The sequence below is a fragment of the Balaenoptera musculus genome, chromosome 11 (genome assembly GCF_009873245.2).
Source record: "Balaenoptera musculus isolate JJ_BM4_2016_0621 chromosome 11, mBalMus1.pri.v3, whole genome shotgun sequence".
NCBI lineage: Eukaryota > Metazoa > Chordata > Mammalia > Artiodactyla > Balaenopteridae > Balaenoptera > Balaenoptera musculus.
Genome location: NC_045795.1, coordinates 33,379,316 through 33,505,016, shown reverse-complemented (window position 1 = coordinate 33,505,016; position 125,701 = coordinate 33,379,316). Strand labels below are relative to the sequence as shown.

At 54.0% G+C, this 125,701-nt stretch overlaps 3 protein-coding genes across 7 annotated transcripts in view; 1 reads left to right on the top strand and 2 right to left on the bottom strand.

Annotated features, from left to right (window-relative positions):
* Positions 1-32,480: 32,480 nt before the first annotated feature.
* MDFI (MyoD family inhibitor) lies at positions 32,481-49,051 on the top strand. 5 transcript variants are annotated; one of them, XM_036870249.1, is made up of 6 exons: positions 32,482-32,677; positions 32,789-32,968; positions 34,511-34,597; positions 41,686-41,868; positions 45,334-45,558; positions 48,122-49,046. In XM_036870249.1, the coding sequence occupies exons 3-6, from the start codon at positions 34,522-34,524 to the stop codon at positions 48,376-48,378; spliced, it is 741 nt and encodes a 246-aa protein (XP_036726144.1). In that variant the 5' UTR covers positions 32,482-32,677; positions 32,789-32,968; positions 34,511-34,521; the 3' UTR covers positions 48,379-49,046. The 5 variants fall into 5 exon arrangements, with proteins under 5 accessions (XP_036726146.1, XP_036726144.1, XP_036726143.1 ...); XM_036870248.1 differs by having other exon boundaries at positions 32,482-32,968; XM_036870250.1 differs by lacking the exons at positions 32,482-32,677; positions 32,789-32,968 and adding an exon at positions 34,168-34,375 and having other exon boundaries at positions 48,122-49,047.
* A 23,648-nt stretch (positions 49,052-72,699) lies between these two features.
* On the bottom strand, positions 72,700-120,590 carry TFEB (transcription factor EB). The gene is made up of 9 exons (XM_036870434.1): positions 120,341-120,590; positions 79,243-79,468; positions 78,908-79,162; positions 77,942-78,019; positions 76,292-76,412; positions 76,145-76,201; positions 75,562-75,637; positions 74,792-74,939; positions 72,700-73,794 (listed from the first exon to the last, which is right to left on the bottom strand). The coding sequence occupies exons 2-9, from the start codon at positions 79,450-79,452 to the stop codon at positions 73,306-73,308; spliced, it is 1,434 nt and encodes a 477-aa protein (XP_036726329.1). The 5' UTR covers positions 79,453-79,468; positions 120,341-120,590; the 3' UTR covers positions 72,700-73,305.
* Positions 120,591-122,126: 1,536 nt separating this feature from the next.
* The window catches only part of PGC (progastricsin), an 8,630-nt gene continuing 5,055 nt past the window's right edge, over positions 122,127-125,701 (bottom strand). Inside the window, exons 6-9 of the mRNA XM_036869250.1 lie at positions 124,780-124,902; positions 124,060-124,207; positions 123,177-123,275; positions 122,127-122,422 (exon numbers count right to left, since the gene is read on the bottom strand). Of these exons, the coding sequence (XP_036725145.1) occupies positions 122,267-122,422; positions 123,177-123,275; positions 124,060-124,207; positions 124,780-124,902 (526 nt within the window). The 3' untranslated portion in view covers positions 122,127-122,266. The remainder of the gene's footprint in view (positions 122,423-123,176; positions 123,276-124,059; positions 124,208-124,779; positions 124,903-125,701) is intronic.

Below are 125,701 nucleotides of genomic sequence, written 5' to 3'. Positions count from 1 at the left end.
AGGAGTGTGTGTACTCAGCGGAAGTGCGGCGGGGGGGGGGGGAAGATGTTGAGAAAGCAGCAGAACTGGAATCAGTAACCCCACAAATCACCAAACTGCTGGAACTTTCTGAAAGCCAGGCTTGAGGGAAGTAGAGCAGAAAAGAGCCAGCAGGAGCTGGAGATTGAGTCTCCGCTGACTTATGGGTCTCAGGCCCTTCCTACTCCTTTCAACCATCATCTGTGTCCTGTCTCACTCTCCCCACTTTCTGTCCACCCTGCCTCCTCGCCCTGCTCCAATCCTCTGGACATTGTTGTAGAGCCCAGGGTGAATCCCCTGTCCCTCCTTACAGAGGACATCTCAGGAGGGGCCTGGCCAGGTCAGGCCAGGGAAGCCCAGCCTGGGGACTCAGAATCCCCACCCTCTACCCGCCGGCTCGCCCACCAGACGCTATGAACAAGTGGCATTGATGATATAATAATCTGCCCCACCTCGCCCTCCGTGGAGGCCACCAGGGTTCTGTACGGTAGAACTAGCTGCATGTAATTGGTGTGGACAACGGCACTCTCTACAACGCAATAAAGCGGTTACCCTCAGTTTCACTGCAGCCGCCGCTTCCCCTCCCCTCCTTCCCCTCGGAACCCACCAGCCTTCTAGAAAATCCAGAGGTGTTGGCTGCCAAACTCCCTACTCCACCCACGGAAGAAGATTTGTTTTCTAGGCTGGCCCTGGGAGCATCCTTCCCACATGGGAGACTCTAAAGGGACAAGGATACACCCAGCCTCACTACCAGGACAGTCCTTCCAGTGATCTAACTTCAGTTTCTCCTGCTTCAAACTTGAGTCCTTTTTTTTTTTTGATTCCTCCCCACAGGGATCCGGCAAATGTCTGGTCAGTACATTTGGACATGGGGTGAAGATCTATCCCAGGTGTTGGCAGAGAAGAAGGTCTTACAATATGAGAAACAGGAGGCTGCTGTGGGCCTCCATCTTCTGAGTACAGACTCAATAATTAATTTCCTTTCTGATCTGACAGATCCCACGCGGGACACTCCTCCCCATCATTACATCGTTACCTTCTTCTAAATAAGAACCACCTCCCACATCCCACCCCCAATCATGTTTTGCTGTCAGGAAGTTCTGCATGCTGTCTAGCTGCTGGCCTTCCTACTGTTTTGTGCAGCTGTTGGGGGGCAGGTTGTTAGCTCTGGCTGGCTGCTTGTCCTGGTCTATTTCTGCATTTACCAGGGGAGAGAAAAGCTGTCTTTGGAAACTGTTCTCAGGCTGGTTTAAAAAAAAAAAAATACTCCAAGCCAGGCATTTTGAGGGTGAGAAGGTGGCACTGTGGGCTCTGCATCGGGCAGAAATCCCCTTCCCCTCACATTCAGAAGGCTCTACTCTCCCCCAACCTTCTATTTAACTTGCCGCCCTTGACCAAGGCCTTCGCCGATGGCCAGCAGAGGGCGCTTCAGACAAAGCCGAGCTTCTGCTCCTCTTTGGGCAAACTTGCCCTCCAGGGGAGGATGGGAGGTGGGGGTGTGGGGAGAGGGCGCTCAACTTCCTGTGACAACCACGGCCCTACAACCCCATGTCCCTGAGAGCAGTCTCTAGCCTAGGGCAGAAAAGGGTTCCTCCTGCTGTTTGGGGGCTTCCAGACCCCCTCCAACTTGTGACGTATGAAGCACCCGGAGCAGAAATAGGAGAAGAGAGATGAGAGTGATCTGGAGAGATGACGCCTCTGGAGCCTAGTACACTGCTCACCACAAAGGGCTCAGTAAAGATTTTTAATGGTAACAATAATTACTAACATTTAGTGTTCTTATCACATACCCCACACTATTCTAGAAGCCTTATATTTTGTGTAATCCTCACAACAACTCGAGTTAGATACTGTTATTATCCCCATCTGACAGATGAGGAAACTGAGACTCCGGGAATCAAAGGCTAACAGATGAAACATTAAGAATGAGGAATCTGGTTTGCAGTGGGGGAAGGGAAGACAGCGGCTCGGTGCCCTAGTCTCAGCTTTCTAGTGACACTGTACACTTTGGCTTTCCCCCCACCCCTTGTTGGAGACTCCCAAAGGGGAAACTGAGGTACAGAGTGCCTCAGAGCCAGGAATCAGGCCCTGAATTCAGAGTTCCCCAGATGCTGTTCTTCTCTAGGCAGAATGAGGTAAGTTGGGGCTTGGAATGTCTCTAAAGGACAGAGGGAACCGGAGAAAGAAGGCTGAAACGCTCTATAAAACTAATCAGGCTGGGAGGGGGGTACTGGGGGGCCTTCTGCTGGAAAACGGAGTGAGTCTGAGCAGTGAAGGCAAAGAGGCCCCTGGTCAGGGGTGGGGGTGGGTGCAGATTCACAAGGCGCGCACACACACACACACACACACACACACACACACACACACACACACACACGTGCTGCTAATTAGCTACGTTTACACCAAGAAGTCCCTTCCATCTTGAAAGCCTGCAATTATCCTGTGGCCAGCCAGGGTGGGGACACATACCACCCGGTAGTCACGGTGACATCCCATCACACAGGCCCAGGTCCCCTCCACGCCTGCGGTCTGCCTCCACCTCAGGTTCAAAAGTTTAGAAAAACAGCCCCTCCCAAGAAGGTGGTCACGGTGGCAGCCAAGGCTGAAAGGCCCTCTGTCCTACCCAAGAGGGGCCGGGGAGGGGGTGTGGGGAGGGGGCACTGGCCACCTTTGGGAGATGGGTCAAATTAACAAGGTTGGTACAGGGTGGGGTGGGCATTCTGGAGCTCCTGGCCCTAAGTAGAAGGCTTCTACCCCTGCTAGGGGTCAGGGCCCCTCCTGCTCTCAGACCTGGAACTCAGACTGTCTCCATCGGGCGCTGCCTGGGCTCAGGGGCAGGCCAAGCGCAGGAACACGGGTGGGCAGACACCAGAGATGCACGGGACTCAGCTCTCAGAGAGCTGGTTCTCTGGCTGGGAAACTGACGGTGATCAGCCAAGTGCCGAGGACTGCAGGGGAGAAAACTGAGGGCCTGCAGGGGTTCAGATCCTGCCTCTGCTACTTGCTGACTCTGTGGCCTTGGGAAAACTTCTTGACCTCTCTGGGCTTCAGTTTCCTCGTCTGTAGACTGGGGTGGGGCGATCATCACTGGTTTGTTGAGAAGATTAATTACACAGCATATCAAAACATGTCCAGTGCATATTAGGCCCACAGCACATAATAGCTCTTAACAAAATGTGGTCTTGGATGCCAATTACCACGGGGGTGAGGGGACCGGTGCACTCCTGGAGGACTCCCTGGAAGAGAGGCTGCAGCTGGGAGGGGGAAACTTGGGTGGGAAGTGGGGAGAGGAGAAACGTTCTAAGCTTGTAGGTAGACCTAGATGGAGCTTCGGGAAGGTTCACGTGGCAGAAAACAAAGGGCTGAGTGAGGAGAGAGAGGCAGGGGCAGAGAAGCCAGTGGACTGACAGAAACCCGGCCCACCACTGTCATTGCCGACACACATTTACCTCCTCTGGCACCGGGCTAGGCCCCCGGCACGTGAATTGTGGTGCAGTCTCCTTATCTATAAAGTGGTGATCAGAATCCCTGACTCCTCAGAAGATGGAGGGGAGAATTAAATGGAATCGTGGATGTGAAGCATGCATACGGGCCCACGCCTGCCGATACCCTGTCAGCGGCGATACTGCTGGTGCTGCTGACGAAGATTCAAACTTGCGGCCCATGTCACCGAGTTTACATCAGAGGGGGACAGTCTGGTACTTCAATAAATACATAAGTGAGCTTGGCAGGGGCGAAATCAGTGATTCCATCACGCCATGCTGTGGCCTGCAGAGGTGTTCAGAGCAGGCTTCTCGGAGAAGATATGGCACTGTCGTAGCCTCGAGGGAAAGATAAGGCTCAGCAGGAGAGCCTGGCAAGCGGGGCAACCACCCAGAGAAAGCAGGGGTGGGATGGGTTAGGGCATTTAGGGGAGAGTCAAGAAGGCCAGAGAGGCTGCAGGACTGGGAGATGATACTGGAAAGCCAGTGGGAGTGACTGTTGGAGGGTCCAAAGGCAAGCTGGGAGTCCAGGCTGGCGGCCAGGGGCAGCACTCAGGAGAGGGTTTAGAGCAGAGGGGAACCGACTGACATCAGGTGTGGGGAGAAAGTAGCTGTGGGGCGAGTGGGCTAAGCTGGGGCTGCGGGGGCCATTAGGTGGCTACTGGGGTTGTCCAGGTGACGGGCGAAGGAGTCCCAAATAGGGAGGTTGCTTTGGAAAATGATATCAGGAAGCTTTTTGAACAACAGAGTAGAAACTGGGACCAAGTGACTGCACGAGAGAAGAGAGGTCCAGAATGACCTCAGCTGAGTGTTATCTGAAATGTCTATTCACGGGACGAGGGGACGTCAAGTGTGGCACATTTTCACAATGGAATATTAGACTGCAGAGAAAAGGGAAACACCAGAGCTACTTGTCATCAGCAGGGTACATTTGAAGGGGAGAAAATGGAAGAAAGATACATTGTGCTGCCATTTACATAATGCTTAAAGCCATGCATATGAAAGCTATATATCATGTAAGGCACATACAGATGCAGCGAACATTTAAAGAATTTGTAGGAATGATAAATAACAAATTCAGGATGGTGGCTGCCTCCTTGGGGAAGGGGAGATGCGATGGGGAGTGGTACTCAAGGGGCTTCAAGTATATCGATAATGGTTTATTCTTGAGCCAGCTGGTGGGAACACAGGGGTTCATTCCATTATTCCCTGTACCTTTGTGTGGCTGGAATATTTCATTTAAAAACAAAAGAGGAATGATTCCAAGGTTTGGGTCCTGGGCCAGAGGAAGAAATCTCATGCTTTCAGCCCCTCTGGGCTCAAGACAGAGCCAAGGAAGAGGTTCGATGTTCAACTGGGCCTGTAGGGAGGGGCAGGACAGCCAGCTGGCCCTGTGCAGAGGGGCTGGAGAGATGGACCTTGGTGAAGCACATCTGGGCCCACATCTGGTCGTGGGGCAAGAGGCGTGGCTGTGAAGGAAGACAGAGATGGTCAGGGGGCAAGGAGGGAGAAATGGTGAGAGGGTGGTCCCGAGGCCGAGGCAGGGGCTCTGCAGTGGCAGGGCTGCCGTGCTCACGGAAGGCAAGGCCAGGGACAGCTTCAGGCTCCATGCCACCGCCACCAACGTGGACTTGGCAACAGGAGGCCCCTGGCACCCTAGGACAGCATAGTTTCCAAGGAGAGGAGGAGCGCAGGAGAGCTGCATGAAGGAGTCCCTGTGTGGAGCAGAAACGGGGGCGAGGGGGAATCTCTCTCTCACTGAGTTTAGCAGCAAAGGGAGAGAGAGAAGAAGGACCCCAGAGGTGGAGGGGAGGAGACACCGCCATGGAATGTCAAGAAAAGGTTTTGCTATTAGTTTTCTCGGCTGTAATGATTTTGTGTTTTCTGATACATATTTAAGTGGGGCGGGGAGAGGGCAGCAGAGGTTCAGGTTGATTCTCCCATGAGTGCCCGTGAGTGGACCCTCCCTCCTCCATCAGATTAGGTGTTTCTCACATCTCCTTTCTCAGTATCTCCCCCAGGACTCGACCACAGCTGCTCAGGAAGAAGGGTGGGGCCCCCTTTGGGAGGGAGAGTCTAGAATCGGTCATGGGACTCACCAGGGGAGGGAGGGAGGGGAGGAGGGAGGGAGCAGGGCACACCATCCCGGAGCAGAGGCCTGGACCTGGTGATCCTCACTTGAGGGAGGGAAGATTCAGCAGCAATGAAGTTGAAGGTGGCTCTGATGCCCGCACTACAAAGTGGGGTTCCGGAGGCGAACGGGAGGCAGGGGAGTGGGGCGACCGGGGCTGGTCAGCCCCTAGAGTGAAGAAATTGCCCTGAGGCCTTGACCCTGGAGGCCTTCCCACCCACTTAGCCCCTCCCCCATTGCACTGGCCACCTCCCACCCCACTGCCACTCTGTTCACACACATTCTTCTCCTCCCTCCCTCTCCCTCCTTCCTCATCTTCCTCTTCTCCCTGCTTCCCAAAGAACACTTGGCTGTGATGGGCTATTCCCAGATGCCTTCTCCCATAGTCCACGCTGGTCCTTGCCGTCTCCCTCCTCCCAGGCCTGACCCAGGCCCTGCTGGGCTTCCTGATTTTGCTTCCACATCAGAGAGTCACCCCAGACCGGCCCACTTATCCTCCCCGACCTCATAGCACACGCGTTCCATCTACAAATCTTCACTGAGCCCCTACTCTCTACCTAGGCTGGAGCTGGGTGCTATGGAGAATGCTGGAAGGAAGAGCTAGGCATGGGCCCTGCCCTCGGGAGGCTTACAGAGCAGCTAGAGAAAGAACACGGATATGTAAAGAAGTAAAATAATAAGTGAAGCTAGGCAACATGCAAAAAGAACAAACTCTTTTCCCTTTTGCTGCGAGCAATCTTTGGTACAAAGAAGGTCCTTCTAATGACACTTGCAGGGAGTTTAATTAAAACGATCTTCCTATCAAAGGATTATTAATATGGTGATAATGAAGGCAGCAGCATAGAAAAGAATAGACACAAATAATGAAGTATAACTATAAAGTCAATCATTCATACATTCAACATTTATTGAGAACTTAATGTATACAAGGCACCAAGCTAAGCCCTGAATGTACAAGATGGAGAAGACACAGTCCCTCCCCTCAGAGAACCCCAAAGAGAGACAGATATGTAAGCCGAAAAATGGCAATACAGGAACTTCCCTGGTGGTCCAGTGGGTAAGACTCCGCACTCCCAATGCATGGGGCCCGGGTTCGATCCCTGGTCAGGGAACTAGATCCCACGTGCATGCCGCAGCTAAGAGTCCGCATGCCTAATTAAAGATCCCGCATGCCGCAACTAAGACCTGGTGCAGCCAAAATAAATAAATAAATATTTTTTTTAAAAAAAAAAGAAAAATGGCACTAGGACATTCGACTTGAGGTTGGGAACACAGAAGAGGGAGCTGGCAACTTCCCCAGGATAACTTGTGAAGCTCTGCGTCAGAGGCAGCATTTAAGCTGAGTCTTGAAAGGTGTGCAGGCAGAGGGAACAGAGTCAGGAAGGGCCAGTGTGTTCAGAGTGGCCGTAACCACGCCCAGCGGTCCTAGCAGGAGAATGAGGCCAGGAGAGGCAGATAGGAGTCATATTGTAGAAACTCCCCTACCTAACTCAGAAATTGGCACTTTTTACTCTAGACAAAATATTTTTGAGCCATGAATGACATGATCATGGCAAGTTTGTTTGTTTGAAGACATTTCGGAGGTTAAATGTGATGGGAGGATGCTTGAAGATCAGTAACAGGCCGTTCCTTCAGGTCTGGGTGTGAGAAGCTGAATCTGGGTGGCCTCTGTGAACAGAGGAGGGGAAATGGGAAGGACACCAGAGGGGAGACTAGTTGCATGAACAGGAGGCAAGGGACGCACAGGTGCAGAGAGGACCCTATGGTGTTAAGCCTTAGGTAACAGAGCAGCGGAAGCCACTGGCAGAAATCAGAACCTACTAAGAATCTCCTAAGAGAAGGAGCTTATTTTGCAGGAGAAGATGAGGGGGGGTGGTGTCTGGGTCAAGTTGAATTTGAGGTGACAACAGAAAATCCAACTAGAGCAGCTTCTAATTAAAGGTGGCCAGTTGAGCTCATGCGTTTCCCTTCCAGCCATCCTGAAGCCCTGCTAAACTACAGCAGAGGGACTTGTTTTAAGATGTAGACTCATAGAAACAAATAGAATAGAACACGGGAGGGAATTCCCTGGCAGTCCAGTGGTTAGGACTCTGCTTTCACTGCAAGATCCCTGGGTTCGATCCCTGCTTGGGGAACTAAGATCCCCGCAAGATGCACGGCACAGCAAAAAAAAAAAAAAAAAAAAAGAAAAGAACAAGGGAGAAGACAACAGCAACAAGTTTCAGAAGCTGGAGAGAGGATGGGCAGAGAAAGCTGAGTCCTCATACAGTGAAGAGGGCAGCTGAGAGGCAATCTCCCTGCCTCCCCCCGCTCCACACTCAGGGCACAGAGGTCAGGGGAGGGTTGGCATGGGTTACCTTGGTTACCTCTAGAAGTAGGGATAAAGGTGAATTTTAAAAAGTAAAATGTAAGTGGTTGCCGGGGGCTGGGAAGAGGGAGGGATGAATAGGTGGAGCACAGGATTTTTAGGGCAGTGAAAATACTCGCTGTGAGACTGTATGGTTGATACTTGTCTTTATACATTGGTCCCAACCCATGGAATGTTCAACACCAAGGGTGAACCCTGCATGTAAACTATGGACTTTTGGGGACAATGATGTGTCAGTGTAGGTCCATCAGTTGTAACAAATGTCCCCTGGGGTGAGGATGTGGATGATGGGGGAGGCTGGGTATGTGTGGGGCGGGGGGTACACGGGAACTCTCTATACTTTCCACCCAATTTTGCTGTGAACCTAAAACTTCTCTAAAAAATAAAGTCTATTAAAAAAATAAGCAAACTAGTTGAAAGTCAGTTTAAGGAGCAGTTAGTCCTCCAGATCCCTCCCCTACTCTGTGCAGGCAGGTCCCTTCCCCTCCCTGTACCACTGTAGATGATGGGAGATGCATATTCTGGAGTGAGTAAATGGAGGGCCTTTGGGCTGGAGGAAACACTGATGTAGGAGAGGCAGGACCACTACAGGGGATTGGGTGAACGACTCTGACATCAAGGGTTTCTAAAGGGCAGAGGCAGCAAAGGCCTGCCCACAGTTGCAAAGCTTTTAGAGTTCCATGCTTCAGCAGAAACCCAGGGACTTCCCTGGTGGCGCAGTGGTTAAGAATCCGCCTGCCAATGCAGGGGACATGGGTTCGAGCCCTGGTCCAGGGAAGATCCCACATGCCATGGAGCAACTAAGCCTGTGTGCCACAACTACTGAGCCTGCTCTCTAGAGCCCGTGAGCCACAACTACTGAAGCTTACGAGCCCTAGGGCCCATGTGCCGCAACTACTGAGCCTGCATGCTGCGAGTACTGAAGCCCATGCGCCTAGAGCCCGTGCTCTGCAACAAGAGAAGCCACTGCACCGCAACGAGGAGTGGCCCCCACGCGCCGCAACTAGAGAAAGCCTGCGTGCGGCAACGAAGACCCAACACAGCCAAAAATAAATAAATAAACTAAATAAACTAAAAAAGAAAAAAAAAACCCAGAAACCCAAAGATTCACAGACATATGAGGAAAGCATCTAATGTGAAAAACAGAGGTCAAAACAAACAGATGAAAGCAATTTGGAGGAAACTGTTATGCAGACAGAAAGAAACTTTTAAAAAAATTATTTATTCTCAGAGAAATGTGATATTGCATCCATGAAATAAGAATAAGATGCTATAAAAATGTACATTCAGAGAACAAAATGAGGTCTCAGAAATTTAAAACTTAACAGGAATGAAAATTAAACAGGAAGACTGGAAGTTAAAGATATCCTCCCAAACTGTAGCAAGCAAACAAAGAAACAAAAACAAAGGAGGAAAACAGAAAAAACAGAGAAGAGAAAAGCCCTTAAAAAGTATTTCAAGAACATTTCCCAGAATTGATGAACATGAGTTCCAAACTGAACAGGCCAATGAGCATATAAAAATGTACCCTCACCAAAGCACAGCATCGTGGAATTTCAGAACTGGAGACACAGATGCTACAAACTTCTAGAGAGAAAACTGAGTCACATGAAAGGATCAGGACTCCAAACAGCATTGGTTGTTCAACAGCACTGTCATAGATGATGGAGCATTGCCGTAGAAGTTCTAAGAGATTTTTCTGCAACCTAAAATTCCATACCCTGCTAAACTATTAATTTGTAAAATAAAAACGTGTTGAGACATGCAAATTCTCCCCAAACTGCAACTCTCATTTACCATTTCTCACAGTGGGAGGGTGGAGGATGTGTTCCCTCCCCCAAACACAAGAAAAAGAAAGCAGAAAATCAACTAAGAGAGAGATTAGGATCCGTGCCAGGAGTAGAGAGCAAGCAGGTCCTCCTGGAGAAGTGAAAGGGCTCTGGGAGAGATTTCTTCAAGAAGATGAAATGCACAGAATGCCTAAAATTTGGACATATTGAGATGAGATTCACACTACCAGGGAAGATTTAGAGATTGAATCACTAATATGTATGAGGAAAACTAAGCAAATAAAAAAGGGCAGCTCACTCTAGAGAGAAAAAAATGTTGAAATAGTAATAATATACTACATGGTTTAGCTATAAATAACATTTAGTCATAAAAATGAAGACACTGAGGTCCCATTTAACCAAGAGGATGATGTAACCATATTGGGAGAGTGGGGAGACACGAAGGGGTTCTGGGGGAAGGTTCTAATGGGGAGGGTGGATAAAAGATAATTTAATCTACGTCTTATAAAGTGAGAACTTAATTGGCACCTAAAACTGAAAAGTCAAAAAGTAGCGATGCAAGTCTCTTTTCTACAGATATGTATGCTGCTAAAACTCAAAGGAAGCATCTAAAAGAACTGAGAGTGGGGGGACTGGGGGTCGGGTGGAGGGGTGGAGGTCGGGGACAGGGAGCCAGGATACTGCTGCTTTCTTCACAAGACTGGTAGAGCTCTATTCTTTCAACCACGGCACAGCACGTAGCCCTCTGTGGTTTAATTCCGTGCTTATTCACCTGCCTGTCTTCTAGAAGGTGAGCTCTGCAAAAACCAGGCCCCATTCATCTTGTTGCCCCAGCACCCAGCCCAGTACCTGTCATACAGCAGACCCTCAATTAACGTGTTTGTGGAATGAATCATCGTAGGTTCAAGCTGGGAGGGAACTTTCATTTCAACCCTATCATTTTACAGGTTAGAAAACCGAGGCCCACAGAAGAAAGGGCATGTTCCCCAGGGCTCGGGTGGTGAGTGACAGCTCCAAGGCTACACTGTCAACCTCTGGATTCTTTGTCCATCCTCCTGCAAGCCCAGGGGCCACCTTCGAATCTACAGAATAAGTGACGGTTTGGAAACTGAGCTGCTCTCGTGGGGAGAGGATTTAAAGAGGGAGGAGACGTAACAAGAGGAGGGAAGACAAGCATCCAGACAGAGGGAGATGTAGCTCCTACCAGAAAGGTGTGGCCCTGCCCAAGTCAGGAGAACGACATCTCCCAGAAGAGGAGGTGACCGTCTGGGACCCACCAGGGACTTCTCCCTCTGAGGCCCCACTGGAGCTCAGAGTTCAAGATCACACCCTATGGCTGCCATCCAGGGTTCAGGAAGCTGCTACTGCTTCTGCCAAACCGGCCTCTCAACAGCCAGGAAGCTACAGAGCGGCCCCTGGGAGGCTGCAGCAGAAAAATGGCACATTTCCTCCACGTTTACCAGGAGCAAAGGCAGCCCAAAAGGGCATTCACTGCTGCTTCCAAATACCACCCTATGCATCTACATTAGGGGGAAACTAATTTGCACCCGGATCCCTATTGCCAGCGAGTTCTGAGCAACGTGGCTTTCAGCTCTCTGACGTCTCCAGAGAACGGTGGACTGGAGGTTGAGAGCGACACTCCGCAGTCCCCTCTGTCGATTCCACTTCATTCCTCTCCTGTCTCCCTCTGTCCCAGGCTACGGCACCAGAAACATCCCTTCTCTTCCCAGGCCTCCAAGGAATGCCCACCTGTCTGTGAGTAAATTCACGCAAACAGATGCCTGGAGGGACCCCTGGGCACCCAGCTCTGAATCACAGTGCGGGCTCTATGGGCCTGAGGAGATACTAGTGTCGTTAATGTCCCCTCTCAGCCATCTAAGCATCCAGGATCAACGGGGGAGGGGAATTTCAGGTTTAGCTTGTGACATGAAAAGACTATTTGGCAGGATGCCAGTAGACAGGCAGGAGGGACCTCTGTGCCAGGGAAATGCCCACAGTGGGCAGCCCCGTATCCATCACAGCATGGGCACTGGGTAGCAGGAGGCTGGCCACGTGGGTCCCGGGGTTAGCAAGCTGGACAAGCCAGGAGACCGTCTCAGAGATAATATCCAATTGGGACCATGTGAAGTCTGGTGGTGTCCCAGGCAGGGTGGGGGGCTGGGGTCCGTCTGAGTCAAAGAGTTCCTGGTCACGGAGCCCCTTTCTCCCCACGTTAACCCCCAACGCAGAACCTGGCCTCCTGTTCCGTCTTGCACTGCCCTCCTCAGCCGGCTGCACTCTGGCCGGGGAACCAGAACGGTCCTGGACGAGAGCAAGTTGGGTGGCACCTCTCTCTCCCTCCTGGCATGGGAACACAGGTTCTCCCCTGGTCTCCCAGCCAGCCCCTTGTCCTGCCCTCTTGGAGTTGGACAGACTAGGTCCAGTCTACACTCCAGCACTTTCTAGTTGTGAGACCACGGGCATGGTGATGTCACCCTTCTGAGCCTGGGTTTTCCCATCTGTAAAATGGAGCGAAAGGTAACATTTCTCCCAGGGATGTTGTAAGCATTAAACAAATAACATGTGTAAGGCTGTTGGCGGTGCTTGGCATATGGTCAGTTGCCCACTGCTGTGTAAAAACTGCTCCAAAACATAGTGACTTAAAAGAACAGCTATTTACTTCTCATGATTCTGGGGGCTCAGCTGGGCAGTACCTGTGCTCCTTGTGGTGGCAGTGGGGCACTCATTTGGTTACATTCAGCTGGAAGTTCAACTGTGGTGGCTGGACCCCCTTCAGCAAAGTGGGCTTCTCGCATGGCAGCCCAGGGCCCCAAGGAGTCCAGGCAGAAGCCGTCAGTTAATGCCTGGGCTAGAACTGGTACACTTCACTTCTGGTGCATTCTATTCTTCAAGGTGAGCCCCAAGGGCAGCTCAGACTCTCTGGGAGTGGAGATAGCCTCTGTCTCCTGGTAGGAGGAGTGACATGGCACAGAGATGGGAGAGATTGTTGGGGGCTGTCTTTGGAGACAAGGTACCAGCACATAACGTTAGGTCAGTGGTAGATACGGAAGTCTGGCTTGACCACTCGGCTTTGCACCCTCAGGAGTCTGACCCAGAGCAATGTTTCCCAGATGATGCGGGCTGTATCACTGGTGTCCCAGAGATGATTTGCAAAAAGTAACTTTGCTTGGGAATTCCCTGGTGGCGCAGTGGTTAAGAATCTGCCTGCCAATGCAAGGGACACAGGTTCAATCCCTAGTCCGGGAAAATCCCACATGCCGCAGAGCAACTAAGCCTGTGTGCCACAACTACTGAAGCCCGAGCGCCACAACTACTGAAACCCACGTGCCTAGAGCCCATGGTCTGCAACAAGAGAAGCCACCGCAACAAGAAGCCCACGCACCACAACAAAGAGTAGCCCCCACTCACTGCAACTAGAGAAAGCCCGCACACACAGCCAAAATAAAATAAACACAGCCAAAAATAAATAAATTTAATTAATTAATTAAAATATATTTTAAAAAGTAACTTTGCACTTTGAGTCTTTTTTAATCCTTTTGATACCATCAAAGAGAAAGATGTTGGCTTAGTGCTAGCCTGTGTCTAACACACTCTACCACTAGCTATTGCTGGCCCGGCATTAGTGGTATCCAGCAGGCAAAGTATCTTGCCAGAACGTAGTATGTTGCTTTGTTTCTCATGCATTTATTTATTTATTTAAATAAATTTATTTATTTATGTATTTTTGGCTGCGTTGGGTCTTTGTTGCTGGGAGCGGGGACTTCTCTTCATTGCAGTGCACAGGCTTCTCATTGCAGTGGCTTCTCTTGTTGCAGAGCATGGACTCTAGGCATGTGGGCTTCAGTAGTTGTGGCGTGTGGGCTTCAGTAGTTGCAGCACATGGGCTCAGTAGTTGTGGCTCACGGCTCTAGAGTGCAGGCTTAGTAGTTATGGCGCATGGGCTTAGTAGTTATGGCGCATGGGCTTAGTTGCTCCACGGCATGTGGGATCTCCCCGGACCAGGGCTCGAACCCGTGTCTCCTGCATTGGCAGGTGGATTCTTAACCACTGTGCCACCAGGGAAGCCCTCATGCATTTATCTTTCCAATCGTCAAGTGAACTGGCTTTCCACTCCTGAGGGTAATAGAACATCGGCTGAAGTAAGGAGAATCATCGCAACAGAGGGGTCAGAACCCAAGGGCTTCCCAGCTCCAGGCTACAAGCTCTCTCCTGATAACCCTACTTCCAGTGAGTCTGTTGTCCCCAGAAGAAAAGCCTCAGCATCCCCACCGCCCTTACCTCCTTCACCCATTAAACTTTCCTCCTGTACATTAAATTCCACTCCCACAGACATTCCTTGGCATCTTTACAGGCCTCTTACAGAAACTCCTCTGTGCTTTATTCTATTTTCCCCCCTATTGAAATATAGTTGGAATCGATTTATTTATTTTTTTGGAATACAGTATTTTGTTTGTTTGTTTGTTTGTTTGTTTGTTTATTTTGGCCGTGCCGCACAGCACGTGGGATCACAGTTCCCCAGCCAGGGATCGAACCCTTGTCCCCTGCAGTGGAAGTGCGAAGTCTCAACCACTGGACCACCAGGGAAGTCCCATTGTTTTATTTATTTTTTAAATTAAATTTATTGGAGTATAGTTGATTTACAATGTTGTGTTACTTTCTGCTGTACAGCAAAGTGAATCAGTTATACATATGCATATATCTACTCTTTTTTAGATTCTTTTCCCACTTGGTCTTTACAGAGTATTGAGTAGAGTTCCCTGTGCTATACAGTTGTGCTTTACTCTTCCCCAATACTCTCCCCGTTCTCTACTAGCAGGCAGTGTGGTGCAGTGGGGAGCACTTGGGGTCAGACCACTTTGGTGAGGTCTGGGGTCTATAACCTACTAGACACAGCCCCACCTTTCATGTTTACAGCCCAGGGCAAGAGTGCAGAGGAGACTCCCCAATTCCATATCTTGAGAGTTAAAAGTTGCAAATAAAGCTAACAAACCATTACATAAAAAAAGTTCCAGCTTCCTAGGTTGACAAATATATCTTCCTTAAAACCAAAAACGTGTAAGAGTGTGTACACAGAGCTATGCTTTTTCTATGATGACAGACAGAAAAATATAAAAGTCACTGAATTTTGTGTAATTTTATAGTAAGTCTTGAAATCAGTATAAGTCTTCCTACTTTCTACTTCTTTTCAAATTTGCTTTGACTATTCCAGATCCCAGTTTTTCTAGGTCTGAGAAAGTCTAGGTAGGTTGCCTTCATTTTGAAAGATATTTTTACTAAGTATAGAATTCTAGGTTGATGGTTTCTTTCTTTTCTTTTCTTTCTTCTTTTTTTTTTTTTTTTTTTTTTAGTACTTTAAGGATGTCTCTCCATTGTCCTATGGCTCGCACAGTTTCTCATGAGAAATATGCTATCACTCTTTTTCTTTGTTCCTCTGTCTGAGATGTGTTCTTTTCCCTCTGGCTGCTTATACAGTTTTCCCTTTCTTACTGGTTTTCAGCAATCTGATTATGATGTGTTCTTATGTGGTTTTCTTTACGTTTCTTCTGCCTGGGTTCATTGAGCCACTTGGCTCTGTTGTTTTTAGTTTTCATCAAACCTGAAAATTTTTTTATCATTATTTCTCCTTTGGAGAAATATATATTTTTTATTTCCCTGCCCCAATCAGGGTCTCCAATTTCTCATATGTTAGATGACTTGGTAGTATCTCAAATGTCACTGATGCTCTATTTATGTTTTTTTCCCCCTCTTCTTTTTGTCTCTGGGCTTCATTTTGGATGTTTTTTATTGCTGTATCTGCATATTCACTGATCATTTCTTCTACAGTGTCTAATCTGTTCTTAATCACATTCAGTGTATTTTTTTATTTAAGATATTATATTTTTCACTTCTGGACATTACAATTGGATTTTTTTTATAACTTCTGTTTCTCTCCTGATCATGTTCATATGTTTCTCTACCTTCTTGAATACATGAGACTTATGAGTGAGGCACAATTATATTATCGCAGTGTCTTCCTCTGCTAATTATTTCATCTCTTCATTTCTAAATCTGTTTCTACTGATTGATTTTTCTCCTGATTGTGGGTCATACCTTTCTACTTGTTAGCATGTCCTTTTGTTGTTGTTGTTGTTTGTTTGTTTCTAGATTTTTTTTTTTTTTTTTTGCCACTCTGCACATCTTGTGGGATCTTAGTTCCGCAACCAGGGATTGAACCCAGGGCCATGACAGTGAAAGCATCAAGTCCTAACCACTGGACCACCAGGGAATTCCCTGTTTCTAGATGTTCTTTTTTTTTTTTTTTTAATTATTAGCACCTTTAATTATTATTTATTTATTCATTTATTTATTTGGCTGTGTTGGGTCTTTGTTTCTGTGTGAGGGCTTCCTCTAGTTGCAGCAAGCCGGGGCCACTCTTCATCACGGCCTCTCACTATCGCAGCCTCTCTTGTTGCAGAGCACAGGCTCCAGACGCGCAGGCTCAGTAGTTGTGGCTCACGGGCCTAGTTGCTCCGTGGCATGTGGGATCTTCCCAGGCCAGGGCTCGAACCTGTGTCCCCTGCATTAGCAGGCAGATTCTCAACCACTGCGCCACCAGGGAAGCCCTCTAGATGTTCTTTATCAGACTGAGGAACTTTCCTTCTATTCCTAGTCTTCTGAAAGTTTTTAACAGGACTGGATGTTGGATTTTGTCAAACAGTTTTTCTACATCTATTAAAATGATCCTACGGTTTCCCTTTTTTCATTTGTTAATATGGTGAATTCAATTGATTGGTTTTCAAACATTAAACCAACTTTGCATTCCTGAGATAAACCCCACTTTGTCAGGATGTATTATCCTTTTTATATATTGTTGGATTTGATTTGCTAAAATTTTGTTTAGAATTTTTGCATCTATGTTCGTGAGGGCCATTGGTCTGAAGTTTGATTAGATGCTAGACGTTGTGAATTTTCCATTGTTTGGTGTAGGAGTTTGTTGCATTCCTTTAAGCAGTGTTGGACTTTGTTCTGGCACATAGCTAACATACTTGAAGTAAGATGTATACTTTTGAGGCTTGCTTTTAAGATTTTTAGGGCAGATACAGAGTAGCTGTTAGTCGAAGGTTAATTTAGACCTCTGCTAAGGGGATATGCTTCTGAGGACTATACTCAATACCCCGTGTATTATGAGGTCTTTCCACTCTGCCTGATGGGAACACAAACTAATCCCTGCCCCATGTGAGCTCCAGGCATTGCTCTGCCTTCAGTGGCTCTTTCCCGAGCCTTTCCTTTCATGTGTGTGCAAATCAGTGCTCAGCCAGACTCAAGGAGACACCTTTGCTGATCTCTGGATATATGTTCAGCTCCACTTCCCTGGGACTCTGGCCTGTGAATTTCTAGCACCTTTCTTTTTTTTTTTTTTTTTTTTTTTTAATAAATTTATTTATTTATTTATTTTAGCTGTGTTGGGTCTTCATTTCTGTGCGAGGGCTTTCTCCAGTTGTGGCAAGTGGGGGCCACTCTTCATCACGGTGCGCGGGCCTCTCACTATCGCGGTCTCTCTTGTTGCGGAGCACAGGCTCCAGACGCGCAGGCTCAGTAGCTGTGGCTCACGGGCCCAGTTGCTCCGTGGCATGTGGGATCTTCCCAGACCAGGGCTCGAACCCGTGTCCCCTGCATTGGCAGGCAGATTCTCAACCACTGCGCCACCAGGGAAGCCCTCTAGCACCTTTCTAAATCTGTCTTCTCAATCAGCAAGACATCCAAGCTCTGTTTGCATTCCCTCCTCCCTGCACTGAAGCCTGGAAACTGCCGGAGGCGGGGAGCTGGGGTAATTACAGGGCTCACCTCATTTGTTTCCCTCTCCCCAGGGACCAGTCCCGTGTTGCCTTTGTCCAAAGTCTGAAAATCATTTTTTCAGCTATTTTGTCTGGAGTCCTAGTTTTTTAAGGCCGGAGAGTAAACCTAGCCCCTGTCACTTCATTATGGCCAGAAGCTGAAGTCTCATTCTGTTAGTAAATTTCTTTTCCCATGTGGCTGTGACATGCAGAGCCTTCTAAACTGCAGATCCCAGGTCGGAGGCCCCTTTGCCTAAGCCTGAGATCACTAGTAACTAGATGTGTTACCTTGGGCCAGTTACTAGTCCTCTTGGTGCCCCCATTTTCATTACGGTCAGATGGAGGGGACAATAATTGTATTGACTCTAAGGACTGTCGTGAGACATTGGTAAGATCTTACACGCTTAGCACCCCTAAAACAGTGCCTGACACATAGTGAATGGGTGTTTGATAAATGTGGATTATTTCAGGGACAATCCAGACCCCCCAACTAGGGCTCCCTCAATCTCTCAATCTCCTCCCACTGTCTTCACTCAGAGAAAGAGGAATCCTTCCTTTTTTTTTTTTTAAGGCCATCACATCCCCTGTCTGATGAGTTAAAAAGATCCTTTCTGGACATATTTTCTCCTGATTTCTCAGCCTCTCTCTCTTTCCACAGGCTCTTTTCCCTCCGACTAAAACATATTCCTGTCTACTGCCTTCTAAACACCAAGGAACACAAACGTTCCCTCTGGCCTCCTTCCCCCTCACGCTCCCTTCCTCCAGCTTTATTTCCTTTCTCTGCCAAATTTCTTGAAAGAGAGCTCTGTGCTCTCTGCCTCCCATCCCTCACCTCACACTCACCCCACATCTCTGCACACCCCGCCCTGCACGGACTCCGCTCTCACCAAGCCCAGGGCCACCTTCTCGGGCAGTGGCCTTTTCTTAATCCTGTTCACTCAGCCTCCCTGGAGAATGTGACATCAGAGGAAACCTCTTCTTAGGGCTTCCATAATTGTCTGCAAAATGACCTTGAGACCCAGACAACCAGAGTCCTTGACAGAACAAGGAGTTCATGAGGCCAAAGAGCATGCCCCCCCCACCCCCGGAGCACGTGACTTGTCTTCTAGGCCACGCTCCAGGTACCCAATATTTGGGCATCTTTGCCCAAACAGCTCAAGGCCCACTTCCAGAGCCTGCAAGGGCTTCCTGCCTCGGTTTGTCCTCTTGAGGGTGAAGCATGACGGGTGCGTGTGCCCAGGGCCTGAGGGGCAATTACGGGCAGCTGTTTGCAGGTAGAGAGCACGGACGGAGCTGGGGTTTATGGTTGGAATGTGCATGCATTCCATTAATAGGAGACCCTCACTCTGCAGGACAAGCTGAAAGTGTGAAAAGAAAGGGAGAGGGGCAGGCTGGGAGCCAGGAGCCATTTGCATTTCCCAGGCCCTGCAAATGTCAGGGGTGGGCTTGATTTTGCCCCCTTGACTCTCCTGCAAGCTCTCTGACCACTTTGCCCTGTCTCCTTCGCTGACTTTGCTCCATCTCCCGTCGTCCTGGAAAAGGTTTCCCAGGAGCCGGCCCTTGGCCTCCACACTCCCTCCTCTGCCCACCTCTCAGGGCGCTCACCAGGCATCAAGGGGATTCAGCACCTGCATGTCTGCCTTCTCCTCCAGATGGGAGTTCCTCGAGTCCCCTTGTTTCCCCTAGCCCAGAGCTGGCACCCAGTGGGTGCTCCATCCATGTTTGTTGAATGACAAAGGGAATGGATAAATGAAGCTCACTTATTCTCGCCCATGAGCATCTAAACTCACCCTGCTAAGCTTGCATTTCCCCAGCGGATGTGATGAAAAGACCAAAAACAGGAGCTCTGGAGTCAGACTGCCGGGCTGCAAACACCCCTCTCACCACTTGTAAGCTCGGTGTGTTCCAGGGCAAGTCATTTAACTGCTCTCTACCTCAGTTTATTCTTCTGCAAAGTGGGGATAATAATAGTACCTACTCCATGGGCACCCTGTGAGGAGTAAAAGATCTAACCCACAGCCTCCACTTCTCTTCCTCTACGTTTTTGCTGGTGCTCTTTGTCCTACCTGGAATGCCACTGGCATCATCTCTGCTTAGTGAATCCTACTTATTCTTCAAGACCCAACTTAAATGTGCCACCTCCTTGCAGCCTTCCTGGATTCCCACATCCTGGTGCCTCCTCCCCAGTTAAACACCTATGACATGCTTCCTGAAGGCCACAGTCCTACTCTGCCCAGGTTACAATTATGCCAGTCCAAGCCCCACTCTCCCTCATAGGGTTGGAGCTTCTTGAGGGCAGGGGATAGTTGGTGCTTAATGGATGCGTATTGAATGAATGAATGAATGCTTGCAGGATATTCCAGATGCCCTGGCAATGTCCGATAAATCTACCAGGACTAATTTTTAGGCAGCCCTGAACCAAGGCCTGCCTGTAAGATAGCAAACACATCTCCTCTAACTAACCCCTTGGATTTAAAGGGACTTTGAGTTACTGAAAATCCACTTCCAACTTGCAAAGAGTTAATTATTAGCAGGGGGCTGACCCAGGAATGAAGAAGGGCAGAAGATCCTTCCCTCTGCCTGTTCTGTAAATTTGGAGACAGTATGGTGTCGTGTGAAGATTAAACGACACAGTGTTCTAAAAGCCCCAGCAGAGTGCCTAGGGCGCAGCTGGCCCCCAAGAAATGGCAGTATCAGCACCAATGTTTTTTTGGTGGTTGTTGTTATTGTTCTGGAAGAACTGAGTTCGCAGGGCAAGAGGGCTGGCAAGCTGATTCATTTGCAGTTAGTAAGGAGCAATTTCTGCTTTTTTGACGACTGTGTTTCCACTTCCAACCCCATGCTTGTCGGTACACGTATTAGTTTCCTATCGCTGCCTTGACCAACGTCAGCGGCTTTAAATACCGCAGGTGTATCACCTCGTGGTTCTGTAGATAGGAGGTCCAACACGGGTCTCATGGGGCTAAACTCCAGGTGTTGGCAGGGCTGTGTGCCTTCCTGGGGCCCAGGGCCCTTCCCTCCATCTTCAAAACTGGCAACAGTAGGTCAAGTGCTTATGCTGCCATCTCTCTGACCCTCTGCCATCCATGTCGAAAGCCACTGACTTTGTGTACCTTCTCTCTGTACTTTTATTTTTTTATACATTTATTTATTTATTTATTTATTTATTTTTGGTTGTGTTGGGTCTTTGTGGCTGCACACGGGCCCTCTCCATTTGTGGCGAGCGGGGGCTACTCCCCGCCGTGGTGCGTGGGCTTCTCAGTGCAGTGGCCCCCCTGGTTGCGGAGCACGGGCTCCAGGCACGCGGGCCTCAGTAGTTGCAGCACGCTGGCTCAGTATTTGTGGCTCATGGGCGCCAGAGCGCAGGCTCAGCAGTTGTGGCACACGGGCTTAGTTGCTCCGCAGCATGTGGGATCCTCCCAGACCAGGACTCGAACCCGTGTCCCCTGCATTGGCAGGCGAATTCTCAACCACTGCACCACCAGGGAAGCCCTTCTCTCTGTACTTTTAGCCAGGAAAGCTTCTCCACTTCTAAGGATGTATGTGATTAGATTGGCTCCCCTGGATAATCCAGAGTAATCTCCCCATCTCAAGGTCCATACCTTTAATCACATCTGCGAAATCCCTTTTGCTATGTAAGGCAATGTATTCATAAATTCCTGGGACATCTTTGGCGGGGGGGTCATTATTCTGCCTAACACTGTATACCGTCTTACAAGTTGCCCTGAGTATGTTTTCTGTGTGGGGACCGTCCAATCTCCTCTTCAGAGGGTCTCCCTATCGTCATCATAACAGCAAATCGTTCGGAAGGGTTACCACATGCCAGGCACTGTTCTAAGGAGCATGTATTTCTGCACTTATTCAGTCTTCACAGATTCCTTATGAGGTTCCCCACTCCTTAAGCGTGGACTGTGCACAGCCACTTCCTTCCCAAGAGCACAGCCAGGAGAGAGGGAGTAACTTTCCAGCAGAGAAACCTGACACCTGACAAACACCTCAGCCAGGTGATCAAGGTCAACATCCACAGTCATAAGTCATGTTGATAGGATGTAGCATTGAGACAACACCATGAGAAGGGTGCTTTACCCCTGTGACCTTCTCCTCCTCAAATCTATAATCCCAGTCCCATCATGAGAACAAGTCAGACACATTCCAGTAAAAGGGCATCCTGCAATATACCTGACTAGTACTCCTCAAAACTGTCAAGGTCATCGCAAGCAAGAAAAGTCTGAGGGCTTCCCTGGTGGCACAGTGGTTAAGAATCCGCCTGCCAATGCAGGGGACATGGATTCGAGACCTGTTCTGGGAAGATCCCACATGCTGCAGATCAACTAAGCCCGTGCGCCACAACTACTGAGCCTGCGCTCTGGAGCCCGCGAGCCACAACTACTGAAGCCCGCGCACCTAAAGTCCATGCTCCACAAGAGAAGCCGCTGCAATGAGAAGCCTGCGCACCGCAATGAAGAGTAGCCCCCACTCGCCGCAGCTAGAGAAAGCCCAGGCGCAGCAACGAAGACTCAACACAGCCAGAAATAAATAAATAAATAAATTTAGAAAAAAAAGAAAAGTCTGAGAAACCATCACAGCCAAGAAGAGCCTAAGGAGCCATGACAACAAAATATAATGAGCTAAAAAAATTAAAAAAAAAAAAAATGTATATATAATGAGCTGTCCCGGATGGGATCCTGGAACAGAAAAAAGACCTTAGGTAAAACTAAGGAAATCTGAATAAACTATGGGCTTTAGTTAATAATAAAAAGTATCAGTGTTGGGTCATTAATTATAACAAATGTTAATAACAGAGAAAACTGGCTATGAGATGTATGGGAACTCTGTACTAGCTTCTCAATTTTTCTGTAAACCTAAAACTTTTCTAAAAAATAAAGTCGATCATAAAAACAAATAAATAATAAATAAATAATTTTATAGAACTCTACAACATAGGTGCCATCATTATCCCCATCATACATATAAGGAAACTGAGGCTCAAAGTGGTAACTTATCCTATTAATGGTGGAGCCAGGATTTGAATACTGGATTCTGGCTCCAAAGTTCAATGCTCTTAACCGCCATGTTTTCCTGTTTCTCTAGGGGCTGTCCAATCTCCCCCATTAGTCCAGAAGTTCCCCAAGGTCAGGATCTGTCTCTTCCCTCAGGCTAGGGCCAGTATTGTGCTTCTCTCCTCAAGGGGCAGGACTATATTTCTGCCAGACTGGGCACCATCTCCTGGCCACTGGCCATGTCCAGTGTAGAGATACAACCTGAGTTTTGGGGATAGACCATTGCTTTTTTTTTTGGCTGCGCCGCACAGAATCCTATTATCTGGCTGGGGATGGAACCCAGGCCCTTGGCAGTGAGAGTATGGAGTCCTAACCACTGGACTGCCAGGGAATTCTGACCATTGCTTTTCAACTGGAGTGCTTCCCTCTACCCTGCCCTGGGGACACTTGGCAATGTCTGGAGACATTTTCAGTTGTCACAACTTGAGGAATCCTACTGGCATCTAGTGCGTAGAGGTCAGGGATGCTGCTAAACATCCTACAGTGCCCAGGACAGCCCCACAACAAAGAATCATCCGGCCCCCAAGTGTCAAGAGTGCCAAGATTGAGAAACCCTGAGATAGACCCTATTTCTAACACTCTCTCCCATTTTCCTCATAAAGACAGTCATATGTATCTAACCACATGTACCAATTTTTGGTTTGGGAAATCTTGTCACTCTAAGTATAGCAGAGACTCTGCGATGGAGAGCTCCACCCTGGGGAACAGAGGAGGGAGGGTCCCGCGCAGGGTCCCACTACTGCCTCTTCCAGCCCCTGTCTCCATTGACTAGCCTACCTGACTTCCAGCGTGGCCCTTTTGGCAGAGAGGTGCCAGGATGCCCTATTTCCTGGGGCAGGAGGAAGTTCCCAGCCCTAAGGAGGTCACAGCTGAGTCAGCCCTTCTTGGCTTCAGCTCTGAGAGCACTTGTAGACCTGAAAGAGACATCCACATCACAGCTTGCTCTGGGCAGCCAGACCGGAAGGCGTGGCGGGCAGTGGGGCACAGACAGCTGCCAGGTCAGCCCTGTCCTCGCCCAAAGCCTTCCCGAGACTTGTCAGACAGGCATGTCATGGCAGCTGGGTCCCTTTGGGCAAGTCATGACTTTCCGGACCTTGGTTCCTTTATACATTGAAAGCGGAGAACACTCACTCTCTCTCCGTGGGAGGATAAAATGGTCAGGGAAAACAGCTTTATGGAGCACTGACTCAGGTACCCCGTTCCAGGTGCTGGAGAAAGTGTGGTGGACAAACAGCACCCTGTCTTCAAGGAGGGCACCCCAGGTGAGGGGAGACAGAAAATTCAGTGGTCCACATGGGTCTGTTTCTGGTGGGGTCTGCGGTGGCTGCTGTGACTTGCTGGTACTCTGTTTGTTGGCTCCCAGCTTCATGTCCTCCCTTCTGTGTTCTGCAGGTGCTGGAAGCTAGCAAACTACATTCCCCAAACTCCAGTTAGGTTCTGCGAATGGGAGGAACCGGTGAGAGATGGGAAAGCGTGAGGAGGGAGAAGCAGTTTTCTGCTTCCGCAGCTTACTTCTGAATTGGCAGCAGCAGCGTGGACACCTGGGGTGGGCACTTCCTTAGCATCAGTGGGCAAGAAGGGTCCCTGCTTGCTGCTCAGTGGTAGCTGTTCCAGTGGCAACACTTCCAGCTACTCAACCCCTAGTGTGGGTCTGTGGGTTCCAGCCCAGGGATGGTAGCAGCTTCCTAGCCTCTGAGCATCACCTCCTCCCTTCTAAGACATTTGTGACCAATTCCCAGTATTAAACCCCCTTCTGCTAAAAGCACCTAGAATGGTTTCTGTTTCCCTGTTTGGACACTGATATGAATGGTAATAAATGAGATGATAATGAAAATGTGAAAATGGCTTGCATCTTATTACTGCAAGGTCCAAAGCAGAAAGGAAACCCAAGTGCAAACTCTCCGTGATTTTCCCCTTAGTGGGCATCTGACATTATCCCACCCATCAGCTCAGCGACTTTAAGCCAGACTGTCTATCACCCCAGTGGGAGTCCACGGGCATCTTCAGGGGCCAGGATACACAACGCCCCCACCCAACAACCCCCCTTCCACTCCTACCACCACCTTTATCACCTGCAGTTCTGTTTTACTCTCTAGGCTGTTCAGAAGCACATTCTGATTATTGGATGCAATTCCAATCTCCATATATTTTGCTTTGTTTGTTCTCTTCAGCAATGTCAGATTATCCTAAAAAAAACCCATAGACTCAGAAACAGGGCCAGGGAGGTGAATAAAATTCTTTCTCCCCACCTTCAAATGTCACTTTATGCAGATATCTGAAATTCCACCGCTGAAGCAGTCCTTCAGATTAAGGCAAGTAATCTTAAATGAGGCTTTCTGGGCTTCTATGGATCTCCCAAACTTGTATTGGAAATGCTATGTTTATTTGAGGGAAGTTTTTTTTGGAGAGTGCCCATAATTTTCATCAGATTGTCAAAGAAATATGGGATCCTGAGAAAGCTACAACCAGGAGGTTAAGGCAAGGCCATCTGTCAATCACATATATTCTTTCAGGAAGAGTGGTACATCATTGTCTCCAAAACGGGATTCAGGAAGAAACACTTATTTATATTTACTTCATTTATATTGGATTCATTCATATTTACTCTTTTCCCACCCTTTCACTTTTAAGCATATTTATTATGTACATTATATATAACATAATAGCACAGGTATATAATTTATAAGTAAATGACACATATGGGGATTGATGGGCAATTTTAAAAACTTGATATAGGTGTACTGTCAAAATACTTTAGAGGAAGCAGGGCTTGAACACTAATGTTCATTGCAACATTATTCATAGTAGCCAAAAGATGGAAACAACCCAAGTATCCATCAACACATGAATGGGTAAAAAAAATGTGGCATATCCATACAATGGACTATTTATTCACCCATAAAAAGGAATGAAGTTCTGATACATGCTACAACATAGATGAACCTTGAAAATATTATGCTAAGCGAAATAAACCAGACACAAAAGGACAAGTATTGTATTCCACTTATCTAGGATAAGCAAATTCATAGAGACAGAAAGTAGATTACAGAGTGCCAGGGGTTGGGGGAAGGGAGGAATGGGGAGTATTATGGGTTGCATTGTGTCCCCCACGAAAGATACATTGAAGTTCTAACCCCCAGTACCTCAGAATGTGATGTTATTTGGAAATAGAGTCTGTGCAAATTTAACAAGGTTAAGATAAGGTCATTTTAGAACTGGCCCTGATCCAGTATGACTGGTGTCCTTTGGACACAGAGACAGACATACACAGAGGGAAGGTGATGTGAAGGCACAGGGAGAATGGCCATGTGACTGGAGTGATGAATCTACAAGCCAAGGAACTCCAAGGATTGCCAGCAAACACCAGAAGCTAGAGGAAGCCAGGAAGAATTCTCCCCTAGAGCTGTCAGAGAGAGCATGACTCTGCTGACACCTTGACCTCAGACTCCTATCCTCCAGAACCGTGAGACAATAAATTGTTATTGTTTTAAGCCATCTAGCTTTTGGTACTTTGTCATGGCCAGCCTAAGAAACTAGGGAGTTACTGCTTAGTAGCTGCAAATTTCTATTTGGAGTGATGAAAAAGATTTGGAAATAGATAGTAGTGATGGTTGCACAACATTTCGAATGTAATTACTGCCACTGACTTGTACACTTAAAATTATTAAAATGGAAAAATGTATGTTATAAATGTTTTACCATAATTTAAAACAATTAGTAATGTAATATACCAAAACCTACTAAATTGTACACTTTAAATGGGTAAATTGTATGGTATGTGAATTATATCTTCATAAAGCTGTTAAAAAATGGTTTGTATATGGAGGGGCAAAAGACCCAGAGTACCCAACACATTATTGAAGAAAAACAAAGTTGAATAACTGACACTACCCAACATTAAGACTCACTATAAAGCTACAGTAATCAAGAAAGTGTGGTATTGGCAAAGAATAGAAAAATAGATCATTAGAACAGAATAGAGAGCCCAGAAATACTCACATAAATTTAGTCAATTGATCTTTGACCAAGGAGCAAAGGCAACCCAATGGAGCAAAGAAACTTTTTTCAACAAATGGTGCTGGAACAATTGTACAACCACATACAAAAAAATAAAAATAATCTAGACACAGACCTTACAGTCCTCACAAAAATTAACTGAAAGTGGATCACAGACCTAAATGTAAACACAAAACTATAAAACTCCTAGAAAATGACGTAAGAGAAAACTAGATGACCTGGCAGTTGTCAATGACTTTTTAGATATAATACAAAAGGCAGGGTCCATGAAAGAAATGATTGATAAGCTGGACTTAAAATTTAAAACTTTTGCTTGCAAAAAGCACTTTGAAGAGAATGAATAAACAAGCCACAAACTGGGAGAAAACATTTGCAAAAGACATATCCTTTCTTAAATTTTAAATTTAAATTTTTTATTTTTTAAAAATTAATTTATTATTTTTGGGGGGCTGTGTTGGGTCTTCATTGCGGTGTGTGGGCTTCTCATTGTGATTGGCTTCTCTTGTTGCAGAGCACAGGCTCTAGGCACACAGGCTTCAGTAGCTGCAGCACGCGGGCTCAGTAGTTGTGGCGCAAAGGTTTAGTTGCTCCGCAGCATGTGGGATCTTCCCAGACCAGGGATTGAACCCATGTCCCCTGCATTGGCAGGCTGATTCTTAACCACTGAGCCACCAGGGAAGTCCCACAAAAGAGGTTTCTGATAAAGGACTGTTACCCAAAATATACAGAGAACTCTTAGAATTCAACAATAAGAAAATGAACCACCCAATTTAAAAATGGGCAAAAGACCTGAACAGACACGTCACTGAAGATGATATACAGATACAAACAAGCATATGAAAAGATGCTCAACTTCATATGTCATTAGAGAAATGCAGTTTAAAGCAACAATGAGATACTACTACACACCTATCAGAATGATGAGAATCCAAAACACTGACAATGTCAATGCTGGTAAGGATGTGGAGCAACAGGAACTCTCATTCACTGCTGGTGGGAATGCAAAATGGTACGGCCTCTTTGGAAGACAGTTTGGAGGTTTCTTAGAAAATTAAACATACTCTTACCATATGATCCAGCAATCATACTCTTAGGTATTTACCCAAATGAGCTGAAAACTTACGTCCAACAAAAACCTGCATACAAATGTTTATAGCAGCTTTATTCATAATTGTCAAAACTTGGAAGCAACCAAGATACCCTTCAATTAAAAAAATGGGTAAAGAAACTGTGGTACTTTCAGATAATGGAATATTATTCAGTGATAAAAAGAATGGGCTATCAAGCCATGAAAAGACCTGGAGGAACATTAAATATATATTATTAAGTGAAAGAAGCCAATCTGAAAAGGCTACATAATGTATGATTCCAACTACACAAAATTCTGGAAAAGGTAAAACTATGGAGACAGTTAAAAATATCAGTGGTTGTCAGAGGTTGGGGGAGGGAAGGATGAATAAGTGGAGCACAGAGGTTTTTTAGGGCAGTGAAAATACTCTGTACGATACTATAGTGGTAGATACATGTCGTTATATGTTTGTCAAAACCCACAGAATGTACAATGCCAAGAATGAGCCTGAATGTTAGCTATGGACTTTGAGTGATAATGATGCGACAGGGCAGATCCATCAGTTGTAACAAATGTAGCACTCGGGGGGGCATGTGGATGATGTGGGAGGCTGGGTATGTGTGAGGCAGGGGGTGTACGGGAACTCTCTATACTTTCCACGCAATTTTGCTGTGAACCTAAATCTACTCTAAAAAATAAATCTTTCTTTTTTTTTTAAGACTGGCACTGTCCAGAAAATTTTAAGAGGTTTACTTATAATTGTTATAAAGTTGAATTACTTAAAAAAAAATAAGTTTGGAGGCCAGTGCATAAGGGCATTTATACGTGATTAACAGCAGCTCAGAGTTAATTAACTTCCCTGGGGGATGAAGAGGATCTATCCAGTAGAGGATCAGCCCTGAGTCCCCTCCCTCCCCCCAGGGAAGACGGTGCTGAAGGGAAGGCTGTGAGGCTTAAGCAAGTTGCTGAACCTCTCTGTGCTTCTGTTTCCTCACCTGTGAAATGGGGGAAATATTGGTACTTAGTATTAACTGATATTTAATGTTGTGACTATTAAACTGGTTAATTCATGTAAAGTGCTGTGAACTGTGCCTGTCGCATAGTGAGCACCGTGTAAGGTGCTGGACACGTGCCCTGTGAGGCTCCCCTTGCTTGCTGCTGGGTGAGCGTCAGGGAGGGCAGACCCGGGCAAGGGAGCTACCATTTACTGAAGCCTCTGTTGTTGTACCAGGTGCTCACTTAATTTCTTCCCAATTGTGAAGTGGGAACCATCCTCCTGGGTTTACACGACAGAACTGGAAGCTCAGAGAGTTCAAATGACTTGCCCCAAATCACAGAGCTAGGTAGAAGTGAGTGAGCCAGGATGCAAATGGGGTCTCCACGATACCAAACCAAGCCCCACTCTTTCTACGCTGCCAATTACCGATGAGACAGAGGAGGGGGGCCAGGGCCATGCCTCCATCTCCAGCAGCCACCTTGGAGGTGGGGGACACATTACGAAGACTATCACAGTTCTCTCTCTATGCTAAAGGCCATGTCAGGGATTGGAATGAGCACTGCAGTGGGCTTCAGAAATGTGGTACAAGGGACTTCCCTGGCGGTCCAGTGGTTAAGACTCCACGCTTCCACTGCAGGGGGCATGGGTTCGATCGCTGGTCAGGGAACTAAGATCCTGCATGCCATACGGCACGGCCAAAAAAAATAAAAAAATAAAAGAAATGTGGTACAAGTCCCAGCTGCAACCCATACTAGTTGTGTGGCCATGGGCAAGTCACTTCACCTCACTGTGCCTCAGCTTCCTCACCTGTAAAATGAGGATAATAGCTATCCGGACTGTGTGGGTATTAAAGGAAGCAACATGGGAGGGAGACGCAAGAGGGAGGGGATATGGGGATATATGTATACATATAGCTGATTCACTTTGTTATACAGCAGAAACTAACGCAACACTGTAAAGCAATTATACTCCAATAAAGATGTTAAAAAAAGTAAATTTAAAAAAAAAAGAAAAGAAAGGAAGCAACAAATCTAGAACAATCCAGCAAGGGGCTGGCATATAGAACATACCCAACTCATGTGTACTGAATGTGACACACCACCGTCTTCTGATCACCAAGAATAGAGGAGAGGAACAGAGTCAGGCCTGGGGCCCAGAGCTCCCCTCCTGCCGTCCCATGCCATGTCCTTGAGGAAGGGGGGATTAGAGCCCCATTCTCCACTCTGCTCATTAGGGAGGGTGTTCCTATCTAGTTGTTCAGTTCCTATCCAGCATCCCCCTCCCCCCACTACACACAAACACACCCGCTTCAACACAGCCCTCTGCAGGGAGGTCGCATCACAATGGCCTGTCCCCCACTCTCCAGGGTACGGAGACCACAGCTGTGGTCCAGCTGCGAAACCCAGCCCAGCCACCAACCAGCCCTGTGCCAGACAGGAAGCCAGGAAGAGCTGTGCATGCCTGCTGGACACTGGAGAGGGGTGGACGCCAGGGTCTGGAGCCTGGCCAGGCTCTGTAATCACATTGTGTGGAAGGGAGCATACAGGAGAGCTGTGCAGGGTCACCCTTCGCTGTCTGGAGGGCTGTGGGGGTAGGGGGTGAGGATAAGCCCCAGGAGGCAGGAAAGAGCACTGAGTTGGGAGTCTGGAAACATGGGATTTAGTAAGCTCTTGCCACCAACTCACTGCGTGACTTGCTAATGCCCCTTCCCCTCTCTGGCCCCTTGTTTTCCATCTGTGAAATGAAATATTTATTGAGCTCTCTGTGTCAGACCCAATTCTAGGGAATACCCTAGCAGACAAAGCAAAGTCCCCTCTCTCCTGGAGCTTTCATTCTACTAATCAACAAGAGGTGAAAGGTTTATGAAGAATAATAAAGTGGTGGGAAGGGACAGAGAGTGAGGGGTCTGCAATGGCCTCTCTGAGAAGGTGACATAAGTAAAGGAAACAAGGAAGGGGGCCAAGTGAATATCTAGGGGAAGCACATTCTGGGCAGAGGGAAGAGCAAGTGCAAAGGCCCTGAGGCAAGCACACGAGGCGAGTTGAAAAAACAAACTCAGGGAGCAGCAAGCTGGAAGGAAATGAGTGAGGGAAGATGAAGGTGAAGGCAGGTCGAGCCCAGCTCTTGGAGCCTGAAGGCCATTGTAAGGACTTTGCATTTGACTCTGAACTGATCAGTGGGCCCCAGGAAAGCTAGGCCTGGGCTTGAATGCAGAGCCTACCTGGTGTTGAGGGTGGTGGTGAGGGGGGTGGAAGCATCTTCAGCCTCCCGCTCATTTACTCTGGGGTCCTATCCAGGTCCTTCAGGAGAAGACAGTAATAGGCCAGGGACAATGGTGAGGTGTGTAAGGCCAAGAGTGAGTGAGGCTCAGGTGCAAAACTTAAGGGAGCATCAAAAAACTCGGTAATTACAATTACTCGGTAATTACTCGGTAAACAATATTTTCCTGCAATATATCTAAAAATCAAAATTAATGCAAAAAAATCTATAATGAACAAAATGCCAATATTTTAAATAAAGACAGGATCTAACCCTGAATTTGCGTGATCCCATCTCACTGGCTTCACCCTAATCCTGTCCCTGGTTCCAATAAAACTTTATTTATAAAAATAGGCAGCTGGGGAATTCCCTGGTGGTCCAGTGGTTAGGACTCGGCACTTTCATTGCTGAGGGCCTGGGTTCAATCCCTGGTTCCATCCTTGGTCCGGGAACTAAGATTTCACAAGCTGGGACTTCCCTGGTGGCACAGTGGTTAAGAATCCCCCTGCCAATGCAGCGGACACAGGTTCCAGCCCTGGTCCGGGAAGATCCCACATGCTGCGGAGCAACTAAGCCCGTGCACCAAAACTACTGAGCCTGCGCTCTAGAGCCCGTGAGCCACAACTACTGAGCCTGCGTGCCACAGCTACTGAAGCCCACGCACCTAGAGCCCGTGCTCTGCAACAAGAGAAGCCACTGCAATGAGAAGCCTGCGCGCCTCAACGAAGAGTAGCCCCCGCTCACCGCAACTAGAGAAAGCCCGCGCACAGCAACGAAGACCCAACGCAGCCATAAATAAATAAATAAATAAATAAAATTTAAAAAAAAAAGATTTCACAAGCTGTGAGGCACAGCCAATAAATAAATAAGTAAAAATAGGCAGCTGGCTGTCAGGGCTGTAATTTGCTGATTTGGCTTTTTAAAAATATTGAATTAAAACTTTTTTTATCTTGGCACCTTCCTAAATTTTGCACCCCAGAGGAGCGCCCCATTTACCTCACCCTAGTCCTGGTCCTGGATAACAATGAAACTATTAGGTTCCACACGGAGGCCCCCAATGTTCATCCCTCCTGAGGCTCAGAGAGGTAAAGGGACTTCTCCAAGGAAACACGTGGATGGTGGAGTTGGGATGTGGAACTGGAGTCCCATGCCTGGTCATCACACCATACTGTGTTTTGTCCTAGAATGTTGATTTTAATGAGTGTTGATTTTTTAAAACATTTTATTCAAGTATAATAGCCATATAAAAAAGTGCATGTACCTTAAATGTTCAGCTTGCTGAATTTTCACAAACTGAGCACACCTGTATAACCGGTATGTGGGATTAAATGTAAAGCCTATTTTACATTTCCAACAAACCAGACATATTAATTAGTGTTGGGCCAGATTCAGAGGACTTTGGATCCCAAGCAGCTGATTTCGGACAGTAAGGCTGGGAGACTGGGCCGATCCAGAGTTTAGGGGCCCTGGAGAGAGACTGAGAAGCAGTGGGGAGGCGGGGCGGGTTAGTGGTGCAGGGCTAGGGTCTGTGGTTAGGGAGGGGGCCCCACATTCAGGAGAGGACGGAGAGCGACGGTGGGGACTGCACTGGGGACCATGTCCACCACCCCGCCCCCTTTCGCCCTTCCACTTCCACTCTTGGCGGCGGATGAGGCCAAGCTCGCGGACCCAGGTAAGCTGGTCAGAATGCTGCAGTCGCCAAGCCCCACGGGTGCGTCCCAGTGACTCAGCCCTTGCCGGGAAGGGGGAGTCCACCCCGCTCCCCAGAATTTCCATACAACAGCCTGATCCGGGCTGGCTCCCGGAGTTCCAGGCCGGGCCCGCACCAGTCAGCGCGGCCGCGGGAGCGGGACCCTTTCCTCCCGGCCCGGGGGCCCCCCACTTCCGGCCGAAGCCACCTGGCCTCATCGCGGGGACCACAGCGGTCCTGGCCTCGACGGCGCCGCGGGCACCTTCGAGCGTCGTAAGTAGCGACTGCGGGGACTGGGGGACACCAAGGAGAGGCCCCGAGTCCCTAGCTCGGCCCCCGCGTCCCAGCCCCGGCTTCAACTCCGGGCTGGAAGGCGGAACCGGCAGAACAGGCCTGGCGCCGCCGTCGCCTCCCTAATTGCTCACGGGCCCTCGTGGTGGGGAGCCCATACTCGGCTCCGAGGAGTCCTTGGTCTAGCGTGGCTGAGACGCTGTCACCACAGCGGGCGGCCTCACCTGATCATCCCACGGGCCCGCCCACCCCCACCCAGCGGGCCCGCAGGCTCCATGCCCTCCCCCATCCTCGGGGACCTGCTCCCTGGGCGACGCTGAGGGTCCCTGAACTCCCCCCACCCCGACTCTCTGGCCACGGCTCCTTCTTACCCCCGGCCCTGAGGAGGGACCCAGCTCACAATTCCAGATGTGTCGCCGGGCTGCCCCCGCCGGGAGGGGCTCCCTGTCTCCCCTTTCCCGAGCGCCCGCAATTTGGAAGGCCTCGGATTCCAGTCTGGAGCCAAAAGAAAGGCTAAACTCGAGAACCTCTCTTTGCCTCCAAAGTTGGGTTTCTGACCAAATTCCCACGCACGGCTGGTGGAGGTGGGGGAATTAGGGCTGCTGTAGGACACGGGATGCTAGTTGGTCACTAACCGGATTTCCCGGAGGGACAAACTTCTGGTCTGTGCCAAGGCTTAGGACCCCGGGGCAGAGACCAAGGGAGTGGGCAAAGGGTGCCTGAGAAACTTGATCACTCCCACCTTTGGGACAACGAGATTTGGGGTCCACAAATATTCAGACAATTGGCTCGAGGTAGTTGTGGTCACCATGGTTTCTCTCTCTCTCTCGTTCTCTTGCTTTTTCGAAAACTTTTGCAGAGTTTAGGACAGGCGAAGGGGAGCGCGCGCGGCCCCTTTTGCACGCCCCCCGGGGAGCTGGGCCTGGGAGGGGGGCGGGGATCTGGGGAGACTGGGCCCAGCTCCGAGAGCGCGGAGGAAACGCGCGGAGCCGGCTTCCTGTGGGGGCTCCAGCCGCGGCGCCCCGCGGACAGACGTGTCCCGCCCAGGCAGCGCCGAGCCCGGCGCGGGGGAAGGGACGTGGGGGGGTGGGTGCGCCTGGAAAGGCGAGGAGGGGGCGGGGAGAGGGTGGGCCGGGGAGGAGGGGAGGGAAGAGGAGAGGCAAGCAGGGGAGGAGCGAGGGGGCTACAGGGAAAGGAGGCAGAAGGAAGGGGGCCAGCGGCCCGCGCTGGCGCCGAAATGGGAGAAAGGAGCGAGTGAGAGGGGAGGGGCGCGGGGCGAGCGCAGTGGAGCCGAGTTGCCCCTGGGCTGGGGCGCTCGCGGCCGTCGCGCATGGCAGGCCCCGCGCAGTGATCCCCGCGGCGCGAGAGAGCGGCGCGCAGCTCGCACGAGTAAGTCGATCGGGGGCCGGGCTGGGAAGGGATGGGCGCACGGCTGCCGCTGGATCGCCCTCTGCCCGGCCCCCTTTTCCCCTTTCGCGCGCGCGGGGACCTTCCGCCCCGCCCGCTGAGCCCTGTTTCCCGCAGGTCCCGGGCCGATGTCCCAGGTGAGTGGCCAGCGCCCCCCTCACTGCGACGCGCCCCATGGAGCCCCCACCGCAGCCCCCGACCCAGGTAGGACCGGGGATGGAGAGCTAGACTGGACGAGAGCCGGGTAGGGGGTTGGGGGAGGTGGTCATTCTCCCCCCTCCTCCCTGAGAAGGGGGGAGACGGTTCGGGAAGCTTGAGTGGAGGTGGAGGCGAGGAATCTGGGCATCGGGGACCGGGTCCAAAGAGAGTGGAGGGCTGAGGCGATGGGGGTAGGGCCCGAACGGAGGCGGTGGCCGCGCCAAGTTGGCTCCAACTCTCCCCACTCCCAGCACCAGACACACACACACCGCAGTGTCTGTCTGTCCGTCTGGGATTTGTGTCCCAGCCTTTTCTGCCCAGTGTGTAAATATTTATGGGGGCCTTAGGCGGGGTGGGGGTGTCTGAGTCTTTCTCTCCTTCCCTTCCCCCAACTCAGCCAGAGCCTAGCGCTTCCAGAAAACTTTTGTCCGACAGGACCCGGCCCCTCCCCTCCTTGCCATTCCGTCTCGCTCGTCTTCCTCCCCACCCGGGCCCGGCCAGTCCCAGCCACCCCTACCCTGCAGGGACGCGCGCGCGCGCGCACATGCACACACACACGCACACGCACACACACACACGCTTTATCTCCTTCTCCTCCTCTCTCTTTCTTTCCCTCTGTCTCATGCACTCACCCCAATCGAGTGCTCACCACCCGAGTGAAACGCCCCTTCCCTCAACTCAAGGGGTCTGTAACCTCCCAGGGATTCCTGCAGGAGCCTCCCAACCCCAGGAGGGTTTGTGACTCCCTGAGGGGGTCTGAGGAGGGGGTGGAGGGGAGTCCTGGGGCTGTGGCTCTCAGTCCAGCCCCTCACCATACACATGTGAGCTGAGGCTCACAATGGACCACAGGGACAGGGAGAAGTCAGGAACATCTGGGTTTTGTTGGGGGGGGGGGCTGGAGGGGTGGCATGCAGGAGTACAGGCCCAGATTTCATGCCTTTAATCCTAGCTCTAGGCTAGTCTAATCTTCTGCCTTCCTCTCACCCAGCCCCATTTGCCCTTTCTCCCCTCTTTGAGTCTCTGAATAACGGAGGTCTGGTCCTGGACCTCTGACAGTAACTCCCTGCACGGCCTTGGACAAGTTCCTTCCCCTCTCTGGCCTCAGTCTCCATATCCGCCCATGGGAGCTGGTCTGCCCATTTGGAGAGGCCCAGGTCTACCTGGTGTGGATGCTGGCCCTTTGGAGATGCAGGGCTGTGGAGGTGCGGGGTGGGGCTGGGGGTCTCCTAGAGTGAGGACAAGTCGGAGACGTTTGGCCAGGAGCCGGCATGTACGTGAGACTAATGTGTCTGCTGTGCATCCCACCAGCCCTCCGATTCCCCCCCTCTGTGGGGACCCTGGAGTAGGGACTTCTGGGGAATAAACTGCCCCAAGAACTGGGCTCCTGCAGCCTGGAGAGAGAGCTAGGGGCAGAGACCTGGGAAGGCTCTTTCTCTGTCCCTAGCCCCTCCTCTCTTTCTCGGCCTCCTGCTTCTCTCCCACTCTCCCATTCTTCCCCTGCTTATCCATTTTCTCTGCTCTCGCCTCCACTCCTTCCTTCCAAGATCCTCGCCCCTGTGTGACCCATTTCGAGCCCCAGTAGGGAAAGGAGGGGCTGAATGTGCTCGGGGCAGGGGCAAGGGCCAGGGTGGGCCACTGGGAGGGTTAAGCCCTGGGCTGTAACTTGAGGCCCCCCAGTGCCCCAGCGAGCCCCCTCCCCAGCCTGGGCTGGGCCAGACAATGTGGCTTTCATAACACGAGAAGGCCTGGCTCTGCTGCCTTGGGAGAATGAGCCTGCTGCCCAGGAAGCCCAAACCGCAGGAGACCCAGCCAAAACCCCACAGACGCCTAAATCGGAGACCAGAATCCCCCACGCTCCCTGCTGAGTGCTGACAGAACAGCAAGGCCATGGCCCTGCTGGCAAGATAGCCAGGGAGCAAGTCAGCCCCTCCCTCAGCCACGCAAGATGCAGACAGGGGTGCAAGGGGACCCAGGGCAGCTCTGGTCGGGGAAGGTGGCCAAGCCCGCACACCCTTGGCTCCCCCAGTGGCCTCTTCCCCATCCAGCCCTGAGAGCCCCAGGAGCCTGGCTCCCTAACCCACAGATTTCTGTCCAGCACTGTGGCGTCACATTCCTGCTCTTGGTTCTAAATTGAATTTCCTGGGGAATTGGAGCCTTCAGACCTAAAATAAAACCAACTGGACCCAGCCTAACTGGCCATCTCAGGCCCTCACAAGTCCTCAGCCTGGTGACCTGAGCCTGTGACCTGTGTGTCACAAGTGTGTATCAAGCGAGTCCACATTCTTGCCTTCTTGGTGCCAGGTGCCAACCCTAATTCTCACCTTCTCATTCTCTCTCCTCCTGACCTGGGGCTCCAGGCTCCAGAACTCAATCCTCAGCAACAGACATTTGCTAAGTGCTTACTGGGGGTGCAGAGACAGACTGGGGCTGCAGTCTGATTGAGGACCCGCACTTCACTCCCTAGTTACAGTTTACAGCAGGGAACCCTGGACGCTGAGTTCTCAGTAAGTGGCCACTCCAAGGAGAGACTATTGGCTCGAGGGTCAGGGAAGGCTTTATGGAGGAAGAGGTAAAACTCCAGCTGGGTCATGAAGGATGAGTTGGATCTGGGGAGAGCGGAGAGGTAGGACATTCTGATCAAGGGGAACAATATAAGCTTGGATGGATTGGGCAGAAGGCCCTGTGGTGGCCTGGGGCCAAGGAGAGGTCGGCCAGCCTGGAACATAGGATCCTTGTCCATTGAGTAGGCTGAAGATATAGACCGAGGCCTTGAATACCAGGCCAAGGAGAGATTGGAATGTGGGGCTTTGGTCACTACTCTCTGAGCAGATCAGATCCTGGCCCTCTCTCTGCAGAGATGGTCGGAGCTCCAAAGGGGAAAGCTGGGTCCACTGTCCACGAAGACAATGGAGAGGACTCAGCTGGAGGGACCAGGCACCGGAGCTTGGGGACAAGGGTCCTGTGGACACCTTCCAGGCTTGGAATGAACCCTTCCCACCTGGAAGAGGTCCCCCAAACTCCTTCTCCATCCAGGAACAGCAGGCAGAGGGAGCACACAGGGTCCGGCTGAAGTTTGAGTCTCTCTGCTTCGCTCTCGGGCTTATGGATTTAAACGTGACTTTTCCACCCTCTTCTGGGGCTGTCTTTCCAGAACTCAGGGCATTGACCTGAACCTTATCCCATGTTAGGGATGAGAATATGTCGAGGCACAGGGGCTCTTGCCTTTCTGTGTTTCCCCCTTGGAGATGGGGACTCTTGAGAGAAGTGCAGGGCTGGGGCTTCTGCTCAGGGATGCCACCAGCATGGCTGGCCCACTGTGCACATTATTATTTTTTTTAAGTTTATTTATTTATTTATTTTTGGCTGCACCGTGCTGCGTGCAGGATCTTAGTTCCCCTATCAGGGATCGAACCCGTGCCCCCTGCAGTGGAAGCGCGGAGTCCTAACCACTGGACCGCCAGGGAATTACCCCCTGTGCACATTAGAAAAAGGTGGCTCTGGTGGGGCCCCAGCCAGGGACTCCAGCCCCACCCCGACCCGGGGCAGATGCCTTCACACACAACTTGAGTTTCTTGTCCACACGGTGGCCCTTGTCCTTTGCTGGCCTCCCATCCTCCGGGACTTTCTCCTCAGAGATGTTCTCCCCTCTGTGGCTGGGCAGGGGTCTCCTGGTCGCAAGAAGGAAAACTGGGCTCTTTCCGTCTTTTGATTGTTGAGCACATGGGCCCCGCCTCTTGTCTGGTTTTTCGGCTCCACGTGCTTGCAGGGAGAGCTGTTTCTTCTCCAGCATCTTGGCGTCGGGGCCCCTGGGCAGCGTGTCACCAGCAGACCAGGCCCTCCTGCCACGTCTTGTTCATTCTCTGCCTGCTCCCACGTCTCTGGGCCCTCAGCAGTTTCCTCTTCTGCCCTCAGCGCTGCTCCCCCAGTGTCTGCTGGGTCCCCTCCGCAGCCCTCCCGGCTCCAGGAGGTCTGTCCCTCAGTGTTTCCAGGTCAAGATGACTGGACTGGATTTACTTTCCCCCCTGGTTTCCTTCCAAGATCTGGTGCTCACCCCAGAATGGCAGGTTTCCTGCAGGAGGGGCCTCCTCGGGACTTTGTCTGTGCTCTCTGTAATTTCCTGTTCCCACCAGATTAAAGGTCACCAGCCCTGTAGGTGACTTAGGAGACACTGCCCAGAGAGTGGCAGGTGACATAGGGGTAGGAGGGCCCAGGTGAGGACCAGTCTCCTAACTCCTCTTCCTCTCCTTCCTCCCTCTTCAACCCTGGGGGCCAAGAGAGCTGCAATCCTGGTTCCTTCCACTGCAGGACTGACAGTGTCACCTCTGTGTGCCCTGGTGACCTCAGGAGAAAGCCTGGGAAGTGACCACAAGGCCCACCGTGCCCCAGTTATCATTCTAGTCTCCCCTCGTTCATGCTATAGCTGTTCACACTGGGGTCTTGGCTTCTGCTGCTGTTCTCGAAAGGTCCTTTTCCCCTTCTTTGCTGACTGATTGATTATTTAAGACCCAGTGTAGCCATTGCCTTCTCCAAGAAGCCTCCTAGACACACACAAACACAGACACCCCCCCCTGGGATAAGTGCCCACCTTCTGTGCTTCCACAGTTCTTAGATGCCCCTGCTGTAACTCTTGCCCTTCGGTGTATGTGACTGTCACCCACCCCCACCCCAACAGAGAACTCCTGGGGGAGTGACCAGGTCTTTCTCATTTTGGTCCACCCAGTGCTTGACGTATTGGGAGGTGCGTCGTAGCCGTTACACCAAACAGCACAGGAAGGAAGGAGGAAAGGAAGGAAGGGAGAGGAGGGAGGGCAGGCAGGGGGATGGGCAGGTGGAAGCGTATGTGAGTGGCCCCCTGAATACCAGGCACTGCTGAGTATTTCATTTACTCTTTGAAACCCTGAGGGACAAGCATGGTGAGCCCCCTTTCACACAAGGTGACCCAATTCCTGGTAACTCGCCCAAGCTGGTATCTGGTAAAAACCAGGGCTTGGGTCTTCCAGCTCCTGGCTCAGGCCTCTGTCATTACACCACCTGGGAGAGTCAGCACTCCGCTTCAGGGCTTTGGCAAGACGCCTCTGGGGCCAGAGGCTGGAGCTGGGCGGCCCCCTCCTTTCCTGGGAATTAGGACTCAAGCTGTGAGCCTCCCTCTCCATGCCAGGTTGGTCGTGACCCTCCACCGTCCTGTCCCGTCTGTGCTGCTGTAGACCAGGCTCTGGGCTGGGAGAGGTGCCATGGAGCGGGCGGCCTGGATCCCCCTTGGGGGTTGTCTCTGCTTCCCTGCTTCCCCTCGTCCGAGCCCTGCGATCCTCCCAAAGCCATTTGACCTCTCATTAACGCAGAGAGCTCTCAGTAGGCCCAAGGAATGGATGGGGCTGGAGGGACCTGCCCCCTGCCTCCCTGGGCACCAGGAGGGGTTCCCAGCACAGAACTGCCACCTTTCAGGAGTGGTGGGAGCCCCAGCCCTCCGTGCTCCCTGTCCCAGCTCCCAGCTCCAGGCAGGGTTAATGGTTTCCCTAGGCAGGTGGGAGCATGCCGGCTGCTCTCTGTACGACCCACGTGGGGTCCCTGGGGCCTCGGTCCCCCTGGCCGTGGGAGACCAGGGTCTTTGGAACAAGGATTGTCCCCTCCCCTCAGGATGCTCCCATCCCCCAGACCTACATGCCCAACCTGAATTGATCCCTCTAAAGATCTCCTTCCCTACCCCTCCACCCCCGTTTGGAGACAGCTCAGGGAAGGAACCCCTGTGTAAGGCCCTCTGTGCTCTGTGATTGGTTCCGTTACTGTTTCCAAGACTAGTTTTTGTCTCTCTCTGTCCCTGTGGGTGTGTCTCGTGATTTCTGTGTGTGGTGTGTTCGGGTGGGCGCTGACCTCTTACTCTCTGGGTTTCATCACCCTTTCTCTTCATCTTTCTCTGTGGCTCCCTGTGTCACTCTCCTCTCCCTGAGCCCTTTGGTCTCTGTGTCTCTCTGAGCCTCTCGTTTCTGTCTCCCCTGCTCCCAGTGCGGCTTGGGGGAGGGGCACCCTCTTGAGGCCCCTGTCAGTCCCACTGCACGACCTGGGGGCTGATGGGAGGCCCAGGCTGCACCCTGCCCTTGCCCAGCCTGGCCCCTGGCCCCATGACCCTGGCCTTCACCCTTCCTGTCCACCCTCAGGCCTTCCCACGCCAGGTCACCTTTCTGCCACCCTGCCCCACCTCTCAGCCCCCAGAACTTTCCTCCCCTGGGCCCAGGAGGCCCTAGTCCTGCTGCCTCAGGAACTGTAGGTGGCTCCATTTCTGCCTTCCGCCCACCCTGCACAGAGGGGCCGAGCCACTCACTGTAATTACATGTGGCTGCCATACGCCTCTTCCAGCCCTCTTGGGCCGTCTCCCCGTCTCTCTTCCTGCCCGGAGCCGCTCCGCCTCACCCCCCAGGCTCCGCCTCACCACCCAGGGTTCTCTGACTCTTTCTCTTGCTGTCATCCTCTTTCTCAGCCCCAGTTGCTCACTGCCTGTCTCCCTCTTGCTCTGTCTGTATCCCACTCCCTCTCCATCGCCTCTGCCTCTGACCTCATCTTTATCTTTCTCTCCATCGCTGACTTTCGCTCAGTTGCTGAGTCTCCTGCCTTTCCCGGGCTGTCTGTCACTGGGCGTCTGGGGCGCCCTCCTCCGTGCCCAGTCTCCCACTTCCTGATGCGCTGTCTGTCTCTGCTTCTACCTTTCACTGTGCCTTTGATTCTTTCTCTCTCCATGTCACTCTGGATGCCTGTCCCTGTCTCCCCATCGCTGCTTGTCTCTTCTCTCCTGTGCTGTGTTTCTGCCTCCCCCCACTTCCCTTATACCATGCATCTCGGGCCCCTCTCCCTGACAGTGCACACACACACACACACACACACACACGTGCACATGTACACACCCTTGCTCGTTCACGGGCTGTAGTTTGGGAACTTTCTATTCTAGAGTCTGGCACTGTTGCCAGATAGGGTAAGGGCTGGGTAACTGGTACAGAGACCGAGAATGAGGGCTCACGGCATTCTGGGCTGTGGGAAGGGGACCAGGGCTGGGCAAACAGGAGGACACCAGGAAAATGTCCTTCGGTCGTCTGCTTTTTCCCTAGCCCAGACCCTATCCCTCCTGCCTGGGCTGGAGGTAGTGACAGGATCCACTCAACCTGTGGAGGCAGCGCTAGAGGAGGGCTCCCTGGAGGAGGCGGCACCCTCCATGCCCCAAAGCAATGGCCTTGGGGCCTCCCAGGCCCTGGACAGCACTGACCTCGACATCCCCACAGAAGCTGTGACACGTGAGTCCTAGGGGTCAGGGGATTGGGGTGACAACATGTAGGGGTTGCTCTAGAGAATCCAATGCAGATGGGCTGGCAGAAATGCCGTGGGTGCCTGTGGGAGCCTAGCGGTGGGCCAGGACCTTGAGGTGTGGGCAGTGGAAAGGTGTAGGACATTGCCCTTTCTGTCTAGGAAGAAGACCTCCACATACAAAATGATTCGGATAAAATTAGTTCAAAATGAGTGTGGACAGGCTCCAGGCAATGTGGTTCAGGACAAGAGAGCATAAGGCCAGGGGCAGGGAGCCGGAGCCTGAGGCAGCCCAGCCTTCAGGGTGTCAAGAGCAAACTGGCAGGAGAGACACCCGCAGTTGCTCTCTGTAGAAAGGAGCAAAACTCAGCTCTATTCCCAGGTTTAGCTCAGTGTCTCCAAGGAGGTCCTGGAGGGGGAGAATTCGCCACTGTCACCCTCAGAAGCAGGGGAAGGGACTGCCAGAATCATTTTGTAATTACCAGTAAGATCCGCAAAATCTACAGACACATTGGCACTTTCCAACTTTCTTTCCCTGCATGATCTCACGCGCTCTCCACATTGGCCTTTATTGAGGCAGCAGGATAGCGCTTGCCAAGCCCATTTTACAGATGAGGAAACTGAGGCAAGGAGACCCACTCTCCCTGGACACAGACTGGGGAGGTCAGGTCTCCTGGCCCAGTGCTCTTTCCTATGCCTGCCTGCCCAGCTGGCATGGCCGAGCGTGGAGCCGCCTTCAGCCAGGGCATCTGGGGTCAGCTGGGCTCCCTGGAAGTCAGGGTTACTAAATCCTGCTAGTGCACTGCCCTCCAGACACACCCACCAGCAGAACTGAGAGAAAGAGCTGAATGCCGTGGTCACGGAGGAGGGGGCCTGGATGGGAGTTAGACAGACACCCCTGTGTCTGTGGGGCCCTGAGTGTTTGCTCTGTGACTCAGCCACCACGACCACCGCCACGGCCGTGGCCACAGGCGAGCTCTGTGTCTGCCCCAACCTCCTGGGCCCTTAGCTCACCACACGCTCCCGCCCTCTGGTCACTGTGCCCATGTTTAGGCAGCAGGGCAGGGGGCACCGAAGCTGGCCAAGGACTCAGCCTAGTCACCCACCATGGGGCCAGGCGGTGGGGGCAGGATGATTCAGGCCTGGCCACTTCCCCTGGCCTTACCCCTGTTTACCCAGATGCAGGCACCAGCCACTGCTCAGGGCCAGAGGCTCCCAGCATGGTCCTCCCCAGAGCCCTGTCTCCCATCGTCTCCTGACTCCCCAGCTTGTCCTCAGCTCCTTTCTCCCAATCTCCATCCCCTCCCCCCTCCACTTCCTAGCTGTGGAACCTCTGGCAAGTTTTACCCTTTCTGGGCCTCAGTTTTTTCATTTGGAAAATGGGCTAGTAATAGTACATCTGTTTGATGCTTAAGGAAGTTACTACTGGGAATTGCTGGTGGTCCAGTGGTTAGGACCCAGCACTTTCACTGCCATTGCCCAGGTTCAGTCCCTGGTCAGGGAACTAAGATCCCGCTAGCCACTCGGTGTGTCCAAAGAAAAAAAAAAAAAGCACATAAGGAAGTAGTTACTACACTTAGAGCTCTTAACACTGTGTGTCTGGCACCTAGTCACAGCTCAAACCATGTCAGCTACTAGTTATAAGAGTAGTGATGGTTGTGATAGTAGCAGCTTATTCCTCGGTCCCTTGCCTCCCAACCTCTGCCCCGCTCCTTGCCTCTCTGCTCTCGGAGTCCCAGCTTTTAGCCTCCAAGCTGGTCCCACCTCTGACCCTTTGCTGTGTGACCTTGGACAAGTTACTGTACTTCCCTGGGACTCGATTTCCTCATCTGTAAAAGGAGGATACTGCCCCACAGAGATACTGAGAACAATTCGCATGCCAAGTGCTCCGAACAGTGCCCGCGTGCGGTGAGTGCCCAGCAATGTGCTCCCACCATTACTTAAAGGCCCAGCCCCCTCAGTTAGGGGAAGCGCTGAGGCCCCGCTCCGCTCTCCTCAGCCTCCAGCTCCCGCCCCAGACACCCCCTCCTGCCACAATCCAAACCCAGAGACCTGGCCCGGAGGGAGCTGGGGATCTAGACCCCAGGGCCTGAGAGATGGAAGTGCCCCACGTTCACGTTTACTGAGGGTCCTCAGGGCCAGAGGGTCCCGCCCAGGAGTCAGGGGGCCTGAGCAGAGGGATCCTCGAACTCTTGTGACCCCTCCTCAGACTTCTACACACACACACACACACACACACACACACCCCTGCCCTCATCTCTTGAGACACACACACACACACACACACACCCCTGCCCTCATCTCTTGAGACACACACACACACACACACCCCTCTGCCCTCATCTCTTGAGACACACACACACACACACACCTGCCCTCATCTCTTGAGACACACACACACCCCCCTCTGCCCTCATCTCTTGAGACACACACACACACACACACACACACACACCTGCCCTCATCTCTTGAGACACACACACACAAACACACACACCCCTGCCCTCATCTCTTGAGACACACACACACACACACACCTGCCCTCATCTCTTGAGACACACACACACACCCCTCTGCCCTCATCTCTTGAGACACACACACACACACACACACACACACACACCCCTGCCCTCATCTCTTGAGAACAGAACCATGCCATCCAGGTGGGCAAACCTGAGGGAAGGAACGGGGTGTTTGGGGGGATCTCCAGGGCCAGCCTCCCCACACCCCACTGATAAAGCTGTTTTGGTTCCTCAGCCTGGGATGGGGACCCAGGGTTCCCAGCTTCTGGGGTCTCCCTGCTTGGCCTCCCTCTTCCCTTCTCCCCCTCCTCAGACCCAAGGGACCCCTCAGCAAGCCCCTTCTGCAGCTGCCCCACAGAGGCCGGATGGGGCGGGGAGCTGGAGGCGGAAGGAGCAGGAGATAGGGGGCTGCTCTGAGGAGCCCCTGGATTCCAGGGCCAGGGCATTCATCTCCAAACAGATGTTTCCAATCAATCACCCGGCACACGAAGGGCAAAAGCAGCAGGGGGCTTGGCAGGGGCCGAGGTGACGGTTAACTGCTTCCCTGCTGTCCCTCCACCCCCAACTGCCACCACTCTCACCAAAATCTCAGGACCCCAAGAGCAGGAGAGTGGATTTCACGTGGGGTAAGAAGGTGGGGTCCAGGGCCCTGAGCCTCTCCCTTTGCCTTGCACCTCTGTCTTTTCTGGAATGAGCATGGACCTGGGAGTCAAGAGCCAGGCTCGACTCTGTGGCTGTTTCATGATGTGCCACTGGGCAAATCAGTTTCCCTGGGCCTCAGTTGCCCCATCTGCAAAATACAGATCAGCTAGATGACCTGTGGTGTATCTAGGAACAAAGCAGGCAAGATTCAAGCAGAGCCCCGGGAGGCTGTGCAGGGACCCACCCCCCAGCTCCCACCTCCCCCATTGCCCTTTCTCATCATCTTCCTAGGCCAGCCTCAGGGGAACCCCTTGGGCTGCATCCCACTAGTGGCGAATGGCTCTGGCCACCCCTCGGAGCTGGGCGGCGCCAGGCGGACGGGGAACGGTGCCCTGGGTGGCCCCAAGGCCCACCGGAAGTTGCAGACACACCCATCTCTAGCCAGCCCAGGCAGCAAGAAAAGCAAGGGCAGCACCAAGTCTGCTGCCTCCCAGATCCCTCTCCAGGCACAGGAAGGTAAGCACCCCATCTCGCCTCCCTCTGGGAGAAGCCTCCAAAGCTGGCTTCCTCGAAGTCTGACGCAGGGGCCAGCGGCAGCATCTTTACAAGGTTGCTGGTTAGAAGTGCAGCATCTCAGCCCCACGCCAGGTCCTCCAGATCTGAACCTCTGGGTGGGGCCCGGGAGTCTGGGTTTTAACAAGCCCTCCAGGGAGTCTGATGCAAGACTCTTAAATCAGAGAACCTTGCAGAGGACACATGTTGGGTAAGGTAAGGCACGTGTGAGTTCTCAAGGCCAACCCCTTCTCATCCCTACTCTCCCAGAGTTGCTCTAACAAGAAGTGGAGCCATCTGGGCCCGTCCAGCTTAAGCCACGTCATTTCTGGAAACAGAAATTTTCCTTGAGGAATGGACCATCTGTTTAGTGAGAGCACAGCACCTAGCGTAATAAAATGATGCACCATCAGATGCTTAACTGGGGGCGGAATGGGGGCTGCAAGGTGCAGTGGGAGGTCAGAGCACCCAGATATACCAGCCATTGTTCCTGTCACACAGAGGTCCTCTGAGGGACCAACCTGGGCAGCCACGTCCCCTGTCCCACCAGGCATCAGTTCAGCTTGGGTGACGGCTACCTGTAGCCCAGTGATGTTTGACCTTCACCCCAGAACTTTTAAGTAATTTTTCTCCATGCTGGGGGACTCTGGCTGGTCCTCTGCAAACAGGATTCAGTGTACACATTTGCACACAATGTGTTCATAACTTTCACCCGCCAGAGCAGATTCTGCCCAACAGGCTTGTTTATGAAGGGGGTATTCATGCATCTGAAGTGAACTGGGCATCTGCTGTGAGCCAGGCACTGTGCTGTGTCCTGGGTACCCAGGCCATGGCCTCATAAAGCTCTCATCAGAGAGACACAAACAGGTAATCACTCTGTAATGTGATAAAAGATAAATGATGAGTGATAAAGTGAACACAGGGGGACACCCACACCAGCCCAGAAAGCTGGGGAGGGGAGTCTGGGAAGGCTCTGGAGGTGTCTGAGCAAGCCTTAAAGGACCCATAGGAGGATCTAGCCAGGGTGCATTAGCACAGAGGTGAGAACTGGCTAGTGTGGCTGGATTATGAAGTTCCAGGTGAGGAATGGTGGGAGGTGAGACTCCAAGCAGACCAGGACTCCCGCGGTGGAGGGTACCTAGTAAGCTGCATAGTGGGTCTAGACTTCATCTGGGAGACAATAGGGAGCTTCGAAGGGTTTTAAGCAAGGTGGTGACCTCATCAGATTTGCATCTGAAGAGAACTCCCTTATCCAGTTTGCCGATAGATGGCAGGGGTTCCAGCTGTGCGAGCCCCCATTCCCTGTACACAGGACTGGGTGGGGACATCAGAGCCTGCATGGTGGTGTGAGACTCCGACAGGACCAGCAGCCTTGAGCCAGGGGCCCGCCTGGTCAGGGGAACTGGACACTGCCCATGGCCCGACCCCTGGGAGGGGTGCCAGCCCAGCATCCTGGCAGCACGCCAGCGGTTCAGAACACGGGCTGCCGAGCCAGCACCACAGCGTTCCAGCTGGGTGCCCAAGGCAGGATCGTGCGTTAATTCACTTCCTGTGTATTTACTCAGCACCCACAATGTGCCAGGCACCGGTCTAGGGACCGTAACAGACAAAGACGCCAGCCCCTGCGGTGCTTGCCCTTTAGTAGGCGGGGAGGGCTGTGTAAGCCGCGGGAGGTGCTAAGTCCTGGGCGGGGAGGCAGAGCAGGCCCCGGTGAGGGGGTGGGGCTGGGGCCCAGCAGCTCGCAGTATTAAAGAGGGTGTTCGCGGAAGGCCTCCCCGAGAGGGGACATTTGGGCAAAGACGGAGGGGACAGAATGAGCAGAGCGTGTATCTGGGGCTGGAGCACTGGGGGGGACGGGGGGCAGTGCCTGCATGACCAGGAAAAGCCAGTGTGGCCACAGCAGAGTGATCTGGGGAGGGGCCGTCGGGGCTACTGTGAGCTCTTGGGCTTTTCCTCCTGGTGAGGCGGAAGCCACTAGAGGGTTCTGAGGGCAGGAGGGGCGGGATCCAACAGAAGTTTTTCAAGGGTCCTTCCGGCCTCCGTGTGCGGAGTAGGTGCGGGCCGGGAGCGGTAGTCAAAGGCAGGGAGTGGGGAGACCAGCGAGGACGCAGTTGCTGTCGCCAGGCAAGAGCTGAGCAGAGTGGTAGGATTCTGGAGAGATTTTGAAGTGACTTCTCTGTGCCTCAGTTTCTTCATCTGTAGAGAGCGGCTAATACAGCCCCTCCTCAAGGAGTTGTTGCAAGTTTAAATGAGTTTAATTCGTGCATAACACTTAGAACAGTGCCTGGAACACGTCATCCCTCGGTGTTCGTTAAATAAATGACCGAGGGTGGTTAAAGCAGGGACTCAGGATCCAGGCTGCCGGGGCTCAGACCCTCACTCCACGTAACTCTCCGTGTCTCGGGGTCACCTGGAAGGTGGGTCCCCATTTCACGGAGCCGGGGGAGGGCTGCACGCGCGTTATGTCTGCACTCAGTGAGCCTGCCGCCCACGGCTGGTCCCCGGCCCCGGGCCATCTCGCCTGCAGACTGCTGCGTCCACTGCATCCTGTCCTGCCTGTTCTGCGAGTTCCTGACGCTGTGCAACATCGTCCTGGACTGCGCCACGTGCGGCTCCTGCAGCTCCGAGGACTCGTGCCTCTGCTGCTGCTGCTGCGGCTCCGGCGAGTGCGCCGACTGCGACCTGCCCTGCGACCTGGACTGCGGCATCCTGGACGCCTGCTGCGAGTCGGCCGACTGCCTGGAGATCTGCATGGAGTGCTGCGGGCTCTGCTTCTCCTCCTGACCCACGGCGTCCCAGCTGTCACACGAGGCTGGACCGCCCCCTCCCCCGGGCCTCTCCCACCCTCCCCGGGCCCCCTCGGAACCCCAGCCCGGTGAGAGGGCGGTGCCGGTCCTCCTCGCTGGTTTCCCTGGACAACAGCACCGAAGACCTGGGGGGAGGGGGGACGGTTCCTGGATCAGCTGCCAGGGCTGCAGAACACTGTGAAAGTTGGGGGAGGGGGCCGGGACATGGGGGAAGCTGGGGTGCTGGGGCTGTGCGCTTTTCTACCTCTCACTGCCCCTGTGCCTGCCTCCCCCTTCCCCTGCCCCCAGGCTTAGAGGACAACAAAATGTGAAAAGAGACACCCCACCTGACCTCAGCCAAGCCCCTCCCCAGTCTCCCCTCCTGTGGGGCCTGACCCATACAGTGACCCCAGAGGGCAGGGCTGGGCTTGGGCCCAGGGTGGGGTGGGAGGGGGGAAAGGTATAGATAAGACTGGAAGGGGAGAGGGAGGGAATGGAGGGAAGGTCTGTTCTATTTGTTGCTGTAAATAAAGATATGGGTCCATCTCACATTTCCTCAGGACTCATGAGCGATGGCCATGGACTCTCAAAACCAACACTCCCACAACCCCCCTACAAAGTCCCCAGATGGATGGGGCTTCCCTGGCCCCTGAGGTCCCCTCCCTTGTGTCACGTTCCCCCCTGAGGGAGGGAAGGAAGAGGGGTACCCATGCCCCACCTTTATTTCCCTCTTCCTGCCAAAGGGACAGAGAAGCCCAGAAAGGGAAGAGTTAACCCTTGGCATAGAATTAATTAACAGCAGATGTGTTCAGGTTTTGATTAATTAATCTCCTGCTGACTCCTGCTTCTCGAAGCCATGATGGCTCCAAGGCATAGGGTGACGCCTATGTCAGTGGCAGAGCAGGGCCTGGGGAGGGGACAACCCTGGGCCCCCACACAGCCAGGGCTGCACTGGGAGGCAAGTTTGGCCTGAATGGAGGTCACATGGCCCAGCCTCAGTTGTCCCCCTGATTGCCAGGGGGCCTGAGATAGAAGAAAACTGTCAGGATTGGCGGGAGCCTCAGAGGTCAGGTGTCCAGAGCCCTTGGGTGCGGGAAGGAGGGGCAGACCAGAGCACTGAGGTTGACAGCGGGGAGGGCTGTGTGGACCAAACCCCTCTCCACCCCATCCTGGACCTGGAGGAAGCCAGGAGGGGTCCAGGGTGAGTGAGAGGACAGCTCATGGTTGGACTTGGATTGTCCTGAGGAGAAGACATGGCCCTACAAGGCCTTGAAAAGTGGAGACCTCATGGGAAACTGGTGGGACGCTGCTTCCAAGAACAAAGGGTGGAGTGGCCCTGACGGATTCTGGAGGGGAGGAGGGAGCTCAGGAAAAGAGCCAGATGAAATCTGAACTGTCTTAAGGAATGCCACACTACGGAACAGCCCATGGCCTTGGGCGTGGGTTGCAGTGTCAGCAGAAGGAGGTGACAAGAGATGGTGAGAAGGACCCCCCCCCGCCCCTCCCCTGCAGCCCTTCCCCTCATACACATGTACACAGGCCTCACTTTGCCAACACCAAGGTTTTCCAACTTCTGGGACCACATAGGAAACTCAGGACACAGAGAGGAAGTGACCTCCCCAGGGTCACATAGTCAAGATCAAAGCCAGGAGAGAAGCCCCATTTTCTTGGCCCCCTCAATGTTCGTTTGTCTCAAGGGTTTTTTTTTGTTTGTTTTTTTGTTTTTACTTAGTTATTGTATGCTCAAAGTACAAAAGGTTCAAAAGTCTCATCAAAAGTGCATACACAAGCATTTACCCATATCATTTTTCTTTTTTTTTTTTTACAAAATGTCAGAATCCCATGCACGTTGCGCCATTTTTATCACTTGACCATTTGTTTTGGGGGCTCTTCCTTATCAGCACTTTGAAGAGCAGCCTGGAGCTTCATGGAGGGATGAGCCACACATGATCCAGTTGCCCAGCTCCTGCTTAATCCCTTCCATTAATTTCTCTGTTATAAACAAGGTTGCGTGAGCATGTCCTTTTGCACAAATGAGCTGTATCTGTAGAATATTCCTGAAGGTGGGATCGCTGGGCCTCAGGGTGTGTGTGTTTGTGACTCTGACCTCGATGAGGGCATGCCAGTCTGCCCCCATGGCCGCGGGGAGCGTCCACTTCTCTGCTGTGCTTCTTTGTCCACAGGAGGATGGATGATGGTGGGAGGGCTTCCGTTCAGTCCCCGCTCAACCCAGCTTCTCCCCAAGGCTGAGGTTCAAGGGACGTTAGGGAGGACCAGGGTGGGGGGTTCGCCTGACCAACTCAAGGTCTGGTCCAGGTGGGCAGGAAGGCCCCTTCCCGGCCCTCTCCCCTCCGTGGCGGCCGCCGCAGGAAGAGGCACCTCTGAAGTCCAAATAGTGATTTCCTGCAGGACAGTGGCTGAAACCCGAGAGGCTGAGCTGGGTGGGGGTGAGACAGAGGCGGGATTCAGCCACACACACACAAACACACACTCTCCTTACAGCCACATACTCACATACATTCCACAAAGACACACACATACCGCACACACACACACCAGACATAGACACACACATGTGCTCACACACTGCACATTTCAGAACCTGCAACACCGCCAGCCCGTTCAGCCTGATCCTTGTGTCTGCTACGCGCCCCCCTGCATCCCACGCCTTCTCCACCTTCCCCAGCCCCCGCGTCCTTGCCCAGGTGGCCTCCTCTCTGCTGGGAAGCAGATGGCATTTATCTTAGAGGCCACTGACCCACCCAGCTCTGCCCACATGTCCTTCCAGGGCAAGCCCTCGTTCTGGACCGTTCCCCTCCACACCGTGGCCCTTCTCTGTTGGCTCCCAGTCTCTGCTTTCTGACCAGCTGATCTGAGCCGGGTTCTGCTGTGGGTCCTGGGGAAGAGGCCCTTTCACCCTCTGGGCCTCAGTCTCCTTGTGTGTACAATGGAACAGTGATGAGGCTCTGGAAATCTAATGGCGGCCACAGTATCCAGGGAAGTCGCCTGCTTCTCTGGTTTTCTTTCAACCCTGGAGCAGCAGATCAGCACCCCCCCTTTGCCCAGGAGACTTCTTGAGGGCCGCTCTCCTGCCCTGGGTCATCTAACTCAAGACAGGCCTTACCACATTTGTGGGAAGACAAGGTGGTGAGGCCAGGCTGAGTTGTCCCTGGCCAGGACCGCCCATGACCTCTGGGTGATCTGGTGTGTTTGCCCTGTAACCGAGCAAGCGGCTGAGCCAGGGGCTGGCTTGATGGGGAGGGGTGCTCTGCCCCCCACGCCCCCGCCTCCTGAGCCTCCACCAGCTTCTCCCCATTCTTTGGCACATTTAATCCACATTCTCTGTGCTTGTACTCAGAGCTGGGCCAACTCCAACTCGGCTTCGGGCCTAGACACCCCATGTCTCCGGGGCAAGGAGGGGACACCTTGAAGCAGCCCCAAGGCTGGGTTGCCTGCAGCCAGCCATGCCCTGGGGCCTTCACCAGCTCCCCGGGCAGAGGAGGCAGTGGTGGGGGACTGAGGGCTGGCCCCCAAGGCTCAGGACAGCTGCTGCAGACACTCCCCGTTGCTGAGCGGGGGCAGCAGAGAGGACAGAGATCACAGCCCTGGCCCCTTGTCACTTCCGTGTTTACGCTCCTTTCCACATTCCGACTTTCCTAGAATGATACGGAGACAGGCATGGGATGGTATCTCCCACAGCCCCAGCCCTCCCCTCCCCCCCACCTCCTCCAGAGAAAAGCCCCTCCCAGCCTTCCTTGCCCCACACCTGGTTTTCCTGTCTTTCCCCGACCCTGTAGCGGCCTCTGTACCCCACAATTCCTACCATCTCTGGGTTACAGCCTCATTCCCTCATGATGCGGACAGGTGTCCAGGGGCGCTCGGAGGCGGGAAAGAGAGGTGTGTTCACGTGCTGTGTCTCAGGCATTTCTCAGTTTTGCCACCTCAGGGGGCCCAGGGAAGGCACTAAGGCCCATCCCTGGACCAGTCACCGTGTCAGGGGACAGAGGGCTACAATGAGCCAGGCCTTTGTGGCCAGAGACGGTGGGTTACCTGGCTGCCCTTCCAGAATCAGGTGGGCACATTTCCCAAAGAAATAGGGGTGCTGTGACAAAAGGGGGGGAAGGATGGCAGATTAAAACAACAGAGGTCACTATAGGTGGGTCCAGAGGAGGCACCTGGGTTGGGGAGGCCTGGCTGGAAACCTTGAGCTGCACAGGGCATCTGGCTGGAGAGGGAAAGTCAAGGACAAAGGCTTTCACAAATCTGAAGCCTGGGAGGAGAGTGAGGCTCAGTCTCGGGCTCCAGCGGCAGAGGTCAGACCCAGAGGCAGAGGTCAGACCCAGAGGCAGAGGTAATGACGCGGAGAGAGGTCCCAGCCCCAGGCAAGAGAGAGAACCGCCCCAAGGGGAGCGCACTGCAGCAGTGGTAGGGGGACCACCCGGTTCCAAAGACTGTTCCAGGGGAGGGGCGGGGGTCAAAGGGGTCCCTGCCCTGGTGTTGACTGTTGGCAGGGAGGACAGATGGAAGAGGGTGGTTACAGGTGGCGCCCACAATTTCTGCTAAGTCAGACCTTCTGTGGCTCTACGATGCAGCCAGTGACCGTCTGATAAGAGAGAAACAGAGACTGAAGGTAGACAGACCGGAGATGGAGTGAGATGCAGAAAAGGAGGGGAAGAGACAGCGAGGCAGACGGGACAGTGCGGACAAAGCATCCCCAAGGCCCTGGAGACAGAAAAGCGAAGCAGGGAGGCTGCGGGCATGCGTCCCTCGACTGCTCCCAAGGTCACCCGCCACCGGGGCTTTGGGGGCAGCGGTGCCCCTCCTTTTGGTCCCGGGTCCCTCCTGTGCCTGGAGCCTCTACAACGCTGGGCAACTTGGCATTAATTAGGGGCCTGGCTAATGGCTCGGAAGATTGGCCCGTTCCAGGGACGCTGCTGAATAGAGACCTCGGTGAGATTTATTCCTAATTATCTCATTTGTCTCTCCCCATTACTCTTTATGGCTGGGATTTATGGGGCCATTAATGGGGCCTGGCCAGGCCAGGATGAGTGTGAGCCTTGAGATGCTTCATAATAATAACAATAACAACGCTCACCCTGGCCAGATTAATGGGTTCTTGCCCTCCCCACCCCCTGTCCTTGGGACCCCAGCTACCTGCTGCCTAGAGGTCCCTCTCATTTCTGGGACCCCTGGTCCTCAGCTCCAGTCCTCAGCCACCTGTGGAGTTTGAGCCAGTGGCCCCTCCTCCGCCCCACTCCACCCCAAGGCTGTCTCTTAGTCCTTCTCTGGTGCCACTAATTGGGAGCTTCAAGGTGGTAGCGGGAGTGTCGAGTCCAACGGTAACACCTCTGGGACAAGGCCTGTATCAGCAGTTGATGAGCTTGGCTGCAAGCAGCAGAAAACCCAGCTGAAGGTGGCTTAATCTGTAAGGACATGCACTGTCTCCTTAACGAAAGTGCAGAGGTAGGTGATCCCAAGCTGATTGGGAGACTCAAAGATGCTGTCAAGGAAGCTGGCTTCCATCCTTTCACTCTGTCATCCTCAGCATGTGGTCCAGGTCTCCCCTCCTTGTCACAAAGTGGCTACCGCAGCCCCAGGCATCAAGCTCACACAGCATCCACACAGAACAAAAAAAGCAGAGAGGGAAAGAGAGACCTTCTCCTCCTACGCCTTTCACCAGAGGGGGGAAAATCATTTCCAGAAGCTCCTAGCAGGTCTAATTACATCTTTGTCCAGACTGGGTCACATGTGGTCTTAGGTTAACTTCCCCAGAAGCAGGCCCTAGACAAGGCTTCAAGTGCAAGTAGGTTTGTTCAGGAGGGGATTCCAGGAAACATCAGTAGGGAAGGAGGGGAGTGAGACTGGGAGGGAAGGCAGACAATAAAGGGTGCGTTATCAAACTGGTTACCACTGTGGGTAGACAGCACTCAGTCCTGCCTCTGAGGGAGCTGAGGTATTTACACACCAAACCCACCATCACTGGTTGAAGGCTCTTCCCAATGGAGTGGCAGTTTTCTGGTGCTTGCTGCCTGGTTGGGCTGCTGAAGGAAGCCCTCCGGCAAAGGGGCAGAGACGCAGAGAGGCAGAGGTTGGCCAGAGAGCTCTTCATTGGTAATGCCTGAGGGGACAGGCAGCCCCATCACCTGCAACGCGTGTGCAGTGACTGGCAGACAGACCAACCTGGTCCACTGCTGGGCAGGGAGAAGGGGGCCGGCTGTTGAGGAGACCACCACAGGGTCTGCCACAGCCTTCCCCCCGTCTCTCCAGGGGTGAGACTCTGCCACCAGAGGCCAGTCACAGGGGCTGAGCAACTTCCACATCAGTGTGAGGGGCACGTGGGGACAAACCCCACAGAGAGGAGGTGAGTTTCAGCCCCGGTGCTGTTGGAATGTGGAGCTGTCACCTCAGCCTCCTCCATCTGCTTAGCTCAGGAGGAGAGCAAGAGATGGCCCTTCCAGACCCTTCCGTGGCCACCCTCCCTCCAGGCTGCCGGTCCTCCTCCATCCCCATTCCTGGGTGTGGTTGCCCCCGCCTTCCCACTGCCACCCACTCTCAGGATGGAGAAGTCCAGCTTTTTCCATCCAGGCACCAGCTTCCCCCCATTTTGCTGTAGGTAGAGACTGTCTTACCTCATGTTTCAGCACCAAGAACCCTTGTACACAACCGCTGGGAGTGCATCTCCTCTGGCAAAATAGACATGCATAAGCCATTCAACCCAGCGATTCGATTCCCTTCTGATTGTATATGAAAAAGGTCTAGATACACACATGCTCCAAAAGGCACAGACTAGAATGTTCACCACAACACTATTCATAGTGACCCCCAAATGGAAACCCAATTGTCCATTAATGGTAGAATGGAAAAACAAACTGTGGTGCAGTCACTTGATGGAATTCTGCATAACAGTGAGAATGAACAAACCCGACTCAAGGGAAAGAAGCCAGACACAAAAGAACAGACTATGTGATTCTTTTTACATAAAGTACAAAGACAGTGGAATCAATCCATGGTGTTGGAAGTCAATTACTCTTTCCCATTGTTTCTTCCTTCTCTGTTTACTGTACCTATATGAGATGATGGATGTTAACTGAACCTGTTGTGATAATCATTTCACAATATATGTTAATCAAACAATCATGCCATACACCTTAAACTTATATGTATCTCAATGATTTCTTGATAAAACTAAAAAAGAAAACATACTGACTGGGCTTCCCTGGTGGCACAGTGGTTAAGAATCCGCCTGCCAATGCAGGGGACACAGGTTCGAGCCCTGGTCCAGGAAGATCCCACATGCCACAGAGCAACTAAGCCCGTGCGCCACAACTACTGAGCCTGCGCTCTAGAGCCCACGAGCCACACCTACTGAGCCTGTGTGCCACAACTACTGAAGCCCACGTGCCTAGAACCCGTGCTCTGCAACAAGAGAAGCCACCGCAATGAGAAGCCTGTGCACCGCAACGAAGAATAGCCCCTTCCATCGACAGATGAATGGATAAAGATGTGGCATATATATACAATGGAATATTACTCAGTCATAAAGAGAAACGAAACTGAGTTATTTGTAGTGAGGTGTATGGATCTAGAGTCTGTCATACAGAGTGAAGTAAGTCAGAAAGAGAAAAACAAATACCGTATGCTAACACATATATATGGAATCTAAAAAAAATAAAATAAAAAATGGTTATGAAGAACCTAGGGGCAGCACGGGAACAAAGACGCAGACGTAGAGAATGGACTTGAGGACACGGGGAGGGGGAAGGGTAAGCTGGGACAAAGTGAGAGAGTGGCATATATACACTACCAAATGTACAATAGATAGCTAGTGGGAAGCAGCTGCATAGCACAGGGAGATCAGCTCAGTGCTTTGTGACCACCTAGAGGGGTGGGATAGGGAGGGTGGGAGGGAGATGCAAGAGGGAGGAGATATGGGGATATATGTATATGTATAGCTGATTCACTTTGTCATACAGCAGAAACTAACACACCATTGTAAAGCAATTATACTCCAATAAAGATGTAAAAAAAAAAAAAAAAGAGCAGCCCCTACTCACTGCAACTAGAGAAAGCCCGCGCGCACCAATGAAGACCCAACGCAGCCAAAAATAAATGAATAAAAATAAATTTAAAAAAAAAAGAAAACATAGTGACTGATGTACTTCCCGTCTTGTGACATTAGTTGCTCTGTGAGAGGAATGACGAGTTTGCCCCAAAGTCTTACTTTCCTGGCGAGGAATCCAGAGAGCTCTGCATCTACCATGCTGGTGACAGAAATCCTATGCAAACCAACTTAAACAAAAAAGGAATTTATTGGCTCTCATAGCTGGAAGGAACACTCTGGTATTTGAAAAAATTAAAGAAAGATCTTCAGCAGTCGGTGAGAGCTGGGGACCGAATGCCACCAGGATTCTGTCTCTCTCCTTCCCTCTGTCTCAGCTCTGTGACCCCCTGAGTGTTGGCCTCAGCGTCTCCTGTTGCAGACACATCTCCTCCATGTTGGTGGAGGGGGAGAGAGCAAGGCGGATAGAAGCTCGAGATGCCAAGATCCCCAGTGAGGAAAAGAACTCTAATCCTCGGAGAGGACTCAGGATGGCTCTCTGGGATCACATGTCCATCCTCTGGATGGGTCACTGTTGCCAGGAGCAGTGGCTACACTAATTGATGGGCCTGGATCATCCGTTTACTCCTGTTGGGGAGGGGGCTTTGGTAATTGAGAGCCTCATCAGAGCCCCAAGGAGGGGAAGAGGAGCAGTTCCCCAAAGCAGGGACATTATTTTAGAAGAAGGAGAGAAAGGTTGCTGGGAAGACAAAAGAAGAGTAGATGCTTAAGACACACCCACCTTCCCAAGGAGAGAGGCCCCCTCTAAGGGGTTCTTTCTACTAAAAGTTGCCCTGCATCTCGCCGGTACATTGAGTGAAACCAACCCCACCGCCCAGAGGAGTACTTCCCATTGAAATCCTCCAGGGGCCACTGTTCACACTGACCCCTGTGAATGGTGCCTCTTAAAGCCAGACAGTGTGTGGCAGCTCTGAACTTGACCATGTGCGGTTGGACCAGGGATGGGTTGGCTGAGCCATGAAGGAAGCATTGAAAATGATGAAATACTTAGTGATAAATCTGACCAAAAATGTGCAAGACTGGTTCACTGAAAAATTAAAATATTCAATACATTGTTGAGGGAAATAAAAGAAGAAATGGGTAGACTGTGTACATGGATCAGAAAACCCAATATTGTTAACATATCAATTCTTCTCCAAACTGATCTATAGATTCAATGCAATCCCAATCAAAATTCCAGCAGGCTTTTACATGGATATTGACAAGTTGATTCTAAAATTCATATAAAGATACAAATGACATAGAATAGCCAAAACAACTTTTAAAAGAAACAGCAGTTTGGAGAACTTACACTCTCGGATTTATAAATCTACAAGAATCAGGACAAATTGATGGAACTGACAGATGGACAAATAAATCAATGGAGTAGAATAGAAAGTCCAGAAATAGACACATGCATATATGACCAATTTATTTTCAACAAAGGTGCCAAGACAATTCAAATTTCAAAGGTGTCCCCTTCCTAGTCCCTGACATACAGTAATTCTATGTCACCAAAACCTGGTTGGATGCTACAAAGGCAAAAATACAGATGACCCCACATCCCTGTGGTGTTGCCTGATGGTTTCCAACTAGATTGCCAGCTCCTGGAGCTCAGGCACCAGGACGGGGACACAGACCAGTGGCAGGCATGAGGAGGACCAGGCCTCCCGGGGATATCGAGGGATGCGGGGTTAGAGGCAGAAGAGAGAGCTCAGATCATCTAGCTTGTTTTCTGGGCAAAGCCCCCAGGACAGAGAAAACCAAAATGTTCTGATAACATATTTCTTCCCCAGATTTCATCCTGGTAGAATTACTGGCCAGTAATTACCTAGCAAATTAGAGAATCTACCAGAACTGGTTCCTGATTAGAGAAAGTTGTCAAATGGGAACAATTATCTCTGTTCTGTTTCATTTCCTCCCCCCTCAAGCCAAATGTCTCTGCTTCCCCTCCCCCACTGGGCCTTCCTGCTACTCTTGAGACCGGGGTTTGGGGGGGTTGAGGAGGTAGAGGCCACTGTCTGTCGCCACCACTAGCACCAGCCCAGGAGGTAGTACCAGGGGCTTGTCCTGTGTTCCCAGGAGTCCCATGCCCTCACCACCTTGTTTTCGAAGGGCTTGTCTCTTCTCCCACTAAACTACAGGCTCCCTGCGGGCATGGGTTTGTCTTAATTATCTTCCTATCTCCGGATCTAGCCCAGGGCCTGGCTTCCAGAGAAGGCTTAGAAAAGGTTGTTGAAAGGAAGACTCTGGGTCCCAGAGTGATAGCCTCCATCCAAGCACAGGGGAGGGGGCTGATTGCCTGACCTCAGCTGCCCTGCCATAGCCCAGAAACGCCATCCTGCCCACATCCCGAGGAGGAAGCCTGGCAGGAGGTGTGTGATCTCAGCCAGCCTCCTGCGTTCTGTGTTGCTCTGAAGTTGGAGACGTCACTTCTGGGTTGAGGGATCGGGGAAAGCTTCATGGAGCAGCTAGTGTTTGGTTTGGGGATTTAGAGTTAAGAGGAAATGCCAACAGAAGCAGCACACAGATGAGGAGCTTGGTCTGGCTGAATTATTGGAAGTTTGCAAGAGGGAAGGAAGGCAGGAAGCCACGAAGGCAGGCAGGCAGGCAGGAAGGAAGGAAGGGGGGAGGGAGGGGGTGGGAGGGAGGGAGGGGGGTGGGAGGAAGGGGACTGGGGTTGTGATAAACCTTCAAAGACCACCAAGGAGTGTGGGCTGCCTCCCATAAGCCTTGGGAAACCATCCAGCAAAGACACTCCCGGAAGCTGAATCCAGAGTCGATGCTCACGATGGAACCAAAAGGAGAAAGATGAGGGGCAGAGAACGGAGGCCTGAGGTGGGGCAGGGGGGATAGTACAGGAACTAGAGGAAGGCGGCTGTCACCTGTCATGGGGCACGGATGCCCCCAACAGCTCTGAGCAGACAGTGAAGGCAGGAGGGAGTGGGGAATCAGTTAAACAAAAAGCCTCAACTTCTGTCCTAGCAATTTCCCTTTTAGGAATTTACTCTGAAGAAATTATTCAACATGTGCGTGAAGATCTTGAGTTCCATGATGTCTATCACAGTATTATTTAAAATAGTATTAACAAGAGGGGGGAAAACATTATGCTAAATAAAAGAAGCCGGTCACAGAAGACCCCATCTTGTTTGGTCCCATTTATATGAAATGTCCAGAGCTGGCATATCTGTAGAGACAGAAAGCAGATTAATGGTTCCCTAGGGCTGGGGTTGGGGGTGGAGGGTGGATTAGAGTGTGACCACGAATGGGTACAGGGTTCAGTTTTGGGGGTGATGAAAATGTTCTAAAATTAGATTATGGCAATGACCAGACAACTCCAAATGTACTGAAAGCCACTGCATTATACATTTAAAATGAATGAACTTTATGGTTTGTAAATTGTACCTCAATAAAGCTGATCAAATTGTTAAACAGGGCAGAGGGATACTGTGTACTGTGAGGAAAGTGGTTTCTGCTCGAAGCCGTGGTCAGCTCTGGACCCCGACAGAAAATGAAGCCGCCCTGCATTAGGAGATGGCGCCCCTCTGGAAGAGAGAGGGACGAGGTAGCAGGGGACGGGAGAGCCTCAGGGAAAACAGCTGGCTGGGAGCTGAGGGTGAGAGAAGAACCCGCTGAATGTGATGCTCCAAAGATGACTGTCATCCCAAGTCCCTCCCTGTGGACAGCCAAGCAGTTGGGGCCCCGCTGCCATGCTCTACTGCACGGTGGCTCTGCACCCAGCCACCAGGTCAGGTCCTGGCTGAGAAACAGAGGAAGGTGGGGTGCTCAGGTAGGGGCAGAGGAGAGAAAAGCAAGAAGAAAGAACCCAACAGTCTTGGGGTTGAATCCCAGATCTGCCACTTAACTGGTTGTGTGACCTTGAGCAAGTTACTTAACCTCTCTGGGTCCCTGTTTCCTCACCTTCCTCAGGGGAGAGCAGCTGAAGTTACCAGCTATAGCAGGTGTAGAGAATGGGGTGCAATGCCTTAAGGGCCCCCTGTCATAGGAGCTGTGCAGGGGCCTTATCACTCGCTGGGGTGAGCAAACCCTGGTGATGGGGGATGAGCCTCATGGGGTCGCCAATCCTCCATGACCAGAGCCAGTAGGGGTGGGGCCAGGGGTCAATAAGTCACGGATCCCAGAACTGAAGGGGGTACAACATACAACAGGAGGAAGAGGGGCTCCCCTGCAATGCCTGATGTCTCTCCTAGAATCCGCCTCCCCACCCCACCACCCCCACCTGCCATTCCAGAAGCTTCCAGCATGAGGGTCTTTCAGGCTTCTCCGAAGAAGACACTAATTAAACCTTAATTGACACAGCACTAATTAGCTTCTTAATTACATGGAACCACATGATTAGCCACTCAGCAGACACTAATTGTTCATTAGGAAGCAGCCTCCCCTCTCCCCCTTCCCTTTTCTAGAACCTACCAACTAAGGCACCTGAGGGGCCCATGGTAGGCGGTGCCCCCGGACCCCAGCCCAACCTCTGAGCCCATCCTGATGGTAGAGGGGGGCAGCTGGACAAGTTCATGCTGCCCTGGCCTGAAGGCAGGTGCCCTTCCGTGATGATCTAAATAATAACAACTTCTACCATTTTGAGCATCTCAGATTCAGGAGCCTGTAGCCTTCCTCCTTCAAACCCCTGGCCCGAATCAGGATGGAACTGTGGACTCTGGAGCCCCGAGTTTTGGCCTCCTTGGGGTGAGGGGAGCCCAGGGCAGGCCCAGCTTGGAGAGCAGGAGGGCAGGGACCAGTGTGCATGAAATACCCACCTTGGGCCGATCAATCACCTCCCACAGCTTAGTGTCTGGAGCCTCTGACACCCAACAGAACAGTATTTTCCAGACGGGGAGACTGAGGCTCCATGAGAGTGAGAAGTGTACCCGGGGGGTTCACACAGCTAGTAAGCGATGGAGCCAGAGTCAAACATGGGTCTGACTCCAGAGCCAAGCTACTTTCTACTAGTCCTGCTGCTCCCTGCAGAATTTCCCAGATCTCACGATGTGCAGAACTGGGAACATCTACCTCCATCGACACAGTTTAACTTCTCTGTAAGCCAGGAGCAGGGCCTCAGAGAGCAGGGATGGGCCGCCTGGGTTCAGATCCCAGGTCTTTCTAAGTTGTGCGGCATTGGGCGAGTCACCCTCGACCTCTCTGTGCCTCAGCTTTCTCCTTTGTAAAATGAGGATAATAATAGTACCACCCCCACCCCCAAGGCTTGCTGTGAGGATTAGGTGAGTGAATGCATGAAAAGTGCCCAGAAGAGTGTCTGCCTTGCAAAGCCAGGGCTTTATAAGGGCGGTAGTCACTATTTTCTGTAATGGAGGTGCTTGGTACCTCCAGGAGAGCATCTTGGGATTTGGGGTCCCCCACCCCTCCTTCCCACCTCTCAGATTTTCCTCTCCACTGTCTAGCCTTGGAAGCCACTCCCAATAGCTAGGATGTCACCTCCCCTTCCTGAGATTCTGCCCCCAGCTGTGACCCTCTCTATATGCCTCCCCGAGCCCAGGCTGTGCTGGCTCCTGAGGACCCCAAGGTGGCCAAGCCTACTGGCCAATGGGGGCACACAGATGCCCCAGCGCATCCTACCATAGGTGTGGGCAGGAAGGGGAGCAACATCGCATATAGATCTAGTGACCACACATCTTGCTTCTCCCAGGACAGGCCTACTTTTTGCCTATTGCCCTGATGTAATTATTCATAGGGCCCCCTTCCACTTTTAAAGGGCCCAGATTTGGACAATAAATGATATGATCCTGGGACTTCCCTGGTGGCGCAGTAATTAAGAATCCGCCTGCCAGTGCAGGGGACATGGGTTCGATCCCTGGTCCGGGAAGATCCTACATGCCGCAGAGCAACTAAGCCCGTGTGCCACAACTACTGAGCCCTCGTGCCACAACTACTGAAGCCCAAGCGCCTAGAGCCCATGCTCTGCACCAAGAGAAGCCACCGCAATGAGAAGCCTGCGCACCGCAACGAACAGTAGTCCCCGCTTGCAGCAACTAGAGAAAGCCCACGTGCAGCAACAAAGACCCAACGTGGCCAAAAATAAATAATTTTTAAAAAATGATATACTGGCTTCCCTGGTGGCACAGTGGTTGAGACTCTGCCTGCCAATGCAGGGGACACGGGTTCGAGCCCTGGTCTGGGAAGATCCCACATGCCGCGGAGCAACTGGGCCCGTGAGCCACAATTACTGAGCCTGCGCGTCTGGAGCCTGTGCTCCGCAACAAGAGAGGCCGCGATAGTGAGAGGCCCGCGCACCGCGATGAAGAGTGGCCCCCACTTGCCACAACTGGAGAAAGCCCTCGCACAGAAACGAAGACCCAACACAGTCATAAATAAATAAAAATTTTTTAAAAAAAATGATATACTGAAACGGAGCAGGACCCTATGGTCCTTCCTCCCCTCATGCCCTCCACCTGCCTTTTGTCTGTAGAAAAACTGTAGCCAAAGAATAAGTTTAATCAGAGAAGCGAGCAAATGCAAAAACAAAGGAAAACAGTCCAGCAAGACTAAATAATAATAGTGTAGTCATTATGCAGAGTCAAGGACCTTTAGTTCCTCCTCAAGGAATGTAGATAATATTCTGAGCCATACCCTGTGAGCTGCCTTATAGAGGCTGAAACCCCCAGCAGGTGGAAGAAGTTAACTACATGATGACCAGACGGTAGCCATGATATAAGCTGCCACAATTCTGAGAACTGGCCTCAAGGAAATGGGAACAAACCAACCCTGGAACTGAAGATTAACTATACCTAAAACAATCAAGATGATGCTAGTTAGACCACCGCAGGACCAACTTCAAGATGACTGTCAGAGCTGACTGTGCTGTTTCGGCATGTAACCCCCTCCCTCAGCCTATAAAAGCTCTTGTCCACTGGTTGTACGGGGGGGCGGAGTCGGCCTTTGGACAGGCATCTGCCCTCCCCTCCACCCTGGTTGCCGGCAACCAAAATAAAGCAAACTTTCCTTTCCACCAACCTTGCCTCTTTATTGCCTTTTGAGCAGCGAGCAGGCGGACCCCACTTTCGGTTACGATCCCACAGTGTACACACCCTCCCCTGCCCGTCATCGGCCAGGTGCCGTCTACACCAATGGGCCGGAGGCAGTGCTTACCCATCCCAGGGACTCCTCAACCGGAGCGGTAGGGTTATCGGCACCCCCTCCCCTGACAGAAGAAGAAAAAACAAAAGCATGAAGATATGGGTGGAGGGCTTCCCCAGATTCCTACCACCAGAAAGGGGAGCAGTTGAGGTGCTAACCCACGACTGGGGGGGGGGGCCTCGGAAGCCCGCGCCCCTTCTTCTCCTGCCCTGCTCCTTCTCTGAGTTGGCAAGAGGGCACTACGAAAGAAGGGTCATGTGGGATGAGAAGGTCCAGGGGTACATGTGGGGAGAGTGGCTGGTGCACACTGGGATTTATGAAAAGGAGTTAAAGCAACTCGGTGTCTGGAGTAAAGGCTGCTGGGGGCGCGCAGTTCTGGGGGCGACAGGTGACTGAGTGGATTGGGAGCTGGTGAGAGAGAGGAACCTGAAGAGGGCAGGGGACAGGGGCTTAGGCCAACTATCCAAAGAACTACCCGACCAGATGAAGCGTATTCCCTTATTTGTGTTCCACCACTGGCCTAAGGACTTGAGATACAGGGTGGGGGGGACCCAAAGTGCCTGAACCGAGAGCTTCGTGGAAGATGGGGCACTGATGTTGGCTGGGTATCGAAAAAGGCACCGCAAGTGGGAAGAGCTTGTGCAAACACTGAAGAATACATCTCTGATCTCCTAGAGGATGATGAATGGACCAGCTTGGCAGGCCTGGGACGCTTTAATGGACATGAAGCCAAAGGGGATATTGTGGCCTGTTGGGGAAAGCTTTGGGTGCCCTGGTGAGCATTTATTCCTTATGGAGGATTCCAAGGGAACCAGCCCCTTGGGTGTGGCCATGCTGGCTTCAGGGTTGGGGGCAGAGATTTGCTCACTGCCCCTCGACACCTCCTCCCATGCCTTCTTGCCCTCCTGAGTCCTCTTCTGGTCCCTTTCCAGAGGGTCAGGCCTGGTCTCCAGGGCCAGGATGCTCAGGACGACTCACCCCTTCCCTAACTGGTCCTTGGTTGGGGGAGGAAGAGGTGATGATGCCCCAGCATCTTAGGGAAGTGCCGGCCACCCCACCCCCACCCCCACCAGGTCCCTGGTGTCGCTGCAAGAGACACAGCAGTTAGGTCAGAACGCCCCCTCCAGATGCTCCACCCCCTCCTCATTATCTGGAAACTGTTACAGTGTGTCAAGGAAAGCCCCCTGGGGGCGTTTTCCCATCTGTTGCTCTATTTGTGACACATGCTGCTTGCCCACCTGGAATTCCCGGGCCCTCCTCTCCTCTCATCTCAGCCCTTCCTGTCCTTGGACAAGTTACCTAGTCTCTCCGGGTCTTTTTCTCCTCATCTGTAATGTGGACATGACAGTACCCACCTCCTGTGAGCCACAGAAGATTCAAGGGATTAATTCATACCAAGTGTTTAGTGCAGGGCCCAGCACAGAGTAGATTGCTCAATTAATGGTGCCTACAGTTCTTCTCAAGGCCCAGCCCAATGCCTTCTTCCTCCAGGAAGCCCTCCCTGACCACCCCAGGCTTAAGTGGGCACTCTGTCTTCTGCTTTCCACTGCCCATCCTTCACTGCTTGTCACATCCTGACGTGCACACTTTGTTGCCGATACACACCTTGCCCCGACATTTATTGGGAGCTTACCATGTGCCAGGCACAAGTGCTTAAAATCTGTTAACTCATTTAACACTTACAACATCCCTATCCCATTTTACAGAGGAGGAAAACAAGACACAGAGAGGTTAAGTAACTTGCCCAAGGTCACACAGCAAGTAAAGTGATGGACCCAGGCCAAGGACCCAGCAGTCAAACTCCAAAGTCCATGCTTTTACCCTCTACTATAATCAGGTTGATAAACGTTTGCGCAGGGCGGGGGTGTGGGGGGTGGTAGGATATACACATGACAAGTACCGTGGGCTTTGTGGAGTTTCCAGTTTCACTGCTATGCACTCTTGGAGCTCTCTACCAGGGCTGTGCATGTGTGGTCATTGCACGTGGATCATGTCTGTGCAGAAATGTGTCTAAAGGCTGCATGTTGTATGCACGGAGAGCTTAGACACCACACTTTCAGAGTGTGTGCACATCTGTACAATGTCTGTGTGTGCACCCGGTGTGTAATTCTGCACGGGGGATTGTACGAGGGCACATCACACGCCTTTGTGTAGCTGTCATTCTGCCTTAACAATAGTTAACTACTTGGGAGGGAAGTGGAGCAGGACTTACTTCCCCTTCTTTAGAAATTGAGATGCCAGAGCCTGGAGCAGCTGCATGACTAGCACCCTGTGTGCGCATGGAGTATGAACAGCATGTGATCCAAGCACGTACGCACGTGTGTGTAGCTGTGTGTGTGTGTAAGTACACCCACGCATCTGTGTGTCGACAGTGCCTGGGTGAATGTCCACACAGTACACTGGCAGCCGTATTTGGGTGCACAGAGGTTGTATGTGACCCGGGTGTGATAAATACACGTGCATATGCAGGCGTGCATGTGTCTGTACTCGGAGAGGTGTATAAGCAGGCACACGTGAGAGGAAGCGTGGTGGGTGCCAAGACTGCAAAGTAAGACAGACCTGACCTCCGCTCCTGCCTCTGCCGCTGTCCAGCTGTGTGATCTTGGACAAGTTGCTTCTCTCCCAAAGCTCAGTGTCTGCCTCATAAAGTGGGACTCAACCTCCCAGCTCAGGAGAGTTGGGAGGATGAGAGAGAACAGACCTGAAGCACAGTGGGCACTGAACATATGTGCGCTATTTGAGGACATGTTTGTGTGCACACATACGTGTGTGCCACGAAGGTGCGTACGTGGATCTTTGTGTGTTCCCAGGGTATGGAGTGTCGGGGGGTGGGGAGCATAATGGGTGAGCACGGTGTGCTGGGCACACGATGGGTGTGTGCTCAGGCTGCGAGGGGCACAGTGGTGTAATTGTAACGCGTGTGACTGTGTGTGCGCTGTTGTACACAGTGTGTGCATGGGGGGCTGGGCCCCAGGCCCCTGCTTTTGGGAGGGGCTGGAGTTGGGGGGCCTGGCGGGGCGTAGGGGGGTATCTCTGGCTGTCAGGCCCGCGGTGGGTGGGGGCGCCCCCGGCGGCGGTGATGGAGCGCCCCGCTCTCCCGCCAGGGCTGCCAAAATACAGCGAGACAGGGTGTAATTACCGGCACTTACCGCGGCCATTACCCCCCTCGCCGCGGCGCGTGACACACGACCCGTCAGCTCGGCGTTCGCACCATTAAGGGGCCTCATTAGCATCCCGGCTCAGAAGCAAAATTACCCTCACTGCTCATTTCAAGATGTCATCAATTTTAATTTAGGGCCCCAAAGATAGTACAATGGGAAGGCCCTCCCGGCCCGCCGCACACGGAAAGGGAGGAGAGGATGGGGGAGGGGCGGGGGGCAGCCAGGCCAAGGTGCGGGGGGAGGGAGGAGAAGGACAGCGGTGGGGCGGGGAGCAGAGGCCCGGCGAGGAGGGGAGGAAAGCGCTGGTCTCGCCCTGCCCCCAGAGAGGTCCCCAGGCTAGGGCCTCCGCTGGAGCCCCCTGGGGAGGAAACCGGAATTGCAGGGACAACCAGGGACAGGGCCCTGACCCACCCGCCCCTCGAGGGCCAACTGGAAGTAAGTCTGGAGCCACACCTTGAGCAAGATGCTGTGCCTGGCATTTCCCTTCAGTTATTCCTTTAATTCCCACAACAACCTTGGGAGGTAGAGATGGCAGTCCCCAGTTACAGAAGGGAAACCGAGGCAGAGAAAGTCTCCCCCACCCCCCTTAACACGGCAAGCCACGGCAGAGCCCACATTTCAGCACAGGCCCGTTTGGTTCTGCTGCTCCCTGCCTTCCTGGACCCAAAACCTGTGCCTCGTGGAATAGTCTTCTGGTCAGTGCCTGGGCCCCCCAGCTTCATCTGCTGCCCGTCTCCCCAGCCCTCTGATCCACAGGCGGCCTTCGCACACCGCGTGCCCTGTGCTTGGAATGCCCCCTCCGTCTCCTTGTCAGCCTGGTCCCTCATGATTCAGTTTAATACCGCCTCTGCCTTCCTGTAACCCCTTGCTGAATCACCATGGCTGTTCATGTGCCTGTCTCCTCGCCCCCACCTGCCTGGGGACTGGCTGCTAGAGAGTAGGGACTGTCCCTTATCCACCAGGGCATCCCCAGCACCCAGCACAGAGCTGGCTCTAAGGAGTGCTCAAGGTTTGCTGAGAGAATGAATAACCACTATCTTGCAGCCAGTCTTCCTGCCCTCAGGTGGAGGCGGCCTGCTGTCTGGGTGGAAAGGGACCACAGAGTTCTCCCCAGCCCACCCTCCATCGCTCAGATGAGCACCTGGGGCTCAAGATGTGGTCGGTGGGCCCTCGCGAAGGGCTATTTCAGTCTGTCCGAGATGGCACAAGAGTGGGCATGCCACAAATGTTTGAGTGACTGAATGATCGAACACATGGATGAATGCACAAGTGGGTGAGAGGCGCACTCCCCAGGGTGCTTTCAGGGTTCTCCAGTGTCAGAAGTCTTAGCTATTTCCTCTCCAGGCCTCACAGCAACTTGACTTATCAGCACTCCTGGGACATTTTCATTTTACAAGCAGAGCCTGGGCACATACTATGCCCTTAAAGAGCCTCTTTCTTCTGAAAGGGGAACTACACAGGCCAACGGAGATTTTCCAGGAGGTGGGGGGAGCCTTCTTGTTATTCCAGCCAGCTCCACCACCCCAGTCTGTCTTAACTCATAATGGGGTTCAGGTCAAGGCCCTGAACCCAGTGGGCCTCGGTTTCTCCAAGTGTAAAGGAGGAGGCCATAACCCACACCGCAGCTTCTCAAGCTATGGCGCGTGGCTCAGCGACCAGGCAGCAGGAGGAGGGCCAGGCTGAGGGCAAAGGGCACTGCCAATCACCGCACCTGCCCTGGCCCAGACCGGGTCCCGCCTGCCTCCCCTGCTACCCGCAGCCCCTCCAGCTCCCTGGCCACCTCCAGAGTGAGAGGAGGGGGAAGGACCCCCATCCTGAGCCCTGAGACAGGGTCCTCGCTGGCAGCAGGCGCCGCTCCCCGGCCTCACAGAAGACAGATCGCTCCCTTAATCACTCTGGAAAAGAACCCCAAGCCGATATAATATTATAATTAATTAATTCACTAAAAAGGTATTAAATTTCTCTCCCCCCTGAATATTATCTGAATTCATTGACCTTTAGAAAAATCACCCTCTAATTGTAACCAGGTCCAAAAGCATTTGCAGCCCGTCCCTTTTACATTAATAATATCTTCCCGGACTCGGCTCTGGCTGCTTAAATATTGTATAAATTTCACTGACCCCCTCAGAAAAGAGAGAGCAAAGAAAAAAGATGAGGCTGGAGGAGCCCGAGAGGGGAATGGGGGCTGGACCCTGGGAGGTGAAGGTCTCAGGAGGTGAGGGACAGGAGGTGAATTGAAGGAGCTCTTTCTAGTTGCTCCAGCTGACATGCCAGGTGGCGTGGAGGGGCCCGGGCTCTGAGATGGGGAGGGAGGCATGGGTTGGGAGCAGGAGGGTTAAACTTAGCGTTCGTTGTTAGGAGGCTATGTGGGGGGTGATATCCATAGTGTATATGAGACGCTCATCCAAGCCAGTATCTCCAAGCAGTGAAGAATCTCTGATTTAAAGGACGGTGGGTGAAAAATCTACAAACAATAAATGCTGGAGAGGGTGTGGAGAAAAGGGAACCCTCTTGCACTGTTGGTGGGAATGTAAATTGATACAGCCACTATGAAGAATAGTATGGAGTTTCCTTAAAAAACTAAAAATAGAACTACCATACGACCCAGCAATCCCACTACTGGGCATATACCCTGAGAAACCATAATTCAAAAAGAGTCATGTACCACAATGTTCATTGCAGCTCTATTTACAATAGCCAGGACATGGAAGCAACCTAAGTGTCCATCGACAGACGAATGGATAAAGAAGATGTGGCACATATGTACAATGGAATATTACTCAGCCATAAAAAGAAACGAAATTGAGTTATTCGTAGTGAGGTGGATGGACGTAGAGTCTGTCACACAGAGTGAAGTAAGTGAGAAAGAGAAAAACAAATATCATATGCTAACACATATATATGGAATCTAAAAAAAAAAAATGGTTATGAAGAACCTAGCGGCAGGACAGGAATAAAGACGCAGACGTGGAGAATGGACTTGAGGACACGAGGGGGGGGAAGGGTAAGCTGGGACGATGTGAGAGAGTAGCATTGACATATATACACTATCAAATGTAAAATAGATAGCTAGTGGGAAGCAGCTGCATAGCACAGGGAGATCAGCTCGGTGTTTTGTGACCACCTAGAGGGGTGGGTTAGGGAGGGTGGGAGGGAGATGCAAGAGGGAGGAGATATGGGGATATATGTATATGTATAGCTGATTCACTTTGTTATACAGCAGAAACTAACACACCACTGTAAAGCAATTATACTCCAATAAAGATGTTGGGGAAAAAAAAAAAAAAAAAGGAACGGTGGGTGATGGAAACTTGAGAAATTCCAGGAAGGACATACTGAGGTCCTGCTTCTCCCCCCTCCATCCCCACCCCAGGCTTCACTCCACTTCTGGCTTCCCAGACAGCCCTGTTCTACAGATGGTGGAGTAGGCCTTGGAGGAGATGCCGTTGGACGTCCAAGACTTCCCAATGCTGAGGACGTGGGTATAAGGAGCTGAGAGCCAGCGCCACCCCCGGCCTGTCCTCAGCAGGGCCCGGAGTCCACTCTTGGCCTTCTATCTGAACAAGCAGGGAAATGCTCCACAGACATCAGGGGTAGAAAGCCACCTTCCTGTGTGTACACCCCGGTGAGTGTGCCTATTTTACTTCATGGGCCTCGGATCCCAACTTCCTTCCAGTACAAGAGGTGAGAAGCCAGCAGCTGGTGGGGGAAGGACAAGCAGATACAGGGTGTGGAGCTGAGGGTGGCAGGACCCTCACACCCAGTATACCTGCTTGGCTTTGGGGCTCCACAGGGGACCCAAAGGAGCTGCAGCTGCTTGTCCTCCCCCAACCTGGCTTGGACCCCTTCCCAGACCCCACTACCTTTTCACACTTTGGCTTGTTCTCAAGGCCATGGGGTTTCCTCAGTGAAACGAGGGGGTTTGACAGGTCCGTCTCTGCCTTCACACCGATCCCTCACCCACTCCACCTTTTTACAAACAGTTTCCCCGTCGTGGACCCGACGTCTGGAAAGGTGTTGTCTACCAAGTAAAGGGTGTGGATGAAGACTGCATCCTCTTCTTCTTTAATCAGAGATGTTCATAACCACCAGTCAGAAGCGGTTGGCCGACGCCATTCCAGCCACGGGCTAAGGGTCATGCAGACCAGTCTCAGATACACAAACACTTTCTGGTGGCTTGCTGAAATTCTGGAGGTAGCCTCTGTGCCTGCTTGAACCAAACCTGCAGGGCCCGCAGGCAGACAGCTTGAAAAGCACAACTAAGCTGAGACATCGGCCCCACCCACCCCTGCCAGGGGAGCCGGCAGCTGCCCGCTCCTGGCTCTGTGGCACCCTCCTGTGGGCAGAACCTCCCCCCCACTCACTCCCCAGTGCTGCCCCATGGGCTGGCTGTCCAGACCCTGCTTCCCCAGCTGCAGGTGGTGGCCAGGCTGAAGGAACCTCGGGGCAGGAAGCCTGCAGGCAGGTGGAGGGGGGATACCATGGTCTTGAGGGGCTGCTTGAGGAAGCAGGAGGGCAGCTCTCCACTCCACTGAGTCAGTCCCCAGGGTGAAGGGGGAGAACAGATGGGGGTAGGAGAGAGTCCTCAATGGCCTGAAGGATGGCCTTGGGATTTCCACACCCCCATGCCTCCCCCATCAGGTATCTCCCAGCCAGAGTCCAGGACCTGCCCCAGGAGGGGCTGAAAGGGAGGTTCCCAGGCTGTGGGCAGGTCCCGCCCGGCAGCAGGGTGGCGCCTGGAACTGGAAGGAGGTGCCAGCACCTGGGCTGGCTCCAACTCACAAAGTCATCCACGGCTCCATCTGACCTTGAGATTAATCCCCAGCCCAGCCGTCATCAGCACCCACACACCCGGCCCCCTTTCCTTCTCTCCCGCACACATTAATTGTTCCAACGTTGATTCAATCTCCCATTCTGCAAGGAGGAAATTGCCCACTTAGCCATTTTCATCCTGGGATTTTTCTTTTTTTTAATTAGGCCCCTTTGGCCTCATAGGGCCCCATGAGGGGGAAGCCACTTTGGTCTTTGCCTGAAGAGACTGTGGGAAGTCGAGGGAGAACCAGGGAAACCCCCAGAGACCCTCTCCTCCCTCCCCCCAAGACACCCAGGGCCCAAAAAGCTCCCCCTTCACCCCTCTCTGCCCCAAGCCCGTTCCCCCATCCTGGGTGAGGTCATAAAGCCCCAGGATCTTGGAGCAGAGGCCCCAGGAACTATTGTGCAGTGAGGGAGCTTTAGCCCAGAGAGAGAAAAGGGTTAGTGGGGGCCTGGCTGCCTGATGGTGCCGGAGCAGAACCCATGCCCTGGGCACCACCCAGCATCCACCCAAACTCCCAGGTGGGAGTGCTCCCACCTCCTCCCAAACTGGTTTACATGGTCCCTCTTTCCCCAAACCCACAGAAGGATGCAGCCCCTCATTTCCTAGGGAGTCTGTCCTGCTAGAGACACTAAGTCAGAGGGCAGAGGGCCTTGTCCGCACAGATCAGGCAGCCCACCTATGGAGGGGAAAGAACTGGGGGTGGGGACAGGAGAAACATGCCCCCCATCCCCGGCCAGGGGTAGCCTGGACCCACAGTGCCCAAGAGCAGCAGTTAGGAGCAGTAGACTTGGACAAGCAACGGGGTCTCCCACATCACCCGTGTCAGTGGTCTCAGGCCACAGCTGGAGGTGTGAGACCAGCAGGGCTGCGGCGCCACCTTGTGGCCGCGAGGAGGGACAAGGCCCCCCGCAGCTCCCGAGCCTCCTAAGTAAGGCTAGATCTCCAGCTTCCCATGGGGCAGGGCTGGGGAGTTGGGGGAAACTAGGTGATGGACTCAGTCCCTCCTGTCTGTATCCCCCTTCCCTGATCCCCATGGGGGCATTTGAACTCTGAATCCAGAAAGGAGCCCACCGGGTTGAATCCTCCCATCTCTGTTGTCCCCAGACCCCCCTCCAAAGAGACAGGACAAACAGGTACAAAGCACAGTGTTTACTAAAGGCACAAAGTGGGGAGCCTGGAGGGGAGCTGCTCTTCCAGCAGTGACCCCACTCTAACTTGAACCCAGCGCCTCCTCTTCTGGCCACCCCCGCCCTCACACCACTTGATGGAGAGCTGTTAGCACCAAAGGGGGGTGGGGGGAGTGCCAGGCTGGAGGACGGGCTTGTTGCCATCAGAGTCCAGAAAGGCAGGCCTGGGCACCCCCTGGACCAGTCACTGCCTCCAAGAAGGAACTTCTGGACCCCTGGTTCCAACGAGTCCTCCTTCATCGGTGGGGGGACCAGGCTCAGAAGGTAGGACCTCGTCTTACCTCCAGCACACCCTGTATCCTCCCTCGCCCTCATGATTTCACCTCCGGGAGCCGGGCTGAAGGCCTATTCCTGCCCAGCCCCATCAAGAGGGCTGCCCCTGGGTGGGGGGCTTCCGACCCCACGGACTGCCAAGGGCACTAAGCCCAAACAGGGGGCCGACAGGGCGGAGTGAGGCAGGGCAGGGGCTACTTCACACACAAGTACAGGCTGGAGGGTGGGAGGGAGGTGGCCCTGGCTCTCCCACCCCCCAGGCCCACCCCCGTGGCCCAGGTCACAGCACGTCGCCCTCCTCCATGCTGAAGCTGCTCCTGCGGCTGCTGGCTTTGGAGGCCTCGGGGGACATGGTGGAGAAGAGGGGGTCGGAGGCCAGTGGTAGCAGTGAGTCGTCCAGGAGCATGAGGTCCAGATCCTTCTTGGACAGGTTGGGGAACGGGGAGCCATGCTCTGGCCCCAGAGGTTCGGGGTAGCCTGGGGGCCCTTCGTTGCCCCCGCCCCCAAAGCTCAGGCTGTGGCTGAAGTCCAGGTGGTGGAATGGGGACGGTGGCTGGGCTGGCTGGGCTGGCGGGGGCAGCTGGGCCTGGGGGGGCAGAGCCGGCAGTGGCTCAGGGTCGGGGACCTCGGCCCCCAGCAGCAGGGCCTCCCTCGGACCCTCCTCGCTGGGTAGCTCCTGCTTCACCACCTGCTGGGCCAGCTCGGCCATGTTCATGCCCGAGGGCGAGGTGGTGGGGAGGCCGTGCACCCGAGCCTGCATCTCCAGCTCCTGCAGGTGCGGCAGACAGAGGCTGGAGGTGCACACCCGTGGGCACCCGTTGCCCGCCCCCCACCTCTGCTGCAGCCCTTGCCCCCCCTTTTGTGGCACCCAAGACCACAAAATGTCTCAGCTGGGAGGAAGCATAGGGCAGCTCTAGAGTCTAGACCAGTGTTTTTTCAAACTACAAGTCGCAACTCATGAGTGGGTTGGGAAACCACTACAGTGAGCCTTGACCAGCTCTCTATTTTTTTAATTGAAATAGACTTGCCTAGACTAGACTAGACGAGAAACTATCAGAATGCACTGCATCTATTAAGGATGAGGGTTCTTTCATGAAACTTTGATTTTTCACTTTGAGTATGGCTATGTGTGCTGGATTGTAATGTGAATTGTATTATCTACCATAAGAAATAGAAGAATTTTAAGCTGTAGTCCAGCTGCCTTTTGTATAGATGACCAGCCTCAGGTCCAAAGAGGACAAGAGGCCTTCAACACAGAGCCAGGACTAGGCAGCTCTAGGTGGTAGGATGGACTCCCCCAAGCCTTTATTCTTTCTCTTGTCCCCTGTGGTGATTCTTAGCATTACTCACCATAAAGTCCCAGCTCTCTGCCTCCCACAGGGGTAGGTTTGCCCTTTCCTGCCCCCTTGACGTTAGGTATAGGCATGTGCTTGCATTGATGGAGGAAATGTGAGCAGAAGGGACAAGTGTCACCCTAAGGGTGACACATGGCTTTAAGAGCCAGCTCTAGATGTGCCTGTCCGTCAGCTTGGGTCCCAGAATGAGGGTCTCACGAAACAGGGCCTCCAGCTGACATCTGTTGCTTAAAGCTGCTGGGGATTGTTTGTTACCAAACTATGACATCCTGACTGATACATCCTCCCTCCTCATGGGCATCATCCCCATGTCTCCAACTTCAGAAGTATAAGCACTGCCCCTGGGGTCAGGACTCAGGCCAGGGGTCAGGAGTCCGAGCTACCCAAGAAGTCCAAGTTCAGGGGCCAGACCTGGATGCGGAGCCAGAGCTGCTTGTTGGTCATCTCCAGGCGCCGAGAGTGGTTCTCCAGCTCCCGGGACTTCTGCAGGTCCTTCTGCATCCTCCGGATGTAATCAACAGAGGCCTTGAGGATGGTGCCCTTGTTCCAGCGCACATCCCTGCAGGCCAGGCAGAATCAGAGGTGCATGCTCAGAGGAGGGGTCAAGTATTTGCCAGGAGCTTAGTGGGTGGAAGTAAAACCCTGTTCGGAGCTTATGCCGCCTCTCCCAACTTTGCCCCAAATCCCAGATCCAGCCAACCCCTACTTATGAAGGAAGCTGATCTCCATCTGCACAGAACGGGCCTTCCCAGGTAACTATGGTGCCACCACCCACGTCACTAATCCCAGGAACCAAGCAATTCGGAGCAGCCTCCTTCCCCAGGCCTCCCATTCCTGCCACCAACACCCACACCCACACCCATCCTTGACTCTCACTACTCCTGTCCCTGGACCACCTCTGCACCAGTCCTGTGGCCTCGCCAAACTTTCCCAGCATGATTCCAGCATGACTCCTCCTTCAGGAAGCACCCCTGACCCCACCCTCACTTCTGGGACATCTGCTCCTCTGTCTTGAGCCTTCCTTATTTGGGGGAGGGAGGAATCTTCTTTTCCCAAATAGATGATAAGCTCTTTAAGGCAGCAACCAAGGGATTCTCTTCCCATCCCTTCCCCCTGGCAACCAGCAGTTAATACCTGTGAGCTGCTGCCCTCCCTTCCCTTCCTCCAGGAAACCCACTCACAAGTCGTTGGCCTTGGGGATCAGCATTCCCAGCTCCTTGATGCGGTCGTTGATGTTGAACCTCCGTCTCCTTTCAACTAAAAGTAACAAATTCCAGGAGGGGTCATTAGGGGGATGAGGACCCCACCTGGGACGAAGGGTCCAGCCCAAGCAGGGATGCCTTAGTCCTTCTGGGAAGTAATGGGTGACCAACCAAATGGGATTTCTATGGGGGTGAGGGTGTCGGGGGCAGGTAGGACACAGCTAAGGGAGTCAGGCTGCAGCGGGCGAAGCTGCCTGGGGAAGGCTCTCTCTCTCTCCACTGCCCAGAACTCCTTCCCAGACTCCACGCCCTAAAGAAAACAATCTGATAAACTCATTCCCTCTGAAGTGCTGGGAATTTCATGAATACCTCTTCCCTGGAGCTCCTCTCCCACCCCTTCCTAGAAAGGGCTGACGGGAAGAGGGCTGTGCTGAACCCAGTCACACCAATGCCAGGATTTTAAGGCCTTGGGTAGGGAATCCTTCCTAGAAGCTGTGCAGGACAGAGAGTGGCTTTTGAGCCAGCCCAGGTGAGGGGAGGAAGAGGGGCTGGGGAGACTCACTGAGGTTGTGATTGTCTTTCTTCTGTCGCTCCTTGGCCAGGGCCCGGCTCTCAGCATCTGGAGAACAGGAGAGGAGAGAGGAGCTGGGAGGGGAAGGGAAGTGGCAGGACTCGGGAGCTGGGGCGCAGGGAAGCAGCGGGCTGGTACCTGTAAGCTCTCGCTTCTGGGTCAGGTCGGCTGGGCAGGAGCTGCTGGTGACGCCCACCAGGGAGGTGGTGACCTGGGGGTCTCCACTGTACACATTTAGGTGACTGCTGGACAGGGGCAGCTGCAGGGTGAGGTGGGGAAGGGTACCCGATGAGCAGCCCCCTGTCTTCGGGGGGCTCTCCCCAGGGCCCATCGTCCCAGGATTCCCCGGGACACTGGGGGAGGCTGCGCTGGGGTCACCCAGGGCAGAGTCCAGAGCTGAATAAGAGGCAGCCCCTGCCCTCAAGGAGCAACCAGCCAGCGCTGGGAAGCAGCTGGAGAGAGAGGAGATAGTGGGTGAGAGGATTTCCCCCAGGGCCTTTGGAAGCCAAGGGGAGGGGCAGCTAATCTATTCTGGAGTTTCTGGAAGGTTTTCAGAGGGCGTGGTGAGGAAGGGCACTATGGTCAGGGGGACGGCTGAGCGGGGAAGCGGCCAGGACAGAGCATGAGGTCACAAGCACCTCAAGCTGAAGGAGCGCAGTGGTGGCGGGGGAGTGGGGGGAGATCCTGCCGGACGCTGGAGGGCAGGTTCCACTTGCAGAGCCCCTGGGACTTGGTGATGAGCGGCCATTGGGGGTTTAAACGGGCCCCACTGGGACAGGTTTGAGCTCTGGAAAGATCTTCGCAGTTCCTGCCACACATTCACGCAGAGCAAATCACAGGCCCAGAACTCTGCAGGGTACCCTGGCCCCCACTAAAGGGGCCAGACGCTGTGCCCTCCTCTCTGGCCTCCCAGCCCCCGATGCCCCTGCTGGCAGCAGGCTTCCGACCCACTGGCCCCGGCCAACTCCTGATGAGCCCCTGGGCACTGTCACCAGGCAGCGGGGATTGAGGACTGACGCCTTGACTTCCCTCAGCAGCATGGGCTGGGGCCCAAGGGGCAGGCGTGAGCAGCTAAGGTTCAGGGATCTCCAAAAAAAAGGGAAGGGGACACCTGCAATTCCACCTGCTCAGTGTAAGTACCTGTCCCCCCTTGTGCAGAGCTAACCCCCAATTTCTTGCCTTATCTAATTTTCCCACCAGCCCGTGGGTAGAAGGCATCATCCCCAGGGGCTCAGAACAGTTAAGGGACTTCCCAGAGTCACAGCCAAAGCCAGAATCGAGGCCTCTGGATTCCAAGCCTGACCCCTTCCCACCTGCCCTGTCACCTCTGCCCAGGAAGCCCAGAGAGCATTAACGCTGCCAGGAGGCTGCCGGAGGGAGGGAACCGAACCAGCCTGAAATCACCTGCCCCTCGGAGTGAGGGACACAGGCCTGTGCTTTCTGGGTCCTGGGCTTGGTAGAAGAGGGGGCCCCATATCTCAGAGAAACTCATCAGCTCCAGGCCTTCCTGGGGCCACACTGCTCCCCTCAGTACCAGTGCCTCCTGCCCCACCCACGACCCAGGAAGCCCTCCCCAGCCCCTCTCCCCCCACAAGCCCCACCATGCGCGCAGGCTGAGGTGCACCCTCTGGATTCACAGTTCTGCCGGACCCTGGGCCCTCGTCACATGATTTGATGGAGGTGACTCTCATCTCTGTAGGAGACATTCTAGTTCTCTCCAGGCTCACAGCCGCTGCAGGGCCACTGCCCTTCCCTCTGACACACCCGCCCCGCCCTGGCCAGCAATACCGTGTTGGGAATCTGAGTTTCTGGATTGATGAAGCCCAGGACATCGTCCAGACACATAATGTTGTCGATGACATCAAACTGAAAGGGAAAAAATAGTCCATATTGGGGGGTGCCTACTCAGAGAAAGGCAGGGGAAAAGGGGCACTGGGACAGCCACTGACCTGAAGGGACCTTGGCGCCCACCTCACCCCATCTGCTCATCTGGGGGGATGGAAACAGACCCAGAGAGGGGATGAGCTGCCCAGGGCCCCCAGGCCCCAAGGCCCAGGTCAGGGCTCTGCCCAAGGAGCCAAGCTGCGCAGGGAGATGGCTTTATATACCCTCTGTCAGGACATGGCTTTGCAGGTGTGCTGGGCGTTCCTGTAGGAGTCTCCTGTGTCCCCCTAGCAGAGGTTTCCAAAGTAGGGATGTTTCTCCTGGGAGATTGGGGCTCCCTGAGGGCGGGGCCGTGTCTCCCCTCAGACCCGGGCTCCCCGAGGGCGGGGCCGTGTCTCCCCTCAGACGGGGTCTCCCCGAGGGCGGGGCCGCGTCTCCCCTCAGATGGGGTCTCCCCGAGGGCGGGGCCGCATCTCCCCTCAGACCGGGGCTCCCCGAGGGCGGGGCCGCGTCTCCCCTCAGACCTGGGCTCCCCGAGGGCGGGGCCGCGTCTCCCCTCAGACGGGGTCTCCCCGAGGGCGGGGCCGTGTCTCCCCTCAGACGGGGTCTCCCCGAGGGCGGGGCCGCGTCTCCCCTCAGACCCGGGCTCCCCGAGGGCGGGGCCGTGTCTCCCCTCAGACGGGGTCTCCCCGAGGGCGGGGCCGCGTCTCCCCTCAGACCGGGGCTCCCCGAGGGCGGGGCCGCGTCTCCCCTCAGACGGGGGCTCCCTGAGGGCAGTATCTTGCCTCTGCCATTAGACCAGGAGTCCCAGGAGCGCAGCACGTGGCCCCAGCTCCGCTGGTGGCAGGCACCGGCCAGCTCCTCACTCACCTCCCGCTCAGGGTTGGAGCCGATGTGCAGCATGGCCATGGGGCTGTTGGGAGCACTGTTGCCGGCTGAGGACGACAACACGTGTCCGGCCCGCACGCCCGGGGAGGCGGCTGGCAGGGGCTTTGGGGAGCCCTGAGCAGGGCTGATGTGGGCAGCAAACTTGTTCCCGTAGGTCTCAGACAGGTACTCCCGCACCTTCTGGTCCCGGGACTGCTGCAGGTGGTAGGAGGTGGGGTTCTCCAGGTAGGACTGCACCTGGAGGGGGGAGGAGGTAAAGGGCTCAGGGCGGGGGCTCCGAGGACCGGGGCGAAGGGTCAGGGTGGAGCAGGCCTTACCTTCAGCACCTCCCCGGGCACAGGCGGCGGAGACTGGAAGTGGACGGGGGTGTTGATGGCGGGGGTGGGTGGCGCCCCCAGCTGCTGCTGCTGCTGCTGCTGCTGCTGCATGTAATGCATGACGGCCTGCTGCTGCATGCGCTCCCGCTGCTCCTCCTGCTGCGCCTGCTCCCGCATGAGCTGCATGCGGAGCCCGATGCGTGACGCCATGCTGGCTGCTGGCTCCCTGCGGACGGGAGGGGGCAGTGCTGTGAGGCACGGTCCCCGTCAACGTGCATGGGGTCCTGGGACTTCCCTGGCGGTCCAGTGGCTAGGACTCTGTGCTTCCACTGCAGGGGGCCCGGGTTCCATCCCTGGTCAGGGAACTGAGATCCTGCAAGCCACGACGTGCAGCCCAAAACAAACAAACAAACAAAAAACAAAACAAAGTGCACGGGGTCTTGGGGAAGGGGCCAGGACAAGGGCAACCACATTTTACAGGAGAGGGGGAGAAATTTGCCCAAGGTCACCAGGCAAGTGGGTGACAGAGACTTAAACCCAAGTCTGCTGGTTCTTGGGCCAGAGATGGAGACTCCCTCCAGGTCAGCCTCCCAGACTTGAAGTCAACCTTGACTCCTTTCTCTCATGCCACCTGGTGAGCCTCCAGATCTGACCTCAAATACATCCTCCTCTGCCACTGCCTCGCTGCCACCAGTGTGAGCCCAGCCTCTGCTATGCCTTACCTGGCTTCCTGAAGGCGCCTCCTAACGTCAGACTCCCTCCTGCTTGCCCCATGACATTCTACTTGCAACTCAGTAATTAGAGGGGTCCTGTTAAAACCAAAGTTAGATCCTGTCCCTCTTTCGGCTCAGAACTCTCCATGGCTCCTGTTTCACTCAGTGTAAAAGCCAAAGTCCTTACCATAAAAAGCCCTCTATGATCTGTCCCCACCTCATGGTCCCTGTGACCCTATTATCTCCTACTCTCCTCCTTGTTCCATCTGCTCCAGCCACACCCAATCCCTCAGACATACCAGGCACGTTTCCTACCTCAGGGTCTTTGCACCTGCGCTTCCCTCCGCCTGAGGTGCCCATCCCCCAGACACCACCATGGCTCATTCCTTCACCTCCACACTCAAGTGGGTCACCTCCTTACAGAGACCTTCCATGACTACCCTATTTAAAACTGCAAACCCCCCACCAGCTCCTCCCCCCACGACTTTATGCTCCTTCCCTGTTTTGTTTCTCCATGTCACTTATCACCATCTTAAATATTACACATTTTTGCTTACTTATTTCAATTCATTCTCTATCTCTTTCTCAACAGGAATGCAAACTCCCCTGAGGGCAGGCATTTTGTCTGTCTTGTTCACTGCTGTGCCTCAGGGCTCTATGAACATGTGCAGGAATGGTTACTATTTATGAACCAGCATTGGCCATACAGCAGCGAGCCAGCTGCAGTCCCTGAGCTCCTGGCATCTACAGTCCAGTAAATGAGAAAGGCAAGTCCTCAGGCCATTGTAACCCTGCGCAGGGAGGGCCACTGCAGGGCACCTGGTCCTCCCAGGGCCCAGGGAGAGCTTTCCACCACCCAGCACATCAGCCCTGATCTTTGAAGGGTCTCAGGAGGACAAGGGACTAAGGCCTATTTGGGAAGGGGGCAGGACAGGACAGAATGAGTCTTGCAGCTGGTTGCACTCTGTCCCTAGCTCACTGAGTGACCCTGGGCACATCCCTCCCCCTCTCTGAGCCTCCATCTCCCCATCCACAAGATGAAAACCTTGGACTGGGTGATTTCTAAGGTCCTTCCCAGCTGGGATGGGCTGAGACTCTCTGAGAGGTGCAGGGGCCCTGGGGGTGCCCAGATGCCATAAGGTCCTGACAGGGGCTGGAGGGTCCCCTCTCAGCGATATTGCAAGAGGCAATACAACTTCGTAGTTGAGCAAGTGCTACAAACAGGGCTTGAATCTCAGTTCTGCCACTTCTTTGCTGTGTGACCTTGGGCAAGTCACTTAACTTCTCTGAGCCTCAGTTCCCTTACCTGTAAAGAGTTTCAGAAGATTGGTGAGAGCGTTAAATGAAAATATTGTGTCTTCAACAGTGTGCAGCACTTGGTAGGCTGAGTGGGTGAGTGATGGATCAGCACAAGATTGGAGGGTCAGCCACAGCATAGACCAGAGGCCAGAGCTGTGCCCCAAGGTCCTAAGGATGAGACCAGACCTCTGGGGGTGGCAAAGGAAAGCAGCACAGGCTGACATGTTCTGCCTAATGCCAGACATCAGACTAAGTCAGCATTAGCGGAAGGTACTGGCATATATTCAGTGAAAATCACCGGATCATGGAAGTAATAATAATTTGCATCTATCTGAGCATTTACTGTGTGCTGGGCACTGTTCCAAGCACTTTAACCTCAAACAGCCCCATCTGGTAGCTTTGGTTATTATTCCCCTTCTACAGATAAGGAGAAACAGAAGCACAGGGAGGTTAGGTCTCGGGCAGCAGGGACAGTGCTGGGACCCAATCCCACATTCTGGCTCCCCGGCTCATGGTGGGTGAGGGTGAAGGGTCTTCAGACCATCATGTCTCCATGTAGAGCTGGGAAGGCGTTTGTCCCAGGTTGCATGTCTGGTTGATCCAGGGCCGCCCCAGCCACCTGACCCCCAAGCCAGGGCTCCTTCTAATCACCCTGCATCCCGCCCTACAAAGTGGAGCAGCACTACCCATCTCGAGGGCTGAGTACTCAGTGGCCCTAACCTTACCTCCCTTCCTCCCTTCTCTGCCCCCGTAGGCCAGGAATTTGTGACGAGGCTGCCTCAGCCCCAGGGGTCTCTCTGTCCCGCTCCCTGCAGGACAGCTCCCAAGGAGAAAGGAGCAGACGCACCCGTTCCCCCCCTCCTCTGTCCTGCAGCAGGGACACATCTGCAGCCTCCACCTCTGTCCTGTGCTCCTACAGAGGGGTAGCCTGTCTTTGCCCGCCCTCCCACAACTGCAGCCCTGCAGACCGCACAGGCTCTGACCCCAGCCCAGCTCACTCCCCTCGCAGCTGCACCCCCCCTGCCCGCTCACAAATGCAGTGAGCCCCTCCCCCTCAGGAACAATCTAACTTCAGTTGGCCCATGGGGGCGGGGGTGGGGTGAGGGTGCAGACACCGAGCCTGGCAGTGCCAGCCGGCACGGGGAGGACTGAGGGAGAACGAGCCCCTTGTTTCTCTCACAAAGGGCTGGGCGCCCATCCTGGGCTGGGCGAGAACATGGGCTCTGCCCGCCCAGCCTCTCACTGCCTGCGCCAGCCTCAGTTTGCTCATTTGTAAAATGGACGCAGGAATCCCTGTCCCACCACCCCGCCGGGGTCTGTGAGAGCCTCCTGGGGGAGGATATTGAATTATGAACCTCAGCTGTCTGTGTATCAGAGAGTGTCAGAAGCCTTAGCCTGTCCCTGGTCCTCTGACAGAAGGTGACTCTCCATCCCCAACCCTGTTGTCAAAGTTTTCACCCCCCTCGCAGAGCTGCTTCTACCCGCAGAGTCCCAGCCCCCTGCCCTGGCTCCCAGCCTGGGTTGCTCTAAGCGTGGCCAGGTGGGATGGGTGTGGGGTTAAGGGCGGGAGTTCAGGGGTGAGGGGATCCGAGGGCAGATGGGGGGGTCCAAGAGAGACCCTGGGGGTGCTAACACCCCCCCAACCCCCAAGCACACCTGCTCACTCAAAGCCTAAGGGCCACTCGCAGCCTCCCCCAGTGCCCAGTCTGGTCAGGAAGGGCTGAGAGGAGGAACACGGGAGATCTAAAATGCCCCAGACCCTCCCCATCATCTGACGTCAGACCCACCAGGCCTGGAAAGGGTCCACCGTGCATGTACTCGGTAACACCGGGAACTCGAGTGCCCACTACGATGCAGACCCTGGGGCTAAGGTGTTTCCCCAAGAACCTTCTCCCCGTCCCCTCCTCCTGAGGGGACCAGGGGGTCTGATGCTCCAGAGAATTCCTGCCCCTGCCCAGTAGCATGGAAAACATAGCAGGGGCTTAAGTTGCAGCCGAGGCAATGAGAGCTGCCCCCATCTGCACCCTCAGAATCCACGGGCCGCCTCTGCTGCGGTTCCCCCAGAACCTCCCACCTGCCTCTACCTTCCCTAAGCCGTGTCGGGGTTCTAGTTTAGTTGTGACCAAAATGGACTTCACAGTCCAACAGAGGCGGCCAGAATGCCTGCTCTGCCCATACTGGCTGGGTGACTTTGGGAAAGCCACTTAACCTCTCTGTGCCTTGGTTTCCTCCCCAGTAAAATGGAGCCAATAATGGCATCTGCATCTTGGGGTTGTTGTGAGGATTCAAGGAGACACAGCGAGTGTGCAGAACGCACCTAACAGCCCTTAGGCATTTGATAACGGGTGGGTCCTGACTCCCCTCCGAAGCTGTGCCCTCCTCTGGTCAGGGGCCTGAGCTGGTTTCACACCAGCCTCCCTCGTCAGTCATTTATGCCTTAGTATGAACAGGCTGGTCAGAACCTTTTCCAAGGGAAGATGTGGACAGAGGGAGGGGAAAGACAGGGAGAAATCAGTGGACTCCATGAGGAGACGAAAGGAGAAAGAGGGTCCCAGAACAGAAAGGTCTCAGATATAGGAAAGAAGATCTCAGAGATACAGCACTGAGTAGACAAATCAAACTGCAGAATAAAATGTACAGCCGGAGCCCACTTAGGCAGGAAATGAGTAAATGTGTAGAAAAGACTAGAAGAATCAAGATGCTCTTTGAATCCTTGCCATGGGTCAGGGCTGGGCTAGGTGCTTTTCAACTATTAACTCATCTGTTCTTCACAACAACCCCAGGCAGTGACTATTATTGCCCTCAATTTTCAGGGAGAAACTGAGGCACAGAGAGGTGAAGTCACTGGCCCTAAGTTACACAGCCGATAAGTAGCAGGAGGGTAATTTGAACCAGGCAGCCTGGTTCACAGCCCCCACGTCTTATCCACTCATCTGGGCACCCCCAACACCCAAACTGTTCACTGTGTTACCTCTGGGGAGGGGCAGTAGAGTGGGGAGGGGCAAAGAGGTGTTTTTATAGTTTCTCATTCCACTTTCGAAGCACTTAACTCCTAGGATGTGAAGATGCGTTACTTGTGTGATTCTTTTAAAACAAGGGAAAAGGAAGTAGGGCAGCTTCTAGGGGTTTGTGAGGGGCCCAACCTGCTTCCAATCATGTCCGAAGTTGGGTGCCCCCAGCTCCACCTGGAGCCTGGCCCGAGCCCTGCCCTGCTCAGCGCAATGGTTGTTAGGCCAGCTGAGGACCCCTGGTGAGGACACTGAGTGGCCTCTGGAGGCACAGGCCAGGGTCGGAAGCCACATGCCAGCTGGAGCTGGAGGGCCAGGACCCAGGCCTAGCTCAGTTTCTACTACAGCCCTGACACAAGCCTTCAGAGCGGACATGATCCCTTTTTGGAGGGCCCCCCAAAAAGCCCTGAGCCGAGGCACCTCCCTTCAATTGCTTGTGGGGCCTGAACTGCCCTGGGGATTTTTCTGCCTTCCAGATGATCCTTTAAAAATATGAGCAGGAAGCAGAAAATACATAGATGCCATGAGCCAGCAACTCCCTTCCTAAGTATCTGCCCAGCAGAAAAGCATCCATGTGGGCACCAGAGGACACGGACTAGAAAGTTTACAGCAGCGCTATAGACAGTGGCCAAAACTGGACACCACCCAAACGTCCATCAACAGGAAGATGGATAAAGAAGTTGTGGTACCTCCATGCCCTGGAATGCTGCTCAGTGATGGAAGTGAACCAACTATTGCTACACACAACTCAGATGACTCTTGCAGACATAATAGCAAACAAAAGAAGGCAAACACGCACACAGCACGATCGATGTACAAACAGTTCAAAAACGGGGGAAATGAATCTTGCGTGTTAGAAGTTAGGATCCTGGTCACTCTTGCGGGGGGAGTGATAGGGAGGTGGCACAGGACAGCCTGGGGTGGGTGTGGGGACTAAGAATGTTCTGTAATTTGATGCGGGTGTTGGTGACACGGGAGTGTCGAGTTTATGAAAATGCATCCAGATGCTCACTCAATAGTTTGTACACTTTTCTGTAGGTGTGTCATACTTTCATTAAAATTTTACGTAAGAATGAGGGCAGACCTTAAAGAATGTAAAAGAAAAGTTGAACAAATTACCCTCTCCCCTCCCCCACCCAAGTGTGGCTACGACTTTAAAATGCCTTTGGTACCAGGCAGCTTCAATGCAACTGCCTGAATGTAGCTTGGTACATCCTCTTTGGAAGAGCAGTTTGGCAATATGTATCAAAGCCTTAAAAAATATCCACTAGCCTGAGGAAGAAATCTCAAATGCAGAAAAGGCTTTTATGCATGAAGATGCCCATCACACTATATAGTGAAAAATAAAAAATAATCTCAATGTCCAGCAATAGGACGGTTAAATTATGTTGTGTTCAGGAATTCCCTGACAGTCCAGTGGTTAGGACTCTGCGCTTCCACTGCTGAGGGCCCAGGTTCAATTCCTGGTTGGGGAACTAAGATCCTGCAAGCCACGCAGTCAAAAAAAAAAAAATTATGTTGTGTTCCTCCTCATCAAATGTTGTATTTGCAGTAAGTAACACAGGGATATGTCAAGTGACAAAAAGTAGGATGCAAAATTGTATGTAAAATCTGATCATCATGTACAAATATGTGTAGAAAAACCTCTTGGGAGGAAATATACTAAAATATTACTGACTTCTTTGGATGATGTAATCATGAGTGATTTTTTTTTCTTTTTACCTTTGGAATGTTGTTCTTTTTCTATAATGAACATGTATATCTTTCCTTTTTTTAATTAATTAATTTATTTATTTGGCTGCGTCGGGTCTTAGCTGCGGCATGTGGGCTTCTCTCTAGCTGTGGCGTGCGGGCTGTAGAGCACGCAGGCTTAGTTTCCCCAAGGCATGTGGGATCTTAGTTCCCCGACCAGGGATCAAACCCACGTCCCCTGCATTGGAAGGCAGATTCTTGACCACTGGACCACCAGGGAAGTCCCTGTATATCTTTCTTATGAGGAAAAATATTTTATACTAATGCTTATGGAGTACTTACTATGCGCCAGGTATGGTTCAAAGCACCTTATTTAATTATCACGATCACTTCATGACATGAGTACCAGTACTGTCCCCCTCACACACACAGATGAGGAAACAGGCACAAAGAGGTTGTCACTTGCCAAAGGTCACAGAGCTAATAAGTGGCAAGGCTGGACGCTGGCAGTCTGGCTCCACCACCCTAGTCCTGGGACTTAAGAGTTTGGCCTTGGTCCTGCACTTGGGACAAGGTAGCCACATTTTATTTTAGGGATTTCCACTGAAGATGCGCCTCTCCTCCCACCGCCCCTATCAAAGTGTTTCAGCAGCTGATCTCTTTCATTCCAGCTCAGGGGGCCAGAGGGTGCCCAGGACGAGGGAATGGTCTGGAATCCCCAAACACAAGCAGAAAAAATTCTGCCCTCCCTCAAAGGGCAGAGATAATTTCCTGTATTCCCAGAAAAAAACATATGTCTGGCGGCTGAAACAACAAAGTGTGGAAGCTCAGAGGCCGGGATGCTTGGTTAAGCCATTTATCACATTCTGCACCTCTGTGGTAGGAAGAAATTTTCTTCTGACCCAGTCTGTTACAAACTACCAGTTGTGTGGGAGCTGCCCAGTCGTGGCGGAGGGGAAATCAAACCAACCACTAAAGGAAGGCCTCCTGAACAGGTGCCGAGGCTCCCGGAAGCAGGGCGAAGGACCCCGAGACCTCCTGGGTAACCTTTCAGCCTTGGGAAGGGAAGAGAGGGGAAGATTCCAGGTCTGGGGTTTGTTTTATCTGCTCTGAGCCCCCTCTGGCCGAGGACATGGCAAAGGAAGGCCTGATGAGCTAGGAAACGGAACAAGAATGTCCACACAACCCCCTCGCCTTAGGACAGGGCCGTTCCAAATTACCAAGGCAGTCACGGGTCCCTGCAGGGCCTGGCGGGCATCAGTTGGGCCAAACCCAAAGAGAGCTAAGGGTAGGGAGGTGTCATAAGATCCCCAGGAGCTAGCATGCCCTCCCACAAGATGCTATGGGAACTTGGCATCAGAATGCTTGGGGATGAATCCCAGACTTGGGCCTGACTCAGTGTCTGAGTCTAGCCTCAGCCTTTCCATCACTCAAGTGGGACTTACCAGCTGGGGAACCTCTCCCAGAGAGCTTCTGTGATCTAAGTTGGGGTGCTGGGTGATTTCACCTCTGCAAGGGTGAAATCATGGGCAGAAGGGCGATATCACCATTCGGTCACTGGTTACTCTCGCTTCATCCATGCCCACCGGGGGCATCCCTGGGTGAGTCTCCTCTTTCTATTCTTAAATTTCTTTTGAGAAAAGGGTCCCATCCATTCCCCCATCCATTGACACACGCACACGCACACACACCCCATAGCAAGGCCCCAGGTCGGGGGACAGCACTGCCTATTGATCACCAGCTTCTGTCTCTCCTTACAGACTGGCCAGAAGCAGAAAGGCCTTGGCCAGCTTTTCCCAATACCAGGCACCCTCTTTGTTTCCTCTCGAAAAGCCTTGGGTTTTAAAAGATTTTCTTTTCCAAAGCTTGTATATTATACATAATTCACTGCGGTGCTATGGGAGAGGCAGGTGGGGAACAGTGAAACCCACCTCTCTAGGTTCTAAAGAGGTCAGGAGCAGGCAGAGCACTTAGCACAGGGCTCAGCACTGGAGACACTTAGTCATGTGGGTCGTTATTATCTTAGCTGACCCGTGGTTCCTTAGGGGTCATGAAAGGCAACAGTGGGCTCTCCGGATGCTTCCAACATTGAAAAAAAGCAACTGGGATTCACACTTGCCCCGGTAAGTGTGCACGACAGGACGCTGCAGAAGACCGGGGGCGGGGGGAGTACAGGCAGGGGCTTGTTTTAGACAAGCCTGAACACAGGCAGGAGGTGGGGAGGAGGGAGAGGAAGGAGAGGGGAGACGAAGGGCAGCCACAGGAGCTCCCGGCCTGCTGAGTGGCCTCCAAGGCCCAGAGCTCAGGCCCATCAGCCCGAGGGCCCAGCTCACATCCCACAGGAAAGGGTGGGAGCTGGCACCTCCTGGCTGGCCCGGGGCAAGGCAAGGCAATTGTGCGGCAAGGGGGGCAGCTTCAAAGGCAATCCCAGACCAGAAAGGAGCCTGTCTGGTCCCACAGGGATCAGCTGGACCCTGGCATGAGGCCTGTCCCAGGAGGACTGCCACTGGGCTTTGAAGGATGGGGGGCCAGGGGGACATGTGGCTGAGGGAAGCATGGAGGGAGAAACCAGAAAGGTCCTGGGAGATGCCCACCCTGTGATACGCATCGACTCAGCCCAGCCACACATGCAGACCCTCTGCTGTCTGTCTGTTTCTGTCTCTCACACACAGATACACACGTTGCAGAATCCCTCACCCTGCCGCTCAGTGGGCAGCCAGCTCTCTCCTGGGTTAGAGTAGGGCAAGGGGGCTGAAACCCCCTTCTTCCCCTTCTCCCCTGCACCCCCAATCCTGGACACCCCATCCCCTTGAACAGCCTGCCTGTGGCCACACTACTTTGTTCTCCAGTTGTTTCCTGGTCACCTCCAGTCTCCCCAGCTACAAGGAAGCTCCCAGAGAAATCAGCTTTCTTCTTCAGAACCTCCACCCGATCCTAGCCGGCAGACTTCCCAGAACAAGGCTCAGGGCCCTGGGAGGCTGCTCATCCAACCACCCATCACGTGCTCAATTACCACCTGTTCACTCATTCGGCAGACACTCCAAGTCCCCACGATGGACCAGGCACTGCACTCAGCACATGACCTATATCAGATCTCACCCGTCCCCCACAAACACTTCATGGGACAAACAGAACTTCTGCAGATGAGAAAACCAAGACTCAGAAAGGTTAAGGGCCCTGTGCAAGGCCACACTGCAAGAGCACAGTGAAGTGTTCCTGGCCAGCCCAGGTCTCCCTCAGGTGTGCGACCACCACCAGCTCCAGTCCCATGAGGTCACCAGGGGCCCACAGGGAAGATCCCTGTAGAGAGATGGATTATTGTTCCCGTAAGCTCCCAGCCCTGCCTCACCCCCTCACCCCGTGTTGCCCTCAGTGAACCCTCCAGAGGGTCCCAGAGAGGCCTGCACACCCCTCAGCCCTCCTGGATGCCCCAGAACACAGGCCAGGCCCCGCCCACCTGCAGGCTCTCTTCTTGCTGAACAGCCAAGACAATCCACGCCCAGGGCTCAAGAGACCATATATCTGGATCTCACTGAGGCGGTTCATGTGGCCACACGAGGGCCTCAGGGGGAAATTATATCAAACTGGCTGGACAGAAATGCGATTACATGGACCAGAGATCTGGCACTGGATGGCAGCAGAGGTGTATGTGCAGAGGGAGGGGCAGGGCGGGGAGTACAGCCCACAGGTGGCACCCCAGACAGGAAAGGGGCCTGAAGAGCAAGGGAAGGATTTCCAGACAGGTATCCAAGGGCTTCAAGCCCCATGTGACCTCCCCCGCCCACCCCAGCCCACCTGATCCCGTCCCCCTGCTGAGGGAAGATCAGCTAAGTTTTGGTGGATGCTAGGTCAGCCCATAAGGTCACCGATACCCCCAGCAGCGAAGATGAGTCTCAAGACTCCGCCTGATTGGTCACCGTGTGCCATCATGGATTTGGGGCCCGGGAGTTTGGACCCTCTGGAATGAGCCTGTTCCGAAAGCGCAGAGTGGGATCAAAAAAACGCGTTTGGCTGTCCCGCCACCCAGCTCTGTGACCTCAGACACGTCCTGTCCCCTCTCCCAGTTGGACCCCTGGATGATCATGTGAGGAGGCTGGAAGGGCCGTGGTGGCCCCCTTCCTGCTCTGTCCAGGCAGGTGCAGGGTTCGGGCAGCATGGATCGGTCTGGGGCCGGATGCCCGGGGAGCCAGCCTACAGGCCTGTGACAGGGAGAGCCGGGTGCTGCTTTCCAACACTCAGGAACTCCCTCTCCAGAGCTGTGGCAGCATTGGAGACCCAGCCTTCGATCGTCCATCTCGTCAGAAGAGGAGGATGCAGCCCAGGGGCAGCGAGGAGCGGGCAGCTGGCACACGGAGAGGCTTCTGGCTCCCGACCTGAAGCCCAGCTCCAAACCCAGGTCTCCCTGCCCCAGGCCAGGCGCCTGGCTCCTAACCCCCACCCTTGGGGGCTTCCTCTGCTTCCTCCGGGCTGCTACAGCCTCTCCAATCTCCGCTCGTCCACTGCAATGAACTCCTACTGCTTGGCGTCCTTTTTAAGAATTTAATCTGCCTCTGAGGACTTCAAAAACAACCTCTTTAAAACTGAAGTATCCAGCCTTTGCCTAATAAAAGAAGGCTTTGGAAGACTGCAGGGGAAAAAGAAGGAAGAAAAACACCTATGAGCCCTGACAACTGCATTACATTCACAGAAGGTGGCCTATGGTCTCCGGGAACAAACCAGCAGGCGTTTGTTACTACTGGCACTGAGCGATTCCTATGCACCAGGCACAGTTCTGAGTTGATACATGTTACTGATGTAATCCTCCAAACACATACTGCTGGGGAAGTAGTAATATATCCCCCATTTCACAGGGGGACAACTGAGGCAGAGAGGCTGACAACTTGCCCAAGGTTGCACGCTGGTAGGCAGTGGAGCTGGGAGGTCTGGTCTGCGGATCTGCATACCCAACCTCCGCAGACACAGGTGAGTGCACAGGGGCACGGCAGCAGGCTGGGTGCCCAGGCGGGGAGTCAGTTCAGAAGGGGCCTGAGGAGGCAGGTAGGGAGTCGTAAGCCCATCAGCAGAGGGACCCTGGGCTAGGCAGGTGGGGTTGGATGCTGTTCCCTGCAGCTGCGGTCCCACCCCTCACCCACCCCCCTTGGCTGCATCTCAGCCTTCTGAGTCCGCTCCCTGGAAGATGGCTGGGTTTAGTGGAATGTTCATATGCTCTGGACCTGACAGACCAGAGTTCAAGTCTGGTTTTGCCACTTTCCAGCTGTGTGACCTGGGACAGGTACTCAACCTCTCAGAGCCTCAGTTTCCCCATCTGTAAAACAGGATGGCAGTAATGCCACCTCCTTCAGAATAGGTGAGGGGATCAAAGGAGCCGAAGTGCGTGAGGAGCCCGGCACCGAGGGGGTGGCCCCTGAGGGTTAGTTCCCTGGCCGGATGAGCAGAGCCCATCTGGCTGGAGTTTGGATGGAAGAGGGCCGTTTAAGGCTTCACCACTCAAAGCAAGATCCACAGGCATCACATCCCCAAGAGCTGGTTAGAAATGCAGACTCTCAGGCCCCAGCCGAGACCTACTGAGTCAGAATCTGCACTTTAACATGGACTCCTAGGAGATCTGTGGGCCCATTAAAGTCACTTTACTTGCCACTTCCTGGGGGCTTGATCACCTGCTGGTTCCAAGTGTGACAGGTGGGAGGGGAGAGCTGGGAGGTGGAGAGAGATCCTTTAAGGGACAGGCACAGGCCTTCTGAGCCCCACAGTGAACCTGAGCAAACAACCCAAACTCTCAGGCAGGCCCAGGAGCCAAGGTGGAGGCGGGAATGCAGGGCTCCAGGCCGGCTCTGGACTCGCGCTTACTCGGTGCTGGGGCTCTGGCTCGGGGAGGGGAAACAGTCTGCGGGAACTGACTGGAAGCTGATATGGTTCCCAGTGGGAAAGCAACCCAGACAGGCCGTGTGAGACACACCTACTCACACACGCTCACAGCATCTCCTATACACACACACACACACACACCACCCCAGGACTCGCCTGCCCAGAGACCGGCTCCAGCAGAGAGCAGACAACCTCGAGGACAGGCTGTGCCTGCGCACTGTGCGTGAGGCGTGGGAGACGCTGGGGCCCCTGCAGCGGGCCTGGGAGACCACTCTTCCCCCAACACTGCTCTGCCCCTCCCCGCCCCGCCTAAGCCCCAAACCCAGCTGAGCGACGAGAAACCCAAGTCCTGCTCACCTGAGCTTAAGAGGGGCCCACATTCTAATTGGTCACCTGCAACGTGCCTGCTGACAGTCCCCCCCCCCCAGTGCATGAAACCCACCACCCCAGGTTGCTGGGGGGTAAATAGCCGGATGGAGCGCTGACCTCAGGGCCCCCCCTGAGAGGCGGCAACACACTGCCGATGGAAGCCGCACCCATCTCCCACGCGCACAATCACGCGAGCAATAGCAAAGCCCACCCTCTCACTGACCACACAGCTTCAGGAGCGGCAGGGACCCCCACCCCCCCGGCCCACGGGTGGGTAACGCTCTCACCTATACACCCTCATCTTCAGCTCAGAAACACACACCCACTGACCTCTTTCACCTCCGCGGGCTGGATGGCCAGGGGCCCCCAGGCTCACACAGGCTCCAAAGAAATCCTAAAATGTGGGGCCTCAAGCAGGCCTAGATGCCCAAGAAAGAACCATTGACTAGGGGGTCAGTGGGGGCTGCTGCAGGGTGCGTGATGTCACGGGTTCTGGAAAGGCCCTTGGCCTCAAAATATCTCCCCTCTGGGTCTGGAAATCCCTCCCAAACCTGTAAGAGTCACTGCCAGGAGAGGCTCCCACCTGAAGCCCTTGTCAGCTCACAGCCATGGGAGAGGCGGCTGACAGCTGTCCTGAGAGCAGCGGAGGAGGGGCAGTGCTAAAAGCCACCGACCATCCTTTACCCGGTCTGCAAGCTCCCACCAGGAGGGGGCACCCTGTCCTCCCAACACCCCAGAAGGCCGGTTCCAGAGAAGCCAGCACATCTTGGCCAGGGAGGAGGGGTCCAGCAAGCAGAGGAGCTTTAAGCAACACCCCGCTCCCCCACATATGTGCCAGGGGACGTCAAGTCTCACCCCACAGTCCCCTCGAGGAAGGCAAAGAGCCGGTGACGAGGAGGTGGGGGGAGCCCTGAGTGATGAGCGCTGGGGGACAGAAGGGGGAATTAACCAGGTTCCAAAATAGCACTGCTGGTTCTGCCTCGCTTCACCCTGCGCAATGTCTGGCAGCTTCTGCTTTCGGTCTGACTCATGCCCGGAGGGGGCAGGACAGGGCGGCCGGAGCAGGCAGGGGCCACTGGACAACCACAGACTGTTCTCCCCTTGCTACCCGCACCCACCCGGTGGCTGGGCCTCCTCCCCAGCCCCACCCCGGCGTGAGCTGGGCTTCTGGGACTGGTCAGTTGGGGCACAAAATCCAGGGGTCCTTTGCCTGGGTCCTTGCCTAGCCCTCGCTCAGCCCAGGACTTCCCCAATGGCAGCTGCCCCAGACCCAGAACTCAGCTTCTCTGTTGCCCTGCCCAGGTACCCAGCTGACACCTCTACCCCATCTCCCTCTGGAAGCCAGAGGAGACCTCTCCCCTCAACAAAAGAAATGACCTTGTACAGCAATGTCCCCCCATCCCAGGCACCTGGAGTGAGGGAGCCGCCTCCACCTGCCCCATCCAGCCCCCCCAACACACACAGGTATGAGATGAACCCTATGGTGGTCTCACTCTCAAAACGCACACAGCGGCCCACCCACCCCTTTTGCTGTCCTGAAACGCCACAAGAAGCACTTGCCCTTTGCTGGGCAGGGAGAGGAACCCAGTGCCCTGGCTTTTGTGGGCGTTGGGTGGGGGAGGAGCATCAGTCACTCTGCTCTCCCCACTCACCGTCTCCCCCCACCTGTGTCCTTCTGTCTCCCCAGCTTCCCCCATGGGGGTAAGACTCCCATGCAGCCGACCTGCAGCTGCAACTTCTCCTCCTCCCCACATCAAAGATGCTTAAGCTCCAACCTGAGACAAACCGAAAGCCTCATCGTAAGTGCCCCCTTTCTGACCCTATGCAAATGTCTCCAATGTCCTCCCAGCCCTCACACTGACACGCCTGCCCCGAATAAGTACAGCCACCTTTCTATCCAAGTGGGGCAGGTACACGATCGACGTTCGCTCTGCCAACGCTGGCCCTGCCCACGGGGTGGGAAATAGATGCCACGGGTAAGTAGGGGGAGAATGTCAAAGGGAATGAGTTTGGCCAGCCCAGGTCAACACACTCCTGCCCCCACCGCCCTGGCACACGCGCCCTGACCAAACCTGGTTTGGAAGCGAAAACATCAAGGGGAAAGTCTGTGGGTGGCGGCTGGAGAGATGAGTCAAAGGGACTGGGACTTGGCAGTCCTGCCTGTGGCCCAAGACGGAGTTTGGAGCGTGTGTTGTGTGTGCTCCCGCCAGGCCCGGCACCTGCCCCAGCCCTGTCGCCTGCCCTCCCCTGCCCCTACAGCAGGCGGCCTTACCTACATACCACATCCTTTCTTAACTCTGCCCCCTCCCGGGGCCCTACAAGGCAGGAGAGTGTAGTGGGAGTGGAGTCTGAGGGGTGGGGGCAGGAGTCAAGAAGGAGGAGGCCCCTCTTCAGGAAGCAGGCACCAGGCAGGGCTTTCACCAGGGACAAAGAAGGGTGCCCATGAATAAACTCACCCCCGCCCCGCCCCCCTGCCATTGCACCGTGAATTGCATCCTGTTCCCCATAGAGACTCGGAGGGAGGGCGCTAGAAGCCTCAGTTCCCGACTGAAGAAGGCAGCCACGTGGCAGCCATGGGGCTAGTGGCCCCAGGAGGGAAGAGGCAGGGGCAGCGAGAGAAAGGAAAAGGAAGTCAGAAAAACCGCTACAATCACAGCCTCGACAGAGCCGGGAGGTGACTCAAAGGTGGCCCAAGCTCTGTGGCCACCCAGTCTGTCGGCCCCGCCCCCAGCCTGTTGGCCCCGCCCCCTAGGAGAGACCGTAGAGCTCAGAGATGGGCGGAAAGGGCTGCCGCGTCTGGCAGACCAATGGGAAGGACCTCCTTCACGCTGGATCCCTTTCCTCTGCTGTGAGCATCTAGAGGGATCCTGGCAGCTTCCTCCTCTTATGGTGGCACCCGGGGCACATAGTAGGTGCTCCTTAAGTATCTGCTGAATGCAATGAATGTGGTACCGGTGACTGGCCCCAGTGGGAAGGGTCTGCCTGGGGTAGAGTGGCGGGCGTGGAGTGGGGTGGCAGCTTCGTGGGCATGGAGAGAGGAGGGCTGTAGGAAGCGGGTTTGGCAAGAGGCACACTTCAAGGGACTGCCCGGGCCACCACACCTGGGTTCGGTGAGCGCGGCAGAGGCTATCAGGGCCCCTGGACACTCCCAGTCCCTCCTGCCCACCTGAGCACCTCCAACTGCCAGCACCTACACGCACCTGTGCCAGAGCCAATGGAGGCAGCACCCGCCCTCCCCCGGCCAAAGACCAGGGGGAGCTAGTAATAAACCTCCAATTCCCTCACGCCATCCCGCGGCTGGGAAGCCCTAAAGCACGTTCTCCAGAGATCCGCAGTGAGACAGCCTGGTGCCCACAGCGGTCACCTGCTCCCGAACACACATCTCACTGGCTTCCTTCCCCTCTGTGTCTCACTCAGCCTGCTCCACTAGCCATGCTTCCTGGGGTCACTTCCCAAGTAAACTGCCTGCACTCACAGCCCTGTCTCGGCCAATGGGGCCCAAGGAGGCAGTTTTAACCTGAAATTGTGCAGCTAACTCCACAGCTTAGACAGAAAGGCCAATAAAGGGGGCAGAGTATAATGGGAGCTGGGTGTCCTATGGAGAAGCTGGGAGACAGGTGCCCAAGAGCCCAGTCACTGGGGGAGACTGGTGGGGCTGAATGCAGTGGCCAAGCACATACCTAGAACTTTCCTGCCTATGGAAGACAGGACTGCCCTCAGAAGCAGAGCTAGCCTGATGAAGTGAAGAAACAGGACGTGCTGGGTTGCAAGTTATGTGATCAAGAAGCCTCCACTACAGGGGCAGCACTGGCAACACTAGGTTACCAGTAGCAAATGCCAATATGACTGGAAGCCCAGAATAGCCTCCCACCCCCAGGCTACTCCTAGGATAGAACTATGGAACTCCAGCATTCCAGAACCTGAGTGTGCCGGTCCGTTCATTCAATGGCAAAGCTGTTATGTTCCACACTCAGAACAAGGCCCTGGGGACACCCAGGGAGGCCATCTGATCCCACACTATGAACATGTGTTTTGAAGCAGGTAGAGCTGAATCCCAGATCGCTTACTGGCTGCGTAACCTTCAGCAACTTACTTAACTCCACAGCATCCTAGTATCCTCATGTACAAGATGATGATAATGTCCATCTTGGAGAGTTTCTATGAGGATTAAACATAAAGCATCTAATTTGGTGCTCAGTAAGTATTTGGTAGATGCATGGATGGATGCATGGATATAATGGATGCATGGATGAATATAATAAATGAAGTGATGGATAGACAGATGGATGAATGGATATGATGGATGGATAGATGGATGGATATGATGGACAGATGGATGGATGCATGGATGCATGGATGGACATAATGCATGAAGTGATGGATGGATGGATGGATATAATGGATAGATAGATGGATGGATGTTTGAAAGGAGACAGAAGAGACACAGTAGTTTTCTGCAGTCTGGTTCCCACGCGGTTCAATATCCTTTTAGGTTAAATTTAATAGCAAGAAAATGAAGGCCCATCACTCTCTAATTTATCTGTTAGAGAAATCTGTATCTCCATTTATCAGGTTGACAAATGCTAAGTAAATTCTTCCTAATGAGCCTTAGCCACATTATTGGCTGGGGGTGGGGGGGGGGTCATTCCCTGAAGGGGGTAGCGGGCTATGTCAGAACAGGGTGTCCTGGCTCGGTCACCATCGCACGGGTTCCCACCATGTGGTCACACCATGCCCGTATCCCTCTCCCCTCAAGTCCAAGTCCAGCCAACCCCAATCCCAGGGAAGATGGGTCAGGCAGGGGGAGCAGGCCAGTACAGCTGAGCAGAGAAGGCCAAGAACGGAGCATGGATATGTGGGCTGGGGGTGCATAGGGATCGGAGAGAAGGGACTGAAGAGCAGAGAGAGGGTTTATTGTCTTTGGAGAAGTGGAGAAAGGGAACAGCCCTGAGAGAAAAAGGGAGCAGAAACAAAATGGACTAAGCAACAAAGAAAGGTCATCCCCCTGCTTCATCACCCCCAGTGGCTCCCCACTGTCCACCACATAAAGTCCAAACTCCCTAGGTGGGCCTTTAAGGCATCCAGGATCCCCCTGCCCTCACCAAGTCCTGGGCTCAGGGGGCTTTCTCACTCTCTCCCCAACACAATCGAGGCCTCCAGATGTACCCCCTGCCCCATCCTCCATCCACAGGTTGTCTAATGCCTGTGCATCTCAGGAAGCCCTGCTCTAGGGCCACCTCTTCCAGGCAGCCCACCCTGACTCTACCCTCCTCTGATCACCATTTGAAAACAATTACTTAATCTGCTCCAAGCCAGGCTCTGTGCCTGAGGCCAAGATACAGAGGTGAGTAAGACAGTCCCTGTCCTCACCGGTACTCACAACCTAGTTTGGAAAAAACAGCATTACCTGATATCATATATTGTACTTCTTCTACGAGAATGACTACTACCACTATGACTACTACCAATAAACCTGAACTGAGCACTTACCATTTGTCAGGAACTGTTCCTAAGGGATTTACCATGTCTTAATTCATTTGCCCTTCTCAGCAACACTGGGGAGTAGGAAATATTAGTGTACCCATTTTATAAATGAGAAACTGAGGCACAGAGAAGTTACTCTGCCTAGTTTTCTCAGCTGTAGTAGAAGCTCCCTGAGGGCTGTCCCCAGGTTTTCTCTTTCTCGGCATCTCCCAGGGAGAAGGCACTCAAACATGGCCCTTCTGGGTTTGACGTGCCCTGCTGTGGCCTTGGATGAAGAGGTGTTGGCTGTCTTGGGGGACAGCATAATCGGAGTAAGCTGAGCCCAAGCAGACTGGGAAAGTAGACAAGACTCCAGGGTGGGGTGAGAAGGGAGCTGGCCTCGGTGTCCCTTTCCAGCCTCTCTCTTCCCCACCTGTCCCCAAGGCCCAGCCCTGGCATTGCACAACCGTGTGGTCCCTGCAGACTGCCCTGTTCATTTGCTGAGAGGGCTGAGGTGTCACCAAGGGGGAGCCAGGCCTCGTGCCCGGGATGGGCAGGGGACAAGGAGGTTGGGCCGAGAAGAAGGGAAGAGCTTCAGCTCTGCCCAAACCCATGGGGTCGGAGGTCATGAGTGGATAAGCTGAGACCCATAGAAGTTGATACTGGGCACCCTCCAGCCTGGCCTGAGGGGCCCAGGCGCTAGGCAGAGATGGGACCCCCTCGCAGCCTAGAGCTGGGCTGCCCCCTTGGCAGGCTCGCCGGCCTCAGAGGCCCCTTCAGGCTGGGAAACCTGAGGAGATGGGGCAGCTCAGGACAGACTCTAAGAATAGAAGCAACAGGAGGCCTTGGTCTAGGTTGGGGAAGGGGAACTTCCCGGCCAGCCTATGGAGCACAGGAAAAGGAGATGAGGGTCCAGGTCTCAGCCCTGGCCACACCTCACCTCTACATTCTTATGCCCTGCCGAGAAGCACAGGGGATATTCAGTGCCGGTGGGGCAGGGAAACTGAGGCACAGAGCCGCCTTCCAACTCTGGAGACTTGTTCTGCCTGTCCAGCCACCAGTATCATCCTTGAAAACCACCATGCTTCTCACAAGCGCACGGCTCCAGACCCTACTATTCCAGGGTCCCCTTCCACCCTGGGGACATGTATTTTCCAGACAGTAGCCTGCCTAGCCCCTCAAAGTTGGGCTGGGGAAAGAAGGAGCACTGCCTTTCCCCGAGCCCTGACCTGGAGACTGGGTATGCAGCACAGTAAGGGGTGCAGAAAAGACTCTGGACCAAGGCTGCCTGAGTTCGAACCCCAGCTGCATCCCTTGCTAGCTGTGTGCCCTTGGGCAGGCTACTGCAGCCTCTCGGGGTCTTGATGCCTCGGTTTCCTCATGTGAATGGGGGACAGTGCTCCCTGCCCTTGTATCTACAGTTGACAAAGAAACAAATGTATGCATTTGGCTCCTCAAGCATCTGCATGGTCCCGGCCCCTCAACTCGGGGCACCCTCACTCACAGCCTAATCGCCAGCCCTCCCTCCTCCTCCTCCCCGGGGCCCAGTGGCTCGGGCCCTGGCAGGGGGTGCTGAGGAGCTGACGGAGCCACTGCTGTTGATGGAGCTGGTGCCAGGCCCATGGCGGGCACAGGGCCCAGGCGTACAATGGGGCTGTGTGTGCACCCAGCGTTACCCCAGAGCAGAGCTGGGCAGGCCGGCATCTGGGGCTAAGCCAGGAATTCATTTCCCTGGAGAGGGCCTCCCCACCCCCTCCCAGGCTGCCCAGCCCCCCCTCACAGTGGGGGGGGGGGCTTGTGGGAGGCACCACCCACTCCCCCAGCAAGCCGGGCACTGGAATGGGGACGTGCCTGGTGGCGGGCACTGGGGAATAGGGACTCCTGAGTCCAGCTGCCAGGCTGGGCCGCTTACTTGTGAGGCATTTGGGACCCATTATGTAATCTGGGGCTGCGGCAAAGGGAAGGTGAAGTCTGCAGAGGCCAGAAGACACCAGAGAGGTCTGCTGTGACCCCTCCCGCACAGAGGGCCTCACTCCTCCCTCCCCAACTTGCTGAGCCTGGGCCGGTGCCCCAGGAGAGGAGCCGGCTCAGTCCCCGGGGGAATGAGTCACAGGTAGTGGCTGCAGCCAGGATGGCCGGAGCCGGGGAGACGGTGGGCAGGTGGAGCCTCTCCTCACCCCTCCCCACAGGTCTCCTCTGGCTGGAAAACCACTCGGCTGGTGTGGGGTGGTGACCACGGCATCCCAGGCTGGGCCTCTGAAGGCCACTTCCTCTGGCGCAGGGGCTTAGCTGTGCCAGGGTTGGGGGCGCACTGTCTTCTAGAGCTGCAGGCATGGACCATGCCCCCGCCCCAAATGCCACTGAGAGGAGGGTCAGACTGCAGGTCCGGGCAGCCCCCTACCCCAGAGTGAGATACAGGGTCTGAGGTGAAGGAGGAGGGGGACATGGGCCTCTGGTGAGTGGGGGAAAAGGAGGAAGCCAGGCCACCCTCTACCTCAGGTCGTGGCTCAAGTGGGGAACTGGGGAGGGGCTCCTTTGCATGAATCACTTTCCATTCTCCTCAGAGAATGAGCTTCCTCAGAGCCCAGGAAGCTCCCAGCAACAGGAGATAACTGCCCTTGCTCCCTGGCTGGCTGGATTCACACACCCTTTCACACCCAGTCACAAGGACACAAATGTGTCCCTATTGGCTGCCGCCCACAACTCGCAGAGGGTCACACACAAAAGTCATGGTGGCGGCCCCGGCCCAGCAGACATGGTTGGATGCCCACCCTTCCTCTCACACCCACAGCCCCCCGCCTCCCCACCCCAGCCATGGCCCAGGCGCATCGCACCCTGGAGGCCCCAGTCGGAGCCCCGCGGCATCCCCATCCCCATCTCGGAACCTGAGGGGTCTGCCTGGTGACGGGGGCTGGCCTTTCCCCGGTGTGCATGTGACCTGCCCTGAGAACAGAGGTCACGACACCACCGGAGGAGGCCTCCCAAGCCAAGCCCATCATCCTCGTTTCTGAGGAAGTGTCTTTGTTCAAGTTTATGAGCAAGGCCGAGCCTGCCCCCAGGGCTGGGGTAGCTTAAGGCTGGTCAAGCAAAGCAGAAGAAAGGGAAAGGGGAGTGGAGGGCAAGGAGGAAGGGGAAGAGGGGGGGATCTGCCACCCTCTCAGAGGTACCGCTGCCCTGGGATGCTGTGCTGGTGCCACTTTATTCATTCCTTTCAAATATTTCTTGAGCATTCACTACAAACGTACCTGCACTGTGGCAGGTGCCTTTCTGCCCAATCTCAGCCCTCGCTCCTTCCTGTGAGATTTTGCTTGTGGGGCTGAGTATGTCTTCAGGGCACCCATGTCCCACAGTCAGCGAGGCCAGGGCAGCGCTCAAACCTCTCCCCCAGGAGCAGCCTGGCAGCCCCCTCCCTGCCCCCACGCCCCTCGGGGAGTGCCAGCACCCTCTGGGCAACAGTGCCCACGGCACAGGTCACCTCCCAGAGTCACTGCCACGTCGGAGGGCACAGACGGCCGACGACAGGAGCCTGGGAAGTCACCCACCAGAGATTCCCAGGCTGTTTTCAACAGCAGAACCCTGTTTTCAGACAAAATTTACCTGGAAACTTGATAGTAAAACATGAGAATGAAGCAGCTTTGTGGGGAGGGGGAAGGGCCAGACCACCTGGCCTCCAACTGGGGGCCTCTCCCCCCACCACGCTGTTCTCCTAGTCCTTCCCTGAGGCACCCCCAGGGGTTCTGAGAAAGGGTCTGAAAACCAGAGTTTTCTCTGGCCTCTTTGTGTTACAGGAGATTAGGGGAAGCTATGAGTTTGGATCACATAGCTCACTGAGAGCTAGGACCCCAGCCCCCGCCGTCCAAACCTCCAGCCCCAGGGCACCCCATCTGTCACATGGGAAAGGGACACAGCAAAAAACAAACGAAAGAAAGTCTCATGGATTCAGGTCCTACCGTGTGCCCAGCACTGGGTAAAATGCTCCACGAACATCAAATGCTTTATTTTCCACCATAACTCTATGGCCTATGTAGTATCATCTCTGTCATGAAGGTAAAGAAATGGATGTTCAGAAAAGTTAAGTGAGTGGGTGGGAATGTAAGTTGGTGCAGCCACTATGGAAAACAGTGTAGAAGTTCCTCAGAAAACTAAAAATCGAATTACCATATGATCCAGCCACCCCACTCTTGAGCATGTATCCAGACAAAACTGTAATTCAAAAAGATACATGCACCCCAATGTTCACAGCGGCACTATTCACAATAGCCAAGACATGGAAACAACCTAAATATCCTTTGACAGATGAATGGATAAAGAACATGTGGTACATATATATAATGGAATATTACTCAGCCATAAAAAAGAACAAAATAATGCCATTTGCAGCAACATGGATGCAACTAGAGATTATCATACTAAGTGAAGTAAATCAGAAAGAAAAAGACAAATACCATATAATATCACTTATATGTGGAATCTAAAATATGGCACAAATGAACCTATCTGCAAAACAGAAACAGACTCACAGACGTAGAGAACAGACTTGTGGTTGTGGGGGAGGGACGGGTTGGGAGTTTGGGATTAGCAGATGTAAACTATTACATATAGGATGGATAAACAACAAGGTCCTACTGTATAGCACAGGAAACTATATTCAATGTCCTGTGATAAACCATAATGGAAAAGAATATATAAAAAAAAAAAGAAAAGAAAGAAAAGTGACTCAACCAACCTGTGAAGGGCAAAGCCCACATTCCAACCCACCTGTGTGCCCTTGACCCCTCAGGGCAGCCTGGCAGAAATCACCCCATCATGATGCCCGGGTACAACCACTTTGAGCCCCATGCCAAGCTTCACCTCACTCAGAGAACAGCCAAGACGCCTCCTCCCCAACTCAGGGCACACACAGAGCTTCTCACTAGTAACAATAACAATAGCAATAATGACAATACCACCAGCTCCCTACTATACAGCACTTACTAGGTAGGCACTTGGTACATTATTATTTTACTGAATCCTTACAACACTCTACTCCCACCCCAACTTCACAGATGAGGAAACTGAGGCGCAGAGAGGTTGAGGACTTGCCCAAGGTCACACAGCTAGGAAGGAGCAAAGCCAGGACTTGAGCCCAGGCTGTCTGGCCCTGGAGCCTGCACACCTCACCACTGAGTACCCTCCTTCCCTATAATGTCTGCTGGCTCCTCCCGCAGCAGTGGCTGTAACAAGTGCCCCAGCTCGGGGCTTGCCCTCCTGCTCTGAGGCCCTTCTCTTCAGGGGTCAGAGGCTGACTGAATCCCTGAGGGATGGACGTGGGAAAGCCTACCGGATGAGTACCATCAGCTCATGCTGTCCGGTTGGATGGTAACCCCCAGCCCACCTCCCCACCCCCACCGACAGGCGCTGGAAGGATGAGGTCGTGGGTGAGCCAACAACATTCAAGCACAAATAGGACGCCTACTGCATGCCCAGTTTTAAGTAGTGGCAGGTGCAGGAAGCAGAAGACTCTGTCCTTGCTGTCCTGCCAGAGGCTCTGGCCCCCAGCAATGCCCAAAGGGTCGCCCTGCCACCCCCACCCCCTTCAGTACTGTCTGCACCAGATGTTGGCAATGCTTAGAAACAGAATTAAAAATAGTCTCTATAATGAGTCAGTGCTAAGAATAACTCGGGCAAACAGCCCTCGGGGAGAGGACACTGCCAGGGAGGCACCACCACCTCCCACCTCCCAAGCCAGCCTGGCCCACCCCCCAGCCTTGCACCCGGAGCCCCTGGCAGCCTGCAGAGAGCCTGGGATATTTATACCCCAACTGCTGAGTGGACAGAGATGTGGGCACGCCCGCACACACTCCCTGCCTGAAGGGGCCGGGGGATCAGAGGAGTGGGCAGATTCTGGAGACCACCATGCTCAAGGCGGAGCCATACTGAGGCACCGAGACACTTGAGTTTCTTTCCCAATTCTGACACCAGCTCCCCACAGGACACTGGGAAACCATGCCCCCGGCTCCCCTCCCCTCACCTGTGAAACGGGTCCCTAGTGTCAGCCAGACCAGCCCACTTCCTAGGTGACCAGGGGAACTGAGACCAGAGAGGACCAGCAATGTACTAAAGGGCAGATGTCAAATATGGGGAGCAAATCGGACCATGGGAGTCAGAACCATGCCAGATCCCACGGCCAGGGGCTCCCACATTTCTTCCATGTTCTTCCCTCATCGCCCCCACCCCGAAATGATCAGAATTGCTAGACTCATGGACATCTGGACATGAACTGAAGATTAACAGAGCACATTCACACAAGGTGTCAGAGCTGAACCCCTCAGTACCTGCAGGTGAGAGACAAGGTGATGAGTACCACTCTACAGTTGAAGAGACTGAGGCTCAGAAAACTGAATTAACTTGCTAGGAGCCCCTCAGCTGGGATGAAGCCTTATTGCCACCTACCAGCCCAGAAGCATCTCCCAGGAGCCCGTATGCTCCTCTTCCAGCGACACCCAGAAGGAACAGGACACCCTCTAACACTGCTGGGAGGCAGAGGGAAGGGGCCAGAAAAAGGTGAGGGCCTTCAGGAAGGGAGCAGCACCACACACGTTTCTCTGAGAAGAAGAGAGGAAGGAGAGAAGGAAGTCGGTGTCCTGGGCAGAGCACGGGCCATGGAGCCAGGAGCCCTGGGCTCTAGTCACAGCTCTGTTAGAGATAACTGCATGATCTGGGAAAATCATTTCCTAGGCTTCACTCTAGGTCTCAGTTTCTCCATCTGGAAAATGGAGCTTTGAACACCAGGCCTTTGAAATATCCTGAAGTATACCATGACCACACACTGGAGGTGCATAAAGAATATTAGCATATCAAAGGCTCTGACAAGTCCTGTAGCAAAGAAATCCATTTTACTTTTTTTTTCAACTCTCCCACACCTGCTTGATCACCAAACCCTTCCACAGAACACTTCTTGAGAAACTCTGGAGTAGATCTGGGGTCAGCACTTCAAATGCCTCCACGGGCCAGCAGGAAACATGAAAGCTTGAAGCAGGCCCAGACAAAATACATCGGGACCTGCAGTTAGCTCCAAGCCCTGAAAAATTCTTGGTAGCTCTGGGGGCTGAAGAGTCTAGCATTTCTGTTCTGTGAAGGCCTCCCCCAGGACCCATCCGGGGTTTTGATCCCATCTGATCCTCAGCAATTCTGTTGAGAAGGGCAGGGAGGGGGTCAGTACCCTGTGTCACACAGCTGAGGAGACTGGGACCCAAGGAGACCAGAGAATGGGCCCCGGGCCACACAATGGTTCCCTGGTACAGACAGGAGAGATGGTGTCCTAAGTACCAAGCACTTGACCTCCATAATCTCATGGAATTCTCACAACAACCCTTTGAGGAGGGCACTGTGGTTATACCCATTTCACAGAGCAAGAAATGAATGGGCAAAGAGGTTCAGGCTCTTGTCCAAGGTTGCACAGCTGGCAAGTGCTACTGCCTGGCTTTCAACCCTGGCAGCCTGAATCCAGAACTCATGCCCTCGGCCCAGCTCTGCCACTCACTAGCTAGCGAGAGAGATTTGACCATTCTGAGCCTCAGTTTCCTCACCTAAAAACGGGATGATAAAAAGACCTGCATGTTAGGTTATTGTGAAGATTCAATTTGCAAATATACAAAAGTGCCTGGCATACAGTAGGTACTCAATATACGTGACCTCTCATTAAATACCACATCCTCCTGTGGGAGCTCACGCCTGAGCCTCTGGGTTCTGGGTCTGGCAGGCTCAAAGCCACCCACAGCTTCCTGAAAATTGACCTCTGCCAATAAGTCCAAGGACACAGACCCTCCACCTGGCATCACAGGCCTCCAAGCTGGGGCTCCTCGGGTACCCCATGTAGGTGGGGGCTCTGGAGGTTGGGTTTCCCAGACCCAGGCCAAACCTGGGTCTCATCCCCTGGGGACCCTAATGGGCCACCTCCCCCTCAGAGCTGGGGATATCCCCAGCTCACCATGGGTCACAGGCCTCTCCCCACCCTTGCCCCAGCTCACGGGGTGGGGAGGTGGGGGGGCTCTCCCGCGAGGCAGCTGATATCCTCATGACCTGCCCCAGCCCTCCCAGCCTTAGAGACAACAGTTACAACCCACCCAGAGCTCGCCACACTTCCTGTAGCCAGCTCAGCCCTGTTAGGTCACAAGATGGGCATCACCACCCAGACGGCTGGCTGCTCAGGGATTTGTATGCCCACTTTATAGATGAAGAAACAGAGACCCCACCTTAGCCCGGGCAGAGATCTAAGTCATAGAAAGGCTTCTGGCTCCTGGACTGAGCTCACAGGGCTGAGCCAGGTCCCAGGCCAGGCCCATCTGAGCCAGCCGGGGCAGCAAAAAGGAGGAGAAGACTCAGGAGACTCCCAGGGGCCAAGGGGAGGAGGGAGAGTATCTGAGCCCTGAGTCCCACCCATCACTGCAGATCCTGCAAGTCTTGGGGTGGGCGGAGCGTCAGTAAACCTGAGTCCTCCTCTACCCCACCCCACCCCAGCCAGGGAAGACATGCACAGTCCTCACCCAGTGCCTTGAGACAACCCTCACCCTCACCTCTGGCCAGGCCTGGCCCCGCAGCCCTCCACTGACAGGGAGCCCCCACTGGGGGGCTCTCTATCTCCAGACCCCAAGTCAAGCACTCACCCCAGGCATTGCCTCCCCTCACTGTCCCCACCCCATGCATGTCATCATCCAGGAAGCCCTCCCTAACCACCCCCTGCCCTCTGTGTCTGCTGACCCCCACCGGGCCCGCTCACACAACCACCTTGCTAAGAATTGGGTCCCAACCCCCCAGTCTGGCTCCCACATGTGGAGCTGGGTCTTACACTGAGTAGGTGCTCCATAAACATCACTGCACGGGAGGGAGATCATCTCTCAGGCGGTGGCCCCAAATATTTTGACCATGACTCACAGAAAAGTATATTTTATTTGACCCAGGACACACACACACACACACACACACACACACACACACACGGAGTGCATGTACACATGCACATGAAACTCCAAAAAAGTTGTACAAAACAACACTTACCAGTACTGTGCAATACACTTGGATGTTTCCTATCATTCTTTTCCATTTAATTTATTACTTCCTTTTCATTTCATTTTCATTGAGACCCACTAAGCTGATTTCATGGCCAGATTAGGGTCCAATCAGTGGCCCTGATCCACAGTTCAAAGAATGGCCCTCCAAGGATATCTGTATAGCCCGCTCCCTGCCTGGCACACGACTCTCTGTGTAACAGGTGCCTAAGAGAGGCATCCATTTGGCGGACACTGACTCCAGCCAGGCCTGTGCTAAGCATTTTATTATGGTATCTCATTTCATCCTCACGGTCATCTTAAGAGGAAGGGACTGGGAGGAGTTTTACATGTGAGGAAACTGAGGCCAAGGTCACAGAGTAAACGGCTCAGGCAGGGGTCAGAGCCAGGGCTGCCTGAATTTGGAGCCACGTTCATGACCATCCTGCCCCATCCTGCCCCCCAGGTGAGCGGCCTTCAACTCTTCTCGAAAGTCCACCCACGGGGGCTTCCCTGGTGGCGCAGTGGTTAAGAATCCGCCTGCCAATGCAGGGGACACGGGTTCGAGCCCTCGTCTGGGAAGATTCCACATGCCGCGGAGCGACTAGGCCCGTGAGCCACAACTACTGAGCCTGCGTGTCTGGAGCCTGTGCTCCGCAACGGGAGAGGCCGCGATAGTGAGAGGCCCGCGCACCGCGATGAAGAGTGGCCCCCGCTTGCCGCAACTGGAGAAAGCCCTCGCACAGAAACGAAGACCCAACACAGCCAAAAATAAATATAAATAAATAAATAAATTTCTAAAAAAAAAAAAAAAAAGAAAGTCCACCCACGGGCAGGGAGCTCTGCACAAGGAAGTCCATTCCCTCCCACTACGAAAAAGCCGTTCCCTATATTAATGTCATTCTTTATACTTGTTGACTATGTGATTGGAGATGGTACAAAGAGAAGACAGGGCTCCTGGCCGGAGCTGATGGGCCGTGAGGCGGGCCCCCACCCCCCCCTCACAACACACCCTGCTCCCTCCTCTCCACCCGCCCACCTCCAGCCGAACCCAGAGGAGGTCCAGCAGGGCTAAGGCAGACCATTCTGCTGTTCTCGTCACTGACATTACTGCCCTGGTAAGTCACGCGATGCCTCTGTGCCTCCGTGTCCCCACCTGTGAAATGGGGGTGATGACAGCACCCACCTCATAGGGTGAGTGTGAGGGTCCAAGGGGCTGGTACAGGTCAAGCATTTGGCCCAGCATCTGACGTGGAGTGAGGTCTGGAAACAGGAGCTCTTATTAGTATCCCCAGTCCCCAGTCAAATCCTCGCCATCAGAAATAATCACCGTGAACCTGGTGTTTTGCTGTTTGTACACAAACATGCTCACATACAGGTACGACATTAACCTGTGCCAGGTGCTGTTCTGAGCACTCTCCGTGAATTAAGTCTTTTAATCCTCAGAATGAACCCACACCGTGGGCACTGTAACTGTCATCTCCATTTTACAGAAGAGAAAACTGAGGCCCCAGGATCACACAGCTGCAAAAGCAGCAGGGCCAGGATTTGAACCCAGCTGGCCCGGCAGTGTCTGCTCCCAATCCTGACGTCAGCGTGTATTTCCTGCAGCCTGGCCGCCGGGCTAAGTGCATCATGCCCATTACCTTCTCACCAGAGGCTCAGACGAGCCTGGGAGAGGAGGAGAGGAGGAGAGGAGGCAGGGAGCGCTTAGTTACACTGGCCAGGGCTGCACGGCTCCGCAGAGGTGGGGCTGGCAGTCTGCTTCTCCTGATTTCGCATGCTTTCCACCATCCCATCCTCTCCCCAGCCCCTCCCTTCACCGCCTGCTTCCCCAGCCCTGACCCCGCTCAAAAGATACCCACATGCCAGCGCAGCCTGCGGGACCTCATCCCCACTAACCCAGCTCCCCAAAGACACACACACGCACGCACACGCACACGCACACGCACATGCACACATGCCCGTGTACCTGGAGAGGGCAGCCCCCTGGAAGGAGGCCCCCAGGAACGCTCAGCTCTTCGGGGGTCCAGAGCCCAGGGCCGTGCCCCTGGCCCCAGCGCCGGCCCCAGTTTCCTCATTTTCCCCAGTGCTGTTTCTCACCCAGCCCCCTGCACCTTGGCCTGAGAGGAAGTTGCACAATCCCCTGGGAGCTGCAAATGTGGCTGAGGATTACTCACAGTGCAGAGGGAACCACACGCCCAGAAGGTCTCTCATACCCACAACTCTACCCAGTGCAGATGGGCTCCCAGCTCCCATCTCGCGGACCCGGGGCTCCAGGCCACCTACAGGGTCCCTCCCTGCTCCAGACTGAGCCAATGACAGCCCCACTGCCCACAGAGCCACACAGGAACCCAGGCCAAGCTGCCCCTGCACCGAGATGGAGAGGCACAGAGGGGCAAGAATTTGCAGGAATCCTACTAGGTCCCGTGCGGGCCAGACCCTAACCCACACATCCTCCCTGTCCCTCCTGGAGGTGTGTGTCCCCTTAGCCAGAAGCCCCACGGTTCACCACTTTCCTGACTGACCCCACACCTGTGACCTCAGCCTTCGGCCTTCCCAGGGCCTCCAGACACCCAATTCACACTCTCACTCTGGCCCACCTTGAAATGGACCCTGAGACCCAGCACAGTCCTGTGCAGCTCTGGGGAGATCTGAGCCACCGTACGATTCTCACTTGTGGGAAAATGCTCTTGCTACACATGCGATTTCAGAGGTTCCTCAGCCCCCGAAGCACTTCTCTAACAGCCTGAGACACTTGACATTTCACTAGTGTTTCTTTCTCGTGGCTAAGGGACTCCCATCCCTGGTAGGTAGATACTGCTTGTCAAGAAAGGCTGGCAGTCACTGAGCTGTCATTAGTCATCTACATCTCAGGGTGGATGAGTTCACTAGGCCCTTTCACGAGAGTATGTCTCAGGAAGGGATAGTGTAGTGGCGGGGAGACTAGGCACGCCAAGGTTCCTGAAGATGCATGGGGTGAGGTGAGCCTCAGAATGGGGAGGTCAAAGAGGCCCGGAGAGCTCTGACCCAGACTCTGGCCCAATCCTGGGCCCTCCCTGAGATAGCAAACTCCAGAGGGACACAAAGCTTGGCCTGGGTGTACAAAGCCCCTAAGGATGACCTCTGGCTCCCACGCTTCACCACCGGACTTGAAATGGGGCCTCAGATAAGGAGTATGATAAGCACCTCTTATCACCCCACACAACCTTGGACTCCCACCCAGCTGAGGACAAAGTCAGAAATGGTTTTTCCTGGGCCCCAGGGCTCCCCAGAGAGCCCCTCATTTCTGCAGCCCTCATCAAAAGGCAGGGGCCCTCAGGGCAGTTCCCCCACAGCCCTCTGAGACCTGGAGTAGCAGGAGGCTCATGGCCATCACCTGACGCCTCCAGCTCAGTGCACGGACAGGGAGCACAGTCGAGGGGAAGGGCTGGCGCTGGAAACCCCCCACCCCCTGGAAACAATGGCCATGGGCCCCTTTGCAGGGATGCTTCCCAAGATGCCTATACAGCCACCCTCTCCCCAGTCCTGACAACAACCTATGAAGGGGAGGGGGCAGCAACCCTTGCCACCCTCCTTTTTAGATGAGGAGACTGAGGCTCAAAGCATTTAGTCACTTCCCTAAGGCCACACAGCGAGGTCATGGCAAATCTCAGGTTCCTGGATCCTTCCCTAGAACAGAGTTTCTCAACCTCAACATGACTGACACCGGGGGCCAGATAACTCTTTGTTGCCGGGCTGTTCTGAGCATTTTAGGACCTTTAGCAGCATCTCTGGCCTCTACCCACTAGATGCCAGTAGGATTCCCTGAGTTGTGACAACCAAAAATGTCATCAGACATTGCCAAATGTCCCCTGGGAGACAAAGAGAACTACTGCCCTAAAAGGACCTGAAAGATGGGCACCTGCCAATTCTAAATTGAAGGGTATCTGCTGGAGCCCTAGATGTGCCAGGCAGGAGGGCCTGAAGGTGCTGTAAGTACCCTGTCGGCTCAGTACCCTCTGGGCAGAGCTGCCTCATTGGCAGCCAGTGCCACTTGGGAATCTCGTCCCAAGACCACCTCCCCCCGCCAACCTATAAACCAGCCCCCGCCCTGGCATTCAATATTTCAGTGGTCTTTCAATTATTTTGATCACTCACCCCTGTGAGTAAAAAATTTTGAGCACCCCCAATATTAGTTTCTTTTCTCAGGGATTGCTTATAAATACCAGTGTATTAATATATCATGCATGTGAGCAAACATACACAAAAATAGATCTATAAAAAAGGTGAGAAGGGAAATATAAATTACACCCATGATGAGATACTGTTACACGCTCACCAGTGGGACAGAACTGAAACAGTCTACCAATACCAAGTGTTAGTGAGGATACAGAGCGATAGGAACTCTTAGGTGTCACCAGTGAGGAGTAAATTGGTGCAACCACTTAACACAGTATTTACTAAAGCTGAAATATGCATTGCATACCCTGTGCTCTAGCAATTCCGCTCCGGGTTATACGGACTCTGGAGAAGTGTATGCACCAGTGTACCAAGAAGCAAATTCCAGGATGTTCTTACAGCATTGTTCACAGTAGCCAGAAAAGGAAAGCAACCCAAAAGTCCATGAGTGGCGGGATGGATACAAATATGGTAACAAGTTCATACAGTGAATACTATACAGCAGTGAAAATGAACACACCACAGCTACACACAACAATGGTGGACGGATCTCACAACGTGACAAAAGAACATGTTCAGTGTCATTCCAGCTCTAGAGACTCAAAATCAGGCAAAACTAAACTCTCTTGCTAAAGGATGCAGGTACAGGTGGTTACATGATAAAGGAAAGCAAGGAACTGATTATCTTGAAAGTCACAACAGTGGTTTGCTCTGGGGGAGGGGCTTATGACCAAGGTGGGGCGCACAAGTTGATTTCAGAATGCAGGTTACATTCTGTTTCTTCCTCTGGGTGGTGGTAACCTGGGTGTTCACTTTTATAATTATTTATTATATTATCCATATAGGTTTATGCTCCTTTTGGCAATTATGCTATATTTCACCATAAAAGGAGGGACAAAAGGATGAGATAGAAATACATAGAAATAGAAGTTCTAATATTTTCTTCTCACACCTGGCTTTGAAAACCACTATGATTAGACCAAACCTACTGGATGAGAAGCTATAGTTAGTCACAGGTCTGGAGGAACCAGTGACACCCAGGGCTGTCTGTAGAGGGGCTCCTCCAGCTGGCCCAGACTACGGGCTGCCCCTCAGCCCACAGGACCAGGCCCTTTGATCTCCCACCCACCCCCGGGCATCCCAGCCACCACATGCCCCTGGTGGCCAAGGGCAGGGGGTTGCATGATGCTGGGCTCCCTCACACCCACCTCACCCTGCCCTGGGCCATTCCTCTGGGTCCCCGACAGCAGAGCTCAGAGGTCCACACTGGGAACGCCCTAGGGGAGCAGGGCAGGCCTCACACACCCTCTAAATACACCAAAAGAAGGAGGGAGGCAGAAAAATGAAATGAAGAAGATGAAGCAGGACAGGGAGACACACCCGCATCTAGGTAGGCCTGATGTTCCAGATGCCGTGGAACTACATGAAGGGTCAGAGGGATGGTGATGTGAGGGGCAAAGGAAAGAGGGGGGAAGAGAGGGATGCTGGAGGTGGGGGGTGGGCAGAGGCACTGCTCCAGTTCCAAGCCCAAGTCTTGGGGCTCAGCAACAGGTGTGCCCAAAGAGGCCTGAGCTGTTGCACCCAATTTAGCACCGTGTGCCCCAGAGCCCAGGGCTTCAGATGACAGGCGGGTAGCTCAGGAGCCAGCAGCCTCCCTGCGGCCTCACCTCTCACTCAGCAGCCTCTAGGCCTCTGGGAAGAAAGGACTCTATCCAGGAAGGAAGGCTCCTGGGCCTGCAGAGGTGACCCCTGGGTGGGAGGACCCAGGGATCGAGAGAGCCACCCTTTCTGGAGCTCAAGGGGTGAGAAGGGCTGAGCCAAGTTCTCAGTGCTGGCACGAGCCCTCCTGTAAAAACTCCCTCTGGACCAAGGAAGGATGCCCTTCGGCGGGGGAGGGATAAATTGGGAGATTGGGATTGACATATACACACTACTATACATAAAATAGATAACTAATAAGAACCTACCGTATAGCACAGGGAACACTACTCAATACTCTGTAATGACCTAGATGGGAACAGAATCTAAAAAAAGAGTGGATATGTGGATATGCATAACTGATTCACTTTGTTGTACACCTGAAACTAACACAACATTGTAAATCAACTATACTCCAATAAAAATTAACTAAAAAAAAAAGGAAGAATGCTCTTCAGACCAAAGGGCCAGGCGTCGACACATTTGTGGTCATTTAGTCCACGGCTCTATACTATCTCACATCACTCTGCCTTTTCACTGTCCTATGCAGTTACTGAAATTCCCCACCAGGCTATCAGTTTTGGGGGAGGAGCCGTGTCTTTATTCCCACCCACCCTGCTTGGCCGGCACAGTGCCAGGCCCCAACTCAGTCCGTGCCTGCTGACTCCAATGGATGCTGGAGTGGGTCCCCCGCACTCCCTGGATCCCGGTCCCCTCCTCTCGACAACACAGGGGCTGCGCCAGCCGGCCTCTGAGGCCCACAGCCCTGCAGCTCCGATCAGCCCACGTCAAAGCCAGATGGTGCCTCGCTGGCAGGGGCAGCTGAGAGCGCACCTGGCCAGGGCAGGGAGGGGACAGAGGCGGCAGGGGGTGGACAGGATAGTGTGTCACCTCCTGGCCACACTGCACCCCTCAGGGATGTAGGAGCTGGGGCAGGTGCTGTCCCCAAACCAACTGTAAACAAGGCTGAGGACAGGCTGTGACTTCCCTAGGCAAACAGGAGAAAACAAACCGGAGCCCCACCCCACAGACCCACTGGTAGAACTGGGGTGGGGGGTGGGGGGTGGGGGGCAGGGCTGCTGCAAACTCTCTGCGGGGAGGGACAGGCTGTGAGCCCCACGCTAGAGCCGGGCTGGGCCTGGATCACTGTGGGCAGAGGCGGGGAGCTCCTCCCTGCACAAGTCCCTGGGAACCAGTCCCTGGGTCTTAAATGGTGACGTTCCTGCAGAGCAGAGACCACGGGTAAAGCATTTGTGTGTCCTCGTTTCTGAGCACACGACCGGGGCCCAATTCATGCTCGCTCACTCACTTCATGAAGCTGTACTGAGCACCCACTACACACCAGCCTCTCTCCAGGCACTGGCGATACTGCATCCTACAAGACAGACCCCACCCCTGTACTCAGAGTGTGACCTTGGAGCAGTCCATTCATCTGTAGATTGATGGGCTCCGACTCCAGCTCATCTCACCACCCCCCTGCAGGGCTGGAGGACCTGCCATCACCTCTTCTCACTTCCCAGAAGGCTTCCCTGCAACTCCCCCAGCTTCCAAGGAAGACTCCACCCACACAGGCCTCCCAGTGAAACCCCAGTGTCACCCGACTATCTGCTGCCCTCAAGGCCCAGGACCCCCTGGAAGATGATGGACACATCCCTACTCCCAACAATGACCCCCACCCACCATTCCAACATCTCCAGGCCAGGTGAAGAAAGGAGAAGGAAATGCCTATTTCTTGCATGTGTATTATCATTTTTATTATTAACCAAAAAATGCAATTCAGTGATCAAACACCCTCCACAGGGTGGGAAAGTAAAATAACATGATGGGTCTTTCTACAGCCTCACTTTGGGCTGCTTTGGACACCTCCACCCTGGTACCAGCAATGCCACCCTGGCTCCAAGCACTTTTACGGGAGCTTCAGACCCCACCGCCCCCGTGTCCTGATGACTCTCGGGGCTGGTGCTGTCCACCTCACCTTGCCTTCAGCAGAAACTATTTCCTGAGCACCTGTCCTGAAGGGTGGGGCTAAGACTGGACACTGGTCAGAGTAATGGGAGGTGGGGGCAGAAAGTCAGGATGGGGGAGGGAGGGCTGACCATACCAGAGACTAGGGGTCACCAAATGGTCTCAGAGTGGTTCCTGCCCCTGGGGACCTGGATTCGAAAAGGAGACAGGCCTAAGAGACCCAAAGGAATCGGAGACCCAGGAAACAGATAGCTCTGGCCTGGGTAGCTGCAAAACAGTAGGTTATCAAAGTGGGGTCCCAGGACCAGAAGCATTAGCATCACCAGCGAACGTGTCAGAATTGCAAATTCTAGACCTATTGGAATTTGCAGGCCTACTCAATTAAAAACCCTGAGAGTGGGGCCCAGTAATCTGTTTTAACAATCCTGCAGTTGATTCTGATGCCCACTCAAATTTGAGAACCACTGTCCTAGAGACAGGGCTTTAGAATCATCAGACAAAAAAAAATTTTTTTTTTTTAATATTGATGCCTAAGCCCCTCCCTGAAGACTCAGATGCAACAGTTTTTTTTAAAAGAGCTCCCCAGGGCATCACAACATCCAGCCGGAGCTGCAGATAGAGCAGTCCCCTGGTCTCCTGGAAGGGTGTACCTTTATGGACAGAGGATTTGCCTATAGGGAGGGGAGTAGGGGAGGGGTTGCCAGGAGAAGGGACCAGCATGAACAAGGGCTGGGACGAGGGAATATGGACCATGGGTTTCTGGATAGTCTGTTGGAATTCCTGGATTAATCCCATGGCATCACATTTGACTCTGGGACCCCGCTGTGTGGATAGAAGACAAGAAGGCAGCCTGGCCCCAAGGAAGCTGGGCAAGGGTGGGGATGACCAGACCTCATTTCTCTTCCTCCTCATGCCCACACTTAAGAGACAGGAAAGAAAACTGGTGATGACTCTGCCTCTTGCTTCTGCCCCTCTCGGCTGCCCTCTGCTCTCACCCACTGCCCCACTGCCCCACAGCCAGCAAAGCATTTCCTGTGGGCACGGTAAGTTCCACATCCTGCCTTATGGCTGAGATTTTATCTCTGCTTTTAGTGGCATTGCAGACAAGGAGATCTGTATCTCTGGTCAGAGTGCAAGAGGGCCAGGCAGCAGGAGAGTAGGGGAAGGGCCTCTGGTCAGGAGTGAGTAGTAAGTGACCAGGCCAGATGCTATCCTAGGAGTCCCAAGGGGCGGGGCAGGGCAGGGCAGGGGGGGTAGGGATGCTGCAGGCATGGCCAAATCTGCTACCTTGTTAATTGTGGAGACCGAGCAGGGTGTGGTACAACAGGGAGTGGTGGGGACTGTGGCCATGGAGTCTGCAAAGCCCCATATAAGGCATTTTGCTTGAGGCTGCTAGACCCACGGGAGAGGCCTGTTTGCAACCCATAGGTCTTTATTTCTCCCTTAGAGCTCTCTATGCCTCTATTTCCTCACCTGGAAATGAGAAATAAAGACATTATAGGAGTTAATTATGATAATTAACATTTTTTGAGCACGGCACTGTTCTAGGCCCTGTACATGCAGCGAGCACCAACATAGCCCTCCCTACAGCACTATTAGGTAGGTGCTACTATACTCCTCGATTTCTAGGTGTGGAAACAGAGACACAGTGTGGTTAAGCAGCTTGCCCAGGGTCACACAGCTAGTAAGTGGCAGAGCTGGGATTCCAAGCCAGGCACCCTGGCCCTGGAGCTCATGCTCTAGGGTACACTTAGCCCAGCGCTCAATACATGGTAGCTACGGCTCTGTCCCAAGAAAAACTGGCTGGCCGCTCCACGGGGCCAGGCTTTAGCGAAAGCTCTCCTGAGCGGACTTGGGCAGCACCTCCCCCCTCCCCTGCACCCCATACCCAACCCTTTCTGAAGCCTCTCCTGCCTTGGTGCCTTTGCGGAAGATGGGTAGAAGGCTCGCACTGGAGGGGACTCCACACATGATCTAGGTTCACAGATACGGAAACTGAGGCTGAGAGAGGCAGGGACCGGCCATGGATACATAGAGGGAGAAAATCTGGGCCATCTTTGCAGTCTCCCACACTAATAAAGAGAAATGGGCAGGATGGAGGAGAGGGTTGAATAAGGGTGGGAATGGGTGCTAAAATGTGAGGCAGGTCCCAGGTCATGTCAAGGTATATTTTATACATTATCACTATAGGCATTTTGTGATACCACATGGCCTGTCAGTGCGGGGTCTCCTGGGTTCTTCTCACGACTTTCTCTGCTGTCCCCTTCTCACCCAATAGCTCCCCAGTCTTTTCTCCACATCTGATTAAACAAGTGCCTACTGAGGGCTTCACTGTAAGGGAATGTTTGAGGTATCCAAGGAGACCCAGGAAGCCTTGTCTGAACCCATCTCCTCCCCGGGCCGGGCAGGAGAGTTCTTGCCAGGGGTCCTTCATCACCTGTGTCAGCAGCTCAGAAGAGCAGCCAGGAGACAGGTGTGTCCTGAGGCAGGGGCTTCAGCAAGTCCCACCCCTGCTCAGAGCAGGAGACCCCGGAGGGGGAAAAGAAGGTTCCTGCACCACCACACACCCTGCCTTTTAAGAGAGAACTCCTGGGAAACCCTGACGTGGTCTTCTGCAGGGATTGAGAACATGGATTTTGGACTCAGTTGGGCCTGGGTTAGAATCCCTGCCACTTCCAGGTTATGTGACTTCAGGCAACCTGCTTAACTTCTCTGAATCAGTATAATGAAAATAATAAGTACTACCTCATTCTGAAGAGTAAATATACAATAAATGTTGACAACTATTGTTATAACTAAAATTTATTACAATATTGTTCTATTATAGCATAAAGAGAATAGATGCATATTCTATTAATGTTAAGTTATCGTTACACTGTCATAGACATGCATATACACAATTCATCTATATACATGTATGTAGATACCTATAACCTCATAACCACACACACAAACTCCCATCAATCACATACATCCCACACTGACATACAGAGCAGCACCCTGGACTCACCACGTACCAGGCACCTGACTCCTTACAGCAGCCTGTGAAGTTTGTACATTTTTATCTCCCTCTTTTCAGATGAGGTTACATACACTATATGCAAAAACACCCACTGTATCCTGGGATGTGGACACTTCTGGCAGCTCTGGGAACTCTGAACTCCCTCCCTCTGTATCAGAGGAGGCCAACCCAATTTCCACGGTCATCTCCAGGGCAGCCCCAAGCTGGGCCCCAAGTGCTGACTGCCCTCCATCCCTAGGACAAAGGCCCAACCTGGCTTTCATGCCAGCTGCGGTTGGGGAAACCCCTGCTGCCGGCAGAAACCAAGTTGACTTTGAAAAGGAAGAGACAGAAGCCAGGGGGTGGCTAGGCCACTCCCTGTGGGGGCAGGTGCTAAGTAACTCTATAAACTCTGGCTAATGATGCAATTACAGCCATAAACAGAGCCCCAGGAGGGATCCAGGCCAGAAGCCAGACCCTCTAAGGGCAGCCAGGTCTGAGAGGTGGGAAGCCCCTCCCACCTGCTTTCCAGCTGACAGGCTGAAAGGGAGGCCTCACTGGCCATGGAGGTGAGCACTGGGTACTCCCATCATCCCAGAACCCTGGATGGGTTTCTGCCTGCCCTGGCCCACCCTCCTACCCACCTCTGACTGTGAGTTACCAGGCCATCAGCCCACAGAAGCCCAGGGGCTCTCCCTGGATTGAGTGCTCACCTGACGAGATGTCCCCAATCCCTGCACCCCTTCCATGGGACACAGAACCAGGAGACCTGGGTTCCCATTTGGCTGCACCTCAGAGATCTGAGTTGAGGACAAAATAGCACTGCAGCTGTAACAGGCCTTGTAAACGGTAAGCAACACTGGCTGCTCTCCCACACAAGCAGAGCATAGAGTCACCCTAAACAGCCCTTCATTTACACTCTCTGGTTCCCGACGCACATCTAGAAGCCAGGAGGCAGGCAGAATGAAGGGGCCCAAGTGAATTGTTATTTTTCCCACGGCTGGGGAAACTGAGGCATGGTACAAGCACACCTCAGGCTACCAGGCAGGGCTCCCAAGGCAGCCAGCCCTTCCCCTCTCCAGCCTATTCTGGCCTGGCTGTCTCCCTCGCAGACTGTGATCTCCCTGAAGGCAGGGCTTGGGAGCCATCTCTCAGGCTGGGAAGAGTGAAGGCCTCAGAGGGAACAAGCCAAGGAACCAAGAACTGTGATCTGATCTGAGGGCACCCACATCTGGCAGCCGTGGAGGACACCAGAGACCGGCCCCCTACCTTCCTCTCCACCCCCAGTTGCCCAAGAGTGCCAGGTCTTGGGCCGGTGGAATCTCAGCTGGCAGGGTCCTGAGCCCACATCCCAGAGGTGTCACTGGGGACCTGAACCGGCCTGTCCCCTTCCCTGCTCACCCAAGCACCCCTCTCTCAGGGTGGGGGGTGGGGTCTGGGAGGCAATTAACTGACACTTCCCCAGAGAACACTAAGCCAAAGCGCTAAAGTTTAGTCCAGAAACTGTTCGCGCAGAACCATCCCCAGAACAGACGGGCGGGAGGACGACGGCAGGAGTGGACGGGGCATCTGAGAAGGACCCCGCGGTGAGGGGCTGGCCTGGAATGAGGAGGGGGTGGGGGAGCCCTGGGCAATGCGGGCGCTCGCGCAGACAAGCCCCGCCCCAGGCGCCCTCTCCCCCTCCCTCCCTTCCTCCCTCCCCCTGGGCGCTGGGCTGGGGCGCGCCGGGCAGCTTCGGCGCGAACCTGCTCGCGCAACCCTGAGCAGCTCGGGGCAGCCGTGCGTGAAGCCAGAACCCCCGGCGGGAGGGGGCCGAGGGGCGGGGGAGCCGAGCTGGCATCAGCCCGCTCCCTTCGAGGAGGCGAGCGCACTCGCTGCGGCCGAATAGCTGATCGGGGTACCGGGAGGAGGGGAGAAGAAGGAGCGCTGACTCGGGGGCGGGACAGCCTGAGGTTGGGCGGTGCGGACTCAGGGAATCGGGGGGAAGGGGGCGTGTTTTCCGGGATTCGGGACCGAGACGAAGGGGGACACTCAGGGGGCGGGCAGATGGCTGCGAGCTCCAGGGAGGGTAGAAAGAGGGGCGTGCAGTGGGTGAGCTCTGGGGTTGGGGTTCCCTAAGGTCGTGGAATAATGCAAGGGGGAGAAAAAGACTGCGCTCAGGGATACCGGGGGACTCTGGCAGGGGCGGCTTCTTCAAGAGACCGAGGGGGAGGAAGGGACGGGAAGGGAGGGAGGGATGGTACTTCCACCCGCCCCCCCCTCAGCTTCCAGCAGCCCGGCCCCCGGGGCGTGGCGCCGCTCCGGCCCTCCCATTCCCCCGGACCATCCAGGCAGGGCCTGGCCCGGCCGGACTCGGCCCCCGCACACCTCCCCTACCTCCAGCGCCCTCCCCCGTGCCACCCGCCCCAGCCGCGTCCGGTGGAGAAGAAGTAAGTGGGCGCCGGGCCCACACGCCCTCAAACTTCTTGCAAGTTCACTCCCACGCCTCCCGCCCCTTCGACTCCCAGCTCCCGGGCCGGGAAGGCCCGTGCCCGCCACGGCCCCTCCCGCCTGGTTACATAAGGTCGCAGAGAAGCCGCCCCCCGGCCCGGGCCTGAAGGGAGGGGCTGAAGGGGCTCCCAAGCTCCGCGGGCAGCGCCGCCCCGGCCATGCGCCGGGCGTCCCGGGCTAGACGGACAGCGGGGCGGGTGGCAGCGCGGCGCACACGGTCTCGCTCCCCTTTCCAGCCGACACCCCCACCCACCCACCTGTGTCCCAGACCCACTGGATCGGAGCAGGCGAGCCTCGGTCAGGGGTTCCGGGCCCTCCGCGCACCCCTTGCCCCCCGGCGCCGCTCACCTAACTATGAAGGTCAATCCGTCCGCCGCCCGCGCCCCGCGGCTCCGGCAACTTCTCCCAAGTTCAGGTGTCCGGCCCGAGAGCTGTGCCGGCCACCCCCTCCCGGACTCCTCAGGCTCCGCGCCACCAGGGAGGCCCGCCCCCGTCCGCCCTTCCCTCTGCCGTCGGCGCCGCCGCCGCTCCCTACGTCCAGCCGGCGGCCGCCGCCTCCGCTGTCACCGAGCCCCGCGCCCGGCGCCGGGGCTCCTGCTGTCACTCCGCACCCACTTCCCGCCGCGCCCGGCAGAGGGCAGCACCCTACCCTGCGGCCCCGCCCCGCCCGACTCCGCCCCACGTCGACCTGCCGCGGAGCCCGCTGGGAAGCGTAGTCCTCCCTGCCTCTCGGGTAGGCACGCCGGGATTTGTAGTCCCGCTCTGTGAGTTCAGGCCTGTAGAGGGACTTGGCGTTTAGTTTGGAAACTTGGTTTCACTTCGTTTATACCCCTTTTGCAAGTTTTCTCTTTTCAATAAGTGATGTCCGAACCACAGATCACCACAATACACCCTGTGGCCTATCTGACCCCAAGGAGAGGCTTGCAGCGGGCTGACTTTCCTGGAGTCTAGGAAAGATGTAGGGTCCCAGATGGTGTGCTGTTGCCATAGAAACCCCTCTGTGTCAAACCTCAGTTTCCCTCCTGGTTTGGAGTCGGGTACCAGACCTGGATCTTGAGCATAAGGGACAAGGTTGGTCAGCATGGTAAAGGAAATATGACTATAAAATAGAGCCCACCTCCCCTCTAATTGTGAGTTCTCCATTTATATATACCCCCTCCCCACCTAGACCTCATCAGCCCGAGCTTGCAGGTACCCCCCACTGCCATGTTGCTGGACAGAAATTTCCTGACCTCTTTCGTGTCACCTTCCCCTGCTGGAAGTTACAGGGTGCTGAGCTATCATTCTTTGCCTTTTCCTCCTCTTCCTCCTCCTCCTCCTCCCCCTCCCCCTACCATGTTCCCCCCGCCCCCCGCAGGTTTCTGGGTCTTTTGCTGGGTGGGTCCTATGGAGGACAGGAATGAAGTCCATGAAGTCCAGAAGGACAAGACCTCTTGCTCAGTTGGTTAGAACAAATGGGCTTGATTTTCATGTGATTCAAATACCTATCCCTCTTGTCCATGGTTGAGAGCCAGCCCTTCTTTAAAGACAAGCCCTGGGACATAGGGGTCTGGGTTAAAATACGATAGGCTTAACTCAGCCCAGATCTTCTGGAGCCCTCCTAGAACCTACTAGGTTCTGGTGGCATCAGGTGATCTCTCCCTAAATGATCCATGACTGTTACAAGTGTGTATCGGCATCCAGCCTTACTCTGAGAGCTCCTAGTGAAACTTGATCACAGATAAGGAGGAAGAGGCCCAGATTTAGGATACATTGGACCCCTAGTCACACTGCTAGTGCACATGTGTGGGGTAACTCTGGTGGCAGTTTGGTAAATTAGGTCAGCAGAGCATTTTGGATTGTCCATTACAAAGGAATGCCCTGCTTCCATGCCACTACCACTGTCTTCCCTCTCCAGAGAAAAGCTGCGAACAGACTCCAAGCTTTGAGGGATGCAGGGCCCACCTCCAAGCCCTACCCTGTGCCCTATTTCTCTTAGGTTCTCAGTGACCCACTGCAAACCTCCTAGAAACTCAGGGAGAACATGGTGCAGCAGAGGCAAATGTGCCCCTGACTCTCATTGTCCCCATTGTCTGAGACCAGGGGCTGCCTTACAGGCCACAACTGCCCTCTAGAAAGAACAGGCTGGCCGATATGGAGAAGAAAGATTTATTGTTAGAGAAAGTCCAGAGTCCAAAGAAGGGAGGCTACATGCAGAGAGGAAATGCAGAGAGAACCCCCTGTAGCCTGGGAGGCCCAGAGGGAGAAGGGAGCCCGGGCGTCCAGGCGCTGAGTCTAGGCGGCGGTGGCAAAGCCCACCCTGTTGTTGCCCAAGTCATAGACGGAGTAGTAGGACCTGAGGAAGACGTCCCCAAGGATCCACAGGGGCTGGCCGTTCTGGGAGGGCAGGTAGGTGGCCTCGACCCCCACCATGCAAAAGCTGTCGTCGTTCTGCACAACACAGAAGGGCAACACTCATTCATCCGCTCACACAGTGATGGGGCACTGCTCAGCCCAGAGCCCCAGGCCAGCAGCACAGATGCAGAAACAGGTGAGCCAAAGTTTCTGCCCTTGAGGGCTCACAGGCCAACTGAGCCTCCAGAGCCAGAGCCGGGCTGGTGGGGGATTCTGGCGTGGCTGAGGGCAGGCTGCAACAGGCCTCCCTCTTCAGGGTCTCCTTGACTCCCTCCTGTTCCTGATTTGGAGCAGGTCAGCCTGGCGGTAAAGTCTTGGAGCCAGACCAACTTGGGTTCAAACCTTAGCTTCACCCCGACTAGCTATGTGGCCTTGGGCCAGTTACTTAACTCTCTGAACCTCCAAGTTTTTATTTGTAAAATAGAATTAGTATCTCGCTCATTGAATGTTGTGACGAGTAATCAGGGAAATGTAGACAAAGTGCTTCACTCCGTGGCTGACTCTCATAAGTGATCAACAAAGAGCCAGTGCCCCTCCCCCCTAATTAATAATAATGATTAATAATAGATGGTACTCTGCTCTTTCATAGCCTCGTTCCAGAGACGGGGGTTTAGAATCAATGGATGGGGAAAAGAAATCAATGCTGCAAGGCATCAGGAAATGGTGCAAGGTAAGGAGACCCAGCGTTTCTGGCTACCCACCCCTTCCTCCCAGCCCTCACCCCCATCCCCCATCCCCCACCCTCTCGATCGTGTCCCCACTCTCTCAGCCTGCAGGGGCCGGGACTTACATTGAGGATGTAGGAAGTGGGCGGCAGAGGGAACTGCACACCATTGATGATGAACGTGAGGGTGGGCAGGCTCTGGATGTTGCTACAGTCCACGAGAAACTGCAGAGAGGAACAGGGCCCAGGATGCCTCATCTCCCCCCTGAGAGGACCTGCCAACCCCATCACCTCAGCCCCTCCGGACCCGGGCCTGAGCCCCAAGCCTGCTTTGGGACTGGAGGCTGCAACACCAATACTGCTCGTGTTACACAGGAGGACTCACGTGCAGAGGGTGGGATCTGGGGGCACCTGAGCATCTCTCTCACCCCCAAACATGACTCTTGCTTGAATTTCCCCCATGAGAGAGGTTAAATCTACACCCCCTTCTCTGCAAGTGTCCTTTTAAAACACGCAGGTCTGTAGAAAGCATGGCCCATCAGTCCACCAAAGTTAGTGGGAATGCATTAATTAGGCAAACCCTTTGGTGGGCTCAGGAGGGGGCACGGGGCAGAGAGCATGGCCCTGTGGAGGTGAGGGAGCTGTGGACTGAAGGGTTATACCTTGTCACTCATGGGCTTGGCAGCACAGTCTAGTTATTTCCCTCTTACTGCAAAGCCCGGCAGGTGTGTAACCTGTTTCCGCTAAGGGGCTGAAGCTCAGAGGAAATTCTGCCTAGTAGTGACCTCCCCACACCCTTTTAGCACAAGCATCTGGCTCCCCTGGATCAGCCTTCAGGCCCCCAGCCAGCTCCCAGCCCCAGTCATCCTGGGGCCCCCACCTCCAGTGCCTGGGGGCAGCGAGAAGCATGGAGGCCAAGAATCAGGCTATTCTTGTGCTCCCAGGAAAAACCATAAATGCCCCCTGGCTGGCCTCCCCCAGGGAAGGGGCACACCTCCGCCACACGCACCTGTCCATACTGGTCCTCCTTGGCCCCTGTGGCCTGCAGAAGGGAGCTCATGAACTGCTGGGGCACGGTGAGCAGAGATGTGCCAGTGTCCACGATGGCCTGGCAGCCCTGGGAGCACCAGCCTGTGGCCTGGTCACCAATGAGGAACCTGAACGGTGAGGAGATGGGCGGCCTCAGCACCTCCCAGCTCAGGGCAGCTAGGGGATGAGCTGCAACCACAGAATCAAGGTGCACCTCTGGAAGATAAGGACTCTGCAGAGGTCAATCCAGCCATCCTCCTGCCTCATACCAAAGTCTGTCAAAGGCCACCTAAATGGCCTTGGAATCTCTTTCTAAAGAGTTCCAAGGATGGTTCTAGAAACACTGAAGGCCAGGGTTACTGATTCATTGTAAGTACTTTGAGCAAATTAGTCCCTCCCCCTCACACACCCCAGTTTTCTAATGTCTAAGCCCCTAGGGTTGGACTACAGGGTCCAAATTGTCTGGGATTCTCAGTCCTGCCCCTTCCTATGTAGTCCCCACCCCACCCTCCTTCTCCAGGCCGACCTGGGCCTTGAAACCCCAGCTGAGGGCAGCTGTGGCTTTGCAGGCGCAGGTCTCTGGGGTCCTCTGTCCCCCTCCCGACACCCGACAGTGCCCGGATGTGTGTGTGTGACATGAAGTGCCTCAGAGCCTGCTCCGAGGAAGTGCCCACACCCCCAGGGCCCACCACAGACTCACTCCTCAATGCCAATCTGCCAGTACAGCTCCTGGGTGACGGGGGCCCAGTAGATCTGCCCCGTGTACAGACTGCTGTCCACACCCCCGAAGATGACTGCTCCCCCGTCCTGAGAGCCCTGCTGGCTGCAGGACGTAAAGCAAAAGTGAGTCAGGGAGTGGCTGTGGAAAAGGCAGGAAAACAGAGGTCCTGCCCTGGCTCCAGACTGGGGCTCCCTGAGGAACGGCTGTGTCTCCCTTCAGACCGGAGCTCCCTGAGGGAAGAGGTTTTGTCCCCCACCCACCCACCCACCCCCGCCACCCCCAACTGGAGCTCAGACTTCCCAGTGCCTCAGGCTCCCAGGTGCTGCTGCTTCACCAAGCGCTGCCTCTGGGGAAGCCTCTGGTCGTCTGGCCCCCCACCCTGCCGCACACCACGTTCTCCATTCCCTTTCACTTTGTGCTGCTGGTGGAGCGTGTCCACGGGAGCCAGACCCGGGCCCAGCTTGTTATTTTTCTGCTGGGATCGGAGGGAGGTAGGGCCCAGGTGGAGGGGAGGGCAGGGCCTCCCCTGTTAGACAGAAGACGAACCCGAGCGTGGAACTGGGCAGAGCTCCTACAGGCTAAACTCAGAGTACTTGTAAACACAGGCCAGCCACCGTCGTAACAGGATAATGTGGTTGAAAGATTCAAATGACTAAGCCCCAGGGAGTAGATATTGACTATCTCTAGAAGGTAGTTGTCTAATTCTGGAGAGGAAAGAAAGTCCCCCCCACCCCAGCCACACGTGACGCCCCCCCACCCCTCCTACTGCCTGGCACCGGGGCCCATCCACATAAATCACTGAGTTGGCTCGTGTTTGTGGTAAGAATAACAACTTGTTAGGAGTTCATGGTGGACCTAGACCAGAAGACTCCAGGACCTGGCTAGAACAATAGATCAAAGG

Coding starts and splice junctions, on each gene's coding strand:
- MDFI (XM_036870250.1), top strand. CDS start 34,522: ATGTCCCAGGTGAGTGGCCAGCGCCCCCCTCACTGCGACGCGCCCCAT. Junction 34,598..41,685: donor CACCGCAGCCCCCGACCCAG/GTAGGACCGGGG, acceptor CTTTTTCCCTAG/CCCAGACCCTATCCCTCCTG. Junction 41,869..45,333: donor CCCCACAGAAGCTGTGACAC/GTGAGTCCTAGG, acceptor TCATCTTCCTAG/GCCAGCCTCAGGGGAACCCC.
- TFEB (XM_036870434.1), bottom strand. CDS start 79,452: ATGGCGTCACGCATCGGGCTCCGCATGCAGCTCATGCGGGAGCAGGCG. Junction 76,413..77,941: donor AAACTCAGATTCCCAACACG/GTATTGCTGGCC, acceptor CTCACCCTGCAG/CTGCCCCTGTCCAGCAGTCA. Junction 75,638..76,144: donor GAAAGACAATCACAACCTCA/GTGAGTCTCCCC, acceptor TGTTACTTTTAG/TTGAAAGGAGACGGAGGTTC.